General features: G+C 33.2%; 17 protein-coding genes, 1 long non-coding RNA gene and 2 pseudogenes across 19 annotated transcripts in view; 13 read left to right on the plus strand and 7 right to left on the minus strand.

Moving 5' to 3' along the window:
- Positions 1–5,146: 5,146 nt before the first annotated feature.
- LOC122610965 (protein CUP-SHAPED COTYLEDON 2) lies at positions 5,147–7,931 on the minus strand. The gene is made up of 3 exons (XM_043783916.1): positions 7,757–7,931; positions 6,580–6,851; positions 5,147–5,806 (listed from the first exon to the last, which is right to left on the minus strand). Exons 1-3 carry the CDS (start codon positions 7,929–7,931, stop codon positions 5,147–5,149), a joined length of 1,107 nt encoding a protein of 368 aa, XP_043639851.1.
- Positions 7,932–12,538: 4,607 nt separating this feature from the next.
- On the minus strand, positions 12,539–19,950 carry LOC122609998 (structural maintenance of chromosomes protein 2-like). Its single transcript, XM_043782966.1, has 15 exons — positions 19,711–19,950; positions 19,478–19,626; positions 19,300–19,371; positions 19,101–19,214; positions 18,266–18,334; positions 18,128–18,184; positions 17,936–17,989; positions 17,799–17,861; positions 17,627–17,689; positions 16,071–16,235; positions 15,843–15,998; positions 15,078–15,158; positions 13,224–13,285; positions 12,964–13,087; positions 12,539–12,810 (listed from the first exon to the last, which is right to left on the minus strand). Exons 1-14 carry the CDS (start codon positions 19,862–19,864, stop codon positions 13,012–13,014), a joined length of 1,335 nt encoding a protein of 444 aa, XP_043638901.1. The 5' UTR covers positions 19,865–19,950; the 3' UTR covers positions 12,539–12,810; positions 12,964–13,011.
- LOC122580690 lies at positions 16,372–16,485 on the plus strand (annotated as a pseudogene).
- Positions 19,951–21,441: 1,491 nt separating the features above from the next.
- LOC122610966 (zinc finger CCCH domain-containing protein 48-like) lies at positions 21,442–23,892 on the minus strand (the record flags this gene model as incomplete). The annotated part of the gene is made up of 8 exons (XM_043783918.1): positions 21,442–21,831; positions 21,923–22,020; positions 22,131–22,310; positions 22,416–22,562; positions 22,826–22,927; positions 23,043–23,132; positions 23,214–23,309; positions 23,446–23,892. Coding segments are annotated over 8 exons (1,314 nt in total), but the record flags the coding sequence as incomplete, so codon positions are not given.
- A 2,086-nt stretch (positions 23,893–25,978) lies between these two features.
- On the plus strand, positions 25,979–27,376 carry LOC122580097 (F-box/kelch-repeat protein At3g06240-like). Its single transcript, XM_043752371.1, has 2 exons — positions 25,979–26,550; positions 26,662–27,376. The coding sequence occupies exons 1-2, from the start codon at positions 26,369–26,371 to the stop codon at positions 27,224–27,226; spliced, it is 747 nt and encodes a 248-aa protein (XP_043608306.1). The 5' UTR covers positions 25,979–26,368; the 3' UTR covers positions 27,227–27,376.
- Positions 27,377–27,625: 249 nt separating this feature from the next.
- LOC122579195 lies at positions 27,626–32,412 on the minus strand. The gene is made up of 3 exons (XR_006320608.1): positions 32,315–32,412; positions 32,028–32,116; positions 27,626–28,071 (listed from the first exon to the last, which is right to left on the minus strand). It is a non-coding gene; the product is annotated as an uncharacterized LOC122579195 (long non-coding RNA).
- A 965-nt stretch (positions 32,413–33,377) lies between these two features.
- On the plus strand, positions 33,378–35,053 carry LOC122579546 (F-box/kelch-repeat protein At3g06240-like). The gene has a single exon (XM_043751735.1). The coding sequence runs from the start codon at positions 33,457–33,459 to the stop codon at positions 34,558–34,560; it is 1,104 nt and encodes a 367-aa protein (XP_043607670.1). The 5' UTR covers positions 33,378–33,456; the 3' UTR covers positions 34,561–35,053.
- A 1,505-nt stretch (positions 35,054–36,558) lies between these two features.
- On the plus strand, positions 36,559–37,777 carry LOC122610967 (F-box/kelch-repeat protein At3g06240-like; the record flags this gene model as incomplete). The annotated part of the gene is made up of 1 exon (XM_043783919.1): positions 36,559–37,777. A coding segment is annotated over one exon (1,083 nt), but the record flags the coding sequence as incomplete, so codon positions are not given.
- An 8,196-nt stretch (positions 37,778–45,973) lies between these two features.
- LOC122579662 (F-box/kelch-repeat protein At3g06240-like) lies at positions 45,974–47,539 on the minus strand. Its single transcript, XM_043751877.1, has one exon. It carries the CDS (start codon positions 47,366–47,368, stop codon positions 46,238–46,240), a length of 1,131 nt encoding a protein of 376 aa, XP_043607812.1. The 5' UTR covers positions 47,369–47,539; the 3' UTR covers positions 45,974–46,237.
- Positions 47,540–60,004: 12,465 nt separating this feature from the next.
- On the plus strand, positions 60,005–65,682 carry LOC122578177 (ubiquitin-like-specific protease ESD4). Of its 2 annotated transcripts, none has more exons than XM_043750081.1 (9): positions 60,005–60,993; positions 61,088–61,167; positions 61,299–61,392; positions 61,476–61,574; positions 63,855–63,947; positions 64,062–64,181; positions 64,384–64,487; positions 64,918–64,990; positions 65,188–65,682. In XM_043750081.1, exons 1-9 carry the CDS (start codon positions 60,202–60,204, stop codon positions 65,248–65,250), a joined length of 1,518 nt encoding a protein of 505 aa, XP_043606016.1. In that variant the 5' UTR covers positions 60,005–60,201; the 3' UTR covers positions 65,251–65,682. The 2 variants fall into 2 exon arrangements, with proteins under 2 accessions (XP_043606016.1, XP_043606017.1); XM_043750082.1 differs by having other exon boundaries at positions 61,302–61,392.
- Positions 65,683–68,558: 2,876 nt separating this feature from the next.
- On the plus strand, positions 68,559–76,616 carry LOC122579242 (neutral ceramidase 2-like). Its single transcript, XM_043751363.1, has 10 exons — positions 68,559–68,666; positions 68,927–69,255; positions 69,479–69,687; positions 70,454–70,810; positions 71,335–71,599; positions 71,679–71,940; positions 72,031–72,156; positions 73,419–73,482; positions 75,451–75,620; positions 75,931–76,616. Exons 1-10 carry the CDS (start codon positions 68,655–68,657, stop codon positions 76,477–76,479), a joined length of 2,343 nt encoding a protein of 780 aa, XP_043607298.1. The 5' UTR covers positions 68,559–68,654; the 3' UTR covers positions 76,480–76,616.
- Positions 76,617–81,077: 4,461 nt separating this feature from the next.
- LOC122579679 lies at positions 81,078–83,880 on the minus strand. Its single transcript, XM_043751898.1, has 2 exons — positions 83,809–83,880; positions 81,078–82,190 (listed from the first exon to the last, which is right to left on the minus strand). Exon 2 carries the CDS (start codon positions 82,176–82,178, stop codon positions 81,330–81,332), a length of 849 nt encoding a protein of 282 aa, XP_043607833.1. The 5' UTR covers positions 82,179–82,190; positions 83,809–83,880; the 3' UTR covers positions 81,078–81,329.
- Positions 83,881–101,279: 17,399 nt separating this feature from the next.
- On the plus strand, positions 101,280–103,838 carry LOC122578716. Its single transcript, XM_043750733.1, has 3 exons — positions 101,280–101,684; positions 102,411–102,648; positions 103,471–103,838. The coding sequence occupies exons 1-3, from the start codon at positions 101,418–101,420 to the stop codon at positions 103,608–103,610; spliced, it is 645 nt and encodes a 214-aa protein (XP_043606668.1). The 5' UTR covers positions 101,280–101,417; the 3' UTR covers positions 103,611–103,838.
- A 1,356-nt stretch (positions 103,839–105,194) lies between these two features.
- LOC122611372 (translationally-controlled tumor protein homolog) lies at positions 105,195–106,968 on the plus strand. Its single transcript, XM_043784395.1, has 5 exons — positions 105,195–105,301; positions 106,035–106,108; positions 106,219–106,347; positions 106,440–106,597; positions 106,690–106,968. Exons 1-5 carry the CDS (start codon positions 105,274–105,276, stop codon positions 106,805–106,807), a joined length of 507 nt encoding a protein of 168 aa, XP_043640330.1. The 5' UTR covers positions 105,195–105,273; the 3' UTR covers positions 106,808–106,968.
- A 6,802-nt stretch (positions 106,969–113,770) lies between these two features.
- LOC122579295 (NADH dehydrogenase [ubiquinone] iron-sulfur protein 5-B-like) lies at positions 113,771–116,988 on the minus strand. Its single transcript, XM_043751438.1, has 2 exons — positions 116,686–116,988; positions 113,771–114,090 (listed from the first exon to the last, which is right to left on the minus strand). Exons 1-2 carry the CDS (start codon positions 116,833–116,835, stop codon positions 113,983–113,985), a joined length of 258 nt encoding a protein of 85 aa, XP_043607373.1. The 5' UTR covers positions 116,836–116,988; the 3' UTR covers positions 113,771–113,982.
- Positions 116,989–118,078: 1,090 nt separating this feature from the next.
- On the plus strand, positions 118,079–122,444 carry LOC122579260 (UDP-glucuronic acid decarboxylase 2-like). The gene is made up of 8 exons (XM_043751387.1): positions 118,079–118,449; positions 119,406–119,704; positions 120,262–120,409; positions 120,550–120,629; positions 120,955–121,038; positions 121,144–121,218; positions 121,327–121,419; positions 121,819–122,444. The coding sequence occupies exons 1-8, from the start codon at positions 118,173–118,175 to the stop codon at positions 122,056–122,058; spliced, it is 1,296 nt and encodes a 431-aa protein (XP_043607322.1). The 5' UTR covers positions 118,079–118,172; the 3' UTR covers positions 122,059–122,444.
- Positions 122,445–124,640: 2,196 nt separating this feature from the next.
- LOC122579629 (E3 ubiquitin-protein ligase MIEL1-like) lies at positions 124,641–128,705 on the plus strand. Its single transcript, XM_043751835.1, has 12 exons — positions 124,641–124,741; positions 124,862–124,949; positions 126,542–126,598; positions 126,688–126,720; positions 126,824–126,901; positions 126,993–127,036; positions 127,168–127,208; positions 127,473–127,555; positions 127,655–127,746; positions 127,826–127,895; positions 128,053–128,094; positions 128,163–128,705. Exons 1-12 carry the CDS (start codon positions 124,704–124,706, stop codon positions 128,292–128,294), a joined length of 798 nt encoding a protein of 265 aa, XP_043607770.1. The 5' UTR covers positions 124,641–124,703; the 3' UTR covers positions 128,295–128,705.
- Positions 128,706–130,703: 1,998 nt separating this feature from the next.
- LOC122578096 (divinyl chlorophyllide a 8-vinyl-reductase, chloroplastic) lies at positions 130,704–132,106 on the plus strand. Its single transcript, XM_043749973.1, has one exon. The coding sequence runs from the start codon at positions 130,751–130,753 to the stop codon at positions 131,999–132,001; it is 1,251 nt and encodes a 416-aa protein (XP_043605908.1). The 5' UTR covers positions 130,704–130,750; the 3' UTR covers positions 132,002–132,106.
- A 2,305-nt stretch (positions 132,107–134,411) lies between these two features.
- Positions 134,412–141,595, plus strand: LOC122578978 (annotated as a pseudogene).
- Positions 141,596–143,090: 1,495 nt separating this feature from the next.
- Positions 143,091–144,179, plus strand: part of LOC122580513 (CASP-like protein 1E2) — a 2,194-nt gene continuing 1,105 nt past the window's right edge. The window contains exon 1 of the mRNA XM_043752789.1: positions 143,091–143,381. Within this exon, the coding sequence (XP_043608724.1) occupies positions 143,149–143,381 (233 nt within the window). The 5' untranslated portion in view covers positions 143,091–143,148. The remainder of the gene's footprint in view (positions 143,382–144,179) is intronic.

The raw sequence follows: 144,179 nt of genomic DNA on the forward strand, positions 1-144,179 counted from the left end.
GAATATGTAAATGAAAAAAATCTTAATCTTAATCTTATCTTAATATATACTATAAGCAATTGAACTTATTAACCAATCAAATCGCTTAATTTCATTAAATTGACTTTTACTTATGTCATCTTTTGGATTAATTATAAATTAAAAGTCCTAATAATAGTTATGTAAGTATATTATTATATTAATATTTGTAAAAAAAAGTTTCATTAAGTTACACTTTTTTGTTTTCCATCAATAATTTACAATTTTTAACCCTGAATATTTAATTTATATATATTTAGCCATCAACTTGATAAACTTTTTAAAAAAATTTAATCATTTAATTGATAAAAAAATTTCTAACATATGAAATATTGTTTATATAAAATTATTTCAAAAGATGTAATGTATATACGTTTTCAATGTTCTAAAAATATATTCTTCACTTTTATTTTTATATACATTTTTTACATCTAAACTTATATATAATAATTTATGTTATCTTTAAAATGTTATAAACAATCCGCGTAATTACATCCATTATATAAATTAACAAATATAGATTTACACATGATGGACTCGCATCATGATCAAAGACATATAATCTGATGTCAAGTAAACGATCATAACTTTGTTTATATTTTAATTTTTAATTATCTTCCATAATATGACATTATGAGTATAACTGGTTTCAAAATATTATATAATAGAGGAATTATTGTAGCATGTGTCTTGACTACGACAAATAATTTCTTCCAAATGTCTTAGGTAAAATGACATTGACGAACATGCGATTCTTGTACTACAACTTACAAAGTATAATACTTGAAACCGTATATCTTTAAAATTATAAACTTTTATAACTTAAATGTATGAAGATCTAATATTGATAGTATCGTAAGCCCCATGTTCAGAGTTGAACGCGGGTCTAAAATCTTATACTCGTGTCTAATATACGGGGCTTACAGAGTTATTTATATTATATGCTAATTTATTATAGTTTAAAATTTAATATACTATTATGAGTAATAAATACTTGATCTATATATGAACACTTTGAGTTTTATATTGAAGTATTTTAGATAAAATATGTCATTGAATTTGTTTATTGTGACATGCTTAGTGATATTTGAATATTACAAAATAAAATATGTCCATCAAAGTTGACATACTTAGCGATATCTAAACATCAAAATTTCATAATAAGTCACTATCAAGTTATTTGCTTTATTGTTACATATTGTGTATTACATTTTAATTATGAGTAATGATATATCAACCTAAAAATCAACCTAATAATCAGCCTATAAGCTTTATTACATGACAAGTGCAATCCACTTACTTTCTCTCTAAATCTCTTCCTTTGATTATGCCAATTATCATCATCATGTTGTTAGGTTGATTATTTAGTTTTTTTGGTAAGGTTGCTTAATCATTTTCCTATTTATACCATTGGAAATTATATCTTATATTTAAATGAGAGATACATTTATATGATAGAACACTTTATTGGATATATATTAATTCATATTCTATTTGATATATATCAGTTATTACTTTATTGAATAAAAATTAGTTATTATTTTTTCAGATATATATTAGTATTATTATTTATTTATTATATTAAAATTATTGGATAAAAAATATAAATTTGTAATAGAAAACAAAAAATGTAAATTAAAGTCAAAATTGAACGAATTGAAAAGCTGTGATAAACAAAAGATGTAGTTATCATGGATTCATGGTTAGCATACTAAAGTTGTAGCATATGTTTTGGCTAAGTAAAGTCTACCATACTGCAAGGTATTTATACCAAATACATAGAGATAAATAAAAAACTACTGTTTAATGAATATAGTAAATTTGTGAGGCAATCAGAAGTTGCTAATTAATTAAAATATTACTATAAATATATGAACTTCTTTCAACATCTACAATAATTTATCTTTTTAAATATTAGTTAGACAATTGTAATTATTCAAAAGCCAATTGAAGGCATCGACCAATTTCTGAAAATTATCAACTTGCGGTTAGACTATGACAAATGTCCAGATTTAACTTATGTAACAAAGCATATTAGAGGAATCTTAAATACTGTATAATATTTAGTTATTTACATCCACCAATGAATGAACTAATGAGCACCCCGTTTGTGTAATGCAATGAGAGTCTATTGGTGTTGATGACCGCGATGGCTGCGACTATTGATAGTAGTGTCGATGTCAAGTGGTATAGATTGATTTTAATGTAACTAATGTTAACGTGGTAGTGAAATTATTTTTGAAAATAAAATATGGGTCATGGAGGTGAGTTTTTCATAAGGTCTCGGGTTGGAGTATTTGATATCCCATCAAGATATCTTCCATGGGTTAAACTCCCATAAAAGCCATGTATTGCCTCCCTTTCTTTTCTATATATGTTAGTAATTTTCCCAAATTGGCTATCCATTTGACGTCTTGTAGGTTTGTTAATGTCCCGTGTTAACTTATTTAAGTAAGCATATTAGAGGCATCTTTGATCAAAGTGTCCAACACCAGATGTAAAATTGTAAATATGGGAACAAAATGGCTAAGCTTGTTTCCTAATGCATTATTTTTATTTTAATCTTATATTTATTACTAATAACAAGATAGAGGTGGTACCTAAGGAGGCAAGGGAGGTAATGCCCCCTTAAAATTTTCAATTTTGACATATATTTTTAAAATTTTCATATGGATCTTTAAACTTGTACCGTTCTTTGATTTTTTTTTAAAACAATTTAGGTTTTAGGTTATTTCGGACGGGTTATTCGGTTTTTCATGAATATTAACTAATCCTTTGCTCAAACCCAAAATTTTTTTTGGGTTATTTGGTTAAGTCAAGTTTCGGGTATCCAAATCCAAACTCAAATATATATTAAGCAAATAAATTTGGGAAGTCTTAGGTTTTTGATTGTTAGGGATTTTTCTTAAAGTTTTTATATTATGTTGTGTAAAAGTAGACAACTTGGGATTAGATCATAAGTTATATATGGACAAGTGTGGTTTGTTTGGTATGGTTTGGATTTAGGAATCAGGACAGGAAACGTGTGTATGAGTCTTAGGAATATGGACTTATGGAATATGGATGACCGCTTGTATTTCTTATTGGAAGTAACTACGCTTTATTTTTTATATCGGCATCTTTAATTTTTAATCTAAGTAGTATAAACTACAGTTTTACTAATCTTTAAATTTGCATAAAAAAAACTTTAATTAATAATTGGAGAGGTATAAACCTTTAAATGAAGTTCAACTTTTAATTAGAGCTTTTAGATCAAATGATGATGTCATATATCTTATTTAACTTTTTTTATTTTTATTTTTAATTGATGTAACGTTTCAAAAGGGGGTCCTCACCTTCAACATACACACTCCTAACGATCATCTTCCCTCCCCCACTTCTCTAACCCGTCGCTGGCTTTCAACCCTCCCAACTGAAGCCTGCTCCCAACCCATGGTCATGGCGGCGGTGTTCCCCAGAGGGTTCCCCAGCCAGCCGAGCAAGTGAGCAACCCGTGAATCACTCCTCTCCCCTTGACTCCTAAATAATATATTAAACATAAAAAGAACTAGAATTCACGTGTCAAGTTTGAGTTGCTTAGACGTACATATGACCTATAAAATTTAGACCTACGTATCGTTAATTTTATTGGGGGTTCATCTTCTTTCCAATTACAACGAATACCCCTTCTTTCCTTCCTTATTCACACCACTCAATTGGATACATAAAAACAGAAAGGAGAATTAGCCAGCCTTGCTAGTATGCTAGTTGGGCCCAAGCCTAAGGCAGAAAAAGGCAAGGAAGCAGCAGTAGTCCATACTTAGATATATTGGGCTTAGTTTTGAACTTTTCATACCATTACTCCATAAGCTATGTGAGCCCTTTTAATAAAAAAAAATAGGTTTAAAACTTTAAACAATTACAGATTTACAGTACTAAATTCATACGGATTATATTCTCTTTTTGTTTCACGTAGTCACATTTCTTCAATCGTTTGCTAGTTGCTATTGCCGTGATCTCCGAGACTTCGAAAAAACAAATAAGAAAGTCAACATCTTATTATATCGATCATCAAAATTTATGTCAATTTACCTAACCTTTTTATATTTCAAGGTAACATCTTTTCGTTATATTTTTGTTATTTATATACAGTTTACTTTTTTATTTGATAAGTTATATATACAGTTTACTAGCTTAATTTCATATATGTATTAGGAGTTTAATAGAAATATAAAATTTTAGACATACACTATGATTTTTGTAGTATTATTTTTTAATCTTTTATATTTTTTGAAATTGTTTATTTGGGCTTGAAAGCATGGGCTCATTAACGGGATCGGAATAGAACACAACTAAATAGAGTATTTTGTTTTTGTTGTAAGTTATTTGAAATTATAAATATGAGAAGTCAATTAGTAAGTGGAAAAACACAACCTGTTGAAAACATGTTAATGAATTTTGAAACCATGCACCAAGAAAATAGTTCCAAACATATGATTAATTAACAACTTGGTCCGAGTTGCGATTGAGGTGAAACGCAAACCAATGTTGATACAAGAGCTTATTATAAAAAAAAAATACTCCACCTAGCATTGTAATTGAAAATAAATTTAATTAGCTTGATTAATCCTCAAGATCGGCACAGTACCATAGATCGATGTATACACATACTCGTATATAGCATGCTAAACAAGTACAAGTCAAGAACATGAAACAGTACGGACGTAAACATTATATTTCACAATTGCGCAGAAGATAATATATATGGTTACAGAGGCAGTTATCCTTGCATAGTGGCTCTCCCCCCATAAACCTATATATATATTTATGTGATGATCGATCTGTCGATTATTCATTATATCATCTCACATCATATATATCATACTTATGAAACTCTAACAGAAGAACTAATTAACTAATTAAAAATAAAATCAGAAACGTCCACCTCGATCTCAACTACACGTAACTAACATAAGATAGGCCATGAGTAAACTTTGAGGAATTGAATCCATGCATTTGATGGTTTTCGATTCTTCAATTCTTTAAACTGGCCTTAATTTGAAGAACAATCAACGCTACTCTCAGAGTACTCTAAAAGATCAGATATAATCCGAGAGCATCATATCATTCATCTACGAAGAACGCTGGATCAATAGGGAGCCCAGTAATTTTCAAGATCCCCACACTGGTCCATTGCCATGAACCTATTGTTACCAAGCCCGGTTGCGTGGCTATTTATATCCCCAGCGTAACCCGCCATGGATTGCTGATCATTTCCGAGTCCACTGCTAGTTATAATCATTGAAGAAGTTACATCGTCTTGCAGCTGTGATGGTGCTAGTGGTGGAGTTGCTCCAGACGGCAACTGTTGTGACATTGGCCTCATTTGCGTTGAAGAAGTTGATCCCCTTAGGTTTAAATTCAGCCCGGAAATGGTAAAGAGTTCAGCTCCGGTTCCAGCTCCATTATTAGGATAGTTCAACGGGTTTTGGGGGAGAGGCATATTACTATTGGTCATGATGTTCCCTCTATAAACCACCCTGGAAAACTGATCAGCCATGTCAGCATTGTTCATATTGTAACTTCTTCCTAATCCAACTGGAAACTGATAACTGGCGGGGTCCGATGGCATCATCTGATGATGATGAGGAGGAGGAGGCATCTGCATCCCTGAGATGGGACCAATCTCCAGGTTGTAAGGATTGAGCATTCCGCCCCCTCCTCTCGAATGGCTGCTGGATGAGGATGATGATGGATACTTCTTCCCACCAGCAGTCTTTTGGAAAACCCGACATACAACCCACTCATCCTGCATGCGTTAAATACCAGAAAAAGTTGTCATTTCTACAATAAGACACGTAAACATGTACTCCCACCGTCCCATTTTTATGTCGTGTTTTTTTTTTTTTTAAATGTCATAGTTTGACTTTGTGAGTCTTTTTTTTTTAACTTTGACCGTAAATGTTATTGTTTGTGTTTAATTTATAAGTATTTTTCATTGATATAACTTTTATCAGCTATTATATAATACAAATAAAGATATTTACAGTCAACGTTAAAAGAAAAACACTAAAAAAAATCAAACTAGGACATTTAAATGAGGTCAGAGTACAATAGATTTCTTAGGTTCAAAAGATGATATGTATGATTGCTTAGAATGGTATATTGTTTGATGAAAAGATATATATGCATTAATTGTCGATTATAATTTTGAGTACTCAGAAACTTTTAAGACTTCATGATCAAAATAGTAGTATTTTGATATCTTCAAACAGAAGAGAGTACGTATACTTTACCTAGATACACAAAGATTCAGAAAATCTATCCTAACATGTACAGAAGAAAGTATGAGCAGATCGATGACATGATGAATTTTAATCAATCAAAAGTAGCAGCAAGAACAAAAGAGGCCGGACATGGGAACCGATCTGCACTATTAGACTTATGGTTTTTAAATAAAAAATATATATAGCATGTCACCATTTTTAATTAGAAAGCACTTCAAAATTTATTAGGACTAATTAACAAACAAAGGTAATCCGGCCAGCTGCCTGCCTATATATACGGCAAGCAGGTATGTACCTTGGAAGCGCGAAAGGCGGATTTGGCATGAACGCGGTATTCATGCATAACCCAGTTGGTTTTCTCACCACGAGGGGCTCTCCCTCTATAGAATACCAAAGTTTTCTTCATACCAACTAGCTCAGAGGTCACACCATTGAAGATCTCTTTGTCCTTTCCGGTCGTCTTCCAATACCCCGTATTAGTGGCTCGATTTGTTCTGACTCCTGTCGGGTATTTCCTGTCTCTCAGACTGAAGAAATACCATTCTTTCTCTCCCATTTTTGCCTTTCCTGCATCATGTTTCAAATTCACTTTCACAGTGTTAATTACAACATATGGAATGCTGAGAAATATATTGTCATGCATATACATATTTCTAGCCAGCTAGCTATATTATCATGCATATTACTAACTCCATGCATGATTTATTTTCTTTAAGTTTGTTGAGAAAATTTGAATGAAGAAGAACATATGATTACACATTGCACTAAACATTAATTACGTCTAAGTGTAAATCTTCTGTGAGCTAGATTCATAATTTCCTGCCAATTGTGTTTACTTTTTAATACATGTGCAACTAACATAATATATTTTTTGTTTGCTTAAAGATGTAATCAACGTAATTGTATTTAATTAGTAGACTAATATTATAGTAATATCACCAGTTTATATTATAAATATTAAAACAAAATTGTTAGCAATAATTAAGTTTTTATTTTCTTATTAGTTTTTTTTTATAATTTTTTTTTTTTGTGACGTTTCATCGATCTTCTAAATATTTGAGATTAAATGAAATTTAAGAAGTGAATTGTAACAAACTTATTACACTATCTATGAAGATTAACTTAATATGCTATATATGTAGTTAACAAATTAAACAAAGGTAACCCTATAGCACTTAATATGCTATATATGTAGTTAATCATATAATAAAAATTAACCTAATGAAAACAAAACCCTAATTTTCATTTTAGTACATATATATGGTTTTTAGCACAGTAAGATTATCTTCATACATCAGATTTTTTGATTATGTATATTGATCATGTATGTACCTTGCTAATTCAGCTAGCCTGCATGAACACTATTTGAATTGAACTTAATTAAACAGCTAGCAGATCATTGTACTTACTATAATTAATTAAGCTAGCTAGCTAGCTATTTAAGAGAGTACAGTATATAAATCAAAACATACCAGGAAGATCCCAAGGTTCACATTTATTGAGATCAACATCAGTAATTGCCCTTCCAGTGAAGCTCGAATCGGATATCTTTTGTATTAGATAAGAAGTGATGAGTTCTTCATCTGTAGGATGAAACCGAAACCCTGGAGGAAGTGTTTCCGTCTCCTTCTTCACTTCTTCTTCCATATTGATCAATTTACTAAGCTAGCTTATTTCTATCTCGAAATAAATTTGTCGATCTAAAACTACTAATTAATTAGTCCAAGTGCTTTCTAAATATACCATTATGACTTTGATCAAAAAGAGGTGAAAGGTAAAGGGAGATGTTAGTATTAATATTATTGTGTGAACACTGAGATTAGGTTTGGTTTGAAGTTTTGAAAATTTCCTGCCTAGAATTTAAAACTTTATATATATTTACAGCAAGCTAGCTAGAAATAAGAAATTAAGAAGGAATTGAAGATTATAAGGGGGGTTCTAGGAAACTCTCACCTACTTTAGGTCTTACCATACACTCTTCCTTGTGACGAAAAGTCTTACAGAACCCCTAGCTAGTACGTTCTCCACATCCATCCACTCGTGTACCATTATTTTATACCAGTATATTAATTTTATCTTTAATTATATATATTTTGAAGCAATTTTGACACAAAGAATTAAAATTAAACAACGTACATTTCTGTTTATCCCTTTGGTAAGCTAGATTCATATATGTGAAAGAAGGTTTTGCTAGATTTAAAGTCCAGTTGTCTTGTTTCAGTTGGTGGTTGAGAAATATATAGCTCATCATATCATGTAACAACCAAAATGAAATTTGTCACACACTCTACTATATATAAATGGGAGAAATATAATGAACTTACAGATATATTGTAAAAAATCAGCATATATATATGATGGTCTAAACTGTGCTTAATTTGCTATCCTTCTTTCTAGCTAGCTAGGTAACAAATTAATTAATCCTCTCATCAAGAAGGAATTAGCTAGTAACATAACTTGAATTTGATATAAATCCCCTCCAAAAAGCTAGATCAATAACTTATTTACCGCTGAATTATATATTCGTATGTAATTAATATAGTCGTCTTATTATAAGCTGCGCGCTGCACATACATCAATCATAACTTTGGTTCATTATAACTTTTAGCTAATTGAATCCTCATTATGGTAATTCTGGCAACAAAGTGACAATCAGTATTGATCCAAAAGTAGTAGTACTACGTATATATAAAACTGGTCTCTATCAGTGCTTATGATCGTCACACACATGCATTTAGTTACAGTATTATACATAGTTACTGAACTACTCGCCGTTCAATACAAATTATAGCCTTCGGAACCTGCAAAATTTGAAACGTACGATTAGCCAGAAACTAAGTCAAGGAATAAAAAATGTGACCATTGAGAGTTGACTACGTACTTAAACATGCTATTTGAATTGCCAAAGTTTTTCTAGCTTGTTGATTTTCAAAACCTAAAGGAGAATAACTATGCACAAGATTCATATTATTTTAGTCCAACAGTTTTATTTAGAAACTGGGACAAAATTGTTACACCAACTTCATTAATTTAATTACACATGAAAATTGTCATCCATCCAAATTTAAATAACATGATGTTCTTTTTAGCTCTGTATTGTATAACTAATTACTTAAATTAATTTGTAATCTAATGGAATAATACCCAGTAATACCATAAGGCCTTTGTTGTGTTAGTACATTAATCACTTCTAGAAGTCCTACAGATCAGTTACGGATTATGGAAAGATTTATGGGCATAAATAAAAAAGTAAAGTTAATTTGTATGATTCAGCATTAGAGACCCATATATCTATCTGCATCAATATGTCGCCATCTTTTTACTTACTTGTTCTACACTTCGAAATTTTATTGATCTTGAAACAAGTCTGCATCACTCTTACCTGCCTCGTAGCTTAGTTTGCGCACTATAGGTAAGTATGTACGTATGTACGTGTGGTTAATAAGTCATGAAATCTATGCGGTCGACTTTTAATCTAATAATAAGTATATGATTAAAATTTATATTTCAATCTTTAAGTATTTTATCCAAATGGTACACCTTTAATTAGCGTGTGTTGTTCTGTATACATGTTGATCGAAGTCGAACGCAATTCATAACGTACACAATATATAGTCTTTTTCATAACAAGGTCTTGAACGAAAATTCAGAAGATCGGCATCCTTGTTCACATTAGAGATACAGCGATTGACAGAATACCAATGGATATAAAAATAATATCTATGAGATAATGATCTGTTTGAAGAGCGTTCGTCACAACTATACAATATAATATTAGCCCACGGGCGATTATAAGATTCATTTGGTCATGTTGTATGCATATGTTTAGTCATGTACGAAACCATGTTGAAAGCAATGTTCAAGTAATCATCTAGTTCTCAGACATTAATAAAATATACGAGTATATATATTGCTTAATTGCTTGCTGGTTTGGGCAAATTAAAAGGGTACATGACCATGTTCACTACTACTGTACATTCGTGAAGTGCTTTCATGGAAACATCTCGCTGGTAATCTATCGTTTACCAACGACTAATTTGTCGACACATAAAACAAAGGGTCAATTATAATGAAAGTAGTTGAAAGGCATCTGTCAAGATGGACCTGTGTTTCTCTTTTGTAAGAAACACTCATCAAGAATCATGGGCTGGTTATAAAACGGATTCCGCCATGCAGGCTACTTGTCAAACACTTCACATATAAAAACTACTTAACCATTAATAATTAATTAAATGCTACTTGTCTTATCATGGCCGGATCAATGATTATTGTTATAATGATATATGCAAAATGTTGTATATGCATTAGATACAGAAAATACAATACGGTTTAATTTGACATATAGGGAGAGGCCGGTATGCAATTTAAAGAGAGTGAAAAATCCAGAAAGCTAGAAATTAAGCAAGTTATAATTCGATGATACAGTATACATTAGTAGCTATCAATAAAATTCATGTACTCATGTACGTGGCTAAAGGTGTCCTAGCTAGCTTCATACTAATGGTTGAGCTGCAAATTGTAACATCATAACTTTGACTAATTAACTTGCTCCATCCTTTATTTTTAGTATATATCTTATATAGTTTTCATATGAAGACAAATTAATCATACATTGTATTGATCGAACTTGTAGGCTGACCATATATTGTTAACAAAAATAATAAAGAAAAAATCGTAAATGGGTGGGAACCCCTAGTCCCATGTACCATTTTGGTACCTAGAGCCCTACACACAACATAGATTAATTCATCCCCACCATCCTTACATATGGAGCACAAGATTTATTTTTTCACTTGTCTTTAGCAAAATTTGCACTTATGATCGACCTAACACTCTTCATCTTATAGGACCATTATTGTACGTAAAGTTTTTTTGCGTAGAATTTTGTGCCTATTGCTGCAGGTAAAGGAACCTTCGGTAAATAGCATAATATTGATAAATCTAGAAAGGTGCTAGAGAAATTACAAAAGTACAAAGATAAAATGATGAAGGGATATGATCTCTAAATACATCTAAAACAGCAACAATATTTACTTCTAGTAGTAATCCAATCAAAAGACATTAAAATGATTTCATCAAAAAGGGCATTTGATTTAGTCGAAATCAGTTGGAAACAGAGTCCAAATAGCGGTTAATTTGAAGTCTAAAACTTTGTACAAGTGTGAAATGTGTTTTGCAGGGGTGACCCATCACACACCTAATTTACAGTCTTACAAACCAATGAAGTGTACAAACTAATCTAAAATCCGCTTTCTATTTCTTTATTTCATTAGTGTCGTATCAAATTATACAAACGTATCTCCGACCAGGTTGCATTGCATAGAGGGAACAAAAATGCTGAAGGTCCAAACAGTCAACAAGATCTTTATATGGCAAAATGTATGGGTCGGATCGGGTTGGGGACGGGTCAAAACGGGTAATTTGAGAAACGGGTCAAAATGGGCCGGGTCAAAACGGATCCGGGTCATTTTAAATATGAGCTTAATTTATACAATTTCTTTTGTTATATATCATTTTTTATATTATATATATATATATATATATATACTATTTAATTATACAATAGTTATTAAATTAAGTTTTCAAAAGGTAAGTCGTTATATATTTATTATATACTTAAATTTAATTTAATTAAATTATGTATAGTTACTAGATACTAGATACTGTACATTTGGTATTGTGCTATAATTTACTCCGTATAAAATTGCCAAGCTAAAAAACACTCCAACTTTCTTTCTTTAATTTGTCTTTACTCTCACCACTGTTTTCGTCCCACTCCAAAATCTATGTCATCACTTTCTCCATGGCACATTGGCACTCAATCATCCTTTTTCTCTATTGTCTATTCGAAATCATAAGAATAAGGATCAGATTCATATGGTCAGGTCCATTGGGAGTTGGGACGGAGGTATAAGCAGCCAGATCCGTCATGTTACAGTTTTCCGGCGGTGGTCAGTTTTCTGGCAGCAGCTTAGATCTTCAATTTCATTAACGTAGATTACGGTTGCGAATGAAGCTTTAATAACGTTAATTATGTTTTTCAATTTTATCATCGTCCCGATCCGTGATTAGTAAGTCACCTGCCCATTATGACCCGTCATCCAAGATTTTACTTTTTCTCTTGATCCATTATAACCCGTCTGATAATTATCACCCAAATCTCTAAATGGAAGACCCAATATGACCCTATTATGAATGTTTGGGTCATAATTGCCAGCTCTAGCCACTAATACTTAATCCTGCATTCTTTAATGTACGTGTAACATACGAATATATGAATCACCAACACATATAAATACAATTACATTCAGAGTGAAAGGAATCAATCACCTTAAAAAACCCATATTGACCAGAAAATAATAACCTTACAAACACATGCACAATGACTATTAACACACCCTCTATCGTACACCACTATTCTACCTTTTTTGGTCTCTTCTATGCATTACATACATACAACATCCTTACAAGACAGGCACGTGTAAATCTCTCCATGCAGCAGACGTGAAGCGCGTATCATTTTTATCTGCAGAAAGAAATACAAACTAAATTACATGCCTTACCAATATGACAATCCTATTAATCGGTCCAAATTCCTGATCATTCAGCAAAATATGTTTCATTTTTGGTCAATCTTTATCGCAATGATATGTCATTCTCAAGTTTAGGAGCTGCATGCCTTATAATTCATGTTTAAAGAAAACCATTCGTCATGCGTGTATTACTGCTACTTGTCGGGATGAGCACGTTTAGCCTTTCGACGTGGTTGGTTAGGAGTCGGAGTTGGTCTTTTAGCCTTTTTACTGCATTCCAAGATAATTGTAAAATGATTTACATTCTTACATCAAAAGATACAAAGTGCAAATATGGACCATCAGAAGTTCCGACTTCTGTATTCCATCAATGTTTAGCAGAAATGAAAAATTCAGATAAACTTACAAAAAGATTGCTGACAGAACTTTGAACAGGATGATTGTAGGCAGTATCAACAACGCAGAGGCCTGCCACATAAATATACCAGTTTAAGTATAATTCTATGTATAGTCGGGGATGCGGGGCGGCAAGGAAATGTTAGAGGTGCAAAGTCAACCCATTTACTTCTACATTAACCTCAGTTATGTTTTAGGTCTAACAAGCCGTGTTGTAAAACTCTGATTTCAGGCCAAGTACTCGCTACAAGGTCACAGGCCAAGGCGAGTGAGTAATATCCAAGTAATCGCTACATGGTCCACAATTTGGTCAAAACTTGGTCAACTCAGTCGAACTCGGTGTTAACTAGGTCAAAGATCGGTCTGAAGTACCCAAACAATTGTGTTAATGTTTCTAAACAAACTTAAAGGGTATTATGTTTATGTTTCCAGTCTAAAATTCTGAACCGAGTACTCTTTCCAAGTTTCCCAGCGGATCTGACTCCAAGTAGTATTTTTGCAATGTCAATAACAGGTCCGGCCATGATATATTTTTAAAAACACCTCAAATGGAATACGGTAAAAAAAGATCAAATAGATCTCGCCAGGGTGTATTCGTAATGCATAAAATTATTCAAAACATTAGGTGTCATTGTCATATTATAATATCTGCAACCAAAATTGAAATGCAAACTATTCATATGAAAAATTAGAAAATTTGGACAAAAAATATTGATAACTTCAACCTAACCCCACCTGCATCAAGAGACTACCTATTTTACCTTTGGGCAATGTTGTAAAAATTAGCCAACTCTCGAATTACTCAGACTTGGCTCATAACTCGCGAGGCCTGGGGAGTCAAGTAAGCCCGACTTGGACCATAAAACTGGTCAACGAGTCAAACTCAGAATACTCGGTCAACTAAGTTAAATCGGGTCAAACTAGGGTCATGATGGTCAACTTTTTAAAGAATAGATACATAGACAAAATGTTAATAAAACCCTAAAGCCAGTGAATTTCTTGAGCAATACGGACAAAGTGATGATGAAGCTTGATTCTATCAACTAATATTTAAACTTTTGAGCTATAAAGTATGATGTTTGTGTTTCTAAACAAGTAAGTTTGAACTTCGAGGTATTTTTATGGTTGATTTTTTTTAAGTTAGCAGTTTCTAGTCTTTTTCTAATATTCTATTATACAAATTTTCAAAACTTATCATTTTTAAATATAAAAATTCTAATCCAACTACTCCCCGAATTGCCAAAAACTCGTGATTTGAACCCCGGTCAAGTCGAGTCTGAATCGCGAGTTCCTAACCTTGGCTTTCGGTTTTTTGAGTAAAGGGTTACAACCTTGCCTTTGGGTTGATAATGGTTTGATCCTATAAGTTTCAACTTTTTGTAGTGTTAACTGTTAACCATGTAAGTTTCAAAATTTTGGTGGTTTAACCCTTAAAGGGTTCAACAAAAACACGTTTTGATCCCTAAGATTTATCTTTTGCAATGACTTTCCCTTGTACGTTATTTACTTCATTTGGCATGATTTAATCGTTCGAATTTCAAAAGTTTGGTGGTTCAATCCCTCAAGGGTTCTACAAAAACCCATTTTGATCCCTAAGAGTTATCTTTAGCAATGATTTTTCCCTTGTAAGTTATCTACTTCAATCCTATTAACATGCTGGTGGTTTAACCCTTTGAAGGGTTATACACCAATAAGTGGGTACAAACATGGAGGATTAGATCATAGAACAATACGTAAAGGTTTGAGTAAACACGATGGATTAAACCACTATTAACCTGTTACCTAAGTAGTAAATCGTTTGCCCTATTTGCACCTCTAACAATTGCAAAAAGATAGAAGGGGGAATAGAGAGTGGGAGACATACAGCAAACCACACCAACTCCTTTGTCGCAAAAGCTTTGCTAATGTCATGCTTTTTCAGTGATTCTTCAACGATGCCTTGAACCTTCAGTAGTACAGTAATTTGAGATTTAGATCAGGATTAAGACAATAATAATTAACATATGTATCACTTTAAAAAGAGAATTTATTAAATACTGATCCATAATATGCAATATTACACAGATAACTTGTCAAACGCATAACATTCCAATAGAGGTGGAAAATTTGACACGTTACATACAAATGGATAGACTGCGGTTGTATTCTAGCTTTAATGGTGTCAAATGGTAAAGCTAAAAGATTTAACAAAAAAGGAAATGATGAAAAGTAGGTCGAGTGGTCAAACAGGTCGAAAGCCATACGATATATTTAGATGCATAATACCGCCTAAATCGCCTCTATATAGAAGAGTTTAGATTACCATTGTTTCATAATCATGTCTAGCACCTATTATATATCACTCAAAAAAGTATATAATTGAGGACATTTAAATTGAACTATAAGATTGAAAAGCGTCCATTGTCTAATGGATAGGACAGAGGTCTTCTAAACCTTTGTAGAGGATCAAATCCCCATTTCGACCTGTTTACTGAACCTGTTCCTTTTTGCTATGCCTAAATTTCCGTAGAAGAGAACAAATGCTGACTCTTTGCACATCTTGTTAATTTAAATTTAAAAGAGCAAAGAAAATTACTATTAAGGCAGAAGGACAAGCGAGTACTAGCGTATAGACCCATGTAGTCCATACCTGATCATGGTACTTTGTTGCAGATTCTAGAAACTTCCCATAAGCTACAACTGCCTCCTTCGTGTAAGGAGCCATAATTTCCTGTGCTTTATCAAGATGAGGCTTTGTTGCGGTGGCAATTTGATCAATGTATGGATTACAGACCTTCTTGACACTCTGCCATAAGATATATCCCAAATTAGGCTACATCATAATCCATGAAAGATCATAGGTTAAATTAACACATACCTGAAAGTGAGGGTCTACAACTTGCTTAATTTTGACAATATGTGGATCTAAAGCGTCCTTAGATTGAAGATAAACCGTTTTGGTCTTTTTGGTCAGTGATTGCAGTTGTGGTTCAACATTGGTTATGACCAACTCCCATTGTTCCCTGGCAGCTGGAACCCATTTCTGTGTAACCATCCGATATAATTGGAAAACACAGAAAACCGTACTAATCCAACAAAATAATGAAATAGGTACAAGAAAAAGACACACACACACACACACACACACACACATATATATATATACAATCCTAATGCAATTATTTTCTCGGTCTTTTGGCTAAGATCAAGTGTAGTATCTGTTCTTATCAGTTTAATATCTGATATGTGAGCCATCGGCTCACTCGATATTAATCTCTCTTTTTTTATTTTATTTTGTTTGAAAATGCATGAAACCAAACTAAAGCTTCATAACATCAAACAGTGTAATAGTCCAACAAAAAGACTGCTAAACTTGCATCATGAATAACTAGCACGGTACCCGTGCAATGCGGCCGTAGTCGTAGTGAGGCCGATTGTTAGTGACGGAGGCGGTGTCAAGTGGTGTAAGTTATTGATGTAAAAATAATTGATATAAATGGTTAATGGTGATATTTTGAAAGATTGTGTAAATTAATTACTAATGGTAAGTGGGTAGTGTAGATAAAAACATTTTAAGGGGTGCTATGTGTAAATATTACAAGCTTCAACATTTCCATAAATAAAGAACTATTCTTTTTATAATATAGTACGAGATGGGTACCCGCGCAATGCGGCGGCGGTGGCGGCAATGGGTGGTGCTAGTGGCGGTGGTGGTAACGATATGGTTATTAATCTAAAAGTAATAGGCGTAAATGTTTGTTAGTTATTTTATGGTTAAGAGATGTATATTTTGTAAATAACTTTATTAAGAACATTATAGAGATATTAGGTGGAAATATTTAAATTAATTAATAAGGGAGATAGATGGTTTGGAAAAATATGGGTGTAAAATATTTTAGGAATATATTGGGTAGATTTAGTGTGCGAGTTAGGAATGTATTGAAAATTAAAGGTATTTTGGGTATTTTAAAGGTAAAGAGTTGAAAAGGGGGTCATTTATTTATTAATATAGTCTAGATTTAGGAATAAAGGGTTTGGTGATTTAGTAAATTAAAAGGGTAAAATAGAGATTTTAAAGGTAGAGTGTTTAATTTGTGATGGGGGTAGTTTGTTTATATAGGAAGTATAAATAGAAGTATAGATATGTGATAATATACACGAGAACAATTTAAAGATTAGGTTTCGGTAAACAAATTCCTTAGGGCTATGGTTAAGGGGGGAATTGTCATTACCAGTATGAGGTTGTAGTTTGTACTAAAGTATCTCATCCAAACATTATTACTGGTAAATAGTGCAGTCCTCTTTTGTACGAATACCGTTCAATCAAAATCATTCGACCCTTGGAGCTGTAATGAAAAATCTCACTTAACCATAGCCCTAAGGGCTAAGTTTAACAAAACCATGAACGACATTGAAATCCAAAAAGTTGCTTACAGTTATGATTGTCTCCACATGCGGTTCAGCCCACTTTTTAGCCTGTGCGTTTTTCTCCAACACCTGCCCCGCCAAAAACAAATAAAATAATCAGTGTTTCCAAAATGAGTAAAATGCCTTTTAGTAAATGGGACATACAATTATGTCTACTTAAATAAGAAATAACAATTGCCTTGTGCTTAAGTGACTCATACGCAGGTTTTCCATGCTCTTTCCAATGGCTTTCCGCATAAGACTGCAACATAGTAATGCAGTTAAAGTCAAAGTTGATTCTTTAAGGCACAAACGGAATACCTATAGAACATTTACCTGAAATCCAACCAAATGAGCTGCAAGCCAAGGTGGAAGCCATGCACGATGAACCTATAGGTGGTTTGCAAAACACAAAATTAGATTTCTTAAACAGCATCTGGCAGTCTACTCCCATATATAGAATATATAAAAAATTATAGAATAACAAGAATTAAAATATGTAGTCATTTCATCTGTTTCAGATATTACCTCTGTCAATTCTTTAATCTTTGATGTTGCTTCAAATTTAGCCTTTTTAAGTTCCTCCTGCATTTAATGATACATGTGAAAACATTGTATGTTTCTATATTTAAAACAGTATACTGAGCACCGTTGTTTTGGACATACCTCAGCGATCGCAAGAGCACGTTCAGTTTTGCGAAGTTTTGTCTTCTGTTTATCAACAACTTGTTGAAGCTGAAAAAATAAAAATGTTAGGCCATACTTTAACTAACAACCCACCAAACTGATGTATCACAAACAACAGAAATTATACAAGAATTTCAAGATTAATGGACCACTAACAGAAACAACAGTTTGGCAAGAGGACTAATGACTTCGGTAAACAATTTCAAAAAGTTACTTCTTACACATTAGTAATGCATAACAAAAAGAACATTAGTAATTCATAATAATTTTTGAATACTATGAATTAGCCTTAAAGGAACCATCTCTAAAGTGACCTAGTGGTAAGGATTCCTGAAGGTCTCCAAGAGACCCATATTTGAACATTACAAGGTAAACTAGCCTTAAGGGCACATAAAGTTCCCATCGTAGCCTGAACAGGGATCCCTCTCCCTATCCTGTTTACCCATTTAACTAGCCTTAAGGAAACATAAAATTTAATTTAATATATGACGAAACCTTGTCACGTGTACAAACTAAAAATTGTTGTTTATACTATAACCATAATCATCTAAACATCTTCATCACGATTTTGAATTAACTAAATGCTTAACATATGATGGCCAAGGAAGGGTGTGTAACGGTCACGGGATACCCGGGTATGCCTCATACATATGAGTCGAAACGACTTACCTTCCTTGAGTAACCTGTTTAAAGAAAACCTCATCCGTTTATCCTCTAACATATGATGAAACCTTCTCTTAAGCACAAATCAATGATTATTTCTTATAGTATAACCATAGACGATCAAAAGCAATAAGGATTCCAAACAACTTACATCGTGAAGCTTTGGGTTTAAATCAGCCACTTTCTTCTCCAAATCTTTCGTTCGGGTTTCCAAGGCCTCCCTTAAGTTATTCTTTAACTTCAACTCCAGCTGAAGTTTTTCCACCTGCATCACAATCAATATCACTATTATACACAATCCCTTTAAACCTATAATATCTGGGCAAAACAAAACATTATCAAATGCCAACCTGATTCTCCAACTCATGAACACGTGTTTGCGCCTTATTAACCTCTTCATTACCATCTAATGACCCTTTAACCTGCTTAAACATACAACCAATATCCATTTTATTCACTTGTATAACTAAAAGAAACTAACTTTAATATTCCCACATAAAAAACATCAGCAAATATGATAATTATTACCTCAATAGAAGCTAACTCATTTCGTAATGATTCAATACTATCCAATTTCTCTTTAACAATCTTCTCTTTTTCTTGAATTGCCTTGTCCTTTTCACTAACTATCTCATCTTTATTTTTCAACTCGTGATTCTTTTTCTCAACAAGTAATTCTAACAAAATTACATTTATATTACTTTACCACAGTAAAAAATAATAAAGTTTCAAACTTTAGTAAGAAAGAGACAGAAACAAACCAAGTGACTGAATCTTGGAAGTGAGTTCATCCAATTCGGGTCGACCCGTGTAGGATTCGGGTACAAGTTTTTCAGCAGAACTGTTGCCTGTGATGGAAAGGGCGAGAAATAAGGAAGTTAAAAGGAAAATATGCAGCTTTTTTGCCCCCATCATCAGTGGAAGCAGAATTTTGGGTGGGTTGGGGAAGGGTGTTTGATAGTAGAAGTAGTAGTTGGGACTTTTGAAAGAACTGTGTATTTTGTTGGATGATTTTTATTTTATTTTATTTTTATTTTTTACGAAAAAATTAATGCATCGATGTTGGAACGTGGCTGTCGTTGACAGTAACAAAGTCATGGGACATGTGGCAAGAGAGGAGGCATTAATTTGCATAAAAAATAAATAAATTTAACAGTACATTATTGTAGTTAAAATTCTTGGCTAAATATTCACCATTTGATTCGTTCAAGTAAAGAAAACGTTCATGGTAAGTGGTAACTGGTAAATATGAAACCGGATTTGGTCGTTGTAGATTGCAGTGATTATTGGATTTAAAAAATTGATTATTAAATCTTAATTATTTAACAAAAGTCCTTAGGACTTTGTTTAACAAAATCCTAATTATTTTTCAGTCGATTATTAAATGCTCAACACGTATAAACTTATATTTTTATGCTTTTTTTGCAATAAAATTTACACAAGAAAGAATTTAAGATGAATGATATCTTTTGGGTGGAAAAATGAAGAAAATAAAAAAAAGGAGTTTTGAAACAATTTAAAGCTAGAAAGAGTTGGAAGACAATTTGCAAGATTTATTTAAATTAAAACTTATAAACTAAACAAGATAGCTGGATATGAACAATAAACTTGTATGTTGGATTCCAAAGTATAACATGATTAACAGAAATATAAGTAACGAATATTATTTCAACACTGATAGTAATTGCTTTAGTGGCCTTGATGCTAATATGACTCTAATACAGATACACTAAATCTCAAAGTTTTCTAGATTTAAACGTATTTAGTTGCGGGTTATACACTTGTACTAATATAATGAGACTGGGGTACACCGTACACTGGTTGCTAATGGAAAAAGTTGTGTTTATTAACAATATATATGTTGTATCTAAGTGAATATATAAAGAAAGAAAACATGACACATAGTGATGAATATACAGAAAGAAATTTGTCATTGGTCATCCCCACTTCTTGCAATAGCCATTTGCAAAAGCCATTTTTAATGGAAGTTTTACATTATAATGTGGAGCAGAAACCAATGATAGAAGTGCCCCTGACTCAAAGATGTACGTGCATGCGCAAACTCGAATTCTGGTTGCCATATTTTTTGAACACATCTTCTTACTCATTAGACTTGTATACTTGCGTTCTGGGCAGTGGGGCATTTAATTTAATTGGATGACCCTATGTTCATTGAGTTTTTTTTAATAAAGAAAAAAAAGAAATCGAATAGATTATAAAACAAGTTGTGTTTTTAAGTTTATTTTTAAGATAAAGAATGGAAATAATATGATTTGAGGGGATAATCTAATTGCTTTTTTATAAAAAAATTTCTTCCCAAAAACTTATCTTCTAATCTTTTCTTTTCTTTTATAAATCAATAAGAATACAGTGTTAGTGAATCAAATTCTGACCCAGTTAACCAAAGACATTACTGTGGCTACCATTACTTCACTAGAGCTTCAAAGTTCAAACATTTTGCATAAACAAAGGGCATGGAACAAATGCTCGGCTGCCAAAAAGATTTTAACTGAATCTAATCATCAAATAATTGTAAAGTTACAATTTACAAATGATCGCTACTTTGGTTATCTTTCCCAAAAATAGCATGTAACGAATCTAACTACTGTGATTACACAAAGCTGTCCCCAGATGGAACTTCCTTGTTCGCTTATCACCATTCATTCAAATGTTCACCAATTTACAACTTGATGGATACCCATGGTCACTACAGCGACTATAATTAAACTTATTCTAGTCTGTCATTTCTACAACCAAGTTCTGCACTTGGTTTCCATACTGTGACCACCCCTGCTGCATCGCCAGTAAAGAACAGACCTTCTGGACCTATACAAATTCCTTGAATGTCCTGTTGTGAAAAGATCCTACCCCTTTCAGAAAACCTATGGAACAAAACATAGCAAAAATATTATTACATTATTACTTGCTTCAATTGCAGGACACAAAAGACTAATAAATGTATACATGACTTACGAGGGCAAGTCATATAAGTGGACACCATCGTCTCTGCATGAGCATAGCATGATTGGTTTTTCTTCTGCATCATGCATCCCGCGTAAAGCAAGAACACCCTGCAATAATAAAAAACAAAAAACAAAACCATTATATAATGTTTGTCGATCCAGGATGGGACCCATGAAATTGGAAACAAAAACAAATGAATATGGCAGCAACAACATACATTGTTGACTTCGTGTTTATAAACTTGCTCAATGCTGCCACTTTCAGTTTCACCCCAAACCTTGATAGTGTTGTCCAAGGAACCGGAAAAGAGATACTGGTCCCAACATAGAACTGCTGTTACATCACTTGTATGTCCACTCAAAACATGTGAACACCTCAAGGATTCACAACCCCATACCTGAAAAAATGTGAGAATGCAGTCAGCAAACATTAAGCACCCAAAAAATACGTTGTAAATCTATAAATCACACGTCACCAAAATATAATGTTTAAAACAACTTACTCGTATAGTGTGGTCAGCAGAACCGGAGTAAAGCCTTTTAGCTCCTATAATGAGTGAGAGTACCGCTCCAGTGTGGCCTTTCAAGGATGTTGCTTCTTCAGAGAAACTTGTTTGGGCTGTAGATTTCCAGGACAAAATGGTACCACTCTGCACCACAAAATAAGGTTGAATATCTTACTTTACATTAACCATTCAATAATTTATCAGTTAAGTATAATTTTCGTGTGAAATATTGTATCAAATCATTTTAATGTCAAAAAGAGTTAAGAAATTTGGCTCCCACTCGGCCGCCAATTTGACCTCTTCCATTTTCAGCTAGTAATACTTTTAGTTTGACGCATAACTGCAACCTCTATTAAGTCCACTAAAGAGACTAACAATAAAAGCACCAACGCTAGATGTTCAGTTACCTCCATCCCAGCAAAGAGAATGTCTTCATACATAGTAATCGCATTTACTTGTCCACCACTTGCTCGAATAACTACTTCACTTTGAGTTTCAAGATTCCAAGCCTAGAAAGAAAAACAAAATTCAACGCACGTTAATAACAAGTAACAGCATGAGTCGGCATACACAGCGTTTAAGAAACTCCTAGAAGTTGATATATATATATATATATGAATATACCTTAATCATATCTCGCAGGCCAGCAAAAATCCATGGACCTTCTTTAACCAAAGTCCCACACTCGTCATCGAAGTTGATTACAGTCCCACACTGCCCAGTTAAAAATGGCATCAATATCATAAAATTAGATGAACGAGCACTAAAAATATATTTCAAGTAAAACAATCAAACCTGTCCACTATTACAATCCCAAACTCGCAATGATCTATCCTTACTAGCACAGAAAAGCTTTTTGGAGCCAAATGGATAGACAATCCCAGTAACAGCCTATACACAAGAATTCGCTTAATAAAACTACTACATTTGGTGAGAAAAAAGAAATAGAATTCATTTAATATATAGATTCATAACTTTTAACAGAACATAGATAAGCCTCGAAACTTGGCTGAATTATTGACCTTACCTTTGTATGTCCTTCCAACTTGGCCACCACTGAGAGCCCATTACCACTAAACCACGACTGCAATTTCTCACAAATTTTTACTTTCGTGAAATTTTCAGGCTCGGTACTTTTGCTTTGAGCAATAATCACTTCACACTTTTCTCCTTCCATGCAATTCCTGACCTTCTCAATACTTTGACTTTCAACAGTATTAGGTTTACTAGCCGCCACCTTTTGTTGCTTCTTTGGGGCAGTATAATTATAATCACAGTTTTCTTTGTTCTTCGAAACTTCCAGTAGCGTAGTACTGGGATTCTTCCAAGCATACTTTGACTTCAAATTATCGACTTTTGCTCTGACTGGATGCAAAAACTTGCATGGATTTCGGGTGCATCTTCCTTCCAACCAATACTTGCAAACCACAGGTTTGACTGTATAGTTTCTTGCAATATTTTCTTGACTTGCAGTTCAGAGTCTCTTGAAAACACCTTCCATTTGATTTTCCCTTCCAAGGGGTCTCTTGAAGACCGATGTGTCTGTCCTCATCGAGAATCTTCTAGCCGTTTTCATCGCCATGCTAAATAAAACCGAGACTAATGATCAGTTGCGATATCGAAACATCCCGTTCTTTCGTAGCAAATAACAATGACAATAACATCATCAATCTTGATTCTACTAAAGACCCGCGAAAGCCCTTGATGAATTGTTAAGCTCATGAGGAAAGTGACAAAACCGGCCCGATCAGTGTATCCATTAGGTTCCAGAACATCAACAAAGCAGAACCCAGAAAACCGAAGAGCATCGTTCGTCACAAAGATCCAACACACGTGCTACCCCCCCCCCCTCCCAATGTCTATCCCAGTATCAACATATGGCAATTAAAAATCCTATACGAAACATTAAAAAACTAAATCCTAAATAAATCGGGCGGCCATCTCGAATCATAAAAAGAAAATCCGATTGTTTTGTTTGCGGGAGTCCCAACAACGCCCAAAACGTCATATTGATATATAAATAGATACATAGATAATTGATAAATATATAGATATATACACTGGATACGATAGAAAAGGCAAAGGAGAGAAGATAAAAAATAAATATCGATCGCGATCGCAATATCAAACCTGTTGATTGATTAACTGTGGCCCTAATTCAGTATTCGTACTTTCGAAGATTGACGATATAAGTTACAAATTAGGGTTTAGTTTTTTGGTAAATCTTAATTTGGGGAATGATGGGAATAAGGAGTTCCGAGTATCTTTATATACGCAATGGGTCCACTCCACCGCCTTAAAACTTTTCAAAGAAACCCCATATACTTGTTATTAATGCAAAAAAACCCCCCTCACTACTTCAAAAAATAATTTAATCTATCTATTTCTATCCCTTTTCAGTTCCTCAAAAACACTTTTTTTTTTTTAAACTACGGAAATTATATTAAAAAGCATTCAAAATGATGTAACACATTACAACCTCACAAACACTTAATAGATAATTTACAATATCTCCTAAAATAACTGATCTATTTTTTTTTTTATAATTACCTTTACAATTAAAAAATTACCTGTCATTGCAGCCGCTACCACCTCATCATTGTCGCCATATCATGTGGATAAGTTTTTAATGTAGAACTTCAATTGAGGTACAACTTGTAAGAGGGTTTATTTGAGCATAGATTTTTGTTTGAGGGTTAAAATTATTAATATTATTTAAATCAATCATTAGGTATAACCTAATAATATTAAGAATAATATTAAGAATCGCTCGATAAGTTACTATTGGAAATGCTTTATGAAAAGGCTTACATTTACACATCGACAACATCGTATCATTTTTTTTATATTTTTTTAAAGAGTTGAAGCTATTATATAAATATATGATGTCTCAAAAACAAAAATTAAAAAAACTTATTAAAAGTTGGATAAAATATCGACTATTATTCTAACTTAAATCCAATCAAAAATATGGTCTAAGTATATGATTGATTTAATTTGATACAGGGAAGTGTTCATGTTTTGTTTTATATGATAACTAATCAATAATAGTTTTACATTATAGCGACAAACATTTTAATTAGTACAGTAGAAGACTAGAAGTTATGTTTGTAAAATTTAATGTTTACAAACATATGTAACATATGAAGTGGTCCAATTAAGCAAGGGATAGAAAAAAGAGCGATAATAAATAAAAAAAATTTAATTGGTAAATATTGTGATTATAAAAATTTATTTGTAAAAAATTTGTAAATTTATAATAGTTATACTTAGATTATAATATTTTAAACGAATTATATTTAGAATAAAGAGACCATATTTGATTTGGCTTTAACAGTACATTTAAATCATTGAAGGACTATTATTCAGGTAATCATTTTTATCCTAAGAGTATAAGACCTATATCGGAATACCAGGTAGAAACTGGAAGTAGAGGTAAGGTCTACCTATATCTTAACCTCCCTCATATACCGTCGAGATATTAGGGCTCAAAACCTGCGAAAGACAGCACTTAGTACTTACTTTTTCCTCATAAGTTAGAAATAAAACACAACCTCCTAATTACTAAAGTCAATGGGTACACATTTCTTCAGCCTCTTGGACTGTAGATCATTGGTAATTTTATCTAGCCTTTCCAAATTGTATCCGATCATTTTTATCCCCATAGGCCATAGCTTATTAATGGATATCCTTCACTATTAAACAATGGCTTCTTCTGAAGAAATTCCACCGGAGATCATAACAGAGATCCTATATCGTCTCCCGGCCAAATCTATCGGTGCGTTTCAAACCACTGGCTATCTCTTCTTTCACAACCCCACTTCCTAAAAACACATGAAAATACCCTCAACCAATATCACCTCATCTTCTTCTCCAATCATCACCTCTATTCACTTCCCTTTCATTACATTAATTATAACCACATACAAAGTCCAGTATTACAACCAAAAATGGTCCCTTTCCAACCAGGACATGTGGACTTCACTTTCCGTGCTTCTTGCAATGGCCTTGTATTGATGTCTGCTCGTGACTTGGATAGTGTTCATAAGCTCCTAGTTATAAACCCGACTACCACGGAATATGTAGAATTGTCAGACTTCGGTTTGGATATGTTAAAAGGATGTGAAAGCATGTATGGGTTTGGTTATGATTCCGCAACTGATGATTATTAGGTGGTTAGAATTTCTTACTTTTACTATAACTATGTGACTCCCCGTGATTATTTGTATGTTCACGTGTACAGCCTTAGAACGGATACTTGGACGCGGGTGATTGATTCTCCTTATGATCATCATCCTTATGATTATTCTTCTTATGATGGAGATAGGTTGCCCGGTGTGTTTACCAACGGTTTTCTTCATTGGGTTGCCAAGAGGCATATCGATGATTTACGAGCAATTGTTGCTTTTAGTTTAGCACATGAGTGTTTTGGGGAAGTCCCATTACCCGAATCTTGTTATGATACCGATATTATGTCCTTTAATGATTGGAAACTTTGTGTCCTTGGTGGAAAGCTTGCTATATTCTCTCAAATGAAAGGCGAGGTTTGGATCATGAATGAGTACGGTGTAAAAGAATCTTGGATTAAGATTAGGATCCATGGACTCAATGAAATTCCAATGATTGGAACAATGATCTTTCAAGACATGGACAAAATTCTGCTGGCTAGCAACAACCGACTATTGATATATGGCACTGAAGAAAGACGTTTCTCTAGAGGTACTGGCATTTCTCATAATCACAAGCTGGTGGTTAAAGGGGCGTATGTCGAAAGCCTGTTCTCCCCGATACCGAGCAGAACCAACTAAAAAGGCAAATTCAAGCATAGGTAAATGCATAGAAGTAAAGCTTTGTTTATATTACTCAACGTTTTCATTTTGCATGTACATGCAGTTTGATTTACTGTAACTTATGACGAGATGTTTGTCAAAACAAAAAATTGCCATCTGGTAAACAAATAGTTGCGAAAAAAGAGCAGAAAAATCTGCAAAAACCTGGAACCCCGATTGGTCGATCCAAGCTTTCTATATGGTTTCTTGCAAATAACTATGCCAGATCCAACAAACAGGCATACCATTTTTTTTATAGAAGGCATTTTTCCTCTTTCAATCCTCCTCAATTTATCCAGCCTTGGAACCAACCCGAGCCAGACAATCCCAGGCAGAGTTGATATAAAAATTAAAAGACAAGATCCCAACATTCAAGTATAGATAAAGAAACCAACATATTTCAAGCTCTGCAGAACCAAACAACATGTTGGAAGTACTAGAACATGAAATTCAATATGCAAAACTTAACAACAATAGATCCATAACCAGGTGTAGTCCAGAAGGACCAACAACATGAAATTCAATATCAGCAAATATTCAAATAGATGTTGGAAGTACTAGAACGTACAAGTTAGGGAGGAAAAGATGTATCATCCTTCAACAAGCTACTTTCCTCATTCTGCTCAAAGTTTACATTCTCTGTGTGCAATGGTTGCAGATGATAGAATACCACTCCTCTAAGCGAAGCGAGTCGACTCTTATCTCTTCATTAAACGGTGAGACATTGGGATTTGATATTTTAAGTTAGAGAAACAAATACTTTCCAGTAACACAAAGCAAGCAGGCGATACTATCATCGATGAAGTATGGAAGGCGGCCTGCCACTAAAAGTCAAACAAAGCAAAGTTTTCAACTTTCAACAAGCCAGGTGAAAGAGAAGATCAGTTATATGCATGTTACATTAACACATTATGGGGGGAATAGATACGACACTATAAGCAAAAACGATACAATCCAACTGTGCTATCCATTTTATATATTATATATCTTGTATAAACCCATCTCATTCCTTGCAATAAACTAAATACAATGGCAGGAGAGAGGAAGCATTTACACCTTAATTCAAGCCAATAAGACTGATATACCAAAGACCCTCCTTCATCCATGAAGGGCGAAAAGCAAAGAGAACAAGTATAAGTATATAACATTATTGAAATATCAAAGAGCGAAAAAGATATGAAGCGAATTTATATTAACATGAAGACTAGGACCCTGCAACTCCTAGAATATGTATATCATCACCAATCATGTTAGCAGGAACCTACATAAGCGCCATGGCACTAAAAGGAAATGGTCAAGATATATCAGCTATGTACCCATCTACCGATGAGGTAACAACAGCAATGAACCCAATCCTGCCAGGGCCCATAACGTAACGACAGTTCTAAAATACTTTGAATTCACCATAATGGAGGCATGTACAATAACTTTAGCAAAATAGCAATTAAGGAAACAAATGGGAAAGGAAGGTACTACACATTACAAATTCAAAACGAAGGCACAGTCAAGATAATGACTCCAGATGACAGCAAGAATCATGCTTTAACAACCAACCACCCAAGGCAAAAATAAAATGGAATTAACCTATTCCGCGTCTCCACCATGAATAAGAGCTTAGTAATACAGCGGAGAGTGAATAACCCTGTAACTGTGAAAGATAGAACCAGCGTATATACGCAGTTAAGACCTACAAATTGACAAAATACGACACCCAAATAAACTAGATACATCGATTAGATCCTATTACAACCAAGGCGTGAGAAGAAAAGAAACAGAAACTAGTAGATCCTAACTTAATATAAACCACGAAATAATGCACATGCAACAGGTAAGAGTAACAGTATCTGATAATTTTCATGTAGCAGCAAAACACAAAACTAGTCATGAAAGTATGTCCCTTCAAAGTAAAAGGATAGCTGACAGGAGACCAAGGCTTAGTACTTACCACACTGATGAACAGGGAAGCTTGTGAACATCCTAGCAATCATGTGCTAACCTTGGTTTTAAAAAGTGTGCCTCAGGCACGCTTAAGTGCTAGGCGCACCTAGGCGCAAGCCTTAGAGCTTTTTGACCTAAAAAGCGCTTGCTTTTTGGGCTTTTTGTGAGACTAAGCACTCAAAAGCGCTAAAAAGTGTGAGTTTCTGTACACAAGGGGATTTTTTCTTAAAAATAAGTAATTTTCTTTTTCTTGCCTTTTCTTTCTCAACAAGATTGATCTCTTCTTTCTTTTTTCTAAATGAGAGCAACAATCTTTTAAGAGTTTCTTTTCGAACACCAAATTTGATCAAATCCGGACTTAAACGAGTATCTTACTGATGTTATTTTGCTATTTTATGTGTTATAAATACTATATAAATAATTTATAAATTTTCTTCATAAGCGTGTGCCTTGCGTACGAAAAGCTCGTCGCTTTTGCGCTTGGCACTTCCGAAATGGACCTATCGCTTTTGTGCTCCTATCGCTTTTTAAAACCAAGGTGCTAACCATCCAGATGCCATGTAACTATGACCCGGCATCCATCTTTTTCATAACAACCAACAGAAGCTAAAAGCATACAAGAAACTCTCAAGCCACAACGGACAGTAATCCAAGAAAATGAATAGAATGCATAAAGAACAAAAGAGAAGATAGCTATATAGAGTAATTGTGACTACAACCTGGTAACCAACAACACTTACTACCGGAAGCAGTTAATCTTAACTCCGGCCTACACATATATTGCCGACTGAACCTGAGCTATGACTGGAACAGAGCAGAACACCAGTATGCAAAAGACAATGCCAGAAATCAAGAACCAAGCCTTTTCGAAACTCTCATCAAAAAACTAACTGAACCTTAACACCGCAACAGCAAAAGTACAAATACTGTAACCCTAAGTAAAAGACCCACAGAGTTTAAGTGATCTGAATACACAAAAGCATGTAAGAGATCAAGATAAATCAGGGATAAAGAGCTGTAGAAGAGGATACTGCTCAGTACTTTTGTATGGCTTTACAAGCAAGACGTGAATATAAGACACACGACCTGTGCCTCCTAATTCGAAAAGCACCCGGTGACAACATGACAAGCAGCAATCAAACGATCATCAAACTAAAAATGATAGAAAAGGGAAATGATTAATCCTCCTAACAAATTAGCCTAAAAATCCTCCTAACTATTGGATGATGATATGTGGAAAAATCATGGGGCAAGATTAGGAAAGAGAATTAGTGGATACCACATGTCACCTAATGTATTAGGAGGATTATTAGGCTATTTGGTTAGAAGGATTTATCATTTTCCATATATAAAACATTGAGCCTGACATCATTAGATTACTTGGTTAATGGTAACAAAATATCAGCTATAACCATTCAGCTTCTACGAACCAATGGCCATCACTCCATCCGTCTCATAACATACAGCATAACCAAAAAGCACACATAAGATGATCGAACCACTGTTGATTTTATTGTAACCCACAAAATGAGCAAAAGCTGGGGAAAAAAAGGAAATGGGGTATATTGCGTAAATCTTACCACAACCACCAAAATAACATTGGGATTGATGCATCCGCCTATTTGGTTTTTAAATTTTAATATACCTACAAAATCTGAACCTTAACACTCTGCCACAACGGTAAAAAAAAATAACAGACTAGGGCTGACAGGTTAGATACTTATCATCCAAATGTATACAGGAGCCTGCGATGAGAGAAAAAGACCTATTCAAGGTTTCATTTTGAGCAAATTTATGCTTGCAAGACACTTATAACCCAACAGCAAAAAAAAACTAATCCGTCCTCATAACCGCATCAACAAAAGCACAAAAACTATAACCATGAGTACTTGGAGAGAAACATACAACGTAGTGATGAGTTACAAACATATACAAATCAAAAGACCTGAAGGCAGGAGCATGCAAGAATTAAGGTAAATAGACATGACAAAACAGAGGATCAGATCAAAAACCATAGAAGATTAGGAAGTTAGGCCTCAGGAGATGTATTAACATGTCCCTTACTTTATCTGGTTCTGCAAAAAAAGTGAGCACCACCACCCACACCTCCCAATTTGAAAAGGTATTCAGTAATAACATGAGACACTTGAACAACAAAAATGATTCCAGAAATGCAAAAGATGGTGAAAAGCTAAATGGCATTTCAAGTTTGAAAACCACCAATATAATCGTAAAAGAAAAGCACCAGAATAAAATTCATTGGTTGATAATACTATATATCTGATATAAACATCCAGCTACCATGTAGCACCGACGTGACGACGTCCATCCGTTTCATAACAACCAGCAGAATCTAAAAGCATACAAGAAACAATCTAACCACTATGGACTGTAATCCAAGAAAATGAGTGGAATGCGGAAAAAAGAAAGGTATGCAGAAACACAGCTATATAGAGTAAATGTTGCTACAACGTGAGAACCAACAACACTTACAAAGTGTGAACAATCACGGTCAAAATTTGCGACATTCAATCTGGCCATTTCATGTATTGCCAATAGAATCTGAGGTTTGACTGGAACAAAACTCCCGCATGCAAAAGACAACGACAGATGTCAAGAAACACCAAGCCGAGAAACATGTTCAAACAAGAACTTTAGATGAGGAAACTGCCCCATACGTTTATCTATATTTACAAGCAAGATGTAGACATAAGACTTCCTAACCATGCCTCCTAACTTAAATGCACTCAGTAATAACTTGACGCGCAGCTAACAAACAAGCATCGGGATAGCGATAAGCAATCATTCATTGTAAAAGACACCGAAATACGGGTAAAAAGACCTCAAAATATTGAATCTGACATCAGCAATTCCTTGTTTAATGTTATCAAGATATCAGCAGCTATGAAAGAAAAGAAAGCGCCGATTATTCTGCAACAGAAGCAGCCATTAGAAATGCTGACCAACAACTAAATCAGTCATAGATATTCCAATTATAAAAATAAAAAAAAATTTAATTAGTTATTAAGAAACCAAAGAACTAAAAAACCATCATTATAATAAACCCTAAAAACAAATTTAATAACTTGAAAATATAAAAATCGCTTAAGGAATGAAAAAAGAAAGAACCTGCGGATCGGATGCGTGCCCTAATTTCGAATCATCCAAACGAATGAAAACAGACGGTAGACGTTGGTGAGTGCGCGCGTTCTGGCACCAGTAATGAACGCGTGTGTAGTAGGACTGCTAGTCGAGACAAATTAAATACGGCCCAAAAAAAGGCCCAATTTAAGATGATCTCAATATTTAAGTAGGCTCTTAAATCGAATAGCACACCTATAATACTTTTAAAGAAAAAATTTAACATTTTCATTTTAGAGATGAAAAATAAAAACACTGATGACTTCATAAACGAAAATATAATTAAATTATAGATTATCTTCATTTTATATTATTTACCTATTTAACATTTAAACTTGTATCTAGATCTAAACAAGAAGCTTTTAATTTACACTTAGAGATAACTTTTGAATCGTAAAATCATGTAGTGTCTTTTAAAAGTTAGAACTACATTTACAAGGGCTCCTCATAAAGCAAGTAGTCCTTATAAACATGAATTGAGATTTTTTAAAGTTATTGTCAACTTTTTTAGTAAAGTTGATGATTTGATTATTGAATTATAATCAAAGGTCATGATTCAACTATGATTTTTAAATTTTGATATTTGATTTTAATTTAAGAGTAAAGTTGAAACCAATTTTAAAGGATCCCTAGCATACAAACATGGGCATATTGTAAAGCGGGATGAATAATTAGGTTAAAAAATAAGTATTAGTTTTAGGTTATTACTCAAACTTTACGATATATCATTATTAGGAGAAATTTTATGTAAAACATACAGTATCTATCTTAGGTAAAACATGTATATTTTAGGGGAAGTTAATGTAAAATTCAGGGGTTATGTATATTTATCAAATTTAAAGATTTAATTTGTAATTTTTTTTAACACGTTAGTACCTAAGATAGGTAAAACATGTAGTACGGATCTTATTATTATTGTTGTTGTTTTATTATAAACTAAAATATTATAAGAAAAAGAATTATGGTTATTAAAAAAGTTTCAAAGATATTGGTATGCGGTTTTATCATAAGTTCGTAACATAAATTTTGATAAACCATAAGTTAAAATTAAGTGGTGTTGTGTAACTACGGTTAAACCGACACCACACCTTTGACACTTTCCCAAAATCCAAAGACACACACAGCAAACAATGGCGGACGAAGAAAGCGGTGGCACAATCCCACCGGATATCATCACCGACATCTTATATCGTCTTCCGGCCAAATCCATCGGCCGGTTCAGGTGCGTTTCAAAGAGCTGGCTCTCTCTACTTTCAGACCCGAAATTCATTAAAACCCATCGAAACACCCTGAACCAAAATCACCTCATTTTCATATCCAACAATTATTCACTCTATTCACTCCCATCCCATCAAAACCATGAAGAAAACGTGTTATTAAAACCGACAAAGATTCAGTTAGAATTGCCTCATGTGGAATTCAATCTCCAAGGTTCTTGCAACGGTCTGGTTTTGGTGTCTGCTGATGACTTTGACTATGATCATACACTCGTTGTTTTTAACCCGACTACTCGAGAATTCGTGGAATTGCCGGTCTCCGGTTATGAGATGGTAGATGATTTGTTGGAAATTGATATCATGTATGGATTTGGTTACGATTCTGTTGCAGATGATTACAAGGTTGTCACCATTTCTTACTTTCATTATAATTATCTGATTTCTCCTGATGTTATGTCTGTACATGTTTATAGCCTTAGAACTAATACTTGGAAGTCGGTTATCGATTCTCCTTATGATCATTCCCATGGAAAGAGTTTATCGGGTGTTTTTGTTAACGGGTTTCTTCATTGGATTGCTAAGGAAAAGGGTGGTTCTGATCATCATTTGTCCGTAATTGTTGCTTTTAGTATAGCTGATGAGAAGTTTAGCCAAGTGCCGTTACCTACTTATGAAGGTGACGATATAATGTCTAAGAATGATTGTAAACTTGTTGCTCTTGGGGAAAAACTTGCCATATTCTTGGAAATGGAAGGTGTGGTTTGGTTGATGGATGAGTATGGGTTAGGAGAATCTTGGACTAAGATTATAATCAATGGATTTAATGAGGTTCCGCTTGTTGAGCCAATGATTTTTGATGAGAATGGAAAATTTCTACTTGCAAGCCGCGATCTAATCTTGATGTATAATGTTAAAGAAAGGACTTTCTGTAATAGTCTTGATATTTCTTGGAACCAGAAATATGTGAAGATTAGAGGTACTTATGTAGAAAGCCTCGTTTCGCCAAAATTCACTTGAATCTGTTAAAACCCACAAATTCAAGTGAAAGTACATGTCTAGAAAGTAAGGCTTAGTTTATATGCCTGATGATGATTATCTACTCTTAGTTTGCATAGTGCAGTTTGCTATCATCATGAAATAATTATATGCTCCCTTCCCGGGACGAGGTCCCCCCTTCGTAGCTTCTGGCGAAGCTGCGAGTTCATGAGCAAGTGAATGAACGAGCCATATTCCTAAAAGGAGTGACCACCTCGCTTTATATCTCCGACACACAAGGAAGGACGCGGTGGGAAGGAAGGAGCCCTAGCCTCTGTCCTGCCGATCATTCCACTGGCATCTCGAATAAAAATACTGGATAGAAAGTAAGGCTTAGTTTATGTCTGATGATGATTATCTACTCTTAATTTGCATAGTGCAGTTTGATATCATCATGAAATAATTATATACTCTTTGTGATTTAGCTCTAAATAATCAAATAGCCCTATAATCTTTAAAGTAGTTTTTTTTGTTACTTTACTAGGATCTTTTGTGATGTTGTCTTGTACTCGTATGTTTTAACATATAGGCACTCAGTCCTTGATCCCATGGTGTACGCTGTTTTTACAAGTTTTCTATGAGGAATAGCAATGCTAAAACTAATCCTGTGCTAACTTATGTGAAAGAAAATCACAGTGCGTATAAATTTATAATGTTAAATGAATGACCCTGGGTTTCCGGCGGGATTTACTCATTTACATAGTAACTGAATGTAGCCAAGTCGCATGCTCCTTTTGTAGGTCTAAAGCATAAACTTCCCTTATATAGTTTCCGCATTTTGTGAAATTTGCATTTTGATATCTTCATGATTACAGATATCATATTCGTATTGTATCTAATGAGATGCATCAATAGACAAGGGACGAGTTTAACGCCTAGAATCTGGCTTTTCGATTATGGATGTGAATAAATGGGTTTGGGTTGGGGATTGGAGGGTAAAAAGTAAATAAGTAAAATAAAAAATGATGAGAAGGATGTAAAATGTTCACAAAATTAAGCTGATGTCAAGATGAAGCATGTAAAATTTGCAAACATATTGTAGTTTTTTTCACCAACTTTGGAAACAAATAATAGCTTCAACTAATGCCCCACTTGAATATTTCTATCCAACTGTTGTTATTATCCATGTCCAGTTAACTCCTACAATCATAATTCAATGTAAAGAGACCATCATTTTTTTTTATTATTATTTTTTTTTGAAAGGTGAATTTCTCGTGAATACTTCGTGTCGCGATTCGACAGTGAGAGGTCTAATATACGTTGTCTTAACCGGGTCCGCACATCTCCAATTAAAGTACCTCGGGCTTTGACCTTTCGAATATCACAGGTTTGAAAATTTATTTGTTTCACTTACCAACTGCAACTTTTGTAAGGCCAGGAAGAAGAACTACAGTCAAGTCGACTACTGTGTTGGGTGGAGATCAATTATCAACAAACACTTATTACTCTGACAAAAAGAGCACGATATATGACATACAAAACATGTCAAAGATGTATAAAGGGAAAAAAAAGGTAACCGCCAACTGTCGTCTTCTACGGATTATAAGCCTCAATACCTCGACGGTATATGAGGAAAATTAAGATGTAGACAGACTTTACATCTATCTTAGTAGAGAGGATGTTTCTAAATTCTACCTAAATGATAGAAAAAAACCTTTGTCTCCAAAAATCAGAGTATTTAACACTTACCAAAACTACTTCACTAAATTGGTATAAAAGGGGTACCTTTAATATTCTACATCATCTTCCAACTTCACGCGAAAAGCCAAATCAATTTGTACAAAAACCATAAAGAAACCTCAAATTTGTATGAAACCCGGTATTAAAAGTGCATAATGTAGGAAACAGATAAAATATCTATGATTATTTATGGAAGAAACCGATATTGAAGTTGGACTTCCGTAATAAATTATCCATATATGAGAGCCCTATGATATTGATTTGTCAGCCCAACAAAGTTTATAACCCAATTAATATATTATTGTTATCCCTATTCCCAAACGAAAAGGCAGCATAATGATTCCACCAGAGATCGTCAACGATATCTTATGCCGTCTTCCTTCAAAATCGGTTGGTCGGTTCAGAAGCGTTTCAAAGGAATGGCTATCTCTGCTCACCGAACCCGCATTCTTAAAAACCCATCAAATTACCGGCCTCAAACGTAATCACCTCGTCTTTAGCAAAAACCGTGGTAGGTCCTGGTATTCACACCCGTTGAATCACCATGAATCAGTATTAACACCAACCAACCTTCTAATTGAATCGGATCATCGTTTAGAATTCAATGGTTCTTGTAACGGTCTTGTCTTGATATCTCATAAGTTTCATTTCGACGCACTCGTGGTTTTCAACCCTACTACCGGGGAATCCGTGCAATTGCCACAATCTGATTATTTTGATGTGGAGCCATGGCGTATCTCACATGGAATTGGTTATGATTCAGTTACGGATGATTACAAGGTTATTACCCTCACTACTTTTAAAGATGAAGAAAATAATTTTACCAATTTTGCGTTTCTTTATAGCCTTAGAGATAATACTTGGAAGTGTCTGGGTGATTTTCCTTACTTTGTTGATAGTCGACATGGTGTTTATCTTGATGGGTTTCTTAATTGGATTTTTGGGAAAGGAATTGTTACTTTTAATTTAGCAGAGGAGCGTTTTAGTCTAATCCCAGTTGTACCAGATGTACTTGTGTCTCATGATGGTGATGATTTTCATATCACGGGTTATTCGGCTACCAAAATTACAGTCCTTGGTGGAAAGCTTGCCATCTATTGGCATTCTAATGTTATGTTGATGAATGAATACGGAATCAAAGAATCTTGGATCATGCTTCGACTAGATAGATTCGATGATATTCCTATGATCGGGTACACAATGATTTTCTATGACAATCACGAAATTCGGGTGTCCGACATGAACAGAGGTATGATGTTGATATACGATTTTGAGAAAAGAACTTTCAGTCAAAACATGTATGTTTGGGACATGTATACATTCAAACTTGAAGATACATATACGGAGAGCCTCGTTTCCCCAAAAATCAATGCATACAACTAGTATTGAAGCATGACCTTGGTATACATATATATTCTTTTCTTTTCAACGTAAACTGTAAAAGGCTAAAAAGCCAATGACTTTCATTAATTTACGTTGGTTGGATATGGAACACTTTGCGATGTTTTGATGTGCTTTATACATACTTTAGATTTTTTCTGGTTTGATAATATATAGAGTTAATTACTTAAATGATACCTAACGCTATTTTTTTTTAAAAAAATCTGTAACTTACCTTTCGATGTTGGAGAACTAAATTAGAATCACACTGAGCCTCGACACCAGACCCTTCGATTCTACATCTGGAAATATCAAACTTTGATTCAAAAAAACAATGTCAGGGTCATAGTCTTCACTAGACACCGATGGGTCATCCTCCCTTGCATTTTTATATCTCAGGTTCTAAATAGCTACAGAACGGAACTAATCTCCTAAAATTCTTTGTGTAAAAAAGCTGAAATGTTGTACGACAATTGTTTTTGTTGTTTGCATACAAGAAAATTTGGTGAACTTTAACTTCCAATTTCTCGCAGACTTCTATTGCTTGTTATGCGCTTCTCTGATTTGACATTTTGATGATATTTTGTTGTAGTTTATATATGATCATTGACATTGATGATCACTTGCTCTGTTTTGGCAATAGCTCTTTTTAGTGTAATAACAATGCTAGATTGTTGTACGATAAGCAATTTAATTGTCTTAGTGGAACTTTGATTACAATTTGTGTTGAAATTATTTGTTTTGCTTCAGGTTGTTTTTGACTGGTACGAGTAATTTTTACAACGACTTTCATTAAACCATCAATCACCTTCAACTAACAAGATGCTAGTCAAAGGTTGGGATATACAGTACAAGCTTAAACATACAACATTACAAAGAAAAAGACTTCCACAAACGCCATTCAATTTGCTCTCCTTTCAATCTATTAACAATCCACCTGATAGCAAGAGCTTTAGTTTCACCCATAATGTCTTCAATACTGATAGGCTTATCACAAAATACCAAATTATTTCTCGCCCTCCAAATGCTCCAGCAAGCCACAATAATGATTACTTGAACCGCCATTCTCTTAACAGAACTGCCAACAATCGAACAGTGTACACTAAACAAATCCTTTATCTCCTGAACAGTGATCGGCTCTATGTGACACCAAGCCCATACGTGCTGCCAAATGATGGTGGCAATGAAGCAAGGGGTGAAAAGGTGATCCAATGATTTCTCATCCGCACAACAGAGTGGACACATCACAGGACCAGACCCCTATTTCTTAATAAATCCATCGTAGGCAGCGTTGGAATATGATCACGTTATAATAAACGCATGTCCGGCATTTATTTAAGCCTACGGGGTTACACAAAATGACACGTTAACTTTATATATTTAATTAGTATATTATAGTAATATATTAATTAAACGATCACTTGAATTATTAATTAAACTATGTTAAAGGTTTAATAGTGTTTAATTAATTATAGAGAAAGGATTAAATTGTAAATTAGAAGTTTTCTAATTGTACAAGGAAAGGAGGGGGGGGGGGCGAAATTCCTATAGGAGTTTCTTACTCCCACTCTAACTTGTTCACCAAGTTAGAAAACTCTTCTAATTAATCCCTTTAAATAGAGATCAAGGGTTAAGGGTTTATTCATTCATTCAAAGCAATTGGTTTTGAAAACCCTAAACACTCTCCTCTCAACTCTCTCTCTCTCGTTCGGCCGTGAGCAAAAACCCAAAGGGTTTTTGGTTTGGGGTTCGACATTAAGGGGAATTACACAACGGGTTTGTGAGTTGGTGATCGGGTACTAGCATACGATATAAGGGTGTCAAGTGTTCGATCGTAGAGGGGTTTTAGTTTAGACCCTAATATAATAATAACAACTATTATTAATGTAACACCCATCATTTAAAAACAAGGATTTCCAAGAGCTTTCACCTAACAGTGTCAAAGAAAGTGGAAAAACATTTAAAAGTCCAAACCAATAATTTCAGTTTGGTTTATTCATCAAACGGTGTTACTAGCCATATCATTGAAACAAGTCTAAATGGAAATCCATCGGTTGCCCAACATAAAACAACCGATCACAAGTCAATACAATTCATAAATATCTAAACATAAAATTCAAAGGTCTAAAGGAGCAGCCACTATGGGTAAACTATAATCCTTTTCAAACAATCTACCCATGCCTCGCTCTTTATTCATCAACACTCAAAGCTTTCTAAACCTGAAGGAACAACACATTTCAAGAAACAAGTGTTAGCTAACGAATTAGCTAAGTAAGATAACACGAGCTTATAAAACATTTGTCCAATTAAAACGTATTAAAAGTCATATTTCATCATTAAGGCACATAACATCTCATATAGCCATAAACATCATTCGTATAGGATTGTTCGTCTTAGATGTGCCTAATCATCTTTTCATCATCACATATAACATCATTTCAGGTGTGACATAAGTCACTCATATCATATAAGGTGTAAGTTTGTGTGTAGGCGGTCAAAAGACCTAACGGGGACCTCACACCCGACTGGATGGATAAGCCTTACGGCGGTCTATCAGTGTCGTTAAGGAATGGCAAGCCAATCCAGGAGTAGTCCGTATGTTCAAGACATTGGTGGTTAATCACGCCACCCGGAGATACTCTAACCACGTAATTATGTTGCAAGGAGCCACCCAAGCAACCATATACGTACTCACCGGGCAAGGGCAAGTACGGGTTAAGCTTAACACTTTCATATCATATACGAGCTTGATTTACATTACATATAGTTCAGGAATCTACATTACCTAAACATAACACATAATCATCTTTTACGTTTGGGCCCTTAAACGTGCACGTGACATAGCAACTTAAAGAGTCTAGTGAACTAGATTAATAAGCCATACAAACATGCACCATACAATACATCTCAAAACATATCATATCATATCATTTCATTTCATATCATAGGGACTGCATATCAAGCCTCAAATGTCATTTACATAGCCCATATCACCTCCCATGTATCCCGATTACCCATAAACGATCAAGATATCAAATGGAAGTTATTATAAGAAACCATCTTTTGTTGAACCCTCAGCATGTCAAAGTAGTGTATCTTACCTCTTAGAAGCGTACAAAATGATAACGTAAGTTACCGAGCTTTGCAAGTATTCCCGACTACCTATAATCATTAAACGATATAATAATCTAAACAAGTACCTACTTACTTTTGTTCATGAATCAAGCCTAGGTATCTATAAACATGACCCATGACAAGGCTTGATGCATCGGACATTCGATTAGTACTTTAAAGCTTACAAAACTCAACGAAACTCGACATTCACTCACTATATTAACCTTTCTGGAAACTTGACATCACAATCATCTTTTGAAAACATAACCATTAGAAAGTAGACTCTCTTACGATTCCGTGGATAGCTTATTTGTTAAAAACGGAGTTACGGTTCAAAAGTTATGGCCATTTGAAAATTCCGTCGCTATTGCGTCGCAACTACTAAGTTGCGTCGCAGCTATGTGTCACTGGTTTCCAGTTGCGCCGCAGCTAGCCCCGTTTCTGCACAAACCTCATTGTTTAACCTCCAAAACTTAACCAAACACACCCCAAACGACCCCAAACCTTATGAACGACTTTTAACCCTCAAAATTCATCATTTTAAGACTCTAATGATGTCATGAAAACAACCCTCAACATCCAATTGATTTGCAACACAACAACAATCATTTTAGGTTACCGAATCGATTAAAACTCACGTTTTTGACTCCAATCAACCCTCTAAAGACCTAGATCAGTTATGAATCGAATCAAGGGATTGAAAGGACATGAAATCAATGTTATTATACCTGGGATACCTGGAGATTATAAGGAGAATGTAAAAACTTGATCAAAACACTCTCGAATCAACCAAACGAAGATGAAATCGAACAAGGAATTGATTATGGCAATGGGGAATGGTTAAGGCTCAAAGAGAAAAGGATAATATGAGTAATTAGAAGCTAATGACCTGCTCCAAGACCCTAATCCCGTTTTTTAGTTTCCACCTATGTCAAAACTAGTCCTTAGGCTTCCTTATGGCTCATATTTAACTCAAAACACCTATTGGGAATACTTACAACACATTAAATACTTTAAGCACATCAAAAGACATATAAAACATATCTTAAGCACTTTAGCACATTAATCATTAAGGCACTAAAGCTTGACACATATAACACATTAAACACATATAGTCATTAAATCATGTATAAGCTTAACGGACACGTAATGTTGACTTAACGACTCAGGTCAATTGTCAAATAAAAAGTTTGGGATGTTACAATTAATAATATTGGAAGTTTTGCGCAAAGGTACACATATTCTATTCATTACTTTGTTAATTAATTTGATTGCATATACGTTTTTATTCCGCTGCGTACTCGTGATTTGTTATGTGTTTATGTTCATATATTCTAACAGGCAACCGCTTCAACAAAGAACGCCAACAGAAAACGTTGAATGATTGGCAAAGATGAAAAGACGCTAGTAATTTGGGACATGAAGTCCAAGCACTTGAGATTGAAGAAATTTGGTGGAAGCAACTAAACTAAAAGTCTGGCAAAATGAGAGTATTTATTCGCGTCTAGAGTATAAAAATAGAGCTCATTTGATTTTGAGATTCCATAAGGGATATAGAATGAAGGAAGCATGTCTCATGATTTAGAATGCTTAAAACACTGTGAAAAGTTCTCGAGAATAGAAAGTATTATGTTTGAAACTTATAAAGAAATTCGGATATGAGTATGATATAAGTTTCATGTATTTTGATTATTTGAATATTAATGTACTCTGAAAGAGTGTCCAATGATGATTGAATAATTAAATGTGAAATAAAAGGCAAGGTTTGCCCTGTTTATGAATCTTAGTGATAAATGACATTCATGCTTATGAGGTCAAATGATACTGTAATGCCCCTTTAGATTTTCAAGACAATGATCACAATCTTGAGTTGAAAGTGTCACTAAAGGATTGAAATTGAAGCAAAGAAATTTATCCTAATCAGACATTTAATATGTCAAACATCGAATATATTTGGGAATGATAAGTATTTTAAGTGATGTGATCATGAGGGGGAGATGATATGCGTTGCACTCTTTTTTCCTTGAGCAAGGCTTTGTCCCACTAGGTTTTCCTGTCAAGGTTTTTAACGAGGCAACATCCCCAAGCGTATCAAAACAATTATATACTTTTTTCCCTTCACTAGATTTTTGTCCCATTGGGTTTTCTCTAGTAAGGTTTTAACGAGGCATAATATCTTTAGTGGATGGACATCCAAGGGGGAGTGTTATGAATATTTATGGAATGGATGTCCATATCTTTTAAGGAGATCTTTTATACAAATTCATAGATTAATTACTTGGAGAAAAAGCTATCATTGTACTATAAATATATGCCTTTATATGAGATGAATTATACAATTCTCCTTTGTCTCTATTTTTCTTGTTCTTCTTTCTCTTTGTTATTTATCGTTTTACAACATATTTATCATTGTTTTATTATTATCCCAAACCTACTAATGCGTAGACGCAGCATCATGATTCCAGCAGAGATCGTCAGAGAGAATCTTATAACATCTTCCTTCAAAATCGGTTGGTCGGTTCAGAAGTGTTTCAAAGGAATGGCTATCTCTGCTCACCGAACCTGCATTTATAAAAATCCATCAAAATACCCTCAAACGGAATCATCTAGTCTTCATCAGCAATTATAGGTCCTTGTATTCACACCCGTTGCATCACCATGAACCAATGTTAACACCAACTAACCTTATCATTGAACTGGATTGTCCTATACAGTTCAATGGTTCTTGTAACGGTCTTGTCTTGATATCTCGTAAGTATTATTTCGACACACTCGTGGTTTTCAACCCTACTACCGGGGAATCCGTGCAATTGCCACAATGTGGTTTTTATGATGAGAAGTCATGGCGTATCACACATGGAATTGGTTATGATTCAGTTACGGATGATCACAAGGTTATTACACTCACTTACTATAAAGATAGTCGTACAACTTGTGTGTCTCTATATAGCCTTAAAGAGAATACTTGGAGGCGGCTCCTTGACTGTCCTTAATATTTTCAATCTTGGCAATATGGTGTTTATCTTGATGGGTTTCTTAATTGGCTTACTCCGAAAGATATTCTTACGTTTAGTTTAGCAAATGAGTGTTTTAGCCTAATCCCAGTAGTACCAGATGTGTCTGATGATGGTATTAATATCACGTATTATACGGGTACCAGAATTACAGTCCTTGGTGGAAAGCTTGCCATCTACTGGCATTGTAATGTTTTGCTGATGAATGAATATGGTATTAAAGAATCTTGGATCGCTTTTCGGCTTGATAGATTCACTAAAATTTCTATAGAGAAGGCAAATGATTCTGTATGAGAACGGAAAAATTCGTGTGTCCTGCATCCATGGTAGCATCCAAGGTGTCATACTGACATATGATTTTGAAAAAAGAACTTTTAGTAACAACGTTTATGTTTGGAATCAAGCTGAATTTTCACTTGAAGGTACGTATGCAGAGAGCCTCGTTTCCCCAAAATTCAATGTATACAACTAGTTAGATATCTCTTCATGATCAATTCATTGAAGCATGACTTGGTTTATATTTATCTAATTATTATTATGGCTTCTAGTTATTCTCCTTTTCATTCTAAACTGTAAAAGCCAATGACTTTCATTGTTGGTTGGATATGGAATACTTATGATGTTTTAATATGCTTTATATACTTCAGTTTTCTGGTGTAATAACGATGCTGGTATGTTGTGCCTATTCATATTTCATAGCAAGTTCAAAGTTGGCCCAAGTGAAACTACTAAACATTGAGTTTTTAATTTGTTGATCATCTTCAGGAAACAAAAACTATGGACACAAAATATATGGATTTGGCTGTTTTGAATTGGGATTCACATGATTGGGCCTGGTATAAGTGGTGTTGATTAAGGCCGCCCGTTTTTTTTTTCTAGTCATTAAGGTATATGTATTAAGTAAAATATATGTAGTTGACGGTTATTTTTGTGTATCAAGTCAAAAAAGAAACATGAAACTCGACTAAATGATTAAGTTCTTAACTATTAAGTGCATTAAGCAAAAAGAAAACAGGGCCACTGTATATTATGTAAATTTATGCATCTGGTTTCTTCCATCTAAAAACCTTTGCTTAATTAATATCCTAACAAGGTGTACGTCATTGACTACAACGTATGAGCTATTAGATGCTTCATAGGCTTCAGGTATTCAGGTTGCCCTATCAACTTGTTTGGGTCGTTATGCATTTGGCTTCACCGTCGAAATATTTAATCAGCAAATATGACTTGTTCAAGTAATTGGTTTATGATTACACACATCCTATTTCACTTATGGATTTAATCAAGGGTTATGCTCCATGAATTGCTGCTCACCATGCCACAGTGACCAGACCCTCCTGACCTCCTCCCATAAATGTGGCACACATATCATTTGTTACTTTCTCAGTCACACCCATTTCCAGCTTGGTCCCTTTCTCTCCAGCTGGTCTAGCCCCAAGTCCCAAGCGCAACATTTGTCTATATACTTGAGTTGCTTCCGGTTGTTCATCCCTTTTGATACACTTTCATCCTTTCCCATAATTATGTTAATGTCCATACTCTGCTAATATGACCATCAAGACCTAAAGCTTTTTAATGGCTGCAATCGGAAACAAGTTTCGTATATGATTAACTTCAACGTGTTACAAGCTTCTTTTGTTGCGAGTTCATGCATATAAGTAGTTCAGTTTTTGTTAAATGAGAATCGTCTTAAGTTAAAAAACCTGTTAAGTGCCTGAAATCCCCCCTTGACCCAACAAACTATCCTAGACCGATCGAGTACTTTGGATATCGGGATTCCCCGTTGGGGTCAGGACCCTTTTTTGCCATTCACACATATTGTAGTTGACATGTTTCCTCGACCTGGTCTAAATATACAAAGAAATTCATGACTTAACTGAAAACAAGAGAAGGAATAAAACTGGTAAAGTTTTGTGCAACAAAATCCGAAGACTGTCTGGCAGGCAATATACAACAAAAAAGTATAGTGGAAGATCAACCCGCTTGATTTTTAAATTGTGTAGTTTCCTATTGCATATATAGGTTTTATTAATAGATTGTTTCTATTTTTTATACTGCAATTGGTAACTTATATACCTGTATATTACAGAATCGAATGCTAGCCCCTGCCAACAAAATGAATCTTGGAATCAAACACTAGGGCGTGGATGCGCCTAGCAACAAAATGCAAGCAACAGGCTAAAAGTAGTAGCATATATACATAGTAATCACAAAACATGTACTCATATGATATTGATGACCAAAAACAAGTATATCAATCAAATCTGATTCCATCAATATCTAATAAAACTACCACATTTTTAGTAGGAAAAGTTATGTCTCATGTTCATTTAAAACCCATACCGATCATCTTTAACAAATATGAAACATATTATCTCAAAACTAACTGAACTGAAAACAAGTGAAATGTAAAATGCAAACCAAGCCGTAATTACTCCATCACATGTCCCTTCACCTGGATCTGTTGATTGCTAATTGGTTGTTCTGAATTTTTCGGGGGAGACAAGGCTTTCGACATACATACCTCTAACATCCAAGTCCTTCAAATTCTGACGAGTGACAAAAAGCTTACGAAAACGTCCAGTTTCAGCGTTGTATATCAACATAAGGTCACGGCATACAAACAGAATCTTGCCATGGTGATCAAAAATCAGTGGCTCCATAATCGGAAATTCATTGAGTGACATGAGTCCATTTAGTAAAATCCTAGTCCAAGATTTTCTAACCTCGTACTTATTCATCAACCAAACCTCGCCTTTGCAATGTAGCAAAACCGCAAGTTTTCCACCAAGATCAACAAGCTTACAATCATCGAAACTCATGATATCAACACCTTTACCTAAATTGGGTAACGGCACTTTCCTAAACTTTTCATCCGCTAAACTAAAAGAAACGATAACGGGTGGATAATCACGACCCTTCTTAGCTACCCAATGCAAACACCCGTTAACAAATGCATCCGACAAACATTTCCAGTCATACCAATGATTATGCCAATGATCGTACGGATAATCAAACAATCGCTTCCAAATATTACTTCTAAGGCTATAAACAGACACATAATGGATATCCTGAATAGCCTTATCATAACTAGAAAAATAAATAAGGGCAATCACCTTGTAATCATCAGTAACTGAATCATAACCAAATCCATACATGACGTGGATTACCATCATTTTATTTAAAATACCCTCAAGAGTACACGCTGGCAAATCCAAGGATTCTTTTGTTGTCGGGTTAATAAGTACGAGATTATGACCAAACTCGCGGTTAAAAACAGAGACCAACACAAGACCATTGCAACAACCGTAAAAAGTATTAGGCGGTTTTAGGCGAATCTTTGTCGGGTTTGATAATTTATCTTGATGGTAACCAAATGAAAGCGAGTAAAGTGAACGATTTTTACAGGATTGAAAAACGAGGTGATTATGGTTTAGGGTTTTAGAATAATGGGTAGTTATGAATGCGGGTTCAGTAAGTAGAGACAGCCAACCTTTTGAAACGCACCTGAAACGACCAACGGATTTGGCCGGAAGACGATAAAGGATCTCGGTGATCATCTCCGTTGGAATTGACCTGATGCTGCTCATGTCTTCTGCCATTAGGGCTCGCCAAAGATATTTGGAAACTGAAAAGACAACTGTGGGTTTTATTGGTAAATTTATTGAGGGTAAGAAAGTGGCGGTAATTCTTAGAGGTTTTCCCGCCGAAGAGAGGTGAGAGGTAAATTTGGGAAAAATCGCCGATTTATTGGGAGGCTTCGCGACTGTTCACTGTCCTAATCCAAACCTATCTTGTATTGAAATTGAAAAAATTAATTAATTTTTGTATTCTTTTATCCACGTTTTATCTATCCAATATTTTATTACATACATACATATGAAAGGATAAGATCTTAGCCTTTTTACTGAAATTTCTTAAAAAAGGAAATTTGTTTAATTTTCAGGATTTTATTGTTAAAAAAATTTCAATAAGGGAACTATCATTAAATTTTAACGTCAACTCATCGTTAAGTGATACGTCAGCTTGTCACGTCATTAAAAAAAGTTATGACCTTACACCTGGAAAAACCATCACACTTTTCTCTCTCCTTTTGAAGATTCCAGACGGCTATCTTTCTGCACCAAAATTAACCACCACTATTTATCAATTCATCACCTTCGGAGACAAAAGTATATAGGTTTTTTTCATAAGGTTTACCTAGCACACTATATAAATGATGCGACATCGACTGAATCTTTAAGGTATCTTATTTATTTAAATTTTAAGTTAGATATGAAAATAAAAATGTTTATACAAGAAAAAATGTTTTAGGTACCAACGTGGACTTTGGATTGCGGTTGATATAAGAGAGCATTGATATGTCATTAATTCATTGAACCCACCGACAAAGTTTTGAGAGGTTTTTTACTTAAATTGGATATCTAACATTATACTATAGTGAAGATCCGTGCGTTGCACGGCTGGGTTAGTTGATGTGTTTCACGTCTTTGCTGAAGTTTCTAGATTGTTAATGGAAGTTTATGAAGTAGTTATGTGACGCATGTATAGTGAAATGTGTAAATGCGAATCTAAAAGCTCATGTGTTCAGCAAGAATCAAAACAACATTTGCTTTTTGGGTACTAAAATATATACTTATTAATCATTTACAAACCATATATATAGTGCAAGAATCAACACCATTTGCTTTGTGGGTACTAAAAGATATGCTTATTAATCATCAATAAGTAGGTTCCCACGGCCCGAATGAACTGCTCCACTTTACTAAGGTCTGGCTGAGTGGCTGGGAGCAAATAAAAAAGAGAAGCAACAAACAGAAGATGAGTACCGGCCAGAAGACTATAAAGACCAGGGTAGAAACATGAAAGTGAAAAGCCGACTAAAATAAATTATAAAATAATTACCTTGCTTTCATTAGTGAGATACTCATTTAGGGACCTAAACTCCTTTATATACACGGCTAAAGGTAAATTTATAGCACCCTGAAAGCAGATAAAAGGTAATGGTAAAGATTAACTAAAAGTAACAATATTATGGTACTTGCAAAAAAGTTCAAAACGTAACTCAAGAATTTCAAAGTGGGCATATGTGGTAAAAAGTCTTTCCCAACAAAGAAACATAAGAAGATAGGGTCATCAACTATTTGCTCGAAATCGATCTTGGAAGGAGGATTATGAATTCTCATTTCATATTCTAAGTACTCCCTAAGTGTCCAAATATCAAGAAACTGAGTAAAAAAATGTGTTAACAAACACGACAACAATATTCTACATTAAATGAACATAATTTGAGCTATACCTGGTTAGGCTTCCTAGGCACGGTATCTGCCTCTCTTTTAGACTTCTCCTTTAGATCACCGTTTATTTTTTAATGATTGTCAACAACAGCATATCATTGGTACTGGTCTTATTTTTCTTTAAATGTCTCTCATCTTACATCTTCTAATTTCTTGCTCGTGTTCCTTTTTCACCTCTGTTTCCTACCAGTCAGCCATAATAAGCCATAATGAGTCATGACGGTAACAAACCGCCTCATTAGTATTTGAGCGAATGAGCGTGTCAACTAACATGGAGCCTATTAATATATATAAATAAAAACCCCCAACTGGAATATGCTATTTCCATGTGTACTTAAATTATTTGTTGCCACTGATGTTAGTAGGTTTAACTTCGTATTCCATTCCACCAGTAAATGTATATCTATAAGTATGAGTAAAAACAGAGCAAGAAGCCCATCAAGCACTCTAAATTTTTGGATTATAAAACAATACTTCTGAAGTACATAAATGTGGTTGTCCTACTTGTGCTTAGCGTGGATGGACATGTTCAATAAAATATACGAAAAACTATCGACTTTTTATAGATAGTTTTTATCTCCAGGCCTCAACAAAAAAATAATAACAGTAAATGTTGGCATAAGATATCCGAAATTAGATTTAACTACCGAAACAAAACAACAAAGGTGGAAAAGTGACTGTCAGAATGGATAATCGGACACATCGATTTGGGTCAAAACGGTGATCCTTTTAGGATGTATAATGTATTCCGTCTTCTTGAGTCATTGATATGATTAAGAAATTTCAAATACAGTGATATTATATATTTTCAAGTAAAGCGAGATAAATTCACAATCTACATAGTGTTATATTAAAAGAAGCCAAGTGGTTCGGGTAAAAAAAGGTTTGTAAGGTGAGAAAAACAGAACTGTCGAAGTCACCCAGCGTTATTATAAGTAATTTTTACGAACTATACTAATAAAATGTATAAAACGGATCTGTGTCTATCAGTCTGAAGTGCACACTTACCACTTTTACCACTATTCAACAATAAGAATGAAGGATGAGCATACCTCATACCAGCATCTAACATCTCTAAGAAAAGTTGGAGCCCCCTTTTCGATTCGCACTTTCCGGTTAGCATTAATAAGTAGTGCATAACTCACAAGGTCAGCCGAGAATTAACTCTTTGCATCTACATAATCCAGAGTATCAGTCAACATCATGGAGTTAATTTTATCTCACTTTAGATTAGAGAAATTTAAGAAGAGCACCTATCATGACCATTTACAATTACACTATGTATAACACCTTGAAGTACATTTACCCCCTCAAAGTGACACTCAATGTATCTGTAGGTAAAATATTCCATTCTAGAACCACATAAAAAGGAATTACGATATACGGGTTATCTCTATGTTCCCCATCAGTTGAGTGAAGCCTGAAACATGTTACATCATAAGTCAAAAAAAGTTTGTATAAGGGATCATAAATGGGTTTTATCTAGTATCTATTTCATTGAGTTATCGAGTCCGAAGTAAATTATAAACCTTTTTAAAAAACAAAAAATCAATAAAATGTCTCAACTTCTATCGTGGACAAAGCAAATAGAGCCAATCTGGCCAAAGCAAATAGACCCGATCTGGCCAAGTACTTAAATTCTGTCTATGGCTTTGTTTTTTTGTTCTAGTCTGTGTTGCTAATTGTATTCTTGTATGTTTTTGAAGCAGGGTTTGAATTCGATATCACCCATCAGACCCAAATTAAACGAAACTTGAGAATAATAAGTAGCTTCCGCAACATCAAATGGATAAAAAAAAAACCATGCTAATTAGCTAAACCATTTAACCAAGTTACTGAATGGGGGTGATATTGACTTGATATCATAGAGATGGAAATTCCCTTCTTATTGGTCATAATAATGGAGTAAAAAAAGCTGAAAAAAACAGTCATAATATAACAACCTTTAATAAAACTTTGACATAAAGTAGACTAAAGAGAATTCCCGGGGTAATCGATCTTGGGCCAGGTTCCGGCATACCCTGCCTCTTAACATGTCCGTGATGGTATATTTAATCAGATAGATAGGGAAGAACAGTGTCGAGATTCACCTCTTGAACTTTTATCTTGTTACCCCCCGCAACATTTGCAGCATCACCACCAGCAAGAAAGGCCTTTGAAGCTCATGTTCAGTTCGTGTAAGCTTCTTCAGCTTCGGCTACGTTTTTACATTGTTTTCTATCAAAGATTTCATTTTCCCCCCGATAAAGGAGAGAATTGTATTAATTTAAATATCGAAAAAGATAGTATCCCTAAAACCATTTTTTTTATCAGTAGTATTATTTTTATTATTATTTTAATTACTGCAACATATATAAGAAGGAAGACATTAAAATACCTTATAGGTGTGTCAACAAACATTGCTTTAGATCGATAAAGTACCTACAAAAATCCAAGTTCAATCAGAATTAAATTCAAATAAACCATACCAAAAGATAACTATTAATCTTGCGATTTAAAAACATTTGTTTTTTAGACTAAATTAATAGAAGACCATTGCTCAGTTGTTGTTAATCATATCCAGGAATACTTCCAAAAAATATATCAATAATAAATAGATTTGCAGTGAAATTATGAATAATTCTTAACACATAACTAAACTGCAATGTGTAGGTAAAAGATATATGTAATGAAAATGAAACATAAAAACCCTAATTTTTTTTTGCCTGAAATCAATATAAAATAATCTGGATTGATGGTGTTAGCATAAGTGAAAGCATCACTGAACAATTACTCCATCAAACCTATAAGAGAAAAAAGAAATCAAATCAAAATCAACAATAGACAGAAAAAATAAAGGATGATCAAGATGAATACGGTAGGAGCAATCCGAAACTTAAGGCTGGCCATTACAAACAAATAAAATGTATCAGTGAGCAATACTATTCCATTCCAACTAAATGCATTATTTATATACATAGGTTAGCAAGACTTTTCATGAACCCAGTATCAATAAATACATAATAAATATAAAAATTTTGACAGGTATAAATTACAAAGAGTTACCTTTGGGTTGGAATATTGATCGGACACCCGATGAAGGAAAGAGAGAAGAAGGAGACGAAAGGTTTTTTTTTTTTAATAAGAGTAAATCAACTCGCTTTTGTTTAAAAAGAAAAAAAGAAAAGAAGAGAAAAGCCAAAAAAAAAAAAAAAGATAGTTGTTCTGTGTCTTCGGTTTGGGCGAAGATAGGAAGTGTTTGGGCTGAGTAAAACCAACAAATGGACTAATGTTGGATGGATGGGCTTTTATTATGTAGTGCAAAGACTCGGTTTATTAAATAACCGGGGCATTCAAATGCAATGGGTGTATAATGCATAATTGATGATATACGTATTATTAGAGAATAATATTAACTAAGGTCATTAGTGAAGTGCTAAAAAGCCCAAAAAGTTCCAATCCTACCTTTAGTTAGTAATAATAATAATATTTAAGCCTATTAAATACCATAAATGAAAGGCTAAAAAGCGTCAGATTTTTCCACTCCTTGATCCAACTTTTATATAGATATATATAGATAATTAAGTGATATATAATAAACCATACGGAGTAATAAATATGGATTAACCAAATAAACATTAATCCTTATTAAGTATACAACACCATGAACTAATTATGTGTACATATCAAATAATTAACCCTCATTAAGTACCCTAATAAGTACCATCAATGAAACGATAGAAATCGGCAAATTTTCCCACTCCCATGATAAAACTTTAAGATATATATAGATACTCATTTTCCCTTATGAGTATAGTATTAATAATACTTATTGATGTAAATATAAATATTATAACTACAATTAGATTGCATCCAATGGTTGCTCAGAAAACCGGTATGTAAGAATTTTCCAAAGGCTAAACATGGGGAAGGCATATAAAAAATCAGCATGAGTTAAACATCCAATCATAATTATCAGTAAACATCCTGGCATGAGTGCCACCCTTCTAAAGAAAAAATGGAGAACAGGCACACAACGAAATAGATTGCGGCACACCATATTCTATTGTGAATTGTAATAATGGGTTTATGAATATTTCACAAACAACAATTTTATTAGTTAAAGTATGTCTATATTTTTTCTTTCTTTTTTATCTCTCTATGTTGGTTAGATTAACCGCTTACGTGTCATCTATAGACTATATTTATAAATTTTTGTTCATAAAATTATATAACGCTGGGTTATATTCTAAAACACTTTAAACGCTATAGAGTTACTTTCAAGAAAATATATTATTGGTGTTAACGTGGATTTTTATAAATATAATGATATATTTTTAAATTAGCTTGGATATCCTTTAATAATGAAATGGTGAGATTGAGCAATTTATAATATAACTTAAAGAGGGGGTTTGGAGTACATTTGGCACCCTTAATCCCCCTTATTGAGCCTAATTCATCCTCTTTATTAATCTACTATTTTTTAATATTTATTTAATAGTTATATTTATTAAGGCCGACCTTTATATTATTAATAAAAAAGACTCACAAAAATTATTATATACATACAACCTAGAAAAAACCATCACATATTCTAAACCCAAAAAAGAAAATAAAAGGCAAAATAAAAGAGCTACGATCGACTACCAAAAGTGTTTTTTATTTATATACTATGTTCATATTTAATAATAATTATTATAACATTTAACATTGAATTCTTATGTTATTGTTATCATTATCTGTTTTAAATTATTTTGTTGTCCATTATAGGTTCATTATGGTTTCTTCTTCAATAACAAAAAAATAAGACCACATTAGTTCATCTTGAAGATCTTAAGCCAATACATGTTAACCATTATCTACGACTCCGTGTTGTGTATGTATGGACTGTTTCAGAGTGGAATAACCCGAAGAAAATCAAAACGTACGATATACTCTTTGTTGATGAACTGGTATGTATTTTTCAAATTATATACTGTACACTTTTTGTTTCTCTTTTTGTTTCTTTTTTTGTTGAGTTGAACTCTAAATTGTTTAGTATAAAATGTTGTTTGTATTTGTATTAAGTTTAGATATAAAAAACTACAAATCATTTTATTTAACTAAAGTTGAAAAAAGAAAAGGGTAAACTGAAATCAATATTTATATGGAATTAATTTTTATATGTTTCTTCTTTAGCTTTCGTATTGATTAAGTTGTGATGCTTGTCATATTGATTGTTGCTCGAATTGAATTTTAATTTTTTAGCTTTGATTGATATATCTTAAGACTACCCGTCCATCGGACGGGCCTGAGCACTAATATATACTATATTTACAAACAAATCATTATAAATAAGATTTGCTAACTGAGATAGACTAATAAAAGTGAAAGTTAAAATTCATCAATTGGTATTCAGTTTGTAAAGTTTATTTGTATAGATGAGTTTTACATACAAACTTTTACAAAAATGTTTTTACTTGGCTGGAAAGCGAAAGACTTTATATACTAGTCAAACTTGAAGTTGAAATTCATGTCATTCCAAAAGTTCAACTTTTAACTTTTATGCTAGTATTGACATTTGACATCCGCATATCAATACTATTGTGATTTTGACTACGCTTCTTTTTAACTTTTATGCTAGTATTGACATTTGACACGATAGAGATTAAAAAGTCAACCCATTTTGACCCCGCTTCTTTTTACCTTGATCATGTCTTGCAGGCCCGCAAAATTCCATGGACCTTCTTTTACTCCTTCCAAATCAACCATCGTTGAAAGCCCATTATCGCAAAACCTCGAGTGCAAGTTATCACCACTATTGACTTTGTGCAATTTTCTGTCTTCTCGGTACTTTTGCTTTGAACAAAAATTGCGTCACTCATTTTCTTCTTTCATGCAATTCCCACCCTTCTCAATACCTTGACCTTGACCAACATTAAGTCTACTGGTCAACGCCTTTTTGTAGACTATATACATTATTATCACTGTTTTCTTTGTTCTTTGAAAGTTCGAATTGAGTAGCATATTTTGACTTCAATATATATGATTTTGCTCTGTCTGGATTCAAAAACTTGCACTTGCATCAGTTTCGGGTGCATCTTCCTTCCAACCAATACTTTTCTTGCATTTTTTTCTTGACTAATAGTTGTGAGTCTCTTGAAAACGGCATTCACTTGATTTACCTTTTTTCTTGGAAACCTGTCTTTATTGAGAACCTTCAAGCAATTTCCATTGCCATACTAAATAAAACCGAAACTAATGATTAATTACAAGTTCATTCTCTTAAAAGAGATAACAACAAGCCGAAAAGTTAATACCGTCAATCTTCATCCTAGAAAAGACCAGCAAGTCCTTTGTACAATCTTAAGCCCAATATGCTCACAGCGTATCCATGAAGTTCCAGAACAACAACAAAGCGGAACCCAAAAGACCGACGAGCATTGTTCATCACAAAAACCCAACAGATTTCGTAACCCATGGCTATCCAAGAATCAACATAAGGCAACAAAAAATTGTAAGTGAAACATAAAAACCTAAATCCTATATCAATCGGGCAGCCTTTTAGAAACATATAAAAAGGAGATCCAATTGTTTGCCACCCAACAACATTGGATTGATATATATACAGTATATACATATAGGTATAGATTTATAGATATACACAAGGATATAGTACAAAACGCAAAAGAAAGAAGATGAAGATATTACAAAAAAAAAAACCTTTGGCAAATTGGATAATATTTTGATTGTATAATATATGAGCCCATTGCCACAAAACCACGACTGCAAATTCTGAAAATTTTGGGCTTTTGTGCAATTTTCAGTCTTCTGGGTACTTTTGTAACGACCCACATATACTTCAGTCTTCTCTCATGCAATTCCCAACCTCCTCAACACTTTGACTTTCCACATCATGCATCATAAATCAGTAAATCATATACATACTCGTATAGTGTGGTTAGCCGAACCCAAGGAGAGCATTTTACAGTGAGCGAAAACACAGCTCCAGTGTCGCCTATCAAAGATATTGTTTCTTTAGAGAAACTGGTTTCCAGGATAAAATCGTACCATTTTGCACCCAAAAACTAACGTGCATATATCTACGGTTACACCAACTATCCGATTAATTTAGCTCCCACCCACCACTATATATTTTAGTTTATAGCTTACTTCTAGTGCTATGAACACATACTCGGCAATACTTAGTAACCACATCAACATGTGCACTAGAAGCAGAAGAATTTCAAACATGTCTGGATAAATTTGCCTGAATCTTTTGTGGTCCAAAACTTTGAATTTACATTTAATACATGGTGTTCAATACGAGTAATAATGACATCTATTTTTGAATATGTGACTTAGGAGTTCTTATGTCTTAAACTTGGTGAGTTTGGTTAAACTTAAGCTGGTTTGACCATTGACACGTTTGACTATTTGAGATTAAAAAGTCAACCCATTGATTAAGTACACTAAAAAAAGTAACAATAAAATCACCAAGACTAAATGAATTTACCTTGATCATGTCTCGCAGGCCTGCAAAATTCCATGGAGCTTCTTTGACTTACCTTTGTATGTCCTTGCAGATTGGCTACTGCTGAGAGCCTATTAACACTAAAACACGACTGCAAACAATTATTGGCTTTGTGCAATTTTTGGTCTTCTCTGTACTTCTGCTTTGACCAAATATCATGTCACTCATTTTCTTCTTTTATGCAATTCCCACCCTTCTCAATGCCTTGACATTGACCAAGATTAAGTTCACTGGTCAACACCTTTTTGTGGACTATATACATTATAATCAATGTTTTCTTTGTTCTTTGAAACTTCAGAGTCGAGTAGTATTGGGATTCTTCCAAGCATATTTTAACTTCAGTTTATCAGATTTTGCTCTGTCTGGATTCAAAAGCTTGCATCAGTTTCGAACCAATACTTGCAAAACACAATTTTAAACGTATCTTGCGTTATTTCTTGACTAGTAGTTCAATTGATTTACCTTTCCAAGTTTCTTAAAAATTGATGTGTCTACCTTCATTCAGAACCTTCAAGCCGTTTCCATTGCCACACCGAGACTAATGATCAGTTGCAAATTCCTTTTCTTTAAAGAGATAACAACATCAATAACCCAATGTTAATATGTTCAAAGTGTATCCAAGAAGTTCCGGAACTGCAACAAAGTGGAACCCAAAAATCGACGAGTTGTTCATCACATAAACCTAACAGATTTCCTAACCCATCACAAACTCATGGCTATCCAAAAATCAACATTAGGCAACTAAAAAATCTGAGTGAAACATCAAAAACCTAAATACTAGATCAATCAGGCAGCCATCTAGAAACATATAAAAAGGAGATGCAATGCTGGTTTGCGAGGGCCCCAACAACACCCAACAACATTAGGTTGATATATACATACATATAGGTATAGATATAGATATACACTAGGATACAGTACAAAAAGCAAAAGAAAGAAGATAAAGATATCAATAGCAATCGCAATAAGGTATTACAAAAAATTATAATTGTTGGCAAAAAAGATAATATCTTGATTGTTGATCTATAAGAGAACTAAATTGGAAATGCAATTAATATTTCCATAATAACTTGAACTTTAGGATTGTAAATGAACAATATCTAATCCCACTACCAAACCAAACACTATTGATTACAAACTTGAAGAAAATATGACCTATTCAGAGAGCATTTTCAAGATGTGGCTATGAGGCAACTTAGTTGAGTTAAATCAAGTAAGGCCAATCTAAATTCTTAAAAGTTGCAGCTGAATGCGTTTAGTCCTTGGGGGATGGGTTGGTAATTATGGATTAAATGAAAGATTTCATCGTCACACCTGATGTGGTTTCATTGATAATACATGTTTCTCATATTTACCACTATATGATCTCCATTGCATGGTTGTTAATCTTCATTGGTTTATATTGTGCAATAAGTCTTGAAACGTGACGTTACCATGATGGGTTGATTTCCCATCTAAATTATAGCCAAGCGACCAATCTAACATATTAATATTCTCAAAATCTTCACCACTTTCTTCGTTTTCTGAGGAATCTCCAAAAGAAACATCATTGTTGCTAAGGTCTACCACTAAGATGGATTTTTTAACCTTTTTCTTTATATTTTTCAGTTTCGCATTTCCTTTCTTGATGGACTTTCATTCTTAATCTTGCCTTTTTATCATTCAAAATCTTATCAAGTTTTAAGGATTTGTTCCAAAAGAGATGGTACATGGGGTCTAAGTTTTCTAGTAAAGCAACTTCACTGGCTTTTGAACCTACAATTTGCTTTTTTTTGTTAAACAATCAAGGATTTGTTCTCCATCAGTTGTATCTTTTATGTTAGGTGAAACAAGACTTTCAACATAGCTATCAAAAAGCCAGAACTTATGACTCAGGATATAAGCTTTTTCACTTAAAGTTCTTTTCTCGAAATCATATATAAACATATTATTTTTGGTGGCCACCCGAATTTTGCCATTGTCATCAAAAATTATGGAGTTTAGCATGCAAAAGTCACCATCATCCTCAAATATATCAAGTGGAATCCTAGTCCAAGATTCTTTAACACCGTACTCATTCATTAACCAAGCCTCGATCACAAAGCGCGTCACATATAGGGCAAGCTTTCCACAAAGGACAATAAGTTTGCAATGATAGTTGGACATGATTTCAGTGTCATTGCATAAATTGGGAGATGGGACTTTACGCAAACAATCATCTACTAAACTAAAAGGCAAGTACCTTTAACTTCACATTTTAAAGATAAAAAGTAATTGTAATATAAAAAAATTAGTTTCCATAAATATAGCATTAAAAAAATTAATTATTAATGTCTACAAACTTAAATAAGTAAATAAAAATAATTTAAATTTTTTAAAATAAAATTAAATTTAAAAAAATTAAATAACTTATAGGACATCGTCATTTACACTGTATTCTCGAGTTTTTTTTAAATGATAGGAAAGGAAAAGATTGGATAAGGAAAGAAAAGAAAACAAATTATATATCAAAAAGGCATTCTCGAGTTACATGAAAAACTAAAGAAAAGAAAAGGAAACACAAAATTAATAGTGTTCTTGAGATAGAAAGAAAAGAAAGGAAAGGGAAAAAAGTTATAATTTTACAATTATGTCTTTTTTCCTATAAAGTTGTTATTAATTAATAGGGGTAAATTAGTAATTATACACATAACTTAAAAGTTTTGCATCCAAATCCTCTCAAAAATGGGAGGAAAGTTTTTACTTCAAAACATTCATGTTTTCTTTTCTTCCCCTTTCCTTTCTTTAAAAAAAAAAAACTCAAGAATGCAAAATAGAGAAGTTTTCCAATCTTTTAAAAAAAAAACTCGAGAGGGAAAATTTCTTTATTTTGCATTCTTGAGTTTTTTTTTTTAAAGAAAGGAAAGGGGAAAAAAAGAAAACAAGGATGTTTTTGAAGTAAAAACTTTCCTCCCATTTTTTGGAGGATTTGAATGGAAAACTTTTAAGTTATGTGTATAATTACTAATTTACCCTTATTAATTAATAACAACTTTATAGGAAAAATGACATAATTGTAAAATTATAACTTTTTTCCCTTTCTTTTGTTTTCTTTCTATCTCAAGAACACTATTAAATTTGTGTTTTCTTTTCTTTTCTTTAGTTTTTCATGTAACTCGAGAATGCTTTTTTGATATATAATTTTTTTTTCTTTTCCTTCCTTATCCAATCTTTTTCTTTCCTATCATTTAAAAGAAACTCGAGAATATAATTAAAGGGGGTTTTATGTCTAATCATATAAAGTATAAGTATTAATATTATCATTTAAAAATAATTAAATTTGATTTAATGGTTTTAAATCAAAAATAGAAATTATCTAAGAGTTTCTATTTGTTTAGGAATGAATTTAAAACAGTAGACAGATGATTTTAATTATAAATAAATCCACTCGTCTCCGATTATGAATTAAATTTACACGCACATAAAAGAAATTTCTGTCAAAACCCCGCAAAACAGATCTGCTACACAACGTACAGCTCAATTTTTCAATCTTCAAAACCAAACAAACCCTAACTAAAAACCCCTCATTCAATTTAATGCCCAAAACAAAACGCTCATATTCTCATGCCAACATTCATTCCTGTTTCAAGGGTTTTATCGAAACCCTAATTTCAGTTTCATTCCAAAAATGGGTGCTTTAACAACCAATCGCAACAAACGCTACGCAGAATTACAATTTCCGTCTTCAACGCTTCTGGGTTATGATCATCTTCACGTTGCGAAAAAACCCAAATCAGCAAATGGTATGATACCCACTACAAGTTCTGTTTCCAGACTTAGTTTATACCCGAAACAGGTAACGCCGATTTCTCGAGAAATTCAAGCTCCTATTTTAGTTGTTAAAGGATTTACTGCAAGTTCATCAAGATTAGATACTAGTGATAGTCAGAATTATAGACCAATTTTGGGTAATTTGGATAGTGGTGGTGATAGAATGGGGAATTTTTTGTTTTCGGAATATTATAGAACGAAAGCAGAGGCTATTCATAGCTGCCGGTATTTTAAAGAAAAGGATGGTAAGATAGTTAAGAATGTTGATAATGATAATGATAATGATGGGGAAGGAGTTTCGGGTGTTGAGGAAGTTGAGAGACAAGATTTTAATAAATCAGTTGAGATTCAGACGATAAGAGCGAAATATAAGGAGTTAGATAGTAAGGCTGAATTGAATTTAAGGTCTCAGCCTTCTACTTCTTCGGGTGTGGTTTCGGATTTGGTGGATGGGAAGGCGTTAGAGTCTTTGTCGTTAAACCAGAGGTTGGATGTTATGGATGTAGATGATGGTGTGCCTGTACATAGAAAGCTACTAGAGTCGGCCAGAAAGCATGATGAGCGGTTAAGGAATTTGGGCTTTGATATCAAACTACAAGAGGAAAAGAAAGCTTTGTTTGACAAATTGCGTCCTGCGAAGGAAGAGGAGGTGAAGTGTTTCTTTCTGTTGTTGCTATTTTGGGAACCGTGAACTTCTATATCAGTGATTGATATATCATGTTGTATTAATTGTTTTTTTACAGGATGTATTGGTTGAGCCTTTCCGCCCACTTACTGATGAAGAAGAGCAAATCGTTGCGAATGCATTGTCTGTTTCTAGCCGGTATGATTTCATGGATATTTGTGTGTGTATGTATATAGGTGTACGTGTATCCATATAGTATGTCCATATGTGGGTGGTTTCATTATGTATTTTGTATCTAATTTAGTGTAAAATGATGCTTGAAATTGTAGAAGAAAGGTTTTGGTTACTCATGAGGATTCAAATATTACAATCACTGGAGAGGTTCTACGGTGTTTAAGACCCGGGGCATGGTTAAATGATGAGGTATTCATTTATTTTGTATGTGTATTTGATAGCAATTTAACTTGTTAATCAAGATTTATAGTGCTGGCTTTTCCATATTATAGGTTATTAACCTTTATCTTGAGCTGCTAAAAGAGAGAGAAAAGAAGGAACCGAAAAAGTTTCTGAAATGTCATTTCTTCAACACATTTTTCTACAAAAAGGTCAGTTAATCTCATCACTTGCCATCTTTCTATTGGCTTTATTTACGTACTCCTTATGTGTTATGTCTTAATATATCATAGTATTTAGGATGTACTTCATGAAGTTGGTAAAAGCTAAACTGATTATCTGGCCCTTATAGCGATTGTTAAAATCATTGTTATAATTTTTTTGATCTACAATATCTTATGGAGGGGATTAAAAGCAATTGATCCCTTATATATGTTTTCGTCATAAATGCCCCTTAAATTTTCATGTCGATAATGGCTAGGAAGTGCTTTTCTTCTTTTGCTCTTAGATAAATTGCAAAAAATCTAGCGATAAATGAAGATCGGTAAACATAATCCTTCTTTTTAAAATAGGGAAATCTACCTAAATGGTCATATTGAAAGTGGTTTATGAGTTTATCTCAATAATATAACAACCAGATCTTCAAGCTCTACCATAATGCCAAGCATCCCCTGTAAAAGACTGAGGGTTCTGGTTAAATGATGTCGGATAGCATGGCAACCATAAGGTGATGTGTGGCAGGGTCACAATGGATTTTGTGTAATTCATTGAACATAAGGACTGTGGTTGGAGGTTGACCTTTTGTAGCTCTATTAAAGAGCTTCTATCATCATTATAATATTAATTTGGTTTACAATGCTATTTAGTTTATTTTCCTTGCATAGACGTAGCTTCATAGGAGATTTGTTGGTACTGTTGCAAAATCCAGCAGTTTAGTGAATTATGTATATTCCTGCATGGACTGGAACTACAAATTCTGTTTGTAATTTTGTATATTCTTCTAAATAAATGTAACTTCATAGGAGATTTCCGCTTGCCTTCTATACTTGCAGATCCAATCCATGATTCATCATATACATTCGTTGACCTGCTTTTGGTTAATAATTTTTTTTGTTTAAAAGCATGCCTACCATCTTTCCGTAAGGACTGTAAAGAGAGATAGTATATTAATACTTTAATTAGGATACTAACATTAATACCGTAAGGAAAATGTAGATAAAAGCTCAGAAGCATTACCCAAATCCATGTAAACACATACATTCGTGTGGACCCTTTCTTCCACACCAATCCATCGTACAATTTGAGCCATGTGTTAGCTTATAATTGGACACATCATTCAGCCAACACATTTACACGGAATGAAGATTTTATCCATATTAAGATAACCATCTTCCATATGACCATTTAGGTAATTTTCCCTTTCAAATATATAAATAACTGATCTGATTCTTAAAATTTGATGAGCTTTATGTAAAATACTCCCCACATTCATTCAAGTTGGAATGCCCTTTTTTTTTCTTTCCCTCTCAAAGTCCCAATTAATGATTTTTCAGATAACTCTGCAATGACATTACCCTAGTCACCTTCCTAATGTCTTATCTTGTGAAAGAGTTCAGTAATGACACCCATGACTGATCAGTGATCATTATGTGAAGTTAATCCATCAATGTATATTTTGTTTATTTATTAGGAAGTATCTGCTGATCAAAAAAGCAGAAGCCATCCTGAAGTTCTTAGTTTACTCTGTAAAGGTACATTGGTTTAAGTGTCTGCCTATGGGGATGTATCAATTTAAATCAATACGATTTAAGATGTATTTATTAAGAATAGCTAGTATATACATTAAGCACATTTTATAAGAATTGTTACAGTATATAAGTATTAAAGATTGTTAATTTAAGCATCTGTAAGGACTTCAAAAACAATTTGTACCAATATTTTACTCCATAAAAGCAATTAGTCACTATTCCTCTTGTAGGCAATCTAATGGAGCATCTATCAGTAATAATTTGTTATGTTTGTGTCTTTTGCCTCAAAAGGCGTAAATCTTTTTTATTTAATGTTGTATACGTTTATGTGATACTGAAGTATTGCCGTATTGTGTGTGTGTGTGAGAGAGAGAGAGAGAGAGTAGATGAGATGCATATGAAAGTGCTTAAATCAGTATTTTCTGTAATTATAATATGGTTGTTGTCGTGATATTGAACAAACTGAGCTGTATTTTGTTTTGTTTCCTGGAGATGCAAGTGTACACAATTATCCGCATGTTAAGAATTCTCGAGGGGATAATTTATATTGGAAATTCTTTATAGATATTAGCATCATTGAAACCCTAGTTACGTTATATTGGTTTCGGCGTTATTAGATATAGTTGATCTTCCCTGGTATGTACTTGTGTTTATTTTGTGTTAATCATCGTTTGTGGGACTTTATGTTGATAACTTGTGGCATCTTTTATGAATTTTAATCTTATTCTATCCTTTTTGTCATAGTTAATAAGCGGAAGAACTGGCTATGATTACAAGTCGGTTAGAAGATGGACTTCCCAGAGAAAGTTGGGATACAGTCTCCAGGAGTGCGACAAAGTAAAGATTGATAACTTTTTTTTTTATAAATAAACCTTCCGTTTCTCCTAAGTCCTAATTCGACCATGATATTCTCATTTAAGTTCCAGTATTCTGACTATAGCTGCTAAACAGATTTTTGTCCCAGTTCATAAAGAAATACATTGGTGCTTGGCTGTTATCAACAAAAAAGAAAAAAAGTTCCAGTATCTTGACTCCCTTGGAGGCATTGATAGGCAAGTTATGAGGGTTTTGGTATGTCCATATTCTATGACATAAATATATACATGCTAATATGAAAACTATTTGTTGTTAAATCAGAAGCATATATACTAAATATGTAACTTTCAAAAATATATATATATATACTAAATATGTCTTTTGTTACCCCCTTTTTGATGGGTTTCGGTTAATCGGAACTAAATATGACTTCTTGTTTATGGCTCGTGTTCTCCAGGCCAACTACATTGTGGATGAGGTGAAAGATAAGAATGGGAAAGACATTGATGTTACTTCTTGGAAGCAAGAATTTGTCACGGACCTTCCTAATCAGGAGAACGGGTGTGTATGATTCAAAGTTTCGCTACTTAAAGAAAATAGGATTAGTTAAACTTAGTTATTTAAGTCGTTCAACCTGCCAACTTCTCTTACTATAACTGATAAGACAAAATAATGGTAAGCCAAATGCATTCACATGAGAAATTTGGGTTTATTGAAAGTATGGAAATCTTGACCTATAAGTCAAAGTTATCATTTGTATCCTTCACATTTGTCCTAAATGGTGAAATTTATTATAGACATGTTCCTCCACAACCATTAGGTTTCCTAGTCACTATGAAAAAGAAAGAGAAAAAAAAAAGAGAGACTGGTTTGTGTGGCTTTTGTCAAGTGAATATGTACACCTTTGACTCTTTTTTGTTTTTGTTTTCCGTTTGATCACAACAGTCTACTGTTATGCGTTTCTCACTAATCATAATCTGTTTCTTGACAGGTATGACTGTGGTGTGTTTATGATTAAATATGCAGACTTTTATAGCAGGGACATTGGCCTCTGCTTTAAGCAGGTGAGTTGTTACATGACAGGCCGATTTTTCCTTTTTGTTTACTTGATCTGGATGGCTAAGTTTCTTTTTTCTAAATGGTGTCGTTGTATGTCTTGAATATATATGATGAACTGTCTCATTTGTGATGGTTTTCAAATGATTTTTGACATCAAGCATGAACTAATTAGCTGTGATAAACTGATAATGTTTTAATGTAGGAACACATGCCATATTTCCGGAAGAGGACGGCGAAGGAGATACTAGGATTGAATGCCACCTGAATAACTGCTGTGATTTAAGCATGTGGTGTACATAGTCTCTGATTGGGAAAGCACTAAGTAACATATTTTCCTGAATTTTTATCCATCACCTTCGTAGCAGAAGGGCCAGGGAGGTTCAAGGTGTCAGTAGGATCCCTTCTATAAGGCTCGTTTATTGTTCTGTGTTGCTGCATATGACTAGGCTGAAACTCTATATTTCATTTCAATCTTCACAAACAACTAAAGCTATAAGTTTTATTTGTGCTGCTTTTATTAGGGAAAAGGTTTTGATTTGCACAATCCTTTATGCTTGTGTTAGTAGAGTAGACATAGGTTTGACTTATGGAAACCTCTTTGCTTTTAGTCCATACTCTGTAGCAGTCTCTTTTGTAGCCATTCTCACTTTTTGATATCCCAGACTAGTTCTGTAAAGATATTTTTTTTTGTTGTTCATTATGGACGGGCTTCGACATTATACTAGAGGTAGTCCTACCATATAGGTAATATTCACTTCCATTGTCCAGTAAAATTACCAGTTACGTTTGGTTCTGGCATGGTATTACATTACAGTATCAACAACTTGAAAATTGTAGTAAGCAGACAGAGGGTGTCTGGAAGCCAAAACGTAGCTTGAAGCATAGTTGGTCACAACCAGTATGGGGACATGATTTGCTAGATCCCTTTAATTTGGTACGGGGGTAGCCTCATTTCTGGTATGATGTGGACATGTGGTTTGATGTACCTGAATTTATACAAAGATAGATTCAGTACTCCATAATTTAAAATATATTCAATACTTCAAAAACAGATCGATAAAATAAACTCAAAAGCTATTAATTTGAACTTGCTACTTAGATAGAAGTCAAGAAAATAGCAATATCAATTTAAAACACGTATTACAATGGTCTACAGTTTGATACAACATCAAGCATCAGAACACTACAAATCTTTCTATTAGTGTTAACTAATGTTCACAACATATGAGAAACCGCTAAAAATGTTGAAAAAAAGATGAAGAAAGTAAGATGTCTAATACTCCCAATTTTATAGTCTGGAAAGTGGGAAGTAAAAATTAAGAATACTCAAATTTTTATAAATTTAGGTAAGTTTTTGTTAATATTATTTACATAATGAGTATTTTTGGCAAAAGTAGTTGAAGCTAGGGCTGAGGCTAGAAATAGAGGCTAGAACTAGAACTAAGGGCTGGAGCTGAAGGTTGGGGTTGTAAAACTAAAGCTTCGAATTGTATAAATCTGTTTGGTAAACTAATTATAAATTGGGGCTAAAAGATGTATAATTACATTAATAGGCATAGAATTTAATTTTTTTTTTTTTAAATATAGAATTAAAAAAAAAATTGATAAAATTTTTTTTTACAGCGTTTACGATTTTTTATTTAAATAAGAAAAGATCACCAATTGTTTGAAGAATGCATTTGCATCTAAACTATGCTACTTGTTTTCGCATGGACTTATGTACATCAAATCTGTCACCGATTACATATGGGAAGAAAAGGTATTATAAATAATCCAAATATCAACATTTAAGTTGTTGTAAGTTGTAACTTACAAGAAAAAAATGGGTTATCTTTTTCTTCTAGATAATCAAATTTATGATACCCACAAAACTTGTATGTTCGACAATTGTTTTAACTGCATGTATGCTTAAATTTTTAAAAAGAAGAGGTATTAATAAAACATCATTAAAAAAAAAATATTACAGTAGTGTATGGACTTATAAGGAAGAACTAAAAAGAAATGTTTATGCTTGCAACTTGTATTGGTAAAAAATATGAACAATCGAACATGATGAGTTTTCAAGGATATATGGGTAATTTTAATAGTTAGGGGTCGGAGCTTTTTTTTTTAAAAACTTCTCAAATGAGGTTTTTTTTTTATAAGGAAAATGATTTATGATATTAATATTATTTTGTTGGATCTCACAAACTCACTTAAATCATAATTACACATGTCAAAAAGCTCTCCATGATTTTAATGGTTTGTGAGAGCAACACCATCCAACCAAAATAATGTTAACTTCATCTAAATTATCCTTTTTTTTAAAGCTTTTTGGGTCTTTTTTTTATAAAAAAAAAAAAAAAAAAGAATAGCCCAAGCCTTGACTTCCAAACATGGTTAATTTTTGTTTTGAAAATCTCATAGATACTTTTACTTTTTTTGAGATTCAATTTTTGGAGTTAATATTTAAAATGGTATAAATGGAAAACATATTTATCAAAATGATGTAGTTTAAAAAATATTTACTAAAGAGGTGTTTTTTCAAATTTTTTTTTTATCAAAATAATGTTTTTTATTACTTTTGTAGCATTTTTACCTAAACATTACATTGTATTTGTTTTTATCAAATTTACCAAATTTGAAACTTAAAAACTCATGATATCTCATAACAATATAATGCCAATACTAGATCTTAAATAAAAAAGTACCACATACATATAAAAATTCTTAATTTTATTCAAAACGCATGATTAAGCAATACCATGTATGTGAACAAATATCAAGCAAATGAAACATTTATAAAGATGAAGACAAATCTACTTGATCATTAAAACTTAAAAGTTCATGAATTTTTATAACACTACAAAGCCGATACAAGAGAATATAAACATATATTTTAAATAGAAAAAGTAACAATTACATATAAAAATCGTTAATTCCATTTGCTTCAATATTTGTAAACGTTTGATTTGCTTGATTTTGTTCATATATATAGTATTGTTTAATAATGGTGATAGCTTCTATATTGCGTTTTGAATGAAACCAATGATTTTTATATGTATGTGGTACTCTTTTTTTTTTAAAGATTTATGCTTATACTTTCTTGTATTAACATTGTAATGTTATGAGATATCATGAATTTTAAGTTTTAATGACTTAGTAGATTTAATAAAAACAAGCACAACATATATTTTAAGCAAAATTCTACAAGAGTAATAAAAAACATTATCTTGGTAAATATTTTTTAAAAAAACACCTCTTTGAAAAATATTTTTTAAACTATACCATTTTAGTAAATATGTTTTCTATTTACACTATTTTGGGTATTAACTTTCAATTTTTGTGTTATGTTATTTGAAATTTTAATCGTTTATAAAAGTCAAAATTTGTGTATCCTACCACATGTATCTGTGTGGTAAGTTAAACCATTTATCTAATACTGTCTTCAAAAAAAAAATATTGAATTCAGCAAAAATCTTATAAATATTTTCAGTTATGAATCGAGAAAAAGTGTAAAAAATTCTTGTGAAGACTTTTCTTCGACCTATCTTTTCACTCAAATAGCTTGTGAAAAAATTGATAGAAATAGTAAAAACCTTTATACTAACCCTTTGTAAAAACTAAGCCTTACTCGCCTTGTTATTATTAAACCCCCAAATCCCATTAATTACGAGTATTACTTGATTGATGATTACTCAGGTAAGCAAGTACATCAAATTAAACTTGCGTTTTGTAGCTTGTTTATATTTTAATTTACTATACAGTAATATGCAGTAACTTTTTTTTTTTTGTCTTTAAAAAAAAAAAAGAAAAAAAAAAGGATTGATTGTAATATATAATTCTTGCCTTGCCTCTTTGATGTTTGAATTTGTATTGTAAAGTTTAGATGATAATAATACATAAATTATTAATTGAATGATGTTTCTTATCATCATTTCTTGAATTTGATGTTTTTTAAGGTTTCCGAGAGAGCTATGATGTTGGGCAGTCGATCGATGAGCTTCTTCGCGACCCTTTTGTTGTTGTTGTTAGGGATGTTTTTATTATCGGAATCTACAAACTTGATTGGTCTTGGAAGTTATGACATTACAGGACCTGCTGCAGATGTTAATATGATGGGTTATGCAAATATGGAACAAACCACCTCCGGTATTCATTTCCGGCTCAGAGCTCGTACATTTATTGTCGCAGAACCTGACGGAGGGAACTCCGTTGTATTCGTGAACCTTGATGCTTGTATGGCCTCACAGCTTGTTACAATTAAAGTAATTGAAAGATTGAAGGCAAGGTTGATGCTTTTTCTTATAAGAAACTTAAACTTTTCGATTTTAATAGAGTAATAGTATAGTTTATCATATTTTCGTTTCAAGTAGTTGTTCTTGTTTTTATCTTGCCGATGCTACATATTAACAAGTGAACAGATTACTGTTTGTTTAAGTAAATGGTTAGTTCATTTCAGGCTCAATCACTGTTTCTGAAATCTGTTTTTTTTTCTCCCTAAATTTAAATAGGTATGGTGAGCTATATACCGAGGAGAACGTTGCCATCAGCGGGATTCACACTCATGCTGGCCCTGGAGGATATCTTCAATATGTTGTATATATTATAACGTCTCTTGGTTTTGTACGACAATCTTTTGATGTCCTTGTGGATGGCATTGAGAAAAGCATTATACAAGCTCATGAGAATCTTCGGCCAGGTTCTGTCTTTATAAATAAAGGTATTAAACATCTACTGTTGTTTCAACCATTCTTTTTCAGATATATACTAATGTATGTGTATATTCCCTGGACTTAGGCGATGGCAAAACGGGTGAATGGGTTGTGTTGGGTTTGTGTAAAAAATGTCTGATTGCGTTGACTTGCCAACAGTTTTTGACCATGTTTTCTGTACCCGCATAAGTAGCATGTTCTAAATATGATTACAAAAACTATTGTGTTAATATAACAATGGCGTTGCCAGGAGTCGAACCGGCATGGGCGCACCTACGTGGGGGGTGTTAGCCATTTATCCGTTGTTGCCTTTCAAAACAAAAAAAAAAAAACAATTAAGCCATCTAAATAAAGCAATTTAGAAAGTTGTAACCATTTGAACACAATTTTTTGGTAACTTTCGACCAATCTGACTTGTTTGACCTCTTCCAGTGTTGATAAAGTGTGCTCAGTTGATATGTTATAAAAAATTATTAACCAAACACATCGTAGTTTTAGGTAAGTGGGTTGAAATCATCATCTCTAGCTCATAGGCTGCTTGTACATTATAAGTTTGCTTACGGGGTATTAATATAGTGTCTGACTATTTGAAATATAGTTATGCGTTATGGAATAACAGATTATAAGTTATTAACTATTGTGTAATGGACGAAATCTACTTCTTACAGTCTTATTCTTTTGCAAACAACCTACTCGGGAAATAGGGGTCAGAATATGAGAGTTAGCTTGTATGTCCTTTTGTTGGTGCTCTGATTGTTTTGGTTGATTCTGCAGGAGAGCTCTTAGATGCCAGTATAAATCGTAGCCCCAGTGCTTATCTCAATAATCCAGAAGAAGAAAGAAGACACTATAAATATGACACTGATAAAGAGATGACCCTCTTGAAGTTTGTAGATGATGAGTGGGGTCCTGTGGGAACCTTTAATTGGTTTTCCACTCATGGAACGTCTATGAGCCGTACAAATTCGCTTATTAGCGGTGACAATAAAGGTGCAGCTGCAAGATTTATGGAGGATTGGTATAACACAAATGCCATGCACAAAGGATTTGAAAGCCAATCACTAATCAAACCTGGAGCTTATAAAGTGCCTCGAAGAATCTCAAGCATAATTACAGACATCCATGAACACCGTAAGTTTAATCTAGCTTGTTATAACTGTAAAGATGGATTTCATAAATAGGTAGGCAAACTTCATCTTAATTCTATTTCGGGTAATATAGTATTTTGTATATCCTAAAAAGGTTAGCCTTTCAATATTTGACTGGTTTGGGTAACTGTAAACTCGAGGGAGCAGGTACAAACTTAATTGGATGCACTTGTGACTGTGAAAATGATGATTTTCTGCAAAACTTGCTTACCCAGTATAGGTTGAAAGTGGTTACTCAAAATGGAAAATTTTGTGAAGTTATTTACCATGGATGAAAACTTTTTGCAAGGTGATACCTTTTTGAATATCAGGTAAAAGTTTACCTTCATATACAATTGTTCCGGTATTGAATTCATGATATTTTGTGCCTTAAACATTTTGTGGTTCCAATTATTTGATCCCTAACAGAAAAAAATCATTTGTTGAAGATCTTTGTGATTAAAAAAGTTACTCTGATTTTTTGAAAGAAAAAGTCTCTTATAATTAATCAACTTCTCACACATTCAGGTAAAGAGTTGATGGAAATTGCTTCAACTTTCCAGTCATCTCCAGGAAGACTTGTTATAAGAACTTTAAGTGTTACAAAACGTCGGAGGAGTAGCTTTAGGCAGGCTGAAAGGCCTCAATTCATCTCTGCATTTTGTCAGTCAAATTGTGGTGACGTAAGCCCAAATGTGCTTGGAACATTTTGCATAGATACTGGCTTGCCATGTGATTTTAATCATAGTACCTGCAACGGTCAAAATGAGCTGTGCTACGGTCGTGGTCCAGGGTATGTTCCTCATCAGAATATGTAGTTTCAACACAAAACTATATCGAATAGAATGAAAACTTGTATACCAATTGGACAGTTACCCGGATGAGTTTGAGAGTACCCGCCTGATTGGTGAACGACAATTTAAAAAAGCCGTGGAGTTGTTCCAACGTGCATCTGAACAACTGGATAATAAAGTTAGGTACCGACACACATATATTGATTTTTCTAACCTTACAGTTAAATCTTTACAAGATAATGAGTCAGTCAGAACATGCCCTGCTGCAATGGGCTTCTCTTTTGCTGCTGGAACTACTGATGGGCCCGGAGCATTTGACTTTAAGCAGGGAGATGACCAGGTTATGGAATTGCATTACGTGATTACACCTTCTAGGATTAACTTCTTGATTGACTGACTTGGGCAATGTAATGTTTTGAATAATCTTTAGGGTAATGCCTTTTGGAAGCTTGTTGGAGGTTTTTTAAAAAAGCCTAATGAGGAGCAGATCAATTGTCAGTATCCAAAACCCATTCTAATTGACACTGGTGAAATGCATGAACCATATGATTGGGCGGTAAGTTGAACTCTAATGCTTCGTGTTATATAATGGGAAAGACCCTATTGTTTGTTCACTAGTTTATTTTTGTTAAAGATGAATGGAAATCTTTTGGGGGGGTGAACGTTAGTGTACATTTGCTGTAAGTTGTGCATCAACAGATGACCAGATGATCATGTGACCTGAATATGTGAAAAGAATTAAGAAGTGAAACCCGGTATTATGATTGAAACGGGATGCAGTTCTCAGAACCACAGATAGTATCACAACTTTTTGCTTTGTTGTAGTACACATAAAGTGGAAGCTTTTTGGAGGTGAATAATAAGGCCACTAATTTGTCACTATACATTCAACAGATATGGAATATGAGATCATGTGAAAAATATCTAAGAAGCGAAATTCCAAAATTTCAAATTAATCTCAAAATCTCCACAAAATTATTGTATATGTTCTCTTAATTTAGAATTGCTGGATCTTCTTACTACTCTTTATACACTCACGGGTCTCTACACTATACATCGAAGTGCATTTTTTGTTCTATGGAATTTTTCTACCCTCTTGGTCTTAAATAGTTGACTTAATCTCCTTTGGTCCTTGTGCTTAATGATGTTACAGGAACTGTGACATACGTGGATTTTAGAGAATAATGTTTTACAACTTGTGGTCTTTTTTATGCATCTGATAACATTAATAGGGAATCAAATATCTGACTAGAGGTCGAAACTTCCCTGGGTAAATTCGTTAGGATCATTAGGGAAGAGTTCGGAAACGGCCATGAGAATGTCTGTTAGGTCGCATACATGAGAGCCAAAGGCTACTAGGCTAGACTATCTGTGGGTAGCCTGAACAGGGATCTTTCTTGGTTTATACTATCTCGTAAGAGAAGTGTTGTAGTATTTCCCTTTTGGGAAGCAGTGGCTTCACTTTCACAAGATGAGCACTTTCCAATAAATAATGTGTACCTACATAGTGTTTCTTAACTTCGAGACACCTCAAGTTGTGGTCTAGTTCCCTCTTTTTATGTATGGTGCATGCATCTTTATGGTTATTCAACACCAGATTTAAACTGATCCACTTTTTGTGTTTGTGTGGGAGCATATATATGATTTCTCATGAGTCATAACATATAATTGTACTAATTAAAATGTCAGCACTGTTAGATTTATGATAATGCCTTCAAGAGTTGCCATCAACATTACATGTAGAGTCACGTGGTGTGCTTATTTTAGTACATGGAAGCTATATCTTATATGTGCCTTGTTTCATCGTGATTCATGCAGCCATCCATACTCCCCATTCAGATTTTTCAAATCGGACAACTTGTTATTCTCAACGTCCCAGGAGGTAAGTATGGACTTTGTGCTCAAGTTATTATTCCCTTGCATATAAGGTTTGGTTATTCAATTAAAATTTAAAATTCAGTTCTGCTACTCTTTAAGTATTTTGAGTCAAACTGAGCTTGATGAGTCAAACAAGACCAGTTAGTCTACTGTTATTAGTTTTTGGACATACCAACAAACAGTTAGCCTAGTGGTAAGGAAAACACTTGATGACCTTAAGGTCTCAGAATCGATCCCCGCTTGGCACAAAAATTAATTCCTTCACCCGTTACCAATGAAGCCTAGGCCCACATGTGAAGTTTAAATATGCGGGTTCGATCCTTCGGGGTGCCCAGATCATGTGGGGATTAGGATGGAGGTATTGTACCGGCATCATATGGCTCATATAGGGTGAGTTGATGGGTATACAATTGTGGTATCGGGGCAAGGGTTTCCTCCATTACCTTTTTTTTATTAGTTTTTGGACATTGGAATAGTAACCAAACACATTAAAGTTTTTAGTTTTTAGTTTCCTTTTATAAATATAAGGCTGGCATAACAGGTCACACGAAACCTGTTAAGACACGAACTTGTTAAGACATGAACCTGTTAAGATCAAACACGAACACGACCTGTTAACTAATTGTGTCATTTTTTTCAAAGACGAACACGACACGAAAATTAACAGGTGCACTTGTTAAGACCTTTTAACATGTATATTATAGAATTTTTGACTAATATTGAAAAAAAACCTTAAGGATACAAAAATTCTTACAAATTCCAACTATTATATAGCGACAATAATCCTTACATTACAAAACTTCATAAACATCTTACCTTATAAAAATCATATATCAAATCATAATATCAATTCTTGGTATTTTATATATATGTATAATCTTAACATGTCTTAACAGGTCCTAACAGGTCCGGATCTGTTAAGACACGAATCTTAACAGGTCTTAACAGGTCCGGACCTATTAAGACACGAAACATGTTAGGTCAAACACGAAACCTGTTAAGAACAGGTCGTGTCGTGTCGTGCTAACAGGTTCCGTGTCAAAATTGCCAGCCTTATATAAATACAATGTTTGTTATTCTCTTTATTTTGTTTGTTTATTGCTTTTGGAATCAAATCTTCATCCTGATATTATAATTTAATTATCTGTGAGTTGAAGATTATTCAGCTGTATTATCATACTACTATACAATGTGGAGTATCTACTTTTCGACCAACTAAACAGATGGCACCCTTGTTTTGTTTCAAACAAAAAATAAACATATCAAAAAGAATTATGTTTAGAAGTAAAAATCTAAAATTTAAATGAAGCAAGGTGAAACCGTTTTACCCAACAACAAAAAAAAAGCTAAAAACTTTACAATTTTTAAGTAATATGGTGGGTTATTTTAGGACCACCTCTTATTTTAGGACCAATTAGGACGTGTGTTTTTTGTAACTTACACACCACCATCATCATCTACTACGATATACAAGACTTTTTTGTAAAAACACTAAGACTTTTCGGCGACGGGCCCACCAAAAAATCATGTGTAAGTTAACTTACACATGATTTTCCGGCGACGCGGTGACCGGAAAATCATGGTGGTGGTCGGAGATGATCATGGTGGTGTGTAAGTTACAAAAAACACATGTCCTAAAATTGGTCCTAAAATAACTTGCACCATATGAAGGTTTGTAAACTAAAAAATTCACTTTGTAAAATACCCTGAAGGTTTGTAAACTAAAAACTTCATTTTGTAGTTAAACATACATTCATTCAGTTAGTAAGAAAACTGAAGTATCAAGTAAACTAAATATGACGAAAATATAAAATTATATCTGGTACAACCGTAAGGGATAATGTTAATGTATCTTTAGAGCTGCTTCCTTAGTTGTTGCTTTGTCTTGGTATCTTCTTATTTATATATATATATATGTATTTTCCTCTTTAACTTAACTTTGGTTTATAATTGTTGTTTATGGCCTTTGTAGAATTCACAACTATGGCAGGGAGGCGCCTTCGTGAGTCAGTCAAGGAAATCCTGACATCTGGAGGAAAAGAAGTGTTAGATGGTAATGTCCATGTTGTAATTGCAGGACTTACAAATACTTATTCACAATATGTGACTACATTTGAAGAATATCAGATTCAGAGATATGAGGTCAGTGTATGCTCCTATTATCATTGTAATCATTGAAAATTGCTTACATATATCATACTTCTGTTTCGGGTAATCTATTTTCCTTCATTAACATAATATTATAAAGCGGTAGTTTTTGTCTTTGGAGGTCAAAATGACTCTTTTACACATTTGTTACCTTTAATGGCTAAAACCATGTAAATTGCCCCATGTACAAATGTACAATGTTGAAAAGGGTAATCTATATTTTTAACAAAAGTAGGTCAGTAACCTTGAATGCTACCTTCCAGTAAACACCTAACCATTCAAAGATATTTTACATGATTTTCAGGGAGCTTCGACTCTCTATGGTCCGCATACCCTCAATGGATACATTCAAGAATTTAATAAATTAGCGTATTCTCTCATCAGTGACCAAAAAGTCGTACCAGGCCCACAACCACCTGACCTACTTAACAAGCAAATTAGCCTTCTGACTCCAGTTGTCATGGATGCAACCCCTCTTGGTTCGAGTTTTGGCGATTGTAAAACAGATGTCCCCCCTGACTCACTTTTCAAACGGGGCGACGTTGTTACAGCAACTTTCTGGTCTGCATGCCCGAGGAATGACCTTATGACGGAAGGCACATATGCACTGGTAGAGCTTTTACAGTCTGACAATAGCTGGGAACCATCCTATGATGACGATGACTGGTGTCTGAAATTTAAATGGTCAAGACCTTCGAAGCTTAGTACCCGAAGCTATGCCACTATAGAATGGCAGATACCTGATGAGGCTATTTCAGGTGTTTACAGAATAACACATTTTGGTGCTTCAAAAACGCTTTTTGGTTCAGTCAACCATTTCACTGGTTCATCTGCTGCTTTTGTTGTAGCATAAGAAATGAGCTATTGACCTATTGTAGTCTATGCTTTGTTGTATATGAATGAGACCACAAAGCTTATATCACTGCCACGAAGCTTATATTACTAGATAGTGTAGATTTTTCAATAATTTTCAAATTATGTTTCGGTTTCTATTCTATGTTTCTTTTGAAAGTGATCTTTTAGCAACATTCATAAAAGAATGTTGTTTTGTTTCCGTCTTAATTGGCGTACAACAAAGTATGTGCGGAAAGTAACATTTTTCTCTAATGTCGTTGAGATGGTTACTAGTGGTCCAGTGGAACTGTGTAAGTATGGAAAATGGCAAATGAAACACAATAGTGGACGTTTACTTGCTTTTCTCCTTGTTGATTTATAGTCCATTTCTATATGTCACCAACAATATAAATTGCAAGTTGTACAACCGTTGGACCCACAGAGCTCTAGATCTAGCCGGCACCAATATAAGCTACAGTATCATACTATCATTTATAAGTTTTTTATTAGTCGAATACATCTAATAACCGAGATTTGAAAGTCTATTACATACATAAACATTTTACAAAATTTTTACATAATATAAACATTTGGCCATTGTTAATTATTACATTCATGGGTAATAATCCCCTCTCTATTTCTAATTTTATAATTGATATACAATAATAGTTTTTTATGAGTAAATGTTAGAAACTTAAAGTATAATTTACTTTTATGTCCTTGTAACTTGTTTTTAATGGTAAATTTAGGCTCGGATACATGCACATTCATAAATCCAACTACAATTCTAGAGGAAATTTATTATGGAAAAACCCTATTTCCGAACCTATGAGCATTTTGGCAACACCAAAATTTGAACTCAAAACCTTACGTTCCTCGATCCTTGTAAGCTTAGTAATAAATAACTTATTATTTGTTTGTTGATGCATCATGTCAACAAATGTTGAAAACTAAAGAAGACATTAAGATGGTATTTATTTAAAATTTAATTAAATGATTCGTACTGAAAACTTTATTTAAACTTAGATATTGTCACTTTAAAAAAAGTTACAAATTAAACCTTTGAATTTGATAAACATACATAGCCCCCTCTAAATTTTACATTACCTCCCATGAATTTTACATAATCCCCCTGCTTTACCTAAAATAGGTACTGTATATTTTAACTAACATTTTTTCTTAAAAGTAAATGTCTTAAAACAATAAGTCATATTGGTGTATATGTTTTGAAATTAATGAACAAACTAGAAATGTCACAGATATACTTATCTATTAATTAATTCATTGACTTTTAACATCTTTCTTTTACACAATATTTATTTATCACGTAACACAAACAAAAATACTATTCGATTTATACTGTGTTTCGGGCATGCACTCTATCTAGTCAAAATTTAATAAAGGAAAAAACAAAGACAACAACATTTAATTTTGTAAAGAGTTAATTGCAAAATTGGTCCCTGTGGTTTGTGCATTATAACAAGGGGGTCCCTTTTCGAGAATCGTTGCAATAGAGGTCCCTATTTTAAGAATTTTTTGTAGAATTGGTCCAAATTTGACGGATCCGTTAAAGGTGGCCGTCAAGTGTGTACGTATGCAGCACGTGTGAGGGTATTTATGTACTTTCTACCCAACACGGACCCCCATTGCTAAAATGGAAAAACCATAGGGACCAATCTTGCAATTTTTTTAAAAATCCATCACTAAATAATACCTTTTAACTTTTCTATAAAAAAAAAAATCTTATTAAGTAATTAAATATATTTTTTAACTTTTCATGATTATTTCTTTTTAAAAAACTAAAAACATATTAACACTAAAGTTTCTAAAACTTAAAAATACTTCAATTTATGATTAAATTTCAATTCATATAATAACGTATATCTACTTTCTAAGAATATACCAAAGATTTTGTTTTTTAAGAAAAATATCAAGTTTGCTTTTTTTATATTTGTAAATTAGAATTTATAAGTTTTTTATTTGCATTTATTTAGTAATATATTTTATTTCAAAAAATGTTGTTAACTTCCCATGTATATGACACGAGAATAGATAATTAAAATACCATATATGACATTTATATTATTCGAACAGAGTTTTTTTTTTTTTTTTAATAAATGTCAAATTTCTAACATGCAATCTTTTATTTATTTAAGCTTATATAATAACAAAAATAATATATAAATCAGCTTTTAACTTAAATAAATAACTTAAATATAATTTTTAACTTTTCCATAAAAAATAAATCTTATTGAATAATTAACTTAAATATAATTTTCAACATTTTTTAACTTTTCATGATTATTTGTTGTTAACAAACTAAAAACATGTTACCACTAAAAATTAAAAGGTATTATTTAGTGATGGATTTTTAAAAATTGTAAGTTTATAATTTTTTTTAAAAAGTTAAAAGATATTATTTAGTGATGAATTTTTAAAAATTGTAAGTTTATAAAACTTTTTCTACAACTATTAATATAATTAATAATTAACTTAATTCAAGAGATTGTAACATACAAATATCTACTCGTTGGCTCCTTAATAGTAACTTTATGTATACTTTTAAGTTTTGGAGATATACCTTGTATAAATATTTTTAATTTTGAAATCTGATTTATATATTATTTTTGTTATTACAAAGCTTAAATAAATAAAAGTTTGCATGTTAGGAATTTGATATTTATTTTTAAAAAAGAAAACATTGTTCGAATAATATAAATGTCATATATGGTATTTTAATAATCTATTCTCATGTCATATACACAGGAAGTTAACAACATTTTTTGAAAAAAAATATATATCTAAATAAATGCAAATTAAAAACTTATAAATTCTAACTTATAAATATAAAAAGCAAACTAGTAATTTGATATTTGCCTTAAAAAACAAAATATTTGATATATTTTTGGAAAGTAGATATATGTTATTATGTGAGTTTAATCATAAATTGAAGTATTTTTAAGTTTTAGAATTTTTAGTGGTAATATATTTTTAGTTTTCTGAAAATAAATAATTATGAAAAGTTAAAAAATGTTAAAAATTATATTTAATTATTTAATAAGATTTGTTTTTTATTGGAAAAGTTAAAAGGTATTATTTAGTGATTGATTTTTTAAAAAGTTGCAAGATTGGTCCCTATGGTTTTTTCATTTTAGCAATAGAGGTCCCTGTTGGGTGGAAAGTACATAAATACCCCCACACGTGCAGCACACATGCACACTTGACGGCCACTTTTAACGGATCCGTCAAAATTGGACCAATTTTGAAAAAAAATCTCAAAATAGGGACCCCATTGCAACGATTTTCGAAAAAAGACCTCCCTTGTTAAAATGTACAAACCACAGGGACCAATCTTGCAATTAATTCTTATGTAAAATAGAAAAAGTTTGGAAGTGATAAAATGTAAATAGTCATATAAATTGATCAAAATGTGAAAGTTAAAGACTGAATGACTTACCACATTACACGACCTATGTTATAATACTAGTGCTCAGGCGGTAGTCTTAAAATATATTAATCAAAACTAATATGATTCGAGCAACCATCAATATGACCAATATCACAACTTAATCAATACGAAAGTTAAAAAAGAAACATATGAAAATTCACTTCATATAAATATTGATTACAGTTTATCCTTTTTATTTTTCAAATTTAGTTAAATACAAAATTTGCAACAAAGTATACAATTTGAAATATACATACCAATTCATCAACAATTTTTTGGGAAAGTTTTTTCAAGTATATATAGATAAATAATTTTTGGGAAACTTTTAAAAGAGTTTTTTATTAATAATAAGGTTGGTCATTTATTAAATTAAATAAAATATTTAAAAAATAGAGGATCAATAAGTAAGAAGGATTAGGCTCAAAGAAAGAGATTAGGGGTGTCAAGTATACTCTCAACCTCCTCTTTTAGTTATATTATAGATATTTTAATACATGGAATTTATAAGATTTAATTATTAATTCTAGTTTTAAGACATTATATTTTCCGATGAGAAATGATATAGTTACAAATAAAAGTTTACTAACAAAGTTTACAAACCCATATGGACCAAAAGTAAAAGAAAAGTGAAAATTTTATTGATGGTTATTGATGACACATGTGTTTTGTTTGTAAACATTTGTTAGTGAATGCCCTTGTTTATTGTGTTTGACTCGTAACGAGAGGTGGTATAAAATTGTATTTTTGGATCTTTACAAAAAGAACAAAGAAATCAATAATTAACAGTTGAAATTAAATAACAACTAGGTACTCGTGAGAGAATAAAAAATAAAACTAAGGTTTAAAGCAAATTATAATGAGGATCAATTAGAGACAAATAATTAGACGCAAAATGATAGATTATGGACAGATTACACCTGGTGAATATCATATTAGATTCTAAGTATTGTGATGTTAATATACACCCCAAATCAAACTAATTGAATCCTACCATAATTCAAAAATTATTGTAGTCTTCTACAATGATAAAAAATATACATAATATATTCATATTTCCAACTCATAATTACTAGTAGTTTAAGAAATCTTGTCTAAATATGGCTAAACCAACCGAGAAAAGGCATAGTATCAAAATAAAATCATGGATCACCTAAAGAGAGCAAAGCAAAAAAAAAAAAGGGAAACATATCTTAAGTCTTATGCTGTGCAGGAACTCAATTATTGTGGGTCAGAAATTTCAAATGTCCAAACCCACAAATTGATATTGATAAATATATATAAAGCCCATAAGCAAATTGAAACCTCAAAAACCACAACCGCTTAAAAGAAAAAACCCTGTGCCATCCAACACACAGTTGGTTGATCCGATCCATGCCCTGACCTGAGTCGCCAACTGGAATAAGAGCTCAGTCTACATTAAGCTAACGCCCCCTACCCCTATACACCCTAACTGGGCGGCGATCAATGCGGGGAGCGTAATAACTAAAATGCACCTCGTCATCAGATGACTCAATGAAGTCCTCTGATAATGAGTCCTCCGATTCATAGTGCCTTCCACGATTGCCAAAATGTTCTCTGGAATGTCTCCGGTTATTCCTTTCTATGACATAATCCCCCCTTATTATTGCCCCGGGCATTGTTGAGTTAATTGTGCTAATCACATCATCTAATTCTCGGTCATTCTCAAGCTTCTTCCATTTCTCTACAACCAACGGGTCCACTTCTCGAGGTCGGGATAAAGGGTGATTTTCCCGCACATGCTTCTTTAACTTTTTGTATGATCCAACAAACGAGCAGTCATCTTGCATGCAACTCCTCTTCCTAGAATTGAGAAACTTGCGAGCCCGTTTCACCACGGTCCATCCTTTTACCTGACCACGGCAAAGTGGGCATAATAATTGGACACCAGAACCTAAACCAAAATTTGTATCATCAGTTGACCCATCCTGTGACTGTACACTTTTGGTTGAGTTCACTTTGGTATAGGCTTTCTTATACTGTTCCAAACAATTGGAAAAGCGACGACTAGTTGCACACATGTATGGGCGGCAACCCTTATGATACGAGGAACAAAGTAAAAGAACAGCATTGTGAGGGTACTCCATACAAACAGAACAGTTTGCATCTAGCCATTCCTTCTTCTCAGATACCTTTATTTCTTTCTTGCGACAAGATTTCTTCATAACCTTCAAATGTAATGGCCTTAGAGAATATGGGTCTGCCCGATGACTCTTTGATCCAGCTTTTTGTGGCTCCTTAACTTTAGTCATTGCAAGTCAAACCTAGTAAAACATCACCAAGAGAAAAAGTCAAACATAGAATAATTATCTTGACAGATTATATTGAAAAAAACTAAGGAGGGTCAAACTAATAAATCATCATTCAGCAACGTAATCTATCTACAACTAAAGAAACATGCCAGTAAAAGTAGATACTATTGGGACATCCATAGATTAATATAGATTTATAGACCTCTAAGACCTACCTACTTAATTACTATAAATTGTACAATTTACAACCAGGAAAACAAACGATATTTTTTATTTATTAATTTACTTGGCATTGATTGGCTAGTCACTTGGTATTTAAAGCACAAACTGTATTGTTCTGACTAGTAGATTTAGCCATATTAGACCAGTGTATTTTTATATCTATTAACAGACCTAAATCAGTTCACCGTTTTACTCTTTATACCATATCAAAGGATTCTACTACACTTGCCATAAATTTAGTACCAAACCAAAAACAGAAACAAATGATTGTTCATGCATCATATATGCCTTCTATGAAAGAAAAAAGGAGAGAAAAGAACAGTAACGAGATGCAACTTACAGAAAAGCATAAATTGCCATTATATAAGATATAAGTGAGCTTGCATATACTTTAGGAACACCAATATTTCTAATGTTCAACATGATGCTGCAGCAGTGGTGTGATAGTCAACTCTAGTGAATTTTTTCCCCATATTTTCAAGCTTTTAACATACAAAATAACCGTAAACAGACCACTATTCTGAGTAAAGTCTCAAATATGACATGTGTCTAAAGGTTGTTTGATCAGAACTATTAAACATTCATCTCGCATATCATTATGCAACCAAATAAGGTCCAACTTTTTACAATTTGGTTGTGTAGCCCAAAGGCAATGTGCAAACTTTAAAACTTGAGTATAATAGTGGAATCCCATTCGCATTCCTTTTCATCTTCTTTATTACTCGCTTTGTTAATATTCTACGTACCCAAGCAAAATCGATAACCGATTTCTAAATTGAATCATTAGAAATGTCTTCACTCAACAATCTTACTCCCGCCTAAAACATTTTGATGATCTTTTGAATTGAAATGCACACGTTATCTCTCCCAAACTAGTAAAGACATAACCTTTCCTCACAATGTGATACACTTCTACATTTATATATACAACATTCATCGTTTTACAATCGGTTAACTTTAATTCGTTTGTTTATTAACATTCGAAACGTGCACGTTATGCAAGCGTACCACGACTACCATTATTATAACAAATGCAAAGCCAACTACTTTTACTTCCATCAAACGTATCACCATATTATACCCACAATACCAAAATATTTATAAAAAAAAAAAAAAAACTAACAAAAAACATAAATAATTATATAAGAAAACACATAATGCAAGTAGACACTATTAAAAAAAAATTATAAATTAGGGTTCCAATCATATAAAATAAAAAAGGCAACATACAGCACTTGAAAATTTATAATAAATAAAGAATTTCAATCACATTCATTAATAATTTTATAAGTTTGTTTAGATGAGATTATTGTTATGATATTCATTTTGTTGGAAAAAATAGAATTAAACATTTTTAAAAGGGAATAGAGTATTATATTTAATAATCTTGGAGAATGAAGAAGATTACCAAGATTGAAAAGAAAGCGCCGCCGTATAAGGTGGTTGGAGATCGGAAGAAAGCGCCGGCGTATGATTTATTATTATTATTATTATTATTATTATTACTGTGGCGTCAATAGGGAAGTTAATATAAGAGATGAAGAGGTTTCCAGGGTATACAGTTTTACCCACTGTTGTTTTATTAGGTTACCAAAACTACCCCCAAATACATATAACGAGTTTATTGATCAATGTATTTTTGATCCTATAGATGGGCTTGTAAATTTCTTTATCTCTACTCCTAATAAAACAAATCTTTCTCCTATTAAATATTTTTGTCTTTAAAATACTTTATTTATTCTTAGACTTATTTGTTATTTTTCCTTTACGTAACTACCCAAAATCTATAATAAAGCAGACCGTCTTTCCCACTATTCAATGCGGTACTATGCTCTTGTAGTTAAAGAAAAAGAAAAGAATTAATAATTGTGTTATAGTTTTTGATAATTTACTATCATTATCCATTATATATATTTATACTGAGTTATATTATGTGTTATATTAACAAAAAGAAATGATACAAGTATATGTTCCTTATAGTTAAGTTTAGTCAAATAAATCAATGAACAAACACATAAACAAATAAAACTTTTATAGTTTTATGTTTGTATTCGCTTGTATAGGTCTAACGGAACCGATGGATATGAACACAAAGCAACGGATATCAGAAAGTGGGTAAGTGCAATTTAAGATAAGTAGTCAGCTAAGGATAAAAATGACCGGTTTTATCATCTGTCAATTTGACATGATAGTTAATGTTAGTCAGGTTAAATATGAGTTATAACTTATGGTATGAAATAAGTTATATAAATAGTTTTCATTTTATTTGATCAAATATGTGATTTTCTAGATATAAATGTGAGTATAAGTTTTTTTTTTATTTCATTAGTCTTTTTATCTTTATATATAATAAAAGAAGATTGATTCTTATAAGTATTTTTAAAAAGTTTTTGATGTGACAAATCTATATTTCACCTTAAAAAACTTTTTATTTAATTATGATGTCATATATAGATAAAAAAGAAATAACCCTTTACATGTTTAATAAAATATTAATCATTTATTTAAAGAATAAAAGTTCTCTCTTATATAATATTACAAATAATTTTTTTTTATTTAGTTGATTTATTAACTATATAATTATTGTGTTAGTTGAATTATTAGATTTATATCAAGTTATAATGTTTTAAGAACAAATATTACATAAAATTTTAATATATTTTATAATTTTAAAATTTTAATTAATATGCCCGGGTTGAACCCGGGTGATTAACTAGTATATGTTTAAAGACAAAATAGTTAAATTGTTGTATTTAAAATCTTGAATTAAAAAATGAGCAAATGTTTTATAATATGATATAATATGGATACATATATGACTTATAAGGATATCTCCATTTACAACACAATTTAACGATATTATTCATTAAAATTGATTTCTCTCTCATAAATCTACCCCCAACTAAAACCAACTTTTACACTCTCATTAACAACCAAATTTAAACAATTATTTTTATTATTATTTAATTAGAACAGCGAAGAGCCGGACCACGGGTATCCGAACTGGATACCTAGGGCCTACCCGATGTAACATCACAAACTTTTCAAGATTGACTTATTGACTTGACCGTTAGTCAACGTGAAGTTTTGTCAAGTTTATATGCCTTAATTGGTTTAATGAGTTGTAAACATTCCCAAAGGGAGTTTTGAGCTAAATATGAGCTCTATAGAAGTTCAGGGACGAGTTTTGACATAGGGTGAAACTTAAAAACGGGATTAGGGGTTAAGTAGACCCTAATTAGCATCACAAATCAGTTTCTTCTCCTTCTTATTCAAACCCTAGCCGCTCCCTTGTTCTCTTGAGCAATCCTAGTGCGTTTATTGTGATTTCGGGTGGATTTATGATCAATCGATGCACGTATTCGATCCGTTAATCATCCTCCAAGGTATAGATGGTAATCCTTGCTTATTATCACTCATTTTCATCCATATAATTCGTTCATAGTTGGATCTATTGAGTAATGGTTGATTTCAATCGTTTTGTGGTTAGATTTGACAATTTCGGGTGAATTGGTGATTGTTATTGCAATCATTTAGTATCTAGAGATTTCCTACAGGTATGAAATCATTGTTAATGTTATTTTAATGTTCAAATATGACCAACATAGGGTTCACACCTGGTCTAGAGGCTTTATTTGGATTCGATTATGTTTGTGAGTTGATTTAGGTCAAAAACGGATGTCAAATCAATTGTCGGATGTGTTTAATGAATCCATGAATTCATATATGATTTCATAGTGTCAAATGATTCATATTTTGGTATATATGAACTGTAGAGGTCGTGGGTATCAGCCATGTATGTTTGATGATCGAAATTGCTTTCAAAACGATAAAGATTTCAAGGCCTGATTCTGTTGTTACATTGAAAAAATCATATCTTTTTGATCTGAATGAGATAAGAGATGAATCTTATATTTTTGAAAAGGTCTATGTGTCCCCTAAATTCGTTATAAACAAAGTTTCCTGTGATTTTTCCCAGAGATATGCGAAAAATATCGATTTCCAGAAGTGGTCAGGTTTCGGACGAATTCTGCACATTTGTCTTGCAAACGTCATAGATTATTCGTTAGAGAACTTCAAGAGTCACACTTTATATTTCTGGAAAGGTCTTTGAATTCCCTACATTTCATAAGAACTAAGTTTTGACTAACTTGGTCATCTAGAGGTCGAAAAGTCGCCTGCAAGTGAAGGACGCGAGTCAGTTTTTCGACCAGCACCCCATATGCGGCGCATATAATTTATGTGCAGCGCATATCGGGGCCTGGGAGGGTTTTGGGTGATTTTTGAAGCAAATATGCGACGCATATTCAAAGCATGCGCCGCATAAAGCGTCTGTGAGTCCGTTTGAGGTCCGAAACAAGCGTTTAAGGGTCCTATAAGTGTACCTAAGTTAATAAATGGTTTTGTAACCTTATGAGGATGGATTTATGCAAACTTAATGACAATGAACTCGATATAGGTCACTTGGGATAATTGTGAAGCTTGTTAACTTGTGTTTGGTGTATCGTTGTGCTTGTCATCAGGTAAGATACACTACTTTGACACGCTGAGGGTTCAACATAAACATGGTTTTCATATAATAACTTCCCTAATAGTAACTTGTTTGCTTATGAGTATTCGGGGTTATAAGGGAGGTGATATGGGCTATGTACATGACTATTGAGGCCTGAAATGCAGTCCCTATGATATGAAATGTACGATATGTTATGCAATGATATGATATGTAAGGATATGCTATGAAATGTTATGCAATGATACGATATGTAATGATATGCTATGAAATGTTATGCAATGATATGAGATGTGATGATATGAAATAAAATGCTATGAAATGTGATGTATGATGATGATATGTGAAATGTGCATGATTACATGGCTTGTTCATCTAGTTCACTAGACTTATTAAGTTGCCATGACACGTGCACGTTTAAGGGCCCAAACGTAAAAGATGTATATGTAATGATTGTTTAGGTTGTGTAAACACCTAAACTATATGTGATGTGAAATCGAGCTCGTAAATTTGATGTGAAAGTGTTAAGCTTAACCCGTACTTGCCCTAGCCCGGTTAAGTGCGTTGATGTGGTTGCTCGGGTGGCTCCTTGCAACGAGGTACAACGTGAAGAGTAATACGGGAGGTCTTACCAGCCCCATTGTCCTTGAACATACGAATTACTCCTGGAATTGGCTTGCCATTCCTTAACGACATTGATGTACAGCCGTAAGGTTGTTCATCTAGTCGGGTGTGACTTATGTCTCACTTATAATGATGTATATGTTATACGAGATGCGTGACTTATGTCACAATTATAAAAATGTTCAGATGTGATATGTGATGATGCAAAAGATGACTAGGCACATTAGGATGACCCATCCTAATATGAATGATGTTGATGCTATGATATGTATATTCGATGATATGTGCCTTAACGACTTAATATGACTTTTATATAATGTTTTAAATGGACAAACGTTTTATGTGTTATTTTACTTAGCTAATTCGTTAGCTAACACTTGCTCTTTTAAAATGTGTTGTGCCCTCAGGTTCAACAATAGTGAGCAGGTAGATGTGAGAAGATGTGAGGCATGGGTAGATGATCTTGAAGCTGGCTATAGTTTACCTATAGTGGCTGCTCGCTTTAGACATTTGCTTATTGTTTAGATAATAATGACTTGTATTGATGATGTGCTCGGTTGTTTAATGTTGGATAACCGATGGATTTCCATTTAGACTTATTTTGATGATATGGCTAGTAACACCATTTAATGAATAAACCAAACAGATTTTGCTGGTTTGAACTTTTAAAGTTTAATTCCGCTTTCTTTGACGCCGTTAGGCAAAAGTTTTTGGAAATCCTTATTTTTAAACAATGGGTGTTACACCCGATCCCCTCCCCTGCCCGCCCACCCGGTAAATTCAACTCGCACGTCAAGAATATTGGCTAGTAACAATGATCAAGACGGGATTCGAACATGTGACCCTTGTTACAACATCTGAGGTGTCCAACCACTGCGCTATCATGATGATGACATTCATAAAACGACTTTCCGAACTCGGTATGGGCACTTTGAATTCACCGTTATGCCTTTCGGGTTGACCAATGCACCAGCGGTGTTCATGGATTTGATGAATCGCGTGTGTCGCCCTTTCCTGGACAAGTCCGTCATTGTCTTTATTGACGACATATTTGTTTATTCTAAAACGAAGGAAGAACATGCCGAACACTTGCGAGAAGTACTCGAGTTGTTAAGAAAGGAGAAATTGTATGCTAAATTCTCCAAGTGTGAGTTTTGGTTGGAGAAGGTTCACTTCCTTGGTCACATGGTAAGCAAAGACGGTATTCACGTTGACCCAAGTAAGATTGAAGCGGTTAAGAATTGGAGAAGACCCGAAACACCTTCCGAAATCCGTCAATTCCTTGGATTGGCGGGTTACTATAGGAGATTTATTGAAAATTTCTCCCGCATTGCACAACCTCTTACACTCTTGACTAAAAAAGGACGAAAATTCGAATGGGGCGATAGACAAGAACAAGCCTTCCAAACTCTTAAGAACATGTTGTGTGAAGCACCCATTCTAACCCTTCCCGATGGAGTTGAAGATTTTGTAGTATATTGTGATGCTTCGGGGCAAGGATTGGGTTGTGTCCTTATGCAAAGGGGCAAAGTTATTGCATACGCCTCCCGCCAATTGAAGGTACACGAGAAGAACTATCCGACACACGACTTGGAATTGGGAGCGGTAGTATTTGCTTTGAAGTGTTGGAGGCATTATCTCTATGGCACCAAGTGCGTGATTTATACCGATCACAAAAGCCTACAACACATTTTTAATCAAAGTGAATTGAACATGAGACAAAGACGTTGGCTTGAACTCCTTAGTGACTATGATTGTGACATCCGTTATCATCCGGGCAAGGCCAATGTGGTAGCCGATGCCTTGAGCCGGAAGGAACGAGTTAAACCAAGACGTGCTAGGGTTATGAGCCTCACGGTAGGATTAAACATCCGTGATCGAATCATTGCGGCTCAAGTACAAGCCACCCGACCGGAAAACTTTGGTAATGAGAATTTGGATGGTATGGAGCAACAATTTGATAGAAAGAGTGATAACGGGCTCTATTTAGTTGAAAGGCTCTGGGTTCCCATTTTCGGTAATCTAAGAACACTTCTCATGCATGAAGCTCATCGATCACCTTATTCGGTCCACCCCGGGTCGGATAAGATGTATTTTGATTTAAGGGATTTCTATTGGTGGCCGGGTATGAAGCGAGATGTCGCTAGGTATGTGAGTGAGTGCCTTACTTGCTTACAAGTGAAAGCGGATCATAAGAAGCCACCCGGATTGTTAGTGCAACCCGAGGCCCCCGAATGGAAATGGGAACACATTGCAATGGACTTCATAACGAAGTTACCGAAGACAAGAAGTGGTCGCGATACAATTTGGGTGATAGTTGATGGGTTAACGAAGTCGGCTCATTTCATGGCCATTCGTGAAACCGATGGTGTTGACACCTTAGCTCGTTTGTACATCAAGGAAGTGGTGTCTAAACATGGAGTTCCGGTTTCTATCATCTCCGATAGAGATTCCCGGTATAACTCGAATTTATGGAGGGCCTTTCATCGTGCAATGGGCACACGACTAAATATGAGCACGACATTTCACCCTCAAACGGATGGACAAACCGAAAGAACGATACAAACGCTTGAAGACATGTTAAGGGCATGTGCCATTGATTTTAGTGGGAGTTGGGAAGATCACTTGCCTTTGGTAGAATTTTCATACAACAATAGCTATCATGCTACCATCAAAATGGCACCTTTTAGAGCTTTATATGGTAGGGTTTGCCGATCTCCCCTAGCTTGGGCGGAGATTGGTGAAAGCCAACTTATTGGGCCGGAAATTGTAGTGGAAACAACGAAGGTGATCTCCCAAATCAAGGAGAGATTGCAATTGGCCCGTGAAAGACAAAAGAAGTATGCCGATGTGAGGCGGCGACCGCTAGAGTTTGAAGTGGGGGATTATGTATTGTTGAAGGTGTCGCCATGGAAGGGTGTTATCCGTTTTGTGAAGAGAGGCAAACTCGGGCCAAGGTATATCGGTCCTTTTAGGATTATTGAACGTGTTGGGAAGGTTGCTTATCGGTTGGAATTGCCACAAGAACTTGGGGGATTACATGATGTCTTCCACATTTGCAACCTACGCAAATGCTTGGCGGACCCGACACAACATGTGCCTATGAATGAAATTCGGGTGGATAAGAATTTAAATTTTGTGGAGGAGCCGGTAGAGATCTTGGACCGTCAAACCAAGAAGCTCAAGAACAAGCGTTACACCATTGTTAAGGTTAGATGGAATGCTAGACGCGGAGCCGAGTTCACTTGGTAGCGTGAGGATCATATGAAGTCCAAGTACCCGGATTTGTTTAATAATTAGTGTTTTGTTAGATTTCGGGACGAAATCCTTTTATCGGGGGAATAATGTAACATCCGTGAATTTTGACCCGTTGACTTTAAGTGTAATGTTATGAATTATAGTAGTTAATGATATCTTTAAATCCATCTTGTGGTTAAATGACTAATTGTATACTCAATGAGCCGGTTAACGGTGTGCTAGATGTTATGTCTTGAGTTTTGAACTAATTAGTTATGTTGACGGGTCAACCCATGGATCAAAGTCTTGACCCATGACCCATTCTAGTCAACCCAACCCCCCACCCACCTTATCCTTTCCTCCCCTCATTCTTCTTACCCCTTTCTCTCTCTTCTTTGCTCTCAAGAACACCCACACACTCTTTTTCCTCTCTCTCTCTAGATTAATTCTTAGTTTATGGTAATTCAAGCTTAGTAAATTCAAGAATAATAAACCTTATCATTATCTTAACACCATATCAAAGATTTGGGCTCCAAGGTACAAGAAAACATCCCATCCGGGTCAAGATTCGGGTTTGAGTGCTAGGTGAAGATTTGGTAAGCTAAACTTGTTCCATAAATTATCTTGGTTTACTTGTTTCTAGTTGATGTCGAGTGGATTCGGGTATTGAATCGAGTCGAAAAGCTTGCAAGTGTCATTTAGGGTTTTAGGAAGTTAATTCAAGAATTTGAGTTTGATTTGAGTTATGGAATGGATTTGTAAGGTGGGTTATGTTTATTTATGTTAAGGTATGTTTAATTATGCTTCAAAATGAGTCTCGAAGCCTCCTAAATCGAATTCTAGGTCAAAAATTGAGTTTGGGTCGAGTTTGGTTCGTGTTTGGATGATCTGGAACTGAACTGGGCATAGGTGCGTCGCACCACCTCTTTGGTGCGCACCAGGGTCTGAGTGAGGTTTCTGAACAAAAAATGCGTCGCACCACCCTTCTGGTGCGCCGCACCTGACCCCTGAACATCGCAAACTCACTTGTTTTTTAAAATAGTCGTATCTCTCAAACCGTAAGTCCAATCGAGACGTGTGACCTATCGTTGGATTCGTGAAAGAGTCTAGTTTCTTGTAATAACCCTAATTTGGGATGAAACCTCACCCATTTCTAAAAAGGTCGAGTCTTTTGTGTCTAAGTCCTTACACAAGAGAAGTTACTAACGCTTTGGTACGTGGTGGCCGACTTAAACTTGGTTTAGACCTCACCTAGACTTTCTAACAACTTTATCAAGTTCCAGGAGTCGCTTAGAATTGTAATCCTTCTTGATAACCTAGCTAGGATTGTTTTCGTTATGTGTTAAGACGTGAATGAATAGTGTTGATAATCAAATATGATACTAATGATAGGTGGTGGACGTGAAGTGAACGCAAGACAACTTTAGTTGGTTTTAATTCGTATTAACCTCTCTTAGCCAATCAAGGTGAGTTCGTATCTCCCTACTTTATTGAGATTCGGGCTGAAAAGTGTACATTGTGTGTTTATTTGTTTGAATTAGTTGTTTGTTGATTGAATGATGATTGATGGATGAATTGAATTGTTTTGTGTATGTTGGTATTGAGAAAGGTTATATTTAGGTTAGATGTACATACATGGAAGTCGACTTCGCTTTCAAAAGGTTTGAGATGTAGAGGGTTAGCCGCTGGTACACCCTGTATACAAACATCGAGGACTCTTTGAAAGCAAGCCCTCTCAAGTGTATGTATGTATAGTTTGATCATATTGTTGGTTATTGGATGTTGGATTGATGGATTGTTGGGCTTGCATTGTGTTGGTTACTTTGAGATGATTTGGTTGTCTGTTGAGACAAATGTGTTTATCCAGGTATAGACGTATACACTGGTGTTGGTCATCCGGGTTTATAGACGTATATTCGCCGACGTTTTTGAGATGCCACATTGGTCATGGTGATGACCTGTGAGTATCGTTGCATAGATGGCATGATGGCCATACATATCATATGTATTTTAGTTTGGCATGCATATCATTCACATCATGGCATTGACATTGCATTGATTGTTCTTATACGTTTGTTATATAGTGATGCATTGGTTGGATGACGTGTAAGACTACTTGTATGTGATGATTGTTCTTGTTTTCATGATATGTGGTTATGGTCAGTGGTTCATCTTGGGCCACCACTACGAACTCACCAACCTCGTGTTGACTTGTAGAACACTTTTCAGGTAATCAGGTGGTTCAAGGACGTGATGCATGATTGTTGATAACTTTTGGCTCGGGCATGGACTACATGGATCAAGGATTCATTCGCCCACTTTGATTTAATGTCTAGGATCGATAGCCAGCTCTAGAATATTCTTTTGTAAACTTTGATGGTCGTTCGCTCCTTGTGCATTGTATGAATATTTGACTTGTTGTGGATTCACCGAATTCATTATTTTCATTTAGTTGCCTACGATAATCCCTCCTTGTGCTATATGATTTTCGTAATATTTTGAGCCCTAGCTCGGGGTGTTACAACATGACATTTTTTAACTTTTTTATTTTAACTATAAACACTTCATAATTCATGACTCATAATCCATGATATTTTAGTACCTTTTCTTTCTTTCTTTTTTTTTTTTTTTCATTTTCTATTTACTATATACACTTCATAATCAAACTATATATATTACGTTCAACACGTACACCTCAAATTACATAGCCCTTTATAATAATCTATCTATACATATATTATGTTTCACAGTTTTCTTCGTTGTTAATTTATCATAATCATGAAGTATTTTTCAATTGATTTTTAATTTATAAAGTTATTCTTAATAATCTATCTATACATATATTATGTTTCATAGTTTTCTTCGTTGTTAATTTATCATAATCATGAATTATTTTTCAATTGGTTTTTAATTTATAAAGTTATTCTTCTGCCGTATACCAATATATATATATATTAAAACAGTAAAAATCCTAGTCTTTTAAATCCTTCTTTCAACCTAAAGCTAGCTTTAAACATTGCCACATAGTATTGTATCCTACGTGGTATCTCCATACTTTTTTTACAAAATTTATCTTATAACCTCTATTTATTCTCAAACCAATGTAATTTATTTTATTAAATATAACATAAAATATTAAATCAAAACTATATACACAAAATAAAAAAAACAACTCAAAACCCATATTAAGATATAAGAAGACGTCCAATACATCTATTAATTTGGCAATGATATTTGACATAAATAATATTATTTATTAAAGTATATACAACTTTGAAAACTATATCAACTTTTAATTTTTTTTTAATATTATTAGGTTATACACAACTAAACAATTTTGTTGTTTCTCCTTCGGTCTTTTGGCCGAAACCTTAACCAAAATTGGTTATTCTAGCCACAAAAAATGTCTATTTTATAATGATAATAGTAGTTATTTTGAGTTTTACGAATGAATTTCTTAATTGTTGGAGATAAAATACTTTATTTCCTAATTGTGTTTAGGATTATTTTTTTCCGTCATTACATAAGGTTTTTTCTCCATCTTTTCAGCATAACTGAAAGCAAAAACTATAATGATTTTCTCTTATTTATCTTATTAGTTTTTTACTTATTCGTATTGTATTTATGTTTATTTTATATGACTAAATTTTTGTCATGTTTAGTTTTTTTACTTTGTATATATTATTTCGTTTGATGAATATATAGATATCATGCTACATTATCGATTTACGTTTGATTTGTTGATGATATCAAAATATCTTAGGTTAAATGTTGGTGTGTAATCACTATAGTAGGTTTAGTGACTATGATATCAACATGTCAGAAAAGACAAAAGATGACCAGAGTAATCTAGGAATTAACCATTAACGATAACATAATCAATTTCAACATAATAAGCCTATAGAATAACTATTTATTAATGCATAAAATAACCTTTTTAACTAGCCGACTAGTAATAAAATAAAAAGTTAGTGTAAGAATGTTGTAGTATTGTTCCCACAACTTGACAAAATATATATTAATGTAGTATCCGACTTTGATTGCTCGACCAAACTGTTTGGTGAGATGTTAGAGATTTTAATATTTCTTTACCCTATTTATGTCGACCAACTTAATCCAATAGTCACCGATGAGAATGGTCTAACAATTTACTTGTTTAGAATTAAATTCTATAGTAGTAATGCATATATGTGTCTCAATATCCAAATATTACCTTAAATCCAAATTGAAGATTAGTTGTTAATATTGATTATAGTTTGTTTTAAGAAATGGTATGCCTAAGAAGTATTATTGCATATTTGCATTGTGTATATCTGAATTGTATCTTTTATAGTTAAGATTCAATTGTTCTTGTTATCTTTTCAAAGAAGTGAACACGAAATTTTGTTTTCTTTGTAAGTTATATATATATATATATATATAGTCGCGTTTTACTCTATAACTCCAGATTTATATGTTCACTTGGGGTATATAAAAATGACAAGGAAAGAGCAATGCAATTTTTCATAGCTATAAATTCAAATCTTTTTTTGTGTAGATACACAAACAACGCTCTACTAATTAATTGTAATGGCTATCGTCATTTATAAACATCATCACGTTCTGTTCCTCATTTTGATCCTTTCAACTGCTATGATCATTAGCAAATGTTCGTATATACGATATTCATAACTCTCCATATCCTCATTACTTTGATTGATATATAGTTGCATATACATTATTCTTGAGCGTTGACGTATGTTTCTATTTTGTAATTTCAGGTGTTGTTGGTACTGATGATCATCATATTAAAGATAGTATATTGGGATCTCAAGATAAGAAGGCGAGCTCTGTCGTCGTCCATAAAATGATTGAAGATGTGAAGATCAATAGTCCTGAATGCTTCCAAACATATTGCCGTGAGGATCCATCGAAAACCTTTTCGTCAGTAATTTGCTACTGTTGCCTAGCAATTGAGTTATGCTTTTATAATCTCGATGATTGCAAAAACAATTGCGACTACCTAATGTACTAAACATTCATATATATATATATATATATATATATATACATAAACTAGCTACACTAAAAATAATATGGTAATCTTTGTGCAGTAAAGTCCCAGCAAGTTAATTTGTGAGTGGTAATTTGGTACTGATATATGATATCTTTGTGCAGTAAAGTCGCACTAAACTACCTACACTATTATTGGATGTTTATTTAAGGTTCTTTTGCATGCCTGGTTCATGTTAAAACTTAAAACATGTTTACTGTGTAATTATACAAACAAAAATGCAGACCCCAGCCAACGAAATATGTATACCTTGTAAAACTTAATTAAATAGTTGATGCAAATGAATACCATCAAGTCTAAAAATCCATTTAACTTTTGTAGTGAGATAATTGGTGTAAAACTTGCTATATACATTATAGATGAACTCTTTTATAAAAATACTAGATTATAACCTGCGTAAAACACATTAAAAAAAATACATTTTACATATGAAAAACTAACAAAATAACTGGAAAAAATATAATAAAAGATATAAAAATAACTTAAAATATACAATGAAAGCTATAAAAAAAATTATTATAATAAGTACTAAATTAAATACAATCACAAAAGCAAGCAAATGAGAAAATAATTTTATTTATACAGCTTCATTGGCTGAAAACAAATGCTAGTTAGGGTAATTTTTTTCTTTGATTACCTTGAAAGATAATTCGTATCGATTTGTTTCATATAATAAAATTATATATACTGAAGTTATTACTTTTTTTGTTGCCATACAAAACGATGATAGAAAATCTTGTGCAATTCTAATAAAACACGTGAAAAGATAAAGTAACATTTGTAAAGAAACTTTATAAGTTTTCTTAGAAGGTATAACGTTTGTTGAATATAACTCTACGATTAAGTTTTTTAGAAATGATAACTGTTAGCATACATACTCAAATGTGATTGTACAAAGGTGAATGAAAGATAAAGTGGTAAAAACATAAATCATTAAAAATACAACACATAATCAAATTTGATTGTAGGCATATAGTCACAAACACACAGGTGACTATAAACTCAATACAAAATCAAATTTGATAATACAAACAAAGTTACAAAATCAAAATTTCTAAAATCTTTATACATAATCAACTTTGATTCTATACAAAAAGTTGCAAAAACGGAAATCATTAAAAATATCAACACATAATCAAATTTGATTGTAGGCATATAGTTTCAAACACACAAATAACTATAAACTCTATACAAAATCAAATTTGATTGTGCAAACAAAGTTACAAAACACAAATCTATAAAATCTATATACATAATCAAATTTGATTTTATATATAAAGTTAAAAAAACATAAATCACTACAATACCAATACATAATCAAATTTGATTATAAGCATAAAATTAAACAATAACAGATAACTTATATAGATATACATAATCAAACTTGACTCTAAACATAAACAATAATAGATAACTTCTATAGATATACAAAATAAAATTTGATGCTAAGCATAAAATTAAACAATAACAGATACTTAGAAACTAAATATCACTATATAATCAAATTTGATTGTACACATAAAATAAAAAAAAACCTGAAAAACCTTGAAAAAATTAACTCAAACCCTAGAAAAAATGATATAGTATGAAAAAAATATAAAAATAATGAAGTAATAAAGATAAAAAGTACCGAAAATAGAGTTAGCGGAATCAACATTAACAGTTTTCCCTTTTCTATTCGATGATTTCGACTTGTCGGCCATAATAAAACGAGAATAGCTGATGGAAATAATAAAAAAGTACGACCGGTGAGAGATAATCGACAGTTAAAGATAATCGCCGGTAGGAGAAAACCGCCAGAGAGAAAGAGAGAGGCACAGTGTGTGTGTGTGTATGTGAATCGCCAAAGTGTGTGTGTTTGTGAAAATGAAAGAATTAGGGGGAATGAAGAAAACAGAATTATGACGGGTGAAATTACGATACTACCTATCCGTGTTTTAAATTTAAATTAAGAGGTAAGGGTGAATCCTTACCATTGATTGGAATGATCCATGGGCTAAGATTAAGCCCTTGGGATCTCATGCAAAATTATGGTTTCATTTGAACAATTACCTATATATTTATAATGTTTGTTATATTAGTTGTATTATGTGTTACATTAATTAAAAAAAAATGATACAAGTATGGGTTCGTTATAGTTAAGTTTAGTCGAATAAATCAATGAATATAGACACATAAACAAATAGAATTTTTATGTTTATATTTACTTGCATAGGTTTAACGGAACCAACAGATATGAACACAGAGGAATAGACTTCATAAAGTGAGTGTACAATTCAGGGTAGGTAGTTGGCTGGTTTTATCAACTGTTAATTTGATATGATAGTTAGTGTTGGTCATGTTAGAGATGAATTATAACTTATGGTATAAAATAAGTTATATAAATAGTTTTCATTTTATTTGATCAAATATGTGATTTTCTAGATATTAATGCGAGTATAAGTTTTTTTTTTTATTTCATTAGTATCTTTACATATGTTTAAAAACAAAATAGTTAATTTGTTGCATTTAAACTTCTAAATTAAAAAATGAGCAAATGTTTTATAATATGATATATAATATGGATACATATATGATTTATAACAATTTACGTGTTTGGAACTAAATTTCTATTATAGTGATACATATATTTGTCTCAATACCCAAATATCTATAATCTCTTATAAAGAGGATTGAATTTAAGAAATTCAGCATAATTTTTGTTCCCAAAATAAACTCACTTTATTTCTTAAGTTTCAAACTTATCTTTCCACACAAAAAAAACCCACACATCCTAGAAACACATATCCACACAAACAAAAAACCCACCAGTGTCTTTCTTTATTTTTCTTCTGATGCCTCTGGCGCCGGAATCAAATTCCCTCGGTACCTTTTTTTTTGTTTTTCTTGAATATTTCGTATGTGATCATCGTAAAGCCGCTGCAACGCGCGGGCACCAGGCTAGTTAGCTTAAATCCAAATTGAAGATTAGTTGTTAATATTGATTATAGTTTGTTTTAAGAAATGGTATGCCTAAGAAGTATCATTGTGTATTTGCATTGTGTATATCCGAAATGTATCTTATTTTTTCAAGAAGTGAACACGAAATTGACATGTTTGTTTTCTTTGTAAGTTATTTACAATCACGTTTTACTTGGTAACTCTAAAACTATATGTTCACTTGGGGTATATAAAAATGACAAGGAAAGAGCAATGCAATTTTTCATAGCTATAAATTCAAATCTTTTTTTGTGTAGATACACAAACAACACTCTACTAATTAATTGTAATGGCTATCGTCATTTATAAACATCATCACTTTCTGTTCCTCATTTTGATCCTTTCAACTGCTATGATCATTAGCAAATGTTCGTATATACGATATTCATAACTCTCCATATCCTCATTACTTTGATTGATATATAGTTGCATATACATTATTCTTGAGCGTTGACGTATGTTTCTATTTTGTAATTTTAGGTGTTGTTGGTACTGATGAACATCATTTTAAAGATAGTAAATTGGGATCTCAAGATAAGAAGGCGAGCTCTGTCGTCGTCCATAAAATGATTGAAGATGTGAAGATCAATAATCTTAGATGCTCACGAGCATCTTGCCCCGATGATCCACCGAAAACCTCTTCATCAGTAATTTGCTATTGTTGCCTAGCAATTGAGTTATGCTTTTATAACCTCGATGATTGCCAGAACCAATGCCACTACTGAATGTACTAAACATTCATATATATATACACACACACTACCTAAACTAATAATAATAAGATGCTAATCTTTGTGCAATAAAGTCCCCGCAAGTTACTTTGCGAGAGATATATGTTATTATTATGTATGATATATGGTAATTTGGTACGGATATAATGATATTTAGTTTGTCACAAAATATACCAATGTCTGATGAACTATTAATTGGATGTTTATTTTATTAAGGAAACTATGTATGTATATAATTATATTATATTTCTTGTTTATATAGTTAATTAGGATTTGTTCATTAAATGATCTGTTTCCTTGTTTAATAATTATATTTCGCTATATAAAGCCCTTTATTATATCTATAATATTAAGAACAATTCACTATCACAATATATTTAAGGTTCTTTTGCATTCATTTTAAAACTTAAAACATGTTTATTGTGCAATTGTACAAACAAAAATACATATCTCCGACCAACTATACCATGTAAAACTTAATTATATAGTTGATGCAAAAAAATACTTAAGTCTAAATCCACTTAACATTTGAGTTTTGAGTTTGAGATAATTGGTGTAAAACTTACTTCATACATCATAAATGGACTATTTTATAAAATAACTAGATTAAACCGGCTTAAAACGTGCCAAAAACACAAAAAAATATTACATTTTACGTATAAAAAGTTGATAAAATAACTGAAAAAATATAATAAAAGATATAAAAATAACTTAAAATATACAATAAGAGATATAAAAAAAATTGGTATAATTTAAACTAAAATAAATATTATAATCACAAAAGCTAGCAAATGAGAAAATTCATACAGCTTCATTTAAGTAGTGGATCCAAACAATGAGATAATTTCTATTAAGTAGCAAATTAACTTAAACAAACAACCACAAAATAGTTCTTAAACTATTCGGTTCTTTTAACACCACCTCTATCGCCAATTTTATTTCTGTTTGGTTGGGTCACAAATTAATAAATATTATTAGATAAGTTCACACTATGCCGACTTGATCGGCCCATCAAACATTGTTTGGAGACTTTGATTGGTACGTGGTAGCTGACTAGTTTGCATATGTTCAACACAAAATCCATTTGCACCAATGTGTTTTTTTTCTTGATGACATTTATAATAATCTTTTGATCATGAAGATTATTAATGAATTATTTTTAAAAAATTTTTATTAGTTTTGACAAAGAGAGATATTAAATAAAATAGATTATTTATTATTAAAAATGGTTTGGTTAGATTGTTGATGAGAATGTAAAATTTTGATTTAGTTAAGTCGGATAGATTTAAAAAAAAGAAATCATTTTTTTTAATAAATAGTGTTATTGAGTTAGATTATGAATGTATTAGGTCTAGATCTAACTCATCCAAACAATGAGATAATTGGTTTCTGTTTTTTTTTTCCTTTTACTTTTATTGTTAGAGCACCTCCAATGCAGGTTGATGAAAAGCTTTTTTTGAAGAAAAAAAGTCTTTGAATAGCTTGATACCATTGGGTACAAAGGTTTTTTTTTTAATCAAAAGCTTGATAATCTCTAATCTTTTGAAGAAATTTTTTTTTTCAATTCACACACAAAAAAAAAAATTTAAAAAATCTTTTGCATTAAAATAAATAACTTTTTCTTATTTTAAATTAATAGATTGATTGGTTGAAAAAATAAAAAGCTTTTGAAAACTTTATCCGATGTTTGATATTTTTTTGAAGGGCAATTGTTAGAGAATAGATAAAAGTCAAGAGGGAACAACATATGTAATGTGGGTGATAGATGAACACGTGTGTCTTTGCCATGGCTTCCAAAAAAACACACCCACAGTACTCCCTATTTAGAACCCAACTACCGAAGATTGTCTTGATATAATTTTGGCAACAAGAAAATTTTTAAGATGGCGGTGATGACCGGTAACGGTGGCGTCTTACCAAAGGATGATGACGATAAAGTAGAAAATAATTATAATAAAACCAAAGGAGGAGGGGAAGATGATGATGATATTCTAAAAGGGGTTATTAAGCACCTAATCGAAGGGTTAGATACGAAATCACAAAAATGGATCAACAAATCGTTGTTGTTGAAGATGGAAGCTGCCCGCCGTGATCTCCTTGTATGGGCTCGTCAGGGTGGTTCTCCTTTCCGCCCCGTTCTCCTCCTTTCCGTCAGTTCCTCTTTCCCTTTCGATTTCCTTTTACATTCAATCGATGTTTTTCATATACATATATATATATATATATATATTGAAGATCGTATGTATCATGTTGTTGTCACAATTGTTATCTCAGACAGTGTGCTCATCTTAGAAATAGATGGTGTCTGTTTTTGACCAAATAAAAAAGGGACAAAATGGGTGCTCAATATATATATATATATATATATATATATATATATATATATACAGGGTTAATTTGTTTGATTTAGACTGACTTTAATAGATTAAAATAAAAATGACATAGATCTTTACGCTAAACAAACAACAATCTCTTTTATCTATACGGACTAGACATTATCCCTATTGTGTTGTGCATATTGTTATTGCTATATATATATGATATTACAATACTATTCCAAGATCAGGTGGAGACATGTTGGACTGTTGGTGTTTAGGACCCACAAAGTTAGGCTGTTTATAGGTGTTTTGTAAAAACTTATGGTGCTTAGACTATAAACAACTGAACAAATGATCGTGAGCGTAGCTAATAAGAACAAAGTCTCGTTATTAATCGGTATATCTTCATTGTGCAGTTTGATTGTTATCCTTTTTACACCTCTGCAGTACCCAAAACAAACCATTATTTGTTAACTTACGTGTATTGCAATTCGATTTCAATGAATTACGGAGCCCACATTTTCAAATATGTTTTCATATTTGTCTGACTCTATGCAGGCAGGGATAGTCACCGTTTTAGCTTTGACAGGAGTGCTGGTGTTTATGTTGTTTTTTGTGGCAGCAACTGTGAATGCAATTGTCATCTCTCTTCTCATCTCTTTGGTAGCCATCGGAGGCTTCTTAGCTATTTTCTTTGCGTGTTTCACAGTAATGTACATTGGTGTTCTGTTCGTTGCTGCTTTTGCAACCTTCACCATTACCATCTTGTCAATCATAGCCGTTTTATTCACTGCAGGTATATACATAAATGTATTTATTTATTGTATATACTTTTTCTATCATTTCGCACATCATATTTAGTTGTGATATTTGGACGGGGCTGGTTAGTAGATCCACCAACAGTATATTGTCTAAGTTGCAGAGTTAAAATATAGAATATGAATATAAAAACTGCAATGTTAAGATACTAATATATTGTTTCAACAAAGGATTTGGAGGCTTTGCACTTGAATTTTGTGTACTTTTTGGATGATCTTACATCTTTTACTATTTCATTTTAACTGTGTGTTTTTAATATTAACCGTTATCCCCCTTGGAGATCGATTGACCCAGACTTGGCAATCTGAACCATTTTTCTTATGAATGGGTCTATTCGAGTTATGCTTTATCTCAAACAGGTTAAACGGGTATAGTTTTATAAAACTTACTAAAAGTTCTACAAAAAAAATTCTAAAAATGGCCCTAAAAAGTCATAAGTTTTCAAGCGAGCAACTTAAGACAAAATATTGTAAATCATTTTTGAAATTTATTTAATTAATCTCTAACATCCGACCCGTTCATTTAGGCAGCCTCAAGTTACATCCTAAATCAAGTATTTTCATGTATGTTGAAAACTTGAAACCATCTCAATTTTACAATCTATGCAACTAGGTTGAGATCGCTAATTCACTTGTGTGATTTTAGGATTGTATGACCTTTTGGGTCAAGTACTTTTGACGCCTCTTACCTGAACCAAGTGATATGAAGTTAAAATTTCTGTAGTTAGATGTCCAGTACTAACAACGTATTATTCACTTCTGATGTGTTTGTTTTGGACTAATCCCATGATATGGATCAGGTTGGATTGGGTTCTTCTGGATCATGTGGTTAGGATTGTCAAAAGGTGTCAGTCTTGCAAAGCGTTATATAAGCAACCCTTCTACATCTGATACTTCCTGTCATGACAGCTCTAAGGAGTCGGCGGACCAGATTAATTAGTATAATGGAATTGATGTTTGTAGTTTTAGAAGTTGAATAAACAGTCTGTGTTTGTAACCTCTGTTAGAAAGTTATCTTCTATAAATGATGGTTGTGGTTATAGGGATAGTATATGCAAAGTTAAGCACTATTCTGATAGTCACATCAAGGCCATGTAACAATCAAAACAATATAACGGTAACGCTTTTGCTGCACTCAATTCCAGTTATCAACAATTTTATTATGAAAGGTTAATTTATCACACTTTCGAGCGTAAAAAGAAAAAAACCTTTATTCATGTTCAAAGTTGTGAACTTGTGAACATATCTCAGCATCTTCATTTGAAAAACGAAGTTTTGCTTGGAATGCTATCAATTGAAAAACGAAGTTTTGCTTGGAGCTTATTTGTAATTTGTAAACTGTAATTGTAACTTAGAACACATTTGTTTAACCTTTGCTATTAATTTGTAAAATCAACAGTGTCATGTTTTATAGTTGCTCTTAGCCCTGCAGTTTTTGCAATTTGTGATGTGTATGCAGTAGTTTACTTCAGATTTTAATGTTATTTGTGTATTCCATTTGCTGTTGTGTTATTATTGCTCTTTGTAGGGATCAGGGAACAACCATAAAACCGTGAGATCAGGACCGGTCCATCTTGAGCATATTCGGTCCGGTTTTCGATCTACCACTTCCTATATATTTGGTCTTGGTCCGTCCAAACCCGAGAAAAACCAGAAAAATCCGGTCAGTCTCGGAATTTGCTCCTGTCTAAACCCGAGAAAAACCAAATAACCTGGTCTTCCCGGGAATTCCACAGGATTTTTAGGACACACTTGTATAAGTGTAAGATTTGTTACGGATTTCTATCATGTGAACGACATATAAATGCCCGTTGATGATGTGCCTAAGAAAGTTACATATCTATTTTGGCAATATTAAGAATTGAAGCATGCATAAGTTTTTTTTTAAAAAAAAATATATATACAGTTGAGTTCGGCCGGTTTATTGGGTTTTTGAGTTTTCATAGGTTAGTTTTTTTTGGCCTATCACCTAATAACAACTTCTAGATCTGCCACTGGTCATAAGCTTATTCTCATCGTTTAATATGGGAGTTTAAGTATGATGACAATTTGAAATTTTTAAGATTTGAATACTCTAAAGTAAATCCAACTTTATAAGTGAAGTTAAAGAAGTTAAAGAAATTTTTATCATTGAATTAAGGCTTAAGATTTAAATATTAAAGTTTGGATTTTGACCCTTGATTTATTCTCAAAAGTCGAATCAAAGAGCATTTTTATCCAAAATATAATTAGTTGCAATAACCAACATGGTATTAAACAGGATTAATGGTGATTAGTGATATGTGAGAGGTTTTAGAAAAGATGCCAAGGCATAAAACACAAAGATCCGAAAAAGTCAAAAGTAGAGCGACACAAATCACAAGTTGAATCGGATGCTATGAAACCAACCCACATGACCACATAATTACAAAGGATACAATTGTGAATAACGAAAAAGCAAGGACCCATAATGGTAATTTAACATGAAAGTTCTGTTGGGAATCATAATCCCAAAAACCCTGGCCCTATATATATGGTGGTTATATCTAATCTCCAAACCCTCTCCCCTCACAAACAGTCGCACTGTGTTTTCTATCGCCCACCTCTCCGAGAAAAAAGCAATCATGTTGGTCTACCAAGATTTGATTTCTGGTAATCTTTTCTTTCCATCCCTTCTTTTTCTTTTTCATAATTATACATATGTATATATTATATATTTATACTTGTTATAGATCTGGGTTTAATTTGTTGTATGTTTGATGTATAATTTCATAGGTTTTTTATTTGATGATTAGATTTGTAGTTATTTTAGATCCGATTGTCTATATATTTATATGTTTTTTTATATTTTTTCTGATTGTTTAATTTCTAATAATTTTAGGCAAAACTTTTTTAGATTTGTTTCTTTAAAACTTGAAACTGATTGAGTTGAATTTAAATTGTTCTTTTTTGTTATTGATTTATCCTACCTCTATAAAAAACAAATAGCCTTTTTAGTGACAGACCTTGCAATTATTATGTTGTATGAAGCAAATCTGGGTGGTTATGTTTAAAACCCTTGATAATAAGATAGTATGTGCACAGAAACATTTAGACATACCAGTATACATTACATAGTTGTGTATGCTAGTTGTACTTAAAGGTTGTCGTGTACATATCACCTACCTACTATCTAGATGACCAAATAGTTTGTGATGTTTTTGCTTACTTAAAATTACTGAAGGATGGACGATTAACAATATACAACATTGCAAAATAGTTAATGGATGTGTCAAGTTTATAATTTGAATGGTTTTGTATTGAAAAGTTGTTTTTAGTACCTATTCAAGATTGTACAAGTAATTCTTTAGCTGCTATATTAATCAAAGTTGTAAATGTATATTAGGTGATGAGCTTCTATCGGATTCGTTTCCCTACAATGAGATCTTGAATGGTATCCTATGGGAAGTTGATGGAAAGGTATATACTGAACTAAGTGAAAAGTTTATTCGATTCGTAAAGTTTCTACTATACAATAGAATACTTGCACGTATGCTAATAAATTGTAACGTGGAAATTTTACTTTGCAGTGGGTGGTACAAGGAGCCGTAGATGTCAACATTGGTGCCAACCCTTCTGCCGAAGGAGGCGAGGATGATGAAGGTGTTGATGATCAAGCAGTCAAGGTTGTGGACATTGTTGACACCTTCAGACTACAGGTAATAAACTAAAAACTATTTTATGATTCTAATGTCGTACTAGATTTCAAAAAGTTCGTATATATAATTATATGAAAACATTTGACGTACAGGAGCAACCCCCTTTCGACAAGAAGCAGTTTGTTGGTTATATTAAGAAGTACATCAAATTAATTACTCCCAAGCTTGATGAAGAGAAGCAAGAGTTCTTCAAGAAAAACATTGAGGCTGCAACTAAGTACCTCCTCGCAAAGCTGAAGGACCTCCAGTTGTAAGTCTCTTGTTCGGTTGTTTCTTATCATTTAGGTATACAACATGTTGGGAAATAGTACTAATTCTTTGGATCCATGACTTAATCTGCAGTTTTGTTGGAGAGAGCATGCATGATGACAGTACAATTGTGTTTGCCTACTACAAGGATGGTGCTACCGACCCAACCTTTTTGTACTTCGGTGTGGGGTTGAAGGAGGTTAAATGTTAAGAAGCGGCGTCCCTAGGCGGCAAAGAGTTCGAGGGGCTTGATTGGTGTAGTTCTTTGTTTTCAGTTTGGTTTTTGTTATATGAGATATATGGATCTGCAAGCTATATTGCTTTAATGTTTGGTTTCATTTTTGGACTACAATTGGTATTTGGTTTAAGGTATCTTCATAGTGTTTTACCTCATCCTATCCATATCCGGTGTGGGCGTTAGAGCATTGAGAGGACCTTTCCCTAGTACGAGAGGACTGGGAAGGACGCACCTCTGGTGTACCAGTTATCGTGCCCACGGTAAACGCTGGGTAGCCAAGTGCGGAGCGGATAACTGCTGAAAGCATCTAGGCAGAACGGCCCACTCAGGTCTTTCACAATAACGTGATAGACGGAACTGGCATGAAACGACTTATTAGTCGATTTATTGATCACTATGGAATAGGAATCTTAATTGTATACATGATACATGTGTACATGGAAACAATCCCCACATAGGATATTGTTCAATAGGCGCTCATCTGTTCATCCTGTTAATTTGAAAATCCGAAGGTATAATTCTATTAAAATTCTACTTTCCAAGAGCCATGTTACATTGTCACTAAAAACTTCATCTATAAAACTAGGACCCTTGTGCCCGGACCTTGATCAGATAATGCAGCCTGGCTTATGACCCACAACTCAAAATGAGCCTTGCAATGCGGACATTCCCCATGCTATGGTTCCCTCCGGTCTGTTTTGTTTTATTGGATGAAATTTCAATGAATTAGATCTATAAGAACCCCCGATTCCTAGCTTTTCAATAAAAAAACGAATCGGATTTCTGCTCTATTTGACTAAAATAATATTAGCCAAGTAAATTCAAACTAGAAATAAACTGTGTAAGTTCCAAAATATCGTATTGCCAGAGTAAACTAGCTAGTAGCTAGCTCGCATTGCACGTATTAAATTGTTGGAAATATATAGAAACGGAAGAAAGAGTTTCTAGACTAATTAAAACTAACATCAGGCAATTTATCTACCTTTTCTTATATCAAAGTATATAAGAAAGTAAAAACGTGGCCATCAAGGCTCCAAATTGTGTTGTGTATATATTTGCATCTCCTCTACACTTGATATTTTTCCTGCAAAAACAAACTAATTAAACCTCGATGACTCTATTTCGTTTTGATCGATCCTTCAAATTTCATACCAATATTCAATTATTAGCAACATTTTACAATGATTCCCGAGCAGCTTTCAGACGAAGTTGTAGTGACTAGTGACCGAGACTCTTGCTTTCAGACGAAGTTGTAGTGACTAGTCACCGAGATTCTTTCACGAACGTCATTAAGGACTCTTGATACAATCCGTTGTGCTAGCAAAATCTTTGAATCATTTACATATGAATCGTATTTTCTCAACTTGTACAAACAAAGAAACAACACCTTATCTTGTTTTCCAGTATAAGATATGCGGAGAGGTCATGCATACATTAACCAGTATGTAGAATCACCAAATTCAAACGTAATCTTTCTTTTCTACCTCGTACCACTCGTATTTTTGCAACTTCGGAACAAGGTTTGATAGCATGGCCGGCTTAGATGGTGGCCGAAGTGGCCGACCGGCCGAGGCCCGATTTTTAAGGGGATCTGATTTTTTCTATTTTTAATGTTATATATATATATATATTAAAAGTTAGGGCTTTTAGCTTGGAAAGTACCTCAACTTGTCACGTATTACTTTATTGAGGTCCAAACAAAAATCTATCATATCTAGGGGGAAAAAACCGGCTAAACCACCTATATTGAGAATTGACCAGCTAAGACATGACATGTAATAGGTAAACACTTACTTGGCAGCCAGGTGTCAATAAGACCCCACTTAATCAATCCAGATCATAATACACGTAATAAACTTACATTAAAATCATCTTGCCAACTAGTATTTCAACTACTACAAAAACAATCCAGATCAACAAACTTCAAAGATTCACATACCATTAATCTCACTAACAGATTTTTATATATAAAACTTCATCCCATCATCATCATCATTTCACTAACATGTTTCTTCTATATCTATATCGAATCTTTTTCTATAACACATAAATCTATATCTATATCATCTAATCTGTATCTATAGTACTATAATCATCGCTCTCCTAATACACATAAATCTCCAATGTCGAAACCACACATCGGAGATCAGGAAAAGAGCCGAAAGGGAGGGTTAGAGTTTTTGTAGATCAATATGCTAATTCGATCATTAGATCCAGCCATCCATTTGCTGCTGTTGAGTCTCGTAGGTATCGATGCGTCGTACTCAAGTAAGATATAGATCCAACCACTGTATCTACTGCTCCAACGACCATCACTGATGCTTCACGCCGGCGCCAACCTCATGTCACCAGGCTCCTCGTCGAATAGGTGATAATATTTGGAAGCAATTTCTAATTCAACAACACAGAGACTTTGTATATATGTAGGCACAACAATTTATATATATAATATATATATATATATATATTACTCGTATATAAGTCGAGATTTGTGCACAGCGATTTGTGAAAAATATCGATTTCCTTCCGTGAGAAATGTGTGTATACTATACAATATGGGAAATCTGATATGAATGATAAGTTCATTTGTTATCTTGATTTTTAGTTTTGATTTGTGGATTATGATATGTATATGGATATAAATAAATATAAATATAGATATATCTATATAATTATTAAAACAATAAGAATCCTAGCATTTTAAAGCTTTCCTATGTCATAGTAGAAACCGTATGAACTTAAATTTTATTTTTAAAATTGGAAAATATTTTATACTATTGGTTTTTAAAGTGTTCATATTTTATTCTACTATCAAAATTTAAAGTGATTTTAGTTATGATTTTACATTACATTTACATTTTAACTTAATTTTATGTTTATTAGTATTGCATGAAGTATAATATGTGATATTTAATATGAATATTTTATAATGTTTTTTTTGTAAATGCAAAGATTTTCATAAATAATAAGAGTTATATTTTGGATTTATCTATTTCAATAAATGTAAAGATTTTCATTTTACGATAATATAGATTTATATGTACATGCTTAAATAATTTATAATTGTTAAAAGTTATTATAAATATTCATATAACTAAAACAACCTTTTTAAATATCCGTACATCGTGCGGGTAAAAGACCTAGTAAATAAATAATACAGTAGTGTTATAGGTATTAAGTGGGGTTCAGGTGTACACGTGGAAATGACTGGGCATTAATTAAAAAGAAAGTGCATTTCGAAATTAAAAATGACCGGCTACCTGATGGTAGACCCAACAAAGGTGGTTTAGCCGGGTTTTTTCCCCTAGATATGACAGATTTTTGTTTGGACCTCAATAAAGTAAAACGTGACAAGTTAAGGTACTTTATAAGCTAAAAGCCCTAAAAGTTATGTATTCATATATGTAATTAACTAGTTAAGTCTATTATAAATGCTAACAATAATCTAAAATTAAAGCATATAATTTAACCTGCATACAAAAACTAATTACATACTTTTGTAAATAGAAAAAAGTTTACTCAGTACGTTATCTCAGAACTGGGCAGTCAAGTCGTTGTGACATTGTCACTTGATTGTCTATTTTTTTTTTTTACAATGTAAGTAGTCATTTTTCTCATTTTATATATTAGGGGGAATGATGAATATGTAGTTGTCATGTACCTAAACTTATGTATAAAACTCACACATTTAGTTTTTTAATTCATAAAAACATTGAGCCCAATCAATTTTTTTAATATTCATTATACAAAAAATATTAAAACAATTAATATGTGATGTGTTTTATACCTAAATTTAGATACATGAGAATCACATATTCACATTTCTCATATATTATTTAAGAAAATAATAACGTAGAACAATGGATCAATTCATTCAACAAGATCCGTTCGGATCAGACCAAGATGAATGAGATTGAGAAGGAGCTCTTATAACAGTTTGTTGCTTATCATTTTTAAAGATTTTTTATATTATTTTGAACATATTGAAAATTTATTTATGTTTTAAATTTAGATTTTACTAATTTAAGCATAATCTTAGATTGTTAATTTTAAAATTTAGATTTAACTATTAAATTAGTAATCGTCTCACAAGTTAAATTTTTATTGTCAGTTTATTTAATATAATTTGTTACATTTAGTTTAAGAGCCTTTTTTTTTCTCGGACTAGGTTCATAAATCCCGAGGGACGACACTGTTTGATAGTGATCAAGAGCCGGGGTATATCCTTCATATTGTAGCAAGGATTTGTACCATGTTCAAAAACCTGCCACTAAACAGGCCAGGTCTGTCATTGCCAAATCCAAATTCCGACTATGTGACACAAAAGGTTGCAATCATCATCATGGGTTTGAAACCATTGAATTTCAAGATTATCACATTATCGCTACCTTTATAGTAAGTTTTGATTTGTAAAGTTCTGAGAGAAACTTCAATGGGTTTCTTGTTTGATTAAGTTGTTAAAGTTCATTTAATACTCGTAGCAATGACATATGATTTGTAATTCCTTTTAATCATGGTGTTACTTTTGTTGCAGTTATTCGCAAAAGCAGGCATAAGATTTTCAACTCGCATGGACACCTCCAACTCACATAAGATTTCAACTCCAAAAGCAGGAGGGTTGTTCTCTTCACGACATATTACTATGAGATTTTCAACTCCACAAAACAAGCATGGACACCTCCAACTCGCATTAGATTTCCTAAAGATGTTAACGTGGACAATAATGCACAACCGATTATCACGAGCTAGGGGTTCAATCTACATGTTATTGATGAACGCTGACCTCTTAAAATTCAATGCATATTTACAAAAGTGGACTTTCCTTTCACCGCCAATTCTAGTTCATCTTACACATCATCAAGATTGCTACACTTCAAAGCAGCTTGTAAAGTATGAAGGGAAACTAGGGTTCGCTTGTTTTTCACCAAGTAATGATGATTGTTTGGAAATGTGGGTTCTTGACATTGATGAATCTTGGGAGAAAGCATGTTGCAGTCAGCAATATTAAGAAAGAAGATAAAGCATGGAAGTCATTGGTGGGCATATATGATTCACATACAAGCCTAATGGTGGATCTTCATACACATGCCTTTTATAAGTTTAAGGAAGGCTGCAGCAATAATACCAATAATTATAAGGTCGCATTGACTAACTGTCCTAGTCAAACGTTCATCTTCGGATCAGATTTCGAGTCCATTGATTTGACGCATCCAATAGAGGTTTGACTGATGACCGATTCTTCTACGGGATAAAACAGCTCCAGACTGCTCGAATGGAGATTGATAGGGGTTAACATTGATGATATGCGTTTAGCTTTGGCATGTAGTTTGAGAATATTATGTAAAGGATTATAATAACTTGTATGTCTGTTTCGTAATATTTATTGAATCTACTTGATTGAGTTCCGGTAAAATATCTGACCAAATTGAATTCGATACACTTTACAATCAATTCAACCATTCATATGTAAGCAATTTTGACGTTTTTATTCTCAAATATAAAAATGATGAACACATAATGGAGATCCATTTTCGTGAACATCTTTGCGAAACCTTTATCACAAGGCATGCATAAAACCAAACAAAGACTAAATTATGTAGAATCTACTGTAAACAAATCGCTTGTTAACCATAATCACACATGGCATATGAGCACTGAGCTTGGCCAGGACACTCCTCGAAGCAAGCCCCACAATGCCGATGATCATTTCTAATATCTACACATTTTCCATCGCAACAAACAAGTTCATACCCACAAATACGTCCACAACCCCCACAATGATTCCGGTCACTCGCAACATCTTTACAAAACTTCCCAAAACAGCACACTGAACCTCCCCATGGATTCTTCTCAGGATTGGAGCAGAAGCTTGGGTCATTTTGACACCATAAAACTCTCTGCCTTCCCCTAGACACAGCCCGAAAGAAGTTTGAGTGTGTGCGAGTGCTAGAAACAGAACTTGTTCGGTTTCCAGCAATCACATGAATAGTGCCTAGTAAGAGAAAAAAGAATAACCACCCAGAGGGATTAAAAGATGGTTTAACATAACTGAGATGATGAGTTCTAGAAAGGTATGAACACATGCAGTTCTGCAGAGAGAAACTGACATGGGTGTGTATAAATAAAGCCTAATAAGGTTCACTAAATGGAAGTATATTGTAGATTTGTAGGGCAAACTCAAATGCAGAGAGCTGGTAAGCATGCAACATTTAAAGTTTTATGATTACGCACTGGTCGACCTAACATGTGACATTGAAATATAAACAATTACAATCAATAAAACATGCTTGCCAATGTCACTTCAATCTTTAAAAGTCAATGAGCATCTACCAACTGCTCATTTTTCTATACTTGCAGTAGCTAATGTAAGAGATTATTATACTAGCATGAAAACAAATGGGACTAGTGAGGGCAGAAGTTTGAAAAACAAGCATCGGAATTCTATATCTCTAAGAGATCTATATAATTGCATAACCAGGTAGGGATTTTGGCACTTAGCATCTAACCTTGTACAATTGCAAAAGCACATGCGTAATATACGCACATATTTCTGAATGGAGTGGTGATATTCGTACACTATTTTTGATAAATATACCACATTGCTGAGTTATACATTGTGGTAGATTAATCAAAAAAAGTGGTGCGGATATCACCTCTCTTCTGAATGTGTATACGTAACTGTGTGAATATATATTCATATACATGCATATGCATGTATAGGGTACTGTACAGTGTACACGCATGACAATGTGTGCATGTACAAGTATGTTTATGCACAAATATTTTTATGTTATATCTGCACTCACACCTAGAGTCCATATCCAACTGAGAAAAACATTGTATCAGCTACCCACTGATGGATTACCCAAAAGTAATATCCAGTGCTAAACTGCTAGAGAGCAGCAAAACTCAGTGAAAACAAGATGGGTTCAATAATTGCGAAAAACACAACAAAAGTGATTAACTTTGAGAAATAATGTGCTCAAATCTTAAATCGACAATATCATCAGCATCTTGCTGACGACTAGGTACTCAACAGCTCGTTACAACAAAGAAGCGCACAAAATTGCACCAAATTTTCAGAAATAGAATAGATTGCACACTTCAATCATTTATTATAATAACCCATAAAGAAGGATAACTTTACACTAGTGATGAGGAACTCCATCTCCATGTGCATCTCCACCTTTTGCTTTCTGTGCAGCAGCTCTTATCTGACGCTGCTCCTCTTTGTATATCCGATTTCGTCGTTGGAACTGCCAATTTAATATCCAATTCGTGAATATTGGTAGTAAACTTTCCAGTAAGTGGTCAATATTGTTAATATCTCAAGAAGTACGTATATTAAGATATGCTAACAATTTTACTAAGCAAGTAAGCATGATGGTCTTTAAGATGATAAAAGATACATTAATTGACCATGATGATGATCAAGTGATATGTCATATTAAAAATTGGGTGGTGAAAGTGGATGATGTTGCTCTTTTGTTTGTTGTTAGAGGTTGGGTGGTGGCTTATCATGCTACATATGATAGCACAGATAAATCATGCACAAACTAACCCTAATATGACCATCACTCTATGCCACACCCAAAAATATACCTGGCTAAGTGCTGATCACAGGTTCCCTATTCATACTTCCCGTTCCTGTGCTTCCTATACAAGAGGAGCATAGAGTCGTAGTACCAATATTTTTACCCAAAAAAAGGTCAGGTTTTCCATGTTCTATACATTCGTCCCTATGCTTCCTCACCAAGATACGCATAAAGTCGTACAATATTAGTGTCAGTTTGTCCATGTTTTATACATCCGTCCCCATACTTCCTCGCCAAGATAAGCATAGAGTCGTACAATATCAGGGTCAGTTTGTCCATGTTTTAGGAATATAGTCTTTCTCATAGTAAAGAAAAAAGTAACACTTAAACGGAACTACGGAAGTGCTACTTCCACACTCCACAGCCATGGAACAAGATCATATGATAGTGCCTCCTACATTAGTAATGTTGTGCCAGAGATTACTTCACCTTTTTATAATAAACAAGATTAGACTCATATGCTCTGAAAGCTCCAAATTTTATATATACAAATAAATATATCCCATGGGCTTATCTCTATTAACCAAATCATCAACACATACCTAATCTAATACATGAAAAGTTCAGAAGGAAGAGAATGACCATGGAAGCAAAAAGGACTCAATGCATGACCATTGACTAAAACCTTGAAACTACCCCCTTAGAGTTGCAACCAAAACAAGTGACCAAGGAAGACCTTTACTAAACCCTGGACACCTTATGATTTAGGCCCTACACCAAAAACAGACGTGTAGCTGAACAATACAATCTCATACGAAACACAAAGCAAATCTGCCAAGTGTAGTTGATTAGTGAACAAAAACAAACCACCAAGAAGACAACAAATAGTAATATGCAGGTGCAGGTGCTAAATGTAGGTCTTGGTGCCGACGTAGCAAACTACGTGATCCTTAATTTTTGTTATATGCAGCTCAATGTGTTTGATAGGAGAAAAAAGGAAGACAACAAATAGGTAATATATGAAAAGATTCATGTGCTCTAATTAATAAAGAAACATAAAGTGTAGAGTAGTCGAAACAAAAGTAAATTAAAAACTAGTTTTGATATGTCTTATCATAATCAAAAAACAAATCTAGTTTTGAAGTTCTACCCATTTAAGAACTTCTAACCCAACAGATCATATTATGTCTTATCTGTCTCTGTAGAATTTTTGCCCCATTTTATAGCTTTAGGATTTTCAAGAGTTATTTTGAGGTTTTTAAAAGTTTTGGATATTTACTTCACACTTTGAAATACTGAATGGCAGTTTTCTTCTGAATTTTGAAAGCAAACTATCAATCATTGATGGTAGCAATAATGCTTTTTTCAAATTTAGTTTGTTTTTGTAGATGAAATTTCATTTTAAGACATATTGGTTGGTCTCAACTCTCAACTGTTGTAAAAGAGTTTCGGCTGAACATCCTTTAAGGTCTGGTCAAGGGCCTCAACTCCAACTATCTCACCACTCTACACAAATTTTGCCAAATGTGACATTACTCATCAACATGTAGAAATTTCACAAATCGATCTTTGTTTCATTGCTCCTTAGTACTTAACTAAAACAGAACCTACAAATTTCTTTGAATTTATTTAAAAACCATACTCTCGAAAGGGGATAAGGACCAAACTACAAGAGACCTACATTACCCTAACACATATAACTTACCTGTGTAACTCACATCTAGGGGGCGTTTTGAAATGCTTATTTTTCTACTTATTGCTCAGAAACCGCTTACCTGCTTATTTTATAAGTAAAAAAAAATGATAGATTGATGGGAACCGCTTGATCCCATGTACCGAATTGGTACCCACATAACCCCAGCAAGGATAGTGTCAAGGTAGTTCAACCAATTAAATTCAATTCTGCCTTTGGCAGGAATCGAACCCGGTTTGCTCCCAGAAAGTGGCAGCTGGTGGCCAACTCTTCTCCTAAGAGTTTTTGTAAGCAGGTGTTTTCCGATAGATAAGCGCTTACAAAGAAGCAATCCCAAATACCACCCTAATCTCCATAAAATCTTGTTTAACAAATACTCTGTACAGCAGTGCCTACGACATTAAAACTTTTTAACTGATGTTTCATAGCCAGCAATCAAATTTACAGATTGGAAACAAAATCAACAATGAACAACGTAGATATACATTTTCAACAATTAAAAGTCAAATTAATTAAAAAACGATGTTGATGGTAGCTACAACACAACACATAGATGATAGATCCCAATAATAAATAAAAAATACATAAGAAGAATCAGAAATTAGGGTTTGAATTGGGCGTACCTCTTTAGAGTGATGAAGACACTCAAGATAGTCTTCACGAAGAAGAGAGCAATCTTTGGGCTCCCTGCAACGTGACATACACTCGCTGAAATCCATCCAGAAATCGTAGCATCTTCCTTTGTTTCCCGTTATCCCCCATCCTGACGCCATCTTCTTCTATCTTCCTTTGTTTCTCGGCTTCCTGAGGTTAGTTGCTTGGTCGGTCGGTCAAATTCCACTGCCGTTTTTGCTTATATATGGACCAAACTTTGTTTTATGGCTTACTATTTCTTTGCTCCAAACATAGCCTTACGCCTCGCTGTAACTTTCCATTCGACTTAAAGATGATTTTTTGACTCGACTAATTCATAACCTCTTAACAAAAGTTTGATCATAATGTTAAATAGTCAAAGATGAAATGATATTACCGAGTGAAATATCAAATACGAAAATTACTCAAGTATCTCATAAGCTCTTAACAAATAACCAATGTAGTATATCTTTTTTCATATATCATTTGTAAACAAAAAAAACTATTTTCTTATGCAATTTAATATGTATCAAATCCATTCTCCAAAATCAAATGGTCCTAGGGATACTTTCGGGTTCCAACGACCACTAGCATATGTTCTTATACGTGTCTCTTTTAGGGTTTGAATCACTAACCAACTAACACACTGTTCTAATAAAAATAAATAGATGAACTATTTTAAATTCATTAGACTTAACGAAACATAAACTTTCATCCATGTGATTTCATATTGACCGTGATTTTCCTTTATAAGAAGATAAATTTCAAGCTGCATCCTTTAATTTGACGGTCGTTAACCGTGTTCTGTCAACCTCCTCATGTGCCTTTCACGTGAGGCTATTTATGTCATTTCATAAACTAAAATACCAAACTTTATATATTTTTCAATTACTGTACTTTTACATCTAATCAGAACGTCACTATTGACGCCACCACTCGCCATTGCCACTACCGTCATTATTACCCATCGCTACCATCACCACCAGATTGCACCGGTATGCCTTTGGTATTTAAAAATGAGTTACCTGTAGTGATTTTTGAATTTTTTATTTTTTGGCATTCTCTTAGTAAATTTTGCAGTATTCTATTATTCTTTATGAGTGGCATCCACTTTTAGTAAAGCACTAGGGATTTTCGTAAAAGTGAAGTTGCATCTTTTGAACGTAAATCAAATATAGCAAAAACCAACACAAGATTCAATTATAAATTCATTATCCCCGACAATTAAAAAACTATCTACTATGAAAAATCACATATACATACATTGATTGATACATATAATATAATCATTACCGTCTATTTCGAACTTCCTTTCGTTTGTGTCTCTCTCACATAAAGTTATTAACAATATATCAACGTGTGTATGAATCAATCCCACGTTCTTTCTCTCTTCCCTATCTAATTCCACCCACTTTTTAACAGATTAATTATTTCATTCTATCGATCTCAACAAGATTTATCACATACATTTTGAATTATGAATCCCGAAACTATTCAAAATGAAGACGGCCGGATAAATACCAAAAGGTTCTCGATTAAGGATCCAATCCGGTACGTGTTTCAAGCACAACGCATGTTGTTTTTGTTCATCGGAATAGGCCTTGTAGCTCTCGTGTTCAATGTCGTTGTCATTCCTTCATCGTCGTTGCAAATGGAACACGATGTCCCAGTTGACACATTTCAGATTGCCGAGTCCATGTCCCTACCACCGCGCCGGATAGCCTACGAGCTCCACTACGATCATGCTAATCCGGGTTTGTAACCGAAATTCTTTACGTTTTAGTTTTTTTAATTATATTAGTTTAGGGTTTATTACGTTATATATGTGTATCGTGACAACTTGATATATACAATCCATTATTAAGACTCTTGATACAAAACCATTATCAATATTTTATTAATACGATTTAATGATCATCATATATGAAAACAATGTAAAGAATAGCAAAATCAAAATAAAAAAGAGAGAGTTTGCATGGTGTCTCCGTTTATGATGTTGTGTGTTCATACACATATATCCAACATATAGTCTTTAGGACTATAATCATTAATAATGTTTAAATATTATATCATAACACAAAGTAGTTGCCCTTCAAACATAAGAAATACAGTAAATACTTACTTATAATTAAACACTTTCTACTTGAAGTACTAAAAGGTCACTACAAACAATATTGCATTTGTTCACACTTTTAGGTGAGTGTGAACAAATTAAAAATTTTGTCACGCTTTTTAGTGTTTTTAATTTGTTTACACTCACCTAAAAGTGTGAACAAATGCAATATGATTTGTAGTGAGTTAACTATCTAAATATGTATGTAACTTGTACTATTTTGTTATTGTGTGGAGAAAGCTTTCATGATTCATTGTATGTAATTAACTTGCAACATTGAACACCTCATGTGAAAACCCGACTGGATGCTGATGTGGGGTCCCCTCGTTGTGACATGTACGTCTCAGATGTCCAACTGGATTGGATACTATAATAACTTTTGCAATATAGAAAGAAAATTCGTATACATTTCGCATTAGAGGTCCTAGCTACATATATATAAGCTATTGATTACGCGGCATTCAAAATTTGAAATCTATGGAACTCCCTGATGACCAGAATGTGTCGAAAAGTAATTGTTGCCGCTACTGGCAACGATATTATGGAGTACATTTTAACAATTGCCGAATTTATATGTGATTGTATTTATGCGTGCAGGTGGGAGGATTCCTCTTGGATTAAAGTCCAAGAGCTTGAGAGTGTTAGTGACAGGTGGGGCAGGGTTTGTGGGAAGCCATCTTGTAGATCGTTTGATGGCCCGTGGAGACTATGTTATTGTAGCCGATAACTTCTTTACGGGTCGTAAGGAGAACGTACTTCACCATCTTAGAAATCCTAGGTTTGAGCTGATTCGACACGACGTTGTTGAACCAATATTGTTGGAAGTCGATCAAATCTACCACCTTGCTTGCCCTGCTTCCCCTGTCCATTACAAATACAACCCTGTCAAGACTATCATATCCTTTTTCAATTATAGTTAGTTGTTTATATATATATCTTTATATTTATATCTATGCTTAATAGGTAACATAAGAAAGCTTACAAGATAAACACACAAGTTTTATACGGAATCTATATATTGTGACAAGCATGTGAATAAGAAATGTGAGTTCTTGAAGCTTGATGTAAACTAAAAACCTCCTACAATGACATTTAGCTAATTTGAAGATTATTGAATTAAAGTTCATGTGAAAATCATTTCAATTGGAAAGCTATGAGAACCTTAAATTATAACTAGATAATTTGATATGCTCAACTGTGAATGATATATGTAAACAAATTCATGTACATATGAGCAGATTAAGTTATACTCGTACTTAATATCACATATGTTTATATCTAAATGGTTCTCGCATGAACTTGTACAAATGTCATTTCACTTCCACCTGATTGAGGGGAATTTTGAATTCCTAATAACATTAATTAATGCAAGTTAGGTTAGTATATGTTGATTTGGGGCTTGTGACATAACAATTGTTTTATGTTTGCAATCCTTAATGGACATGGATTTCACAAGACGAATGTGGTGGGAACATTAAACATGCTAGGACTTGCAAAGAGGATCAATGCACGATTTTTGCTAACGAGTACCAGTGAGGTTTATGGTGATCCCCTTGAACATCCTCAAGTCGAGACGTATTGGGGCAACGTTAACCCCATTGGTGAGTCTCCATGCCTCTAGATTATCTTAAGTAAATAGATATATTTACGAACCCTTGTCATTTTCTATGTATAACCAAACATATCATTGAACCCTTTTATATGGGCTAATTCAATATGGGTGCATGTACGTTTATTTTAGGCGTTAGAAGCTGTTATGATGAAGGGAAGCGTGTTGCTGAGACCCTCACCATGGACTACGATAGAGGCCTTAACATTGAGGTTCAACTCTACATATAGTCTTTCAATCTTCACCGGAATTGAAGCAGCAAAACCATATCATATTAATCTGTTAATTAAAAACTGACCACTTTTAAATAAACAAGAAATGTCCCTCATCATTTAATTCACAACCTTTTGATTGATGGGTCACTTTTGTTAGACATTTTGTTTTGGAGACTAGAATTCACAACCTTTTGATTGATGGTGTTGGGTCATGGGTAACTTTTGCTAGACCAAAAGCATTTTGCTTCTCTACCTACTTTCTTGTTGTTTAACCTTTGCATAAAAAGGGCTTTAATTCTGTATCAAATCACGCCTTTTTCAGGTTAGAATAGCTCGGATTTTCAACACATACGGGCCAAGAATGTGCCTTGATGATGGACGTGTTGTTAGCAATTTTGTAGCTCAGGTTAATTCATATATATTTAGAAACTCGATCATTTTTATTACTAGATCACGTACTACTAGTTATAGTACATTCTAACCATTGTACCTTTATGCATAAATCAATTAGGCCTTGAGGAAGGAACCGATGACTGTTTATGGTGACGGAAAGCAAACCAGGAGCTTCCAATACGTATCCGACCTGGTAATTAGCTCTAGTGTTAGCCCTTTGTCGCCTTTTTCGAAACCTTATATATGTGAATTGTAAAACTTTGAATTATAGTAAGAAAACTGATGAATTGAAGAGCTGCAGGTAGAAGGATTAATGAGACTAATGGAGGGTGAACATGTTGGACCGTTTAATCTCGGCAATCCTGGTGAATTTACCATGCTTGAACTCGCAAAGGTATCATTCCTAATCTTCATACATACATACATACTGTGAAATTAAATGCTCGATTAAGTATTTGACTCTCCATACATCTTTGGCTAATACCAATTGATCATAAATCAACCGTCACCATGTGACCATGTGGGTCAACAAATGAAAGCTGCAAGTCACATGTTCAAATTTTATCAAATGCAAGTATAGAAACTATATTTTGTGATCCATGTGTGAGAATGGTGTGTAACCGAGCATGAGTTCTATGCAGTATGCGCTCTGGGTACTAAGACGGTGCATGAGCTATATATATATATATATATGAGAAGCATAAATCCCAATAGGCCTAATTTGTACAATAATTAACATATTCGAAACACGAAAATATGAACATAAATATATGGTTATGGCATATATATGTAGGTGGTGCAAGATACAATTGATTCGAATGCAAAGATAGAGTTCAGGCCAAACACGGAAGACGATCCTCACAAAAGGAAACCAGATATTTCGAGAGCTAAAGAACTTCTTGGGTGGCAGCCAATGGTGCCACTAAGGGAAGGACTTCCAATGATGGTATCGGATTTCAGGCAACGCCTATTTGGTGACCTGAAAGATCATGGAGGCGGTAGCACTACTACAAGCAAGTTTTCATCGGTCTAATTAAGGCTTGGTTCGTTTTGGTAATTGGAGGTTAATTAATTAGGTTTAGAAAAGAGGCCATTATAACCAAAGGAAGAATATAATGAGAGAAAGCTGATGAGGCCAGGTTTTGTCAAAAAAAAATATAAAATAAATTGATCAACGAAAGAAAAAACAAGTTTATAGAACATGTATTTTGTATCATATATAGATAAGAAGATACATATAGGGATAATCAAAGAAATAAAGGATAAAAACTAAATACTACCCAAAACTACACATATCTATGTGTTTGTATATGTATATGTGCAACTGAACTCGTGTGTATTTCATGATGGATCTTATCTTATGTATCATACATATATGTCGTGCGTAGAAATGTTATGATTCTTCTTTATTTACATTTTATAATACCGTTTTAGCTAATGGTCTAGCTAGTACGTGTTGTTGGTTTTGTATGTGTCACTTGGAACTGAGAATTTGTATACCTCTAATTGACCGTCTCCAACTTGAGGATTTTGTGTACAAACTAATGAGTTTTAGTAATAAGTTCATGCTTTCTAATAAAATAAAATAAAACTACTAGTCTCAATTCTTAAGTTTCCTCTCCATTATTTATGCCCAATTCACTGAATTCAGTGAATTAGTGGGTTGCCCTGGAAAAGCCACTTGGATATTTGGATCAGATTACCAGGCCCAGTGGCTCATATATCAAAGGCCCAGTGTTAAGCTCAATAATCTTCGGACGCAAATATTAAAAAGTGTGAATCAAAGAAACTTTCAATATGGTGATTGGCTTGAGTCAGATCATGTCGATTTAGCTGGAAGATCAAACCATCGATGCGATTTCACAAGTTAGAAATTACCTCGAAGGCTCGTATATCATGTTGAAAATCACTTGTATCAGATTACCAGGTCCAGTGGCCCACATAACAAAGGCCCAATATTAAGCCCAAAAATTTTCGGACTCACATGTTCAATTCGATATACTTTTAACGACTTTTTAATTTTCGTTTTTTTTCCCTTGTACTTGTGTACTTACACATGTGTAGGATCTTTGTTTTCACATTTAAATTAGTAAATAACTATATGTGCACAACAATGAAGGTTAAATGAGGAGTCCGTCAATCCATGACGGAGCCATGGTGGACAAGGGCGAAGCCCGTTAGATAGATCACCCATCACCGATCTCCCCCTATGACCTCCTCAATGACATATCACCCCACCAGCTACCCATTATGAATATCCTTAATGGCGAAGCCCGTTCCGATTCACAATTTTCGTTCAACTTACACATGTGCAAGTTATGTGTAAGTATCAAAAAGAAAACGAAAATTAAAAAATAATCAAAAGTATATCGAATTGCATTTCTAATGAAAGAGAACGAAATTTTAAGACTACCCATACTTTTTATTTTATCTAACAATTTACGGTTTGTGAGATAAAATATTTTGAATAATTTGGATGAATTTTTTTATTTAATTGAAGAGAGAAAAAGGTAGAAGAAAATATGTGGCTCACATTTGTTCCTGAGTTTTTTTTTATTTATGAGTTCTCAAAATAACTCACTCCTACTTCGCTACGACCATACATATGAAAAATGGCTCGTGGCAATTTTTATCGTTTTAACAGGAAGAGCGAACCATCAATGCGATAGTACAAGTTAGAAGTTGCCTTGTATAACAACTGATCATCACCCTAAAAAGATTGAGTACGGCTTGATATCAAATCGTTTCTAAGCCAATAGACGAGCGATAACAAACAAACCATACAGGTTTTAGATTCACAATGTTTTAACGTTTCCATCTTGTTAGCTACAATATGGGTTTAACCCTTGCACAGATAATTACAAAACCTGATGAAATCATATTTTTGTACATGATAAAACTGAGAATCGTGGTGGTTAAGAAAATGTTTTTTAGATTCACCAATATATTACCATTAATTTATCCATTACGAGTATTATTTAGTTGAAAATTTTTACTTTTGAAAACAAACAATGACTAGAAATGTGTGCCTAAAAATGGATTCAGGACGTTAAAGATAATTTGCTACATTCATATTTAAAATTCTACACATGCCTGGTATTGTTAAAGTTTTAATTATTATCTTGTTCACGCATTTACTTAAACAAAATTAGTAGGACTGACGGACAAACCTATAAGAATAGGAAAAAGAAATAAATAAAAAAAGAATGCTTATTGTAGATTGACTTCACTCTTCCTCCTATTGGCTAACAGGTGAGGTGGGTGGGTCCCATGTCAAAGTCAGATACCTTATCTTTTCCTTTTTTTTTTCCTTCCGTTTGTAGCAAGTCGCATATAAACACACTACACCATTTTTCCTTTCTATTATTTGATTTATTACAAACTTGTAATTTACGTTCACAACTTGACATATATCATGGAAAGTATAAAGGATTTTAATTTCATAAAAAAATACACGTATAAATCATTTCATTCGTATATATATTTATATAAAGTGAGAATGTGTGATTAATCTAAACAAACATTAGATGTATAAAAACACTAAAATAATAGTGTATTATTGTAATGACAAATAGATAGAGATAGATAGATAGTTAGAGGAGGAGGAGTGAACAATTGGACAAAAGCGCAATATATATAAAACTCACATCTGAACCAATTAGTCTGTCCTGCAAAATCATGGCGGAACGCCTGGATTATGGGAAGCTGAGTTATGGGTCCGTATATATTCATTTCCATTCCATCTTTATCTCTAAACAAAATTTTATTTTTTTATTGCGCTTGATTTATATCTGAAAAACTATATAATATATATAATGTTGAATGTATATTCGTAGATGTAAGCATTATAGGAGAAGATGTATGATTCGAGCACCCTGTTGCAACGAAATCTATGGTTGTCGACATTGTCATAATGAATCTACGGTACTAATTATATATATATATATCTATCTTTCCTTCATTTTACTTTGTTCTTGTTTCCTTCAAAGTATCCACACACATATATGTTTACAGTTAGTATATAGTATCATAGATCTATATAGGCCTGGCAAAACTTACCCAAACAAGAAAATTTAATTGGGTAAGTTTGGGCAACTTTTTCAGTGATGTGGGTATATATGGGCACCCTTAAATTCCTTGTGCGGGTCTAATTTTCTCATCAGAAGTCAACATCTTTGAGTTTGATTTTCTTGTATTTGATGTTGGCGGCGAAACTGTGGTTGATGGGTAGTGGGCAGTGGTCACGGTCATGGGCGGTACTAAGGGGGATAGGTTTTTAACATTTTGCCTCCTTATAAGTTTTCTAAATTTGTCCCCTTTAAAATTTTTTCCTCGTACCGGCTCTGGTCACGGTGGTGGTTGGACCGTCGATTCATGGCGGGTGGACCTTCGATCCATGGTGGTGATGGTGGTTGGAACGTTGAAGACTTGAAGCTTATGTTTTGGTGGTCGTCAGTGATGTCATCAGAGATGTTGGTCCATGGATGTTGGTCCATGGTGAACCAGGGAAGATGAAGATATATATATATATTATAAATGTATAGATATTATTACTATAGAGAGAGAAACGTAAAAGATGGGAAAATGTTATTGTACGTAACAAATGAAAGAGGATTAAGATTTCTATGTATGTGGGGTACTCAAAATATATGTACCATTTCCTTAAAAAAAATATATATGTACTATTTTTTTTATTTTTTTTTATCATTTTTTTAAAAGGAATATGAGTATGATATCTATATCTATATAATATTATAAAGCAGATCTCCTCTGTTTACATTTTAAGTTTCAACATTTACTTTTTCAAAATGTTCATATTTCAATTCTATATTTACCTAACATCCTTTCTCTTTCCTCGAATCTCAACCAACCATTTGTTTTCTCTCTCTTCCATAAATCATTTATTCCTCCAATTCATTCAAAATCTTTTATTTCAAAACCGTACATCAATAAATTGTAAAAATTATATGGCTAGTCTTAAAATTTCATGCTCTTTCATTAGAGATGTCATTCGATATACTTTCGACGAATTTTTAAATCCGAGGGTGGAGCCCGTACGGCTAAAGCATTTGGCTATCACACTCTATGACCTATCACCCACATCATCTCACCGCCACAACGCGCGGGTACTTGCTCTCGTATGTACTATAGTGTATTTACTTTCAGTATTATATACTCATTTCACTTTCAATTTAATTCAATTAAGATACTTAATAAAATAGAATTATCATATAAAAGTAAACTTTTCAATTTGGGTTAAGGTTTTGCCCGGATTAGTCTTAGCTTCAAAATTTGGGTTGTAGAAGAAAACAAAATGTGGGTTGACCCGCACCCAACCCGCTTTGACCCGCACCCATTTGACTCGCATTCTGAAAATGATCCGCTTGGACCTGCACCCGTTTCGACCCGTACCCGTTTTGACCCGTTATCCAAACCCGCCCGCCCCGCCCCTTTTGCCAGGTATAGATCTATACGTTACTAGGAAAATTAATTAACTAATTGTTGTGTCTCCTCAGAACATGTTGAAGAGTCCATCTGATCGACATGATCTTGTTCGATATGATGTCAAACAAGTATGTTTCCTGATACATAACTTATACTAGCTTATTTAAGTGTTGTCTATGCTTTAATTCCTGTTGTGATGAGATTCGTGATGTTTCAGGTTATTTGTTTGGTTTGTGACACCGAGCAGCCGGTATGTTTCTGTGGCTCAAAATGTAACTAATTGTTTGTTACTATTTTTTCTTTTCCCTTCCCACTGTTTTATTGGATTTACTAGTGTTTGTATCTGTATCTAGGCTGCTCGTCTCTGCACAAACTGCGGTGTCAATATGGGGGAGTATTTTTGTGACATTTGCAAATTCTATGATGATGATGTATGCACTCAATCCTAAATTTATACAACTACTTTTAGATTCTATTAGTAGGTTTCTGATCTCACTGACCGATGCTAACTTTCCATTGCAGACCCAAAAGCAGCAGTTCCACTGCGATGATTGTGGCATTTGCAGGTTAGTGTATGTGGATAAAGATTGCATAATCTCTGTTTAGTTCTTTATTGATTTGTCAAATAACGATTTTTAGCAAGTTAATTGGTGTTCTTTATGTCTCATCCTAGTTCTATACGTTTTATTTTGTTCAGAGTTGGCGGTCGTGAGAACTTTTTCCATTGCAAGAAGTGTGGTATGCATTACCTTGACCAATTCGGGTTTGATCTGTTTATTTTCATAGTGGCCTGAGCTTTAAATTTAACACATTGTTGGCACTTGCAATAGCTCATATATTACCGCATATGCCTTAGTCCCATCAATAAGAGTCTACATTTGACTTTTGGGTGTATACTAAGTCCATTTTGCCATCATGCTATATCGCTCGGGCATGTCTATTGTAGTACATGCTTCAAATTTCTGTCAGAATCTTTATCTGTTTATGCTGTTTGATTATCAGGATCATGCTATGCTTTAAGTCTACGTAACAATCATTCATGTGTTGAAAACTCTATGCATCATCACTGTCCTATATGTTATGAGGTTATCTGCCTTTCCATTCTCCCTTTTTATTTTATGCATTACCACTCTTGGTCTTTGGAGAACATGTGAGTTTTAATATTCGTAACTCTGCATTTACAGTATTTATTCGACTCGCTAAAAGACACAACTGTTATGAATTGTGGGCACACAATGCACTCTGAATGTTGCAGCGAAATGATCCGGCGTAATAAGTATGCATTTTGTAGCATTCTCGTTGTTCAATTACTTATCATGTAAAAAAATGTTAAATTCTTAAACTTTCTTCTACAGATTCTCATGTCCTATATGCTCCAAGTCAGTAATGGATATGTCTTTGATTTGGGAGAGACTAGACAAGGAGGTATGTCTATTGAACCAATGCTTGTGAAATAATCTAATTTCAGGTTTACTTTGAGGAGGAATTGTCATTATTATTGCTTTAGTTTTTTCTGCAAGTTTTGAACAACATTTCTTGATCATCCTTCGATCCCATATGTTTTGTTCTTTTATGTTACCAGATTGAAGCTACGGTCATGCCTGAAGATTACCGGCAAAAGAAGGTACTACCCTGCAAAACTTAGTAAATACATTGAAACAGAACTCGTTGTATAAACGGTGAAATTTGCAGGTTTGGATCCTATGTAACGACTGCAATGACACCACCGAAGTTATCTTCCATATAGTTGGGCAGAAATGTGGCCACTGCAGATCTTATAACACCCGAACCATCTCCCCTCCCATTCTTCTTCAAGAATCATGATGGCAGGCAGAAAATAAAACTCCGATCAATGGAAACTCTGTTGGTTGGGTTTGTATAAACATCATTTTTTAATGTAATTCTTTCTCCACTTGTATGTGGATTAAGTTAAACTTAAACTGGCCCAGTAAAATGACTGGTTATATTGAACACATTGGCTTCTTCTCGTATGTAATGGGTAGACTATAAACCAACCATTTGGTCTAGTGACATTCACTAAGTAATGTTTTGTCTCATGAAGCAATAGGTGTTCAGTTTGATTCTGCTTAGAACTTTGGTTGCTAGGTTTTTTTCTCTGTTACATATATTAAGATTTAGAAAAATCAGTGAATGGCCTTATGGGTTATGGTCGATTGGGTTGTAAGATGTTTGATCCTTGTAATACAAATACAACCAAATCGTTTTTTTTTCTTTGTTCTGGTTCCAAATCTTTTTGTGGTTCATGTCCATTCTAGGACAAATCATTGTTAAAAAGGGTTGTACCAGAGGGATTTGGTTATGACAATGTTCGTGATGACCAGTCAACCAAGATTGTTAACATGTATAGATGTGTGTGATATTATAGGTTCTGGAGAAAAATAAAATTGTTTTAATGGATCCTATTCATACCTTATTACCTGACTTGAAATGGCTTTTTCTTAATTTTTTGTTTGTTGTCCCACCCACCAAGGATAACCAGTGACCTGAAGGATAACAAGTGAACCTGAAGTTCTGAAGTATGGGCAAAAAATCAGTATTGGGACTCAAACTAATGACCTCCCATAGAAAGGTAACACAGTTTTTTAAAGGAACAAGTGGCCTGTTGGCAAGATAACAAGTGAATATGAAGCTGAGAAACCACAAGGTTGGTAAGTGTCTAGTTATAACTAGTCATCGTTCATATCATGCCTATGTTATCAACTTTGGTGTAATGAAGGGCTGAATTTGTATATGAATATGGGGTAATAGAATATGAGTATAAACTAGTATATGTTAATATAATCTCACGCACAAATAATGTGGTTAAAACTTGGCTGTGCCTCTTTCGGGTCCTAGGGCATTGCCTATTGATACGGGTGAGAATCTGCAATGCCTACCGTGGGGCACTCCCTTATTAGCGAGTGTTGGGGCCCTGTGGGTGCTGACTATAGTTGACATAAAGCTTGATCCGCACGTAGCCTGATCAGCATCGTTGACATTTTATTATAAAAACTTCTAACATATTATGTCTGTCGTAACTGATTTGTAACTTCTGAAAACTGGTTTTGGACCATTTTAATTGTCATGTCAATAAACTTTGGGTTTCATGTATGTCTGTAATACAAACACCAATTTCAATCTCTTTGACAACCTGGTTCTTGTTTTAGAAACAAACTGGTGTTTTATGAGTCAAATGAAGCCAATAAGCAATCAGGCAATCCTAAAACAAAACTTGTGTAATCCAGGAAATCAATGGTTGAATTATCATTTTCTTTTTTTTCTTTTAAAAGTGATCACACCATACAATGAGATATTAAGACAATTGAAATCTACAACTTATAGTATCCAATTAAGTCAGTTGAAATCATCTTTATAGTTCAAAAAGCTAATGGCCTTTTCAACAAAAGGTTATTGATTATGAGTCATTAAAGGCGGTACCAGAAAAAAATCTCACAGAGAGCAAAATTAAAAAACTAATATAAAGTAAATCTAAAAGGGGGCAAAATATTAAAAACATATAGAAAAATTTAAAAAATCTACAAAAATTTTAAAAATACATGACAAAATTTAAATTTTGAGGAGGCATTGGACCCCCTTGCCCCCCCCCCCCCCCCTAGTACTGCCTCTGTGAGTCATGACTGCCTTATCTACACAAATCCTAACAAGTAACAACTTAATCACTATTTAATCATGATTCATGACTGCTTGACCATCATTTTAACTATGAATTACAGTTTTACACTCTTCCACTTTGAATATTGACATATCTAACCTTACTTATATCTTTTACCCTTTTTAAGTTTAAATAACTTCAAAATATGTCTAGAAATGGGGAAGGAAGTAAATTTATTAAAAGGTATAATCACTTTTGTTGCAAGTGACTAGTTAGTTCAAGTCCTAATTTAAGTATATTAATTTCAACTTTTTAGCATTTAAAGTTTAATTTTTAAAAAGTTTGTGTTTCAACCTTCAGAAAAAGTTGAAGTGGTAACCTGATACAAGTTAAAGGGTTAAATCAAAGAAATAGAAACCTTAAAGATTAAAAAACATTTAAAATTTTAAAGAATTAAAACTTTATCAATCTAAAAGAAAAACAAAACCTAAGATACAAAAAACATGAAATTTGAAAGAGGGTTTGGGCCACTCAAGATGAAACACCAACCAATCAGTTGGATTCTTCTTTGATAGGAAAAGAGATAAAAAGAAAGAAAATCATGTTTTCTCCTATAACCCCTCCCTCTCCACTCCCACAAATTTTTGCTGCCAAATAAAACCAAATCATGTCAACAACTTGTGCTTCCTTTTTCTATAGCATCACTCTGAATCCTTCATCTTCAAGATTCAACAATCTTGTTTCTTCAAATAAACTTCAACTAACCCCATCATCACCATTTTCTTCATTTTTATCCAAAACCCATATTTCCAATACAAAAAGACTCAATCTTGTGACTGCTACTGCAACACCCACAAATCTTGAATCATCACCTCCAAAGTCATCATCTTTTAGAGACAAAAATCCTAAAGATATCAATGTTTTAGTTGTGGGCTCAACTGGGTACATTGGTAATTATGTTGTTAAGGAATTGGTTAACAGGGGGTTTAATGTAATTGCTGTTTGTAGAGAAAGAAGTGGAATTAAAGGTAAAAACAGTAAAGAAGAGACCTTAAGTAAGCTCAATGGTGCTAATGTTTGTTTTTCAGATGTGACAAATATGGATGTTTTTGAAAAAAGTTTGGAAAATTTAGGTGTGTCAATTGATGTTGTTGTGTCTTGTCTTGCTAGTAGGACTGGTGGTGTTAAAGATTCATGGAAAATTGATTATGAAGCTACAAAAAATAGTCTTTTAGCTGGTAAACAATTTGGGGCTAAACATTTTGTTTTGTTATCTGCAATTTGTGTGCAAAAGCCTCTGCTTGAGTTCCAAAGAGCTAAGCTTAAGTTTGAGGCTGAGTTGATTAAAGAAGCCGAAAATAATGAGGATTTTAGTTACAGCATTGTTCGTCCGACCGCATTTTTTAAAAGTTTAGGAGGGCAAGTTGAGCTAGTGAAAGATGGAAAACCATATGTGATGTTTGGAGATGGAAAGTTGTGTGCTTGTAAGCCTATAAGTGAGCCGGATTTAGCTTCGTTTATCGCGGATTGTGTGTTGAAACCTGATAAGATTAATCAGATTTTGCCTATAGGTGGTCCAGGGAAGGCATTGACACCATTAGAACAAGGGGAAATGTTGTTTAAACTTGCGGGAAAGAAACCGAATTTCATTAAAGTCCCTATTGAGATCATGGATTTTGCCATTGGGGTTCTTGATTTTCTTGTTAATATATTTCCTTCAATGGAAGATGCTGCGGAGTTTGGGAAAATCGGAAGGTATTATGCGGCCGAAAGTATGTTGATTTATGATCCCGAAACTAAACAATATAGTGATGAGGACACCCCGAGTTACGGGAAGGATACATTGGAAGATTTCTTTAAACGGGTGCTTGAAGAAGGAATGGCAGGACAAGAACTAGGAGAACAAACATTTATTTGAAAAGTTTTTTATTGTGTTCAAGGTAAAGTTTGTGAATTATATGCCATTTTTGCATATATGATGTCGATTTCTTATGACTGTGAAATTTGAGCAGATTTTTGGCAACTATAAACGATTAAACCCAGATATGGGTTGATGACTTAATGTATACTCGTATTTATATTTTCTTTGGCCCATACATATCAAGATGTAGTCTCATTGTGGAGAAAGGATATGTGACGATGTGAGCACCACTATGTCATGGGAATGTTTGTATCGTATCAAATATAAATTTATTTAAGACGATACTACATTAAGTTGCGGTTTCAACTATCACGATTACGTTTTTGGTATTGATGCAATTTTGTTATACGAGTATATGTTTGTTAGAAACAAAGTGTGGACGGCGTGGCAAAATCCAGATGGTGAAATTTTGTTTCTATCCTTGAAGTCACTAGATAAACAAAATCAAACATTTAAATGAGATTGCCTGATTTTTAATGCTACTAATGGTTGTACACGTACAAATTGTAATTGCAAATGGAAAGAACTTAGAATGGTTATTATACACTCGGTGGAAATCATAAAGATTGAAAATATAATAAAAAAAAAAGGAATTGACATGAAAAGAAAAAATGATTTGTTATTGATATAAACAAAAAACAAACATAAAAAAAAGTATGAAAAAATAAACAAAAGTAATTGAATTACTTTTATAAAAGTACATAAATGTAATTATTCTATCTTAATATAAATAATTAAAAATTATGGAGTAATATATAAAAACCCAAGATAAATTTTTTTTTTTTAAAAAAAAATTGATTTTCACCATTCTTATTCATTTTGCAAGGAATCATGAGAATCCAAATACTTTCCCAATCTACCTTTTTATTTTCACACTTTTTATTCCATACTACCAAACACTAATCATTTTTGAACTTGTTGGTTACTATTTACATGGCTTTAAGTTAATAAAGTATATAATAATATAATATTAATGTATAATATAATTTTTACTCTTTAATAAACACAAACAGCTCTTTTTTTTTAACTTTCAACTTTTAAAATATCTAAGTTAATTTTCTATTTGATGTATTGAATTTAAAATATTCATTTAATGTACTTATAATACTTTTAATGAAATTATTTATAACATATATATCTCAACTTTTAGAAATATATGCTACTGAATTAGCTTGTTGAATATTGACTTAGTACTTAGGGATGTTCAAGTTACTTGTAAATGTTAATTGTAAATATTTTTTGGATATTAATATAATGGGATAATTGCAGAAAATAGAAAGCACCTTTAGAACAATTCACGATATTAGCAGTGACCTTTAAAAGTTTTTGATTTTAGCAATAACATTTCATTTATTGGCATAAATAGCAACATTTGACACGTGTCTCTGATGACGTGGAAAATTTTAATGACGTGACAACTTTTTACTAACGTGGATTTTATTATTTATTTATTATTCTTATTTTCGTTGCCTAATCGGTTCCCCCAAAATAAAAACCCCTAAATCTTAACATTGACATAGGTTTATAGAATTCATAAAATCGAAAATCGATTACTTAAATCATAAGGTAGATGGATGATGTCTTGTTACAAATTATTACATGGTCAGAATTTTTGGGGGAAAGGTGAACGGAATTTACAGGAGCATCACCTCCTTGCAAATCATAATCAAAAGAAACGCAAAATTACATGGGGAAGAAAACAAATTAAGGACCCATTGTGATTTATATGGTAGTAACTAGTAAACTAGCAATACCCTCAATGGAGGTGGTGGCTTGAATGTTTGTAGACAATCAGTAGTCTTGAAATCCCAAACTTGTATAAAACAAATCACATTAATCAAAAAAATTAGTCATGACATATTCAACACATTTACAAATGAACGGCACTGTGAATTATACTATATCTCTATGAAGCCGAATGAAACGGGTCAAATATTGTATTTTAATGTACAAAATCTCTTAATCATTATTATATTTAAATAGAAAAAAAATAACCATTAGAACCCTCAATTGCTTCCCTATCGCCCATAATCAATTTTGGGTTTTATGAACTCTGTAAACCCTAAATGTGTGTCATTGTTACGATGTGAGAGTTTTTATTTTGGGGGAAACTAACCTGACAACGAAAATAAGAATAATAGATAAATAAGAAAATACACATCAGTAAAAGTTTGCCACGTCATCAAAATTTTCCACGTCATCAAAAACACGTGTTAAATGTTGCTATTTATGCCAATAAATGAAAAGTCATTGCTAATAACTAAAACTTTTAAAGATCACTACTAATATCGTGAATTAGTCTAAAGGTGTTTTCTATTTTTTGCAGTTATCCTAATATAAGGGACATCTTTTGATAAAAAAAGGAAAAGAAAAAATTCTTAGAAAACTTACAGTACCCCTGTTAAATCAATTATCTTTGTATTAATCGCATCGCTACTCCATGCTCCCAATCACTTGTCACCACTACCAGCACCACCGTTTTTTTAAACCACCGTTCTTTGACGCCGAATATAATATATACCCTAATATTATACGGAAAAATTGAAAAGATAAAACTTAAAAAGTGAAGCGGAGGGAGGGGAGCCGGTGGTGCTCAGCTACACCCAATAGGCCTTGCCAATTAGCCTTTCTTTTTCTTTAATCAACAAAATAACATTAAGGGATCTTCAACCAAAAACAGAAAAAAAAAAAAAAAGAAAAAAAAAGCGAGATTCAAGGAACAAGAACGATAGAGCAAAGCTTCAGAAGTAGTAAGCACAATCATAAGGTCCTTTTTCCCCACTTTAATCGCTTTAGTTTCATTATTACTAATACTATTTAAACTTTTAACAACGAATTTATTATGTAATGTAATATTAATTAGTAGATTAACCTCATTACCTGATTAGGGTTGTAATGAAGAAAAAAGAAAGTTAATAGTAACGAATGGGTAGTGACTAGTGAAGGGATATACATATACATATATAACTAGTCCTTAGACCCCGTGCGATGCACGGACAACCCTAAATAATTTTTCTTAAACTTTATTTTAAGATTGTATCAATGAATAAATATAACCGAGTTAGACATAATAAAAATATTCTTATGAGTTGATTAATTTAAAGAAGAAGAATGCTAGATATACCTTGGGATTTATTAATGATACACGAGGGCTTAAAACGCGTACATTGCACGCCGGAGAGAAATTATAAAATGGATTGCCCATAGTAGGCGCATATAAGAAGGATTATGTTGGTTACCTGGATGTGATTGGTATTATGAATTTTCCCCCACTTTGATATATAGACTCACGTGGATGCACTATAACCTTAAATAATTTCTTTTACACCAGTTCAAGTGTGCATGTAGCGAAGTAAATGTACTCCTATTACAACTAATGACCATTTAAAAAAAATTAATGACTTAAAATGCATAGAAAAGTCTTATTTAGCACTAAAATAAACCAAATATACCTCATAATTTTCATCACAAATTTGATAGGTTGTTCTTTGTATAAGATTTGAAATTTGTTAATCATTCATTTTAACTCCAATAGCACCAGTAGCATCTACAATCCTAACTTGCACATTAAACCTACCCAAAAAAAAAAAAACAGAGATACAATTTTACCACACAACTTAATGATTATAGAGTTTTAATATGAAATATAAATATATACCTAGGATTGATAAGAACTCCTTCCTTGTTACATGAACAACAAATCCACATTTTGTTGTCCCTTAAAGCATCAATAATGTCGACTGCATCCATGTAGAGATCGGTCAACTTAACTTCTTGAGAACAGTTCACACATTCCATTGAATACCATAACTGGTCGGTTGGAATAAACCGATTGTTGCAACAACAACCACTTTATCAAACTGTCAAAATGAAAATGTTTATACATTAGAATGTTAAAAAGCTAGTTATAAGTTCGAAAGAAAGTTATGTTAAAAAGTAATCTAATCAAAAAAGAAAAAATCACAAACAATGAATACTTACATGTTCGTCCATCAGGATCATCTCAATACTACCTATGTTATTAACATCTCCATATAGAGGTTGCTTCCATAGCCGCAAATTCTAACCGTTATCGTACATGGCTTATTATTTGGACGCAAATTTCTAATTAAAACATGGTTTAGTGAAGCCATGCTAAAATTGATCTGTTATGTGTTTAAGTTTTGAAATACCTTAAAACTGAATGGAAGTGGCCTTATATAGACATAGACATGCAAGGAAGTAACCGCCACAAGCAATACACGAACGGTTACATATTCAAATTTTCGAAAACTTGAACTTCTTGAAAGCATAACTAATTTGTTTTCGAAAATTTGAACTCCTTATAAAAGTAACTAATCCGTAGACTTTCCAAGGAGCAATATTGTAATGATTTTTGGGCTTTCTTGCATTTTTAAGCATGCCACATAAGCAATAACTAACAAATTTTGAAGGGAGATTTATATAATGTAGGGATATTTGCAGATTTGTAAAGTGATATTTTAAAACGAATATGTTGCTGCAAGTGGCTTGTGATGGTTTGTTTGTACTCCGTAATTTTTTTTTTTTTATTTTTTTTTTGCGGTGATCTCAATTTTTAAAAGAAAAAAAGTGTGCACATTAATACGTTGTTTGATTTTTTCTAGTACGTTCAAATAATGTAAGCCCCCTCAACTTGAAATCGTAGAGATTGAATTCTAGGCCAAATAACAGCAAAATAAATGCCTAACCAATTGCATGATTTGTCTATCTATGAAGATGGGCTTTTATGGGCTTTTAATATATATAATCAAGCTTGGATAATTAAATGAGGGGAGCCCAAGTCGGCTACTGGGCTAGAAGCAAACGTGGACCCCAAGAAACAAAAAAGGATATATCTATATCTATATATATTAGTCGAGGAAAACGCACCAACAATATTAGTCGAAATTCTTGCATATTGTGGTTTCCTCTATCTTGATCAAACACCAACTAAGGTTCAATATATTTTTTCAGTTTTTTTCTTTTAGTATAATCATGAGTGAACTCTTTTGTACGAGTAGTATTTATTTTTGTTTTTATCTTTGTTAACTTTGTTATGAGTAAGCTACTTTATTTTACGCTTGCTTGAATAATGTGAGAATATCATAAGATCTAACATCATTGTTATGTGCTTTTTATGTTTAATAGAATATCCATATTGTATTTGTTTATATTGTTTATATCTTGTGTCATTCATAGGTTGATTTTAGATGTTTCCAGATACAATGTATGTTATTTTGATCATGCATGCTAGTGAATAACACATGGTGGTGTTGCAACATATGTTTGTTTTCTAACTTGTACACAGTTGTCATCTTTGTCAGAAAAAAAGATAAAGCATGTTGGACATAAATCTTTTTAGGGAGGAGAAGGGTAACAATCCAGAAATCATACGCGAATCTTAGCGTAAACGGTTTAAAAATGTAGAGATTGTCGATGAAGTTATCCAACTCGACAAAGATTGGCGTCAACGTAAGATATTATATTTTTTTTAATTTTGAACTCTGTTGTTTTGGTTTTGTGTAAGTTAGAAATCAATAATGACAAGTTAATAATAATTTCTTTTCATGTCTGAATTTCCAGGTCAATTTGGATTGGAACAGTTGCGAAAAGACTCTAACAAGCTCAACAAAGAAGTGGCTAAACTTAAAATTGTAAGACTTGTATATTTACTTATGATAGATGGTCGATTTCTGTAATAAGCATTAAAGCATGATGAAAAAGCTCCCTGAATGTATACAAAAACTAAGTATGCTATTATTAACTGTAACAGCTATTAGATTTGGATTTCATATTATATAGTGAAAAGTTAGGTTAGGAACCCCAAAAATTGCAAGAACCCTTAGGAACTTTTAAAATCAATCTGTTATTGATAATTTGTACCATGTTTGAATTGAAATTATATGAGACCAAATAAATATCTTCTGCCCATTGTTACCACACTCTTTGCAAACTACTACATGGGCAAAATGTGTATGTAATGGAGTTGTTACTAAATTGCCAAAGTGATTCTTCTGTAGTCTGGAGCGGATGCCAATTCCATGATTAGAAATGCTGAGGAAAACAAGGATTTAATTGCAAAGAAAAACACAGAGGTTCAAGACACGCAGAAGGAATTATATGAGAAGTTAGAGAAGGTTGGGAATATTGTTCACGATTCAGTTCCTGTTAGCAAGGATGAGGTGGGCCTGATTAATTATTTTCGATCTCTTTTCTTATAATTTGTGTAAGTACTTGTAAGCTCATAAATATCCGCTATTCATCAGGCAAATAAGGTTATTGTCCGGATGTCGGGAAAGAAAAAAGAGGAGCCAAATCTATTAAATCACGTCGACCTCGTGAAAAAACTTGGAATTGTGGATCAGAAAACAGGTATTTTTGTATTTACTTGAGTTGGTTTTGTTGTACCACATGAACGGATGTGTTTATAGAAGAAAACGTGCACTGGGCATATCGCTGAAATTTAGACTATGAAATTTTGGCAGCTAATGCATCTCTCTCGTTGATATTCAGGTGCTAAAGTTGCTGGTAATAGAGGATATTATTTGGTAGGAGATGGTGTCCGTCTTAACCAAGCTCTTATAAATTTTGGTCTTGATTTTTTGAGGAAAAAGAAATACACTGCGGTGCAGACTCCGTTTTTTATGGAGAAGGATATCATGGGAAAGTGCGCTCAATTATCACAGTTTGATGAAGAACTTTACAAGGTAAATGCTTGAAATTTCCAGGGAAGTATTAGAGCTATAGCACCTTTGTATACCAAGCAAAAATACACCATTTATCTTTGTTGATTTTTTGATGGGACTGTGCAAGTTCTTCTCACATATAGTAAACACCACCATTTGAGACAACATGAAGTATGTTGAATTGTCAAGTGACCTAAATGATGATGACATAATGGTGGAAGAGCACAAATGTACTCCAAAACCAAACAGATCTTTTTTTTGTTTTTTGTAACCTAGGTAGCTGACCCGCTTTGAGACCCCTGTTTCCATATGACAGTTTTGATAGGTCTATATATTAAACAATTTCTCTACTTTATACGTATCTGCAACTGAGTTCATCATTGATATGTGAATGTTCTTTTTAATAGGTAATAGGAGAAAGAAAAGACAAGGATAAAGGTAAAGGTAAAGGAGATGGCAAGGTAACAGGTGAAGGAGACGGGAAGGTAACAGGTGAAGGAGACGATAAGGTAAAAGGTGCAGGAGATGACAAGGTAACAGGTGAAGGAGATGGCAAGGTAACAGGTGAAGGAGACGACAAGGTAAAAGGTGGAGGAGGCGACAAGTATTTGATTGCTACTGCCGAACAACCACTTTGTGCTTTTCACATAGATTATTGGATTCAGCCATCACGGTTACCAATAAGGTCTCAAAGATCCCCTTTAGAAAAAATGTTACTATCTTTATTGAAAGTAATATTAAAGGCCAATTATTTTATGAAAAGGGTCTTTCATGCTATGTTTCATTTATAACATGTTTCAAACGGCTAATATAAAAATAGTATAAGCTTATATGAATATGGGTCAAATGGCCCAAAAGGTTCGTTCCCAAAGTATATTTTGCGTTGAACTTCTTAAATAAATGAATAACATAGCATCTGCTATACAGCTTGGATTTATCTTAAGCGATTTGATCTGTTTAGTCATATTTCACACTCCAATATTTGTGAGACTTATATTGTTGATGGTCATCCCATCTTGTAGCTGACCGGTATCTGAAGTACCTATTGTAAATAAACTGTTTGACCTATTGTCCAGTTTGCCTAGTTCCCATCTGATTTTATATATATTTGGTTGTTTAATGCTGGAAATTTATCAGGTATGCTGGATATTCAACTTGATTTCGTAAAGAGGCTGGTTCGCATGGCGTCACTGGTGGAATTTTCCGTGTTCATCAGTTTGAGAAAATCAAACAGTTCTGCATCACCAGCCCAGAAGATTCTTGGAAAATGCATGAGGAGATGATAAAAAATGCTGAGGAGTTCTATGAAGAGGTAACATATTTTTATTACTGTCCGATGCTTATAAAATACATGTGTGCTTCATTAGTAGTGACATTATTTTTTGTGTGAAGTCAATTCCATTTTAATGCAAGCTATTGCTATTACTTTTTTGTACATTGCATACATAGATGCCAATTAAAACATAAGTTTTGAGCATGGAAAACATGAAGCCTAATGAAAGTATGAACAAGTAGGAAACATCAGTCTAGATGTTCTATCGAATATAAAGATAGACTTATGAATTGAATAACTTCTAAGCACACGATGCCATAACATGAAACCTAAAAAGAAAAGAAACGTCAACAACTAGTGCAATTCTACGAATTCTAGGTCTAGAAAATCAGGTTTGGGCACACATAAAGCAATTGACATATATCAGACGTGAGATAGACTCTTTGGCTACCATCTGGGTCAGTCTCATACTCTCATATAGTTTGAGATAGAGAAGGGCATATTAGTATAGATGCAAAAGAGATATTTACACGTGTACACAAATATACATACAGTGATAATCTTTTACATGGTTTTATGCTATACGAAAATACATGATTTAGCATTTACAACTGATTCGCATGTCAAAGAATACATGCCAAAGAATATCATTTGCATGAAACTGTTATATAAACCGCACCATTTTCGTAAGTTTGGCAAACACTTAATTGGAATTTTGTTCTACAGCTGGAGTTGCCCTATCAAGTAGTGAATATTGTCTCTGGTGAGCTCAACGATGCTGCAGCTAAGAAGTATGACTTGGAGGCATGGTTTCCTGCATCTAAAACTTACAGAGAACTTGTGTCGTGTTCAAATTGCACTGATTACCAGTCAAGAAAATTGGAGATCAGATGTGGACAAAAGAAGGTTAGTTTGCTTCCATAATGGTTTTTTGCAAGATACATGTACCTATTAAATTATGTCAAGTATACAAGCAGATTATATGTTAAGTATATAAATAACCCTATTCTTCAAAGACTCTAAAATATAAATATATAGTTGAATTGCTTTCCTACATGTATATATTTGTTTCAACCCTGACAATAAGAGATTCGCATTGACCAGAACCAATTAGCCTCTGTGCTTGTTTTGTCAGTTTTAGCTCCGATTGTTCTTACGTGTTCTAATTAATATCTATAGTGTTTGCTTGTTTAATGAAATGGACTTTATTCATGTTGATGTTGCAGGGGAATGATCAGACCAAGCAATATTGTCATCTCTTAAACTCAACTCTCACAGCAACACAGAGAACCTTATGCTGCATTCTTGAGAACTACCAAACGAAGGAGGGTGTTGAAATACCAAAAGTTTTGCAAAAGTATATGGATGGCGACACTTTTATAAGTTTCCCAGGGTCAAATCAAAAGCGCCTTTTGAAAGTCGATTCGTGGTTTGCTGCCCATGGGTTTTATTTTAAGATGGCTGGTGCTTTTTTCCTAGGATTATTTATTTCGAATTTTTTTTATTTGAATGAGATTAACATTTCATTAAAAAATGGCTAGTATTGGTTCTTGTTTCCCAGGATTTTAATGTCATTACTTATATACAGTAATAGTCTTTCATACTTGTTTTGAATAAATAGTCTTTCATACTTGATTACTTGTCTTTACAATATGTGTGTATTCATTATGTTGAAAGTTTTGTGGTTGACTCATTCTTTTTTTCGTGTTCTAGTAGTTGTGACTTGTAATTAGGCTATTATTTACGTTTTTTGTTGCACATAATAAATATTAGACAATCACATGATTGTCAAAAAGTTGTAAAAACATACCTTGTTAAACACTTTCTCAATCATGTTCCTTGAGTAAATTATATGCATTTTTTGCATTACAAATATTGAATACATAATAAAGTAAAATGTCCTGGGCCTATGAAATGACTAGCATTGTTCTTGCCTAAGTCGGGATTCTTTTGTTCTGTTATGTGTTTATTTTGATTAGGTAGTAGGGTATATTCATAGGTGAAATGTTAAGAGGAGAAACGAAAGTGATAATGATAAAAAAAAAAAAAAAAAAAAAAAAAAGTGATGTTGACTGAAAAAGTAAAAAAAAAAAAATATAAAATGTTAAGAATGTTCTAATGCCAATGAATTATTTTTCGCGTGATGAATAGCCGGATGAGTGTCAAATTTTGGACCTTTGAGTCTTGTGTCAGACTCGTATATCCTAATTTAAAATGCGGACGTATTACGTATATACTTTGTCTTTTATATAGGACTGACGTAAGATCATAAATGGTATATCTACGTACAATAAAATTTGTCGCACATCAATTTTAATGGTAAAATGCTGAGTCATTTTATAAGTATATCTGCTTTTTGTTCACAACAAACTTGTAACGAGGACAAACGTGGATAATAGCCTAGTTACAAGTCACAACTACTAGAACACGAAAAACCGAATGGGAGCATCAGGGACAACACACAAAAACCGAAAACAAGAATGATATTAATCTTTTAAGAATGAGTATATATATCTTAAAAGAAAATTTCTCATTAAAGTTTGAAAATGGTATCTCTCTCAGACTCTCACATTCACATTTTTACAAAAGAACAATTATGTCACCAGAAATTTGCATTATTTTTATTTTTATTTTACATATAAACGAATGTAAATAATTAGTAGGTGTTTGAATTTTTTAACAATTTAAGTGTTCGAGTAGATAAAATGACTGAATGAGAAAATAATATATGCATTACAAGTATTAAGTAAAAATACAAATATTTTTTATTGGCTTAATAGATACTCTTAATAATTTTTTTTATTAAGTTTATTGAGTTATAAACAAACAGAACCTAACTCTTTCAGATTCATTTGAATACTATCTAAAGGTAGAAAAGGGCTACCAAAAGTAGGATCGAACTAATTAACTTTTACAAGTTTGTCCTCAAAGTCGACAATGCGTCTTTCTTTTATCCAAGCCTACTTGTTTATGTTTTCCTTTTGTGAGAATATTAAAAACATAGAAATGTATTTTGTTTTAAAGACGGTTGGGAGGATAGTAATGAATTTTTGGAGTCCCGGATCCCATATATATGATGTATCAATATCAATGGACCAATATCACACACACTTTTTCGGTTATTCTCTTCCAACAACTTATTCTCCTAATCATTTGCTTTTTAGTTTCTAAGCTAACTTCTAGACATGGAGATGCAATACAAGGAAGGGATCAATGGCGAGATGGCAAACAGAAGACGAAATAAGGTGAAGCGTACAGATTTAGCAGTGCGTTTATTAGCGTTGGTGTTAACTCTGGCTGCAGCCGTGGTTCTAGGAGTGAATAAACAAGCAACAACTGTACCCATACAGATCATACCTTCACTACCGCCTGTCAATGTTCCGGTCAATGCTAAGTGGCTTCATATGTCTGCTTTTGTGTATGTTTTCGACGCTCATAATAATCTCTATTGCCCTCTACTAGTTAAAACACATAAAAATGATCATAAATAATAATTGTCTTAAGAAACATATATATATATATATGATTACAAAAATATATATGCATAGTAGTTTCATTTTTCGTTGTAAAACTTGTAGTAGTAAATTACATAAATTGTTAACAATTTCAAGAGTAATGCCCTTGTTTTTTTTATATTGATCATCTATATTTGCTAAATTTAATACTATCGTATTGGGCTCAAACTACATAATATTGTCCTGTACCGGTTGATACTGAATACCTATGAGCATTATATTCATATTTCAGTACTCAAAATTTTCAAAATGTTGGATTGCATCTTTATATATATGATAAATATTTGAAGATGCATCAACTTCAATCCAAAGTACGTTACGATTGTTATATTAAGTTCTCAAATACTGGTTTAGTTTGCAATTGATGGTGCTTTTGTCGACTTGATAATTTATGAGATGACACATGACATAATCAAACAAGTTTTCAAATACATTCGATAGAAATCTTTAAAAGTCTAATTCACAAAATCAAAAAATAAAAAAAAAGAGTAAATTATATGCATATAATAAACACTAATTGACTAAGATTTATTATGTATTGGTGTTTTTCTTTTAACTACAAATCTAATTACTATTACGTACAGCATTAAACAGTTTTAATTTCAAAATTACCCAACAGCAATGTTGAAGATTGAACTCTAATCTTTACCACTTGGCACTTAGACTCTAGCTTCATATACATATTACGAGTAGTAATTGCT

This window comes from Erigeron canadensis, chromosome 8, assembly GCF_010389155.1.
Source record: "Erigeron canadensis isolate Cc75 chromosome 8, C_canadensis_v1, whole genome shotgun sequence".
In the NCBI taxonomy this organism is placed as follows: Eukaryota; Viridiplantae; Streptophyta; class Magnoliopsida; order Asterales; family Asteraceae; genus Erigeron; species Erigeron canadensis.

Excerpts from the sequence above, each read along its gene's own strand:
- LOC122579242 (XM_043751363.1), top strand. Across the intron at positions 69,688-70,453 it reads TTCTGTCTTTATAAATAAAG|GAGAGCTCTTAGATGCCAGT; the intron begins GTATTAAACATC and ends TTGATTCTGCAG. Across the intron at positions 71,941-72,030 it reads TTAAGCAGGGAGATGACCAG|GGTAATGCCTTTTGGAAGCT; the intron begins GTTATGGAATTG and ends AATAATCTTTAG.
- LOC122609998 (XM_043782966.1), bottom strand. The coding sequence starts at position 19,864 with ATGATGGGGGCAAAAAAGCTGCATATTTTCCTTTTAACTTCCTTATTT. Across the intron at positions 15,159-15,842 it reads CAACAAAGTACCATGATCAG|GTTCAAGGCATCGTTGAAGA; the intron begins GTATGGACTACA and ends GTACTACTGAAG. Across the intron at positions 13,286-15,077 it reads AGGAGTTGGTGTGGTTTGCT|GCCTCTGCGTTGTTGATACT; the intron begins GTATGTCTCCCA and ends TTTATGTGGCAG.
- LOC122580097 (XM_043752371.1), top strand. The coding sequence starts at position 26,369 with ATGGTCCCTTTCCAACCAGGACATGTGGACTTCACTTTCCGTGCTTCT. Across the intron at positions 26,551-26,661 it reads TTAAAAGGATGTGAAAGCAT|CCTTAGAACGGATACTTGGA; the intron begins GTATGGGTTTGG and ends TCACGTGTACAG.
- LOC122579629 (XM_043751835.1), top strand. The coding sequence starts at position 124,704 with ATGGCGGAACGCCTGGATTATGGGAAGCTGAGTTATGG. Across the intron at positions 126,721-126,823 it reads TTTGTGACACCGAGCAGCCG|GCTGCTCGTCTCTGCACAAA; the intron begins GTATGTTTCTGT and ends ATCTGTATCTAG. Across the intron at positions 128,095-128,162 it reads AAGATTACCGGCAAAAGAAG|GTTTGGATCCTATGTAACGA; the intron begins GTACTACCCTGC and ends TGAAATTTGCAG.
- LOC122579662 (XM_043751877.1), bottom strand. The coding sequence starts at position 47,368 with ATGGCAGAAGACATGAGCAGCATCAGGTCAATTCCAACGGAGATGATC.
- LOC122579679 (XM_043751898.1), bottom strand. The coding sequence starts at position 82,178 with ATGACTAAAGTTAAGGAGCCACAAAAAGCTGGATCAAAGAGTCATCGG.
- LOC122579260 (XM_043751387.1), top strand. The coding sequence starts at position 118,173 with ATGAATCCCGAAACTATTCAAAATGAAGACGGCCGGATAAATACCAAA. Across the intron at positions 121,039-121,143 it reads TTAGCAATTTTGTAGCTCAG|GCCTTGAGGAAGGAACCGAT; the intron begins GTTAATTCATAT and ends TAAATCAATTAG. Across the intron at positions 121,219-121,326 it reads TCCAATACGTATCCGACCTG|GTAGAAGGATTAATGAGACT; the intron begins GTAATTAGCTCT and ends GAAGAGCTGCAG.
- LOC122610965 (XM_043783916.1), bottom strand. The coding sequence starts at position 7,931 with ATGGAAGAAGAAGTGAAGAAGGAGACGGAAACACTTCCTCCAGGGTTT. Across the intron at positions 6,852-7,756 it reads TGAACCTTGGGATCTTCCTG|GAAAGGCAAAAATGGGAGAG; the intron begins GTATGTTTTGAT and ends AACATGATGCAG. Across the intron at positions 5,807-6,579 it reads CCGCCTTTCGCGCTTCCAAG|GATGAGTGGGTTGTATGTCG; the intron begins GTACATACCTGC and ends TAACGCATGCAG.
- LOC122578716 (XM_043750733.1), top strand. The coding sequence starts at position 101,418 with ATGGCGGTGATGACCGGTAACGGTGGCGTCTTACCAAAGGATGATGAC. Across the intron at positions 101,685-102,410 it reads GCCCCGTTCTCCTCCTTTCC|GCAGGGATAGTCACCGTTTT; the intron begins GTCAGTTCCTCT and ends GACTCTATGCAG. Across the intron at positions 102,649-103,470 it reads AGCCGTTTTATTCACTGCAG|GTTGGATTGGGTTCTTCTGG; the intron begins GTATATACATAA and ends GATATGGATCAG.
- LOC122579295 (XM_043751438.1), bottom strand. The coding sequence starts at position 116,835 with ATGGCGTCAGGATGGGGGATAACGGGAAACAAAGGAAGATGCTACGAT. Across the intron at positions 114,091-116,685 it reads GTCTTCATCACTCTAAAGAG|TTCCAACGACGAAATCGGAT; the intron begins GTACGCCCAATT and ends TTAAATTGGCAG.
- LOC122578096 (XM_043749973.1), top strand. The coding sequence starts at position 130,751 with ATGTCAACAACTTGTGCTTCCTTTTTCTATAGCATCACTCTGAATCCT.
- LOC122611372 (XM_043784395.1), top strand. The coding sequence starts at position 105,274 with ATGTTGGTCTACCAAGATTTGATTTCTG. Across the intron at positions 106,109-106,218 it reads TATGGGAAGTTGATGGAAAG|TGGGTGGTACAAGGAGCCGT; the intron begins GTATATACTGAA and ends TTTACTTTGCAG. Across the intron at positions 106,598-106,689 it reads AAGCTGAAGGACCTCCAGTT|TTTTGTTGGAGAGAGCATGC; the intron begins GTAAGTCTCTTG and ends CTTAATCTGCAG.
- LOC122578177 (XM_043750081.1), top strand. The coding sequence starts at position 60,202 with ATGGGTGCTTTAACAACCAATCGCAACAAACGCTACGCAGAATTACAA. Across the intron at positions 61,168-61,298 it reads GCATTGTCTGTTTCTAGCCG|AAGAAAGGTTTTGGTTACTC; the intron begins GTATGATTTCAT and ends TTGAAATTGTAG. Across the intron at positions 63,948-64,061 it reads GTCTCCAGGAGTGCGACAAA|ATTTTTGTCCCAGTTCATAA; the intron begins GTAAAGATTGAT and ends GCTGCTAAACAG.
- LOC122579546 (XM_043751735.1), top strand. The coding sequence starts at position 33,457 with ATGGCGGACGAAGAAAGCGGTGGCACAATCCCACCGGATATCATCACC.